General features: G+C 33.8%; 2 protein-coding genes across 3 annotated transcripts; both read left to right on the forward strand.

Annotated features, from left to right (window-relative positions):
- The first annotated feature begins 8,104 nt into the window (after nt 1–8,104).
- Nucleotides 8,105–10,961, forward strand: LOC133191372 (chromatin accessibility complex protein 1-like). Its single transcript, XM_061327128.1, has 3 exons — nt 8,105–8,254; nt 9,206–9,326; nt 10,761–10,961. The coding sequence occupies exons 1-3, from the start codon at nt 8,111–8,113 to the stop codon at nt 10,832–10,834; spliced, it is 339 nt and encodes a 112-aa protein (XP_061183112.1). The 5' UTR covers nt 8,105–8,110; the 3' UTR covers nt 10,835–10,961.
- A 26,072-nt stretch (nt 10,962–37,033) lies between these two features.
- On the forward strand, nt 37,034–120,809 carry LOC133191111 (diacylglycerol kinase beta-like). 2 transcript variants are annotated; one of them, XM_061326806.1, is made up of 26 exons: nt 37,034–37,057; nt 47,614–47,740; nt 56,002–56,078; nt 56,192–56,549; nt 67,918–68,076; nt 70,324–70,518; nt 72,404–72,453; nt 72,780–72,854; nt 73,078–73,197; nt 75,492–75,618; nt 76,729–76,817; nt 88,299–88,415; nt 88,526–88,624; nt 90,083–90,151; nt 91,140–91,163; nt 91,864–91,955; nt 92,349–92,423; nt 92,557–92,732; nt 96,891–97,060; nt 97,140–97,204; nt 97,443–97,533; nt 98,721–98,934; nt 115,975–116,095; nt 116,184–116,244; nt 116,531–116,630; nt 116,719–120,809. In XM_061326806.1, exons 2-25 carry the CDS (start codon nt 47,674–47,676, stop codon nt 116,618–116,620), a joined length of 2,781 nt encoding a protein of 926 aa, XP_061182790.1. In that variant the 5' UTR covers nt 37,034–37,057; nt 47,614–47,673; the 3' UTR covers nt 116,621–116,630; nt 116,719–120,809. The 2 variants fall into 2 exon arrangements, with proteins under 2 accessions (XP_061182790.1, XP_061182791.1); XM_061326807.1 differs by lacking the exons at nt 37,034–37,057; nt 47,614–47,740 and adding an exon at nt 53,543–53,650.
- Nucleotides 120,810–121,896: the final 1,087 nt, after the last annotated feature.

Here is a 121,896-nt window from a genome sequence, read left to right on the forward strand (position 1 = left end):
CGGTGGAGAACTTCATGACAAGTTGTTGGTACTCTCCTGTCCGAGTGTAGTTGGTCGAATTGATATCTATGAACAAAGGTGTCACAAAGGCTACACCAAGAGTTAATCCTATGGTAAAAAACATCACGTTGGAAGTGATAATTTTACACTTTATGCTCTTTGAGTTCGACTCCTTTTGAAGATGATAGCGAACCACTGTGAGTAGTGTGGCATTGAGACATGACCACGTGGTTGTACATATAATAAACACAAAATTAACAGCCAATACGATATCGAATACAACAATGACTTCTGTTATGTATCCAGTGACGAAGAAGGAAACCAAGGCGACAGAATCCGAAACAATTACACAAGCTAGAGCGACGAAGATATCCGAATGGAGCCTCTTGTCGGATACTATCTTTACAAATGCAATCAGATTTCCTATCATTCCAGCACATGCAATGATCACAGCTGCCAAAGCAAAGGCGTAAGTAGAGCCTCCGAAACAAGACCAGAGTTGTGTTTGATAAAATCCAAGACATCCATTGCGGAATTCCCGGACGAAATAGTCGTCAATTACACTCTTGCCACCAATAGGAAGTTCAATAGTTCCATTTGAAATACGGACAGTCGTGTTCGTATTGCTCGTTGATGTAGTGGATTCATATGTTGTTGTGAAGTTATCCATCATGCTCTTCTTTGTTGACAAAATGTAGCTATATATTAGGAAAGACCTTTACTTTTGCGAAATTCCAACAAAATGTTAAAAGTGTCTTAATCTCTCTTCTTCTCTTTCACAAGACGACATCTTTGAGTTACAAGCAAAATGTTGGGGATTTGATTTGACATCCGTTTTTAAACTAACATTGTAATGTTTACTGCATGAATCACTATATTCAAGGAAATCCGTTCGCTCGATTGTCATCTGCCCTCGCAGTAGTTCAGTGTTGTCTAGATGGGATTACGGCTTCGTGCGTGGTATCAACTGCATCATTTCCTCCCTTTATATCGACTGACTTCAATGCACTTCTTATATATAATTATTTCTCAAAGGTCACTAAGTGATAACAATTTTTTCTCGTGCAATAATTTCGTTTATTTTTGCTATACAATGGTGAGAAAGGAATGAGATTTTGCTTGCAGTTTAGTTCAGACTGTCAGCTAATGCATCGCAATTCTCACTGTTTGGACGAAGATTTATTTGGCCTGTAAAAAATTTTCCAGGATGTTTGGGGTGTTACGGATGAGGCAAATTCTAATAAGTTGACAGCTACTGACTTAGTTTCTTCCATCATTTTTCGAATCTAAGGGGAGTGGGGGTTCCAATTAAGGCAAAAAATTAAATGAAATGAAAAGTTAAGGAGAAAGACCCCCCCCCCCCCAATATATATATCTACTTTTCATAGTATGTATATATATATGTGGAAAAGTATATATACATACTATGAAAAGTAGATATAACGAATAGGTAAATGCAAAATATATACACATAGAAAACCCTGAAGTGTCTGACTGATATACATGAAGAAAACTCTTCGATGTCTGACACTTGATAAATCTGAAGAAGACCCTGGGATGTTCGACTCTGATATACATATAGTAAAACCTTGGGGTGTGGGACACTAATATACATATAGTAAAACCTTGGGGTGTGGGACACTAATATACATGTAGAAAACCATAGGGTGTAGGACACTTAGTCTAATATACATGTAGAAAACCCTGGAATGTGGGGCACTAATATACACATAGAAAACCCTGGGGTGTAGGACACTAATATATATGTAGAAAACCCTGGGGTGTGGGGCACTAATACATATGTAGAAAACCGTAGGGTTTGGGACACTTAGTCTAATATACATGTAGAAAAACCTGGAATGTGGGACACTAATATACAAGTAGAAAACCCTGATTGTGGGACACTAATATACACATAGAAAACCCTGGGGTGTAGGACACTAATATACATGTAAAAAAAATCCTGGGGTGTGGGACACTAATATACATGTAAACCCTGGGATGTGGGACACTAATATACACATAGAAAACCATAGGGTGTAGGACACAAATATACGTGTAAAAAATCCTGGGGTGTGGGACACTAATATACATGTAGAAAACCCTGGAGTGTGGGACACTACAATACACGATGAAAACCCTGGGGTGTGGGACATTAATATATATGTAGAAAATCCTGGGGTGGGGGTCACTAATATACACGTAGAAAACCCTGGGGTGTGGGACACTTATATAAAGGTAGTAAAATTTGAGTGCCCCACGCTGATAATTATAAATGTAGAAAACCATGGGGTGTGGGTCATTAATATACCTGTAGAAAACGCTTGGGTGTGGGTCACTAATATACGTTTAGAAAACCATAGGGTTTGCGACACTGATATACTTGTAAGAGATCCTGTGGGTGTCCGACACTGGTTACATGTATAAGACCCTGAAATGACCGACATTGATATACTTGTAGGAGAACCCGAGATGACCGACACTGATAAACATGTTACTGTAGAAGACCCTGGCCGGGGTGCCCGTTACTGATAAACATGTACATGTATATGTAGAAGAATGTCCTACAATTTGTGCCCATCGGTATTCCAACAGATTGTAGATATAGACATGGGCCCTGTTTTACTATAGAACTTGTAGTAGTTAAATAAACGACTAAGGCAATAATCTAATTTGCTAATAACTCTGTTTTTTAAATTAATTTGGAAATCTTTTTGATCTTTTTACGGAGAATTTTGGAAGATATATTTATGAATACAATTTTAAAACAGAATTTATTAATTTTGCAAGATTTTACAAGCAAGCTAAATTTAAATTTTGTGCTCTTTTATTAGCCTACCTGTTGTTATATTTTATATTCATATGAAGCAGAATTTATTTAAAGAAATCGAAATGAGAAGAAAAAAAAATTATTACTGTGGCCTTCAACTCCACATTCAAATATATCAGCGACATTTTATCAATGAATAATATTTGTTACTTCCATTCAAAATCTACTCATTATATACCAGTAAGCTCGAAATAATAGACACCACAAATCGAGTCTGACCATAGACCTGAAGCAAATAGGTCTATGGTCTGACACATCAGTTTTATATTTTGATGTTTTACTGACTATAGACGGTAATGGCCAACTAACTATACTGTGTAACAAGATGTGATGACTTCTGAATCAGCTTTTCCATAGTCAACTTTCATTATTAATGTACGCAGCACAGTTAAGGCTGCAGTAAGGAGGCGGGGCCTAATTTATACGGGAAATGCTTACTATGACATCACACAAAAATATAAGTTCTTCAAATTACCACAAAATGAAATGATTTGCTATTTTAAACTGTTGATTAGCTTTAAACTACATCAATACTAACTAGTGCATGCATTATTGTCGTTGATTAAATCCCACACAGCAATATATAAACAATTCACTGATCGCAATGCACTTGTCAATGTGACGTCATATTGTAAAATTTGACGCAGTTTGTATGCAGTGAGAGGCGGATCAAGTTATATTTATGAAAAATGTATTTTGTAATTAAATAGAATATAAATGGTAGATATATAAGAGGCCATTAACTTGGATGCGATGTCTATTTTATGATTTTATTCATATACTTCCCGTACATTCCCTAGACAAGCGATACTGTCGTATATTTGTATGCAGATTCATTGAAGGGTAATAGAAGGGTCGTAATAAATCGATATATTGCAAGGGCATACCCTCAATGAATTAGGACAAGCTTTTACACATAAACTCAAGAGGTATGAAGATATTTGAAAAGTGCTGCGAACCTGTTGAAATCTTGCAAATGAATTAATTATATCTATATTTAATGTACTTGACCAGCAAAATATTCAACATACGGTCTAACAAATGTAATTTTAGCAATTAGATAGTAGAATCTATATAGGTTCGCAGCACTTTTCACAAACTACAAAGAGTGTTGAAAATAATTATATGTTAAACTTAGATGTTTAACTTGGATATGCCCTTGCAATATTAGAATTTATAGATGACCTCAATACTTCAGGTATATTTGCTAAAATCACGTGACAAGTCTAAATAAGAAATCTAATTGTCCTCAGCAGGTAGTTTTCAACCACATTGCATTTGTCCGATAATAGTAAAGTCCTAAAAAGAAACGCCCATCCTTGTAAAGAATTTGTTTTCTATCTAAAAAATTCGCCGATATTTCCATTTGGCACCTTAACTGTACTGCGTAGTAATATACCACTATCAATTGCATATGGTATATATATTTATAATTATATGTGTGTCTCCAACTTATTCGATATCAAGAGCATGCTCTGAGTACGATCGATTTTTAAACTGAGGCAGGCTACTGACAGATAAGTTGATGTTACAGGGATTTCAATAACCTCGTTTAACGTCAGCTTTTCGTAAATTCTTAAGTCGTTATAATGATCTTGTAAGCAAATACAGCCTAACACTGGGTCGTATTTTTACTGACATATTTCATACCTATTAAGCCTTTGTTTTTATACTAATTAATTTGTCTACGGATTATTCCGTCTACCTTTCAATACACAGGACTCACGGCGGGTGTGACCGGTCAACAGGGGATGCTTACTCCTCCTGGGTACCTGATCAATACACAGGACTCACGGCGGGTGTGACCGGTCGGCAGGAGATGCTTACTCCTCCTGGGCACCTGATCAATACACAGGACTCACGGCGGGTGTGACCGGTCGGCAGGAGATGCTTACTCCTCCTGGGCACCTGATCAATACACAGGACTCACGGCGGGTGTGACCGGTCAACAGGGGATGCTTACTCCTCCTGGGCACCTCAGTGATTCCACCTCTGGAGTTTCCAGGAATCCGTATTTTATGCCCTGTTCACAGACTGGTATAGTTTGTAGGCTTTTTTTTTTTTTTTTTTTTTTTTTTTTTTTAGACCGATCACTGTTTGTTATTAAATCTTCATCCTTTTCACTATCCTTTCTTTAGTTTTTACATTGAGTTGCACGGTTATACATTAATGCACGCCCCGGCCTATACCTTCATTTTTTTTCAAAAGTATATGTATACATACATGTACAAATGCACAGTTAATATTCTTTTTTTTTTCGTTTTTAATTAAAGAAAAAAAAACAAACTCGTTGAGGTTTTACATGATATAAATATACTAATGCTTTTTAAAGCAGCTTTTAAAAACAGTGCATGGGGGATTTAGGGGGATTTGGGGGGTCGGGAACCCTAGTTCCGCTCCCCCCCCCCCCTCGTTGTAAGATAAAAATATAAAGCCAGCACGTAACAGGAAGTCCCATATAGGTTTAGAGGGTGATATGATCCGTCGTGCAGCTTGTGGTGACACAAGGTCATAAACAAACAACCAAACAAAACTGCACAGCTACAGCATTGTTTTGGTATTGCTTTAAAGTAATTAATATTCTCCCGAGCACTTTATCTGATAATTGTTTTAACGTTATTGAACTACATGGACAAACTTTTGTTGAATTGAAATATTGCTTACAGTGTAATACAATATTTTGACAATCCAATCAGACCGTCTGACTTTATTATTTGGAAAAGTAGTCCCTCCAGATCAGGGATGGGGTAATCGTAATCGAGTAATCGTAATCGATTGTAATGATTACTTTTTTTCAAGTAATCGACAGTAATCTGTAATCGAAGAGATTTTCGATTACTTGTAATCGTAATTTAATCGATTACAGCTAAAATTTTCAATGTAATTATAATTACTTTTTCGATTACTTTCGATTATTTTATACATAAATGGATGTTATTTTGGAGAATTATTTCCAGTCAGTCACACATAAATATCAAATATAAACCACCTAGTGTAATGTTGGGATTTCCTAACTTTTATTATCATAAGTTAAATAATGTTCTCAATAAATTTTGCATGATAGACCTACTGGCCTAGTATTAAATAATTCAGAAGTGTACTTCAACCATTTATTAATAAAATATACAGATTTTTCGTGTGCATTTTACATTTGACCCACTGTCCTCTTGCTGCATGTCCTTTTTCATATTTCAGATATTGAAAAACTTTGTCTTGTAATAGAAAATTATAAATAGCAAAAACAGATTTAAGTGCTGTATTAAATATAAATAATTTGGTAAATAAACTACATTGTACTCAAAATAAAAGAAGAAGATGGAAATACTTATTCATATCTGAAAATGTTTAAACAACTTCAAACTTGATATTAGTGATAGGTCATAAGTGTCTGTAAGAGAGGGAGTGTGTCACTGTGTTTGCTTATCTCAATTGGCTAATTAATTGACTGAGACATCCCTGATTTGCAGATAATGAGGTATAAACGGTGAACTACCTAGTGTTTAACTTTTATTCCATTGAAGACAAACAATATTATTAAAACAATGAATAGCTCTCAAAACACTTATTTCAATACAGAATAAAATTGTGCTATTTGTTTCATTACTTAAAGACACATTTATTAATTTACATGTTTATTACTAATTTGAGTTCTAATTTACTCATTTTTTTTAAAAAGACAGGGTGTTTAATGTGTACTGTCAACATACGGGCAGCCCAAATACTTCTAATGAAGTAATTCACAATAAAATATTAAATAATTTTTTGCAACAAGTCAATAAATACGGAGGTTCAGATCCAAGGTTGAAAGGAATAATTAATTCCTTGGCATATTTTATTGTAGGAATTATTTCTCCACTTTTCATAGTAGGGAATCCCTCATTTGGGCATTTAGTGAGAATGTTAGCCTGCCCAGAATAAAACCTTAAAAAGGAACACATTCAAACTTTAGTGGATACCATTTACCATTTAAATATTGCTTTGATATTTGAAGGGGGAAAACTTGGAAGTAATCGATTATTAATCGATTACATCTTCCAAAGTAATCGATTACAGGTTAAAAATGAGTGTAATCGATTAATAATCGATTACACAAAATTCCTCTAAGTAATCAATTATTAATCGATTACATTTTTCAGTAATCGTGCCCATCCCTGCTCCAGATATGACGGTTTGTCAAGGATTACTTATTTTTCTTGCCAGTCGAGGATATTTTTTTCAACATTTTTGAGGACAGATTATTTATTTTCAAAATCTGCCAGCCCCCCCCCCCCCCCATCGTCGCAAACCACAGCCAAAATGTATGATCCTCTCCCATTCTGTAGGAGGGAGCTATATGCGGACTCAACCGTGGCTTGAGACGACCCCCCCCCCCTTCGAATCAAATGGTCGTCCTCTAAAGAAAAAAAATACATTGAATAGTGTTCCTTGTGTAGAGGAAAGTTACATGTAAAGCAAAGGACGTACTTAAGCAGTGAATACTTATTTTTGGATGTCGTATAACACACCTGGCCGTGCCGCATAAGCGGGTAATGTGAATTTTTTCTGCAATAGCTGCGACGTTAATTCCCGTATTATAACAAACAAAGAAAGACATTTATTGTTTATATTTATATATCTTAAGTTAAAAAAAAAACATTCAAAGTAAATTAAATATGTTAAATATTGTATTATAAATGTGTATGTCATTGTATAGCATAATTGATGGAACAGGCGTTGCTTAAGAAATCTATGCAGGTGGCTTGCTAAGTGTTGTTTATGGACTGATTAACGACAATGGTTTTTATAAGAAATAAAGGGAATAATATTTAGTGGATGTAAATATAAAGTTAAATAACGCAAATGAACACTGCGAGGAAAAAATGACAAATTAACTTTCTGTTAAACGCACAGTTGTTGTATTTTTACGTTAATTTAACAGGGTAGTTGTTTTTTTTTTATTAAATTGAGTGAAAAGAATATACATTTTGGTGTTCCTAGAGTATTGAAAATGCATATAGTTCCTACTGTGTTGACAAGGTTTCGCGTGTGCTAAGAGATTTGAACGTCGAACTTCTGGATCCGCCACTCTGAAACACAAATTTTCGGGATCTTTGCTCCTTATACCCCACCCCATAAGTGCAAATAAGACGTATTCACTTGTAATAAAATAAAAAAACATACGTGTCTTTTTTTGGGATAAGGAGGGGCAAAAAGTGCATTTTACTGAAAATATTCCGGAATAAAATTTGTTGCATTGGAAAAGTTTTTTAAGTATGTGGCTTAGTGTACTTCTCGTATAAAATGGCGGAAAAACAAACTGGCAAAGACGGTCACGGACTCTCACTTTGTCTGCTTCCCATGTCAAGAATACGAACAATAATGAAAAGTTCACCGGATGTCGGTAGCATTAGTCATGAAGCTCTGTTTTTGACTGGAAAAGCAACGGTAATATTTTTTGTTTTTTGAAAAATCATCAACTCATTATGTCAAAGGATGAATTGGTGCAGGCCAGAGACTTAAAAATATTTAGTATCTGGTGTAGGTCCAGTACAATCACTACATTTAGCATGTTTAGCTAAGTAGGTTGAAATACCTAAATAACTTAATACTACTATAAAAAGCAGATTTAGCTATATTTTATTGCAAGTTTTCACATGCTTTCTCTTTATTTAAAATTGACAAAAATTTACATATGTAGTTCTCCAGTTCCTCTAGTCTAAGATATGCACTTATATGTACAACCCCTGTAATTGATATCAGAATTTCAATATCTTATTTCTAAATTTTTCAAATATCAAACTTAGTTGAATCATTTGCTCGGTGTAAATTTATAGAATATAGTGTGTCTCAAATTTAAATGTTATGTTTTTAACTAATTTTTTATACCCCCACTCTGAAGAAGAGGGGGGTGCACTGTTTTACCCTTGTGTGTTTGTCTGTCTGTCTGTATGTGTATGTCTGTCCATAACAAGTTTTCATCACATTTTTCTCAGCAACTACTCTTTGCAGATGCTTGAAATTTTAGCAGACTTTTTGTTTTGGCATGTTTTATGGTAGGATTCATTTTTGTATGAATTCGATGTCAACATCCTGTTTATCAGTGCATCTGTCTGTACCAATTCCGTCGCAGTTTTCTCAGCAACTACTCAAGGCAGATGCTTGAAATTTTAGCACACTCTTTGTTTTTGCATGCCAGATGGTGGGATTCATTTTTGAATAATTCTGATGTCAACTTCTTGTTTATCCATCATGTCCATGGGTCTGTCCATACTAAATTTCCGTCACAACTGAACTTGTGTATATTCACATGAGAGTGTATATTCACATCAGAGCGGGGATATTACTAGTGAGCATTATCTCACAGACTTCTTGTTTTTAACTGTTTTTTTTATGCAGGAGATGTTTGTTAAAAATTTGACAAATGTGTCGAGAGGGAAGAGCCAGGATAAGATGAACGTTAGTTACAAAGATTTAGCCGAAGTTGTCAATTCTGATGATGTACTGCAGTTTCTTCAAGGTAATTTATAAATAGAGGTCAAAATATTGTGAATTTCAGGGTTCTCCACACCTGAAAATTTATCCATGGAGGAAGCTGCCTAAAAGCAAAATGTGATCTAAAGCACAAAAGCGTGTTATTCTTTCTAAGGTTCATTTAGCAATGCTTGATTTCACACCAAAAAAAATTTTAACAATTGCAACACAAAAAATTGAAATTACAAAAAAAAAAAAAAAAAAAAAAAAAAAAAAAAAATTAAAGGATTATAAATCTTAGTTTATTCTTCAAATGTACCAAGTTTTATGAAATTGGGACCAAAACGGTAGGAGTGTTTTTAAAGAATTTCTTAGAATTTTGTTATAAATTAATAACTATGGCAACAATGTTCGTCAGATTTTCTTCTAAAACTGATATAAAACAGAACTGATTGTGCTTGTTGTATGACAAGTTTTATTTAAATTAGAACAAAACTGATGAAGGAGTAGTATTTTGAAAGAAAAAAAAGTTTACAGACACACAAAGGAACAGATGTCATGAACTTTAACTGCAAGGTGTTTAAAGACTTACTATGGTAGACATGGTATAGGTATCAAAACTTCATATAACCAAGGGAATAAAACTTACATAACAGTAATTTCTCTTTCTCTCAATTACACGTACATAAGGAGTGATTGTGTTGCACTTTTAAAATCAGCCATTTTTCAAGACCACTTCATAGTTTATAAAGAGTTAACTGCCCCAACCAAAGTTATACAGCATAAATTGGAGAGCTAATACATTCATTCCTTATATTAAAAAAAAATCATTGAAAGAATGAAATCAACTGGTAAAGAAAGACAACTCTTCAATGAGAGATCCTTTGTTATTGATTTGTATTTTAAAAAAACAAAACTATTTAAATCTTTATATAAATGTCATTCAAAATTTTTCTGTTTAAATGAAAGCTCCATTAATCATTGCTAATTCTACCAAGACTAGTTACTACAGGATTAACAGTGTAGATAAATTCCAAGAAAATGAACATTAGAGTCCTTTATTGTATTTAGTTCTTGCTTAATATATAGAAAAAATCTTACTGATGCTTTGTAACACATAAATTCAGAATAAGATAATCAATCTTTAAGATATCATTTTTTTAACCTCAGTGATTATCAACTTTAAAAAGTGCTTAAAAAGGATAATTGTAATTAAAAGAGCTGGATAGTTGTGGTAACATAATTCAGAGATTGTATATTCTAGTATGATATGATGATGCATGTATCTTTTGGGGTTTTTTTTAATATACAGATTTTAAAAGTTTTCCTTGGAAATGACAACTTATTTTCATGAAACTGTCAGAAAAGTAAAGTTTAAATTTGAATTTACTAGAGTTGAAAATTTTCTTATAATGGATATTTTGTTCTGCTAAATTTCATCATAAGCATCAAGATGAGATGACCTTATCTTTTGATACAGATATTATTCCGAGGAAAATCAAAGCCAGGGAATACTTAGAACAGCTAGAAGATGAAGATGAAGATTCCTCCTGACAGAGCTGTGGAGGGGAGACTCAAGATACATTGTGTAAAACTGTGTTCATTTCTCATTTGTAGCATATCAAACAATATTTTCATGCATGTCATTCACAAAATAAATAAACTTAAAGTAGTGAAAGAATGAGTTGTTATTCAAGTATGATCACATTACCTGTATGTATGTAGAAAGAAAAGAGCAACCTATAGTACTGTTTAATCTTTCCATGTCCAGAAAAAAAACTAACTGTAAACTCCCACCAGAAATGGCATTGACACACATACTCTGCTCTTTGATTCCAGGGTGGGGTAATCTGTCATTTTGTCCAATTGGGTAGTTTTTCTTAGATTATACATTTATTGGTTACAGAATTTTATTTTCCAAATCGGTAGAAATTTGTTAACCAAGTATTCTGTTTTGCCTTTTACAAAATTTGATAATCCACTTGTCTGAGTTTTCCTACAATGTAAAATAAATGTGTAATTTTTTATTAGGTTCTTATTCATTTAGATGACCTATTGCTGTTTTCATCTGTCATCATCAGTCATCTGTTTACATAAAAACATTTTCAGCTTCTTCTCTGAGACTGTTAGACTGATTGAATTATTATGCTCTGCCATGAATTTGTATGTTGTGTCCATTCTTCCAATCTTCCTTCTGTCTGTCTATCCATCGAAGTGTTTAGCTCAGTTAAAAAGAAACTGTGCAAGATATTTTAACAAAGTTCATACACTGATACATATTGTTGAGAGCTACTCAACTGTGGCATAATTTTCTGACCTTGACCTTCCAATGACCTTGACATCACCATTCTCTATTTTGTGTTTAGCTCAGTTACAATGTAACTACATGTATAATTGAGATATTTTATTACAAAACACATATGCTAATTTGTATTGATGGCAGATATTCAACTTTGTTTTGAACTTGACCTTCCCTATGACCTTAACCTCACTGTTACTTTACTTAACTATTCAATTGAGTCATGATTTTCTGACTTTGACCTTCTCTATAATGTTGACCCCATTACATTGTCATTTTGCATTTATCTCAGTTTCAAAGAAATGTTCAATATATTTTCATGAAACTTCTTACAAAGGTACAAATTGATAAGAGTGGAGCAACCATAATTTACAATAATACTTCTTTTCAACTGTGTCTTGTTTTTCTGATCTTGATCTTCCCTATGACCTTGACACTACTGTTCCTTATTTCGCTTTTATGTAAGTTTCAAAGAAACTGTTCAGGATATTTTCATGTAAGTTCAATGACACTTCAAACAAAGATACATATTGATTAGAGCTATTCAACTGCATTAAAATTTGTGACCTTGACCTTCCATGATCTTGATCTTACTATTAATGTTTTGTAATTAGCACAGTTTAGAAGAAACTGATCAAGATGTTTTCATCAAACTTCATCAACTAATACTAATTGGTGAGATCTGTTAAATTTTGTCATAATTTCTGATCTTGACTTTCCTTATGACTTTGACCTTCCCCTGACCTCTATAACTTCACTTCTGAAATTTTTTTTAGTCAAACTTCATATATACTTAGATAATTGTACATATTGGTGAGAGCAATTCAACTTTTTGTTATTTTCTTGACCTTTCTAATGGCCTTGTCCTTACTATAGCATCATTTTGCTTCACACTTTGATTGTCGAGAGCAGTTAACATGTTTTTTTTTTCATGTTGCAATACAAATATTTCATGTCTAATGGACTTATTTTCTTATTTCTAATAGCATCTATGAGCAAGAGGGAGAGGGCAAAATTTGTGAATTTCTTGGTCCCTGCCCCTTGGGGTCTAAGGGTTGGGACCAAAACATCAAAATTAATTACAATCTTGTAAAATCTTCTGTACTCCTGGACATCAAGTCAAACTGTTAGCATGATTATAATGAGTATTGAGCCCTATACCAAAATTGTGATATTCATGGCCCCTAGTTCAGGGGTTCTGGTGTAAGGTAGTTTAAAATTCATGACCCCAGGGTCAGAGGTTCTGGTGATAGGGCTATGTCCCATTTTACAAAAGAGCTTACGACTAAGACCATAAACCATAAAAATCTTCCTAAAATAATTGTTCAATTAAAAATCACTAGCATAAAAATATTGTTGTTACTTCTTTTTAAAAAGATTAAAACCATTTTAAAATTAATGTAAGATAGAAATTACACTTTATTCCTAGTCGTAAGTTCTTTTGTAAAACGGGGCCCTGGGCTCTATTGACCATATGATGAAAATGCATTAATTCTTTAAAAATCTTATTCTCTCCCCCTGTATACTTTGCAGACAAACTAAAGTGCATGCTTATGATGATCAAGTGTGCCTTTGCTAAAATTATGAATTTCACAAGCGGCCCAGGATGAAAGGTTCTGGTTTTAGGTCAGAGTTTTATTGATCAAATAGTATTTGTCAATTATCATGTACATGTAGTAAAAATGCACTAATTCCTTGAAAATCTTCTCTGCTCCTGGTAATTAAGCATACAAACAAAGAGCATGATTATGATGAACAAAGGCACTTATATACCGAAATTGTGAAATTCATGGCCCAGGGTCAGGGATCTAGTGCTAGGATGGGGCTATATTAATCATATAGTATTATAGTATGCATTATCTCTTTGAAAATCATGTGGGAATAAGCAAAGGTGTTTTTACCAGATTTGTGAAATTCATAACCACTTGGATAAGAGGTTCTGGTGCTAGGACAGAATTTCTGGTGCTAAGACAGGGCTCTATTGATCTTGCAGGAAGATTTTTACTCTACTTTGAGAGAAGTGATTTCCCTTTAATTATTCACCTATTACAGTCAGACTTCATTATCTCGAACCTGACTGGACTCAGAAAAAATCTGAGAGTACGTTGAAATATACATGTAGAGATCAAAATACATAGAGAACATTGATTGGGACTTTCATCTTACTTCGACATTTCCATGGTATGTAATTAATAGGATATTTGCATTATAAAAATTGTACAAGAAATTTAATGTACTAGTATTATACAAAAAATTATTAAATTGGACATATAAGTTATTTAAACTAAATACGCTCTCTCCTTATATGGAAATGATAAGTTTAAATTAAGTCACGGCTAATCATATAAATTGAAAATAAGTTAATATCATAGGAGTCTGAAGTTTTTATCAAAAAAAAAATACCGGAAAAAATATTCCACCTTTCTATTATAAAAATCAATCGCATCTTCTTGGGCCATCCCGGCAAGCTGTTTTTCCGAGCTTACCGGAAAGGCCCGAAAAGATGCGATTGCTAAAAATACGTTTTTTAGTAGAGGGTGGAATATTTTTTTCTGGTTTTTTTTTTTTTAATAATAAAACTTCAGACTCCAGTGAGCACAAGTGATGGTAGCCTCGAGATTCATTCAAACGGGAGAGGACTAACGCTTAAAATTAAAAAGAAACAATATTAAAGTAAAAAAAAAGTGCCTCAAAGATTTTTCATGCTTACTTAATTTGACTGTGTAAAATTGGACGAGACTTAATAGTGGAGATGTTGAGACACTAAATAGAATTCTAACATGTAATCAATCATCCTGATAATCAATTCTTGCTGACCCTCAGTACTAGGGTGGGGGAGGGGCTCCCTCTGTTCTTAAGAATAATCTTTTATTTTAGATTATATACATAGTAGCATTCAAATGCCGTGTACCTCTCCCCCCCCCCCCCCCCCAAAAAAACACATTTTGTTGCAGTTATGTGGAAGAAAGTATGCCAAGTTATTGAATTCAAAAACTGTCAATCAAAAATTTAGTGGAGCATTTTACCCCTCCAAAGTTTTTTGTTTTTTTTTTGTTTTTTCCTTGTCAGTTTTGCGTCTGCCCCCCCCCCCTTCCTTTGATAAACGTTGCCGCGGGACTGTCTTGTGTTTATGTCTGTCACAATAGATCAATTATTTTCAAAATATTGTGTACGTGGTATTAAGTTCCATTCAATACTGGAACAGATGTTCACTTATATATTGTAAGAAATAATGTACATTAATTTTAAAAATATCATAGTTTTCATAATCTCTTGTAGAATAACTAGATATTTGTATATTACAATGCATATGGATGAGTATGTCCGTTAAATAATCCGGCACTAGGTAATAATGTATTTTCTACATTGTTCTTAATCTTGTTGTTTATCTTCTACAACCAAGTCCTTCCCACCCTGTTTCAAAATAAATCTTTGGAAGCTACATTATTACAGCATTACATTATTACAGTATTACATTTTTACAGTATTATTATTACAATATTACAGTAAATCTTGGTTATAAGGAAGTCGCTGGTATAAACCTGTAAACTTTCAATATGTGCTGACCAACTAGCGTCGTGTGAAAACAATACTCTTAATTAGGTGTTTATACCTCAGAAAAAAATTCTAATTGACATTTTTGGGACTGAATATTAGGATATTATATGCTTTTCCTGGTACATATAGATGTATTAAAAACCATTGCTTTAGTTTTGGAGGGGTGGAATTTCAATAGCCATTTCACACCAAAGTTCCAGTGCACTAAGAGTATTCTTCAGTGTTATACTAAAGCATTCTATTGTTATAGGTAGATTTATGCTAATGACAATAGCACAGCCAATAAAGTTTACCCTCAGAGTTGTTGCATGTTACCAGACAAAGTAGTTTGTTAATCCTTCTTTGTCATATTACTCTTTTTTTGAGCACCGTATCTGCCTCTAACAGCTTATTTGTGCTTTATTATAACTATTAAATTGCTATTCTGTGGATCCTTAACAGAGTTGTATTATACTTGGGTGACGGTTAAGGCACTTGGGTGCCATGTTGCAAATTTTAAATTTACCGGGTGGCAGTAAATACAAAATTCACAACATGACATCTAGTTGTCATGTTGTAAATTTTGTATCTACTGCCACCGGTAAATTCAAAATTTACAACATGGGCCTCTTGCATGGTTTTCTATATGTTATGTTATCTATAATTTTGAGGTGTGTGTCCCCCTTCTAATTCAGCATTAGCCAAACAGACAAGAAATGGAATTTATGAATTGTAATTCCTAGAAAGTTTCTATGTATAAACAGAATGGATGAAAATAGATCAAGAATTAACGTAACGATCCATAGAACGAACGCACAGAGTGACGAGTTAGTTATTAATCGCATATTGTTTAGAATATCCCGAAATAATTCCTACGCCCTTCTTAGATAAAGTCTAACGCATTACATTGCTGTATTTATAGGACACGTCAGGGCTATGTAATATAAGATTGGTGGTGATTGTCTTACGATATCTAATACGTCAAAGGCACAAAGAAGAAGCTGAGACGGACATACATTGACGAATTAAAAGAATTGATCCCCGCCGCGTTTTGGTCCTCCCAATATACTGTTACATTTAGATATCCCTTACCAAAGCAGAGATCATGAATAGATATACCCTTCTGATGAATTCACTTTTCCTGACGATAGTTCTTTTTCGCCGTTATACAGTGTAGGACAATAATAAATGCCTCTGTCGACTTCAGTTATAAACTAATTTCAAAACGAACTAGAGGCACTGTGAGCACTGTATCACCGGGGAAAATAAGTGTAAAACTTTCCGGCAACAATGAAACATAAAAATGCTAACGATGGAATAGCACTTTATTATAACTTAGGTCGGTAGGGCGAATTCTGGAAATCCAAAAATTACACCCGAACAATCCGAAGCCTCGGACTTAACTGATTAACAATGATACATGTAACATATAAATAATAAAATATAACAATGACAATTAGCACAGTTCTGAGCATGAGTGACAGATGGCTAAGATAGAATAACTCATGACATGTTGAGTAAATTGATTAAATTGACGCGTTTTGAGTTACATAGTAATTAGCATAATTAAAGTCTTTCATGTTGTTTAAAGTAATTACAGATAATTAAAAGTATATTTCAAAGTCAGTTAAAGCATGTCACTAAAATTGCTTATATCAAAATTTACACTGTGATAACTGCATGAGCTCATGAAATGATACCCCCCGCCTCCCATATGTTTATAATGGCAAAGTCCATGTTTTGCTGTGGGAGACCCGAAATAAGTATCAGATCAAAAAGTAAGATAGGAGGTGCTCAATGGCACTACTACTATGTAATAAAGAATCTGTGAAAGTATCAATAAATTTTATTCATGGTATGGGAGGAGTTGCGGATAAGAGATGGGTACCCTTCAATATTATAGAAAGAATGGCAGTATCCATGTTTTACTATGGGAAACCTGAAATATGTGTCCGATCAAAAAGTAAACTAGAAAGTGCACAAGGGCACTATGTAACAAAGATTCTGTGAAAGTCTCATTAAATTTCATTCAGTTCAGTGGTATAAGAGGAATTGCGGATAGGAGATGGGTACCCCAAAGCGTAACTGACGGATGGACGGACGTACAAACAGACGGACGGACACCTCCATCACTATATACCCCCCTGCTTTTCAAGCGGGGGGTATATAAATATGTTAAATAAAGACATTATTGTGACATTAAACAAAAAGGCAAGTGTAGTACTTTTTTTCTCACAGTTTTTACCTTCTCCATAAAATGAAGACGAGCTTCGACGGAGGTTATATTTGTTTGTCTGTCTGTCAACACCTTTGTCTGTCGCCTGTTTTTCAAGTCCTTTGTCTACCCAAACCATTGTTGCCTGTCGTCTGTCTGTTCAGCATTTTTGTTGGTCTGGAATCTGTCAGTCGAAACATTTTTTAGTCTGTTTTCTGTCTGTCCACACCTCTATGTCTGTTTTCTGTCTGTCCACATCTCTATGTCTGTTTTCTGTCTGTCCATTCCTCTATGTCTGTTTTCTGTCTATCCACACCTTTATGTCTGTTTTCTGTCTATCCACACCTCTATGTCTGTTTTCTGTCTATCCACACCTCTATGTCTGTTTTCTGTTGGTCCACACCTCTATGTCTGTTTTCTGTCTGTCCACACCTCTATGTCTGTTTTCTGTCTGTCCACACCTCTATGCCTGTTTTCTGTCTGTCCACACCTCTCTAAGTCTGTCTATCTACTAACTGTGGTCTGTCTATCTACTTTGTGTTTGTCGTCTCTCTTCCCACACCTGTTTTCTGTCGTCTGTCTGTAAACACCTATGTTCGTCTATCGATCAAATATCATCTGTCTGTTCACCTTTTTTTGTTGGTCTGCGCTCTGTCTGTCTTAACATTTGTATGCCTGTTGTCTGCGTGTCCACAACTTTGTATGTCTGCAGTCTACCTTGGTTTGTATGTCTGTTGTCTGTCTGTCCAAACTTTGTATGTCTGTTGTCTGTCTGTCCACAACTTTGTATGTATATTGTCTTACTGTCCACAACTCCGTGTTCCTCTCCGCACAACTTTATTTTCTGTCGTCTGTCTCTTAACACTATTGTCTGCTCTAGTACCGTCTTTCTCTCAAGATGTATAAAAAAAAAAAACTTTAACGGATTTCAGTGAAATTTTAGGTAAAGATCTTCAGAATCAAGAGGCATCGATTATACATGTTGTAATCTATAAAATATTTATCATCCTTTAGGAGCTTCATTCGGAGATTGAAGATGGGCGAGTAAAATGCCAATAGTGCGACAAGTAAGGAAGACAGAAAATTAAATCTCAATTATGACATTATTGTCTTTGTTTATTTCATTTAAGATTAAAGTTTATGTAAAATCTTCTCAAATAGCAACAACCTTACAAAGATTCGTCTATGAAATAGCATTCATACACCAAAGAGGCCAAAAATGATCAATTGTTCATACATAGACACAATTTTTCTATGAGGGGGTCTTTGTTCCATTTTTTTTTTTTTTTTTTTTTTTTTTTTTTTTTTTTTGTGGAAAGATTCAACTCAAATATGCGTAAAAATATATATTCCTCGGCTAACAAAAACATGGAGCTAAGACCCACTATACCTTAAAGATATACTGTTATGACACAACATTCGTATCTTCCAGAGATATATTTGAAGTCCATTTAGTCAAGGGTCATATCACAAGTTTGTCATAATTCCATACCTTTCAATGATAAGAACTTTACTCTAAATACTAAATTCACAAATTGAATATGACTTTTATACATTTGAAGCTATGGGCATTTTTCACGTCTTGTTCTCCAATATCCTTTGGCTAGTATTACAGTCCCCACCTGCACAAAATGCTTGTAAAGTATAATAAGTAAATGTATGAAAAGCGTTTCAAAATTGTGGGGATATCGGGGTTTTAGACCAAGGGTGTGTAGTTATCGTTGATGGTCCCTCTATCATGAGAAGTGTTCGTTAGGATCACGAGATATTTGGTCTGTTGGTTCGTTTAATGCGAAGGCGCAAGCAGGATGAAGAGCAAATGCACGAAGAACAAGAACAATAGACAAGGTTGCTACATTGTTGTTTGTTTTAGAAGAAGGCATACTTTATATAATTACTAAACGAAAGCACAAAACAGAAAATAAACTCTTACGTTGAGGCGAGATAGAAATACACTCTATGTACCCTCTATACTGTTCACTGGAATATAATTATATACCAGGACAATATTTGATTACATACCATATATACACTCCCTGATATATCTGATATTTCCTCTTCGTTATGAGTTTATCATTACAGGTTGATTATATGCTCAACGTTTTCAAGGAAACGGAAGAATAATGATAGCTTCAAAATTGCTCTGTAAATGATATCTTCAAATATTGTTTTGTGAATTATATCGTCATATATTGTTCTGTTTTTATGCACTGAGATCTAAAGTGAACATTTTTTTCGTCGTTTTGTCGAATATGCATGTATTTTTGAACTTTTTTTTCAAATGCATGAACCAGTTTCAACCAAAATTTTTAGTGAAAATTTTCCTGAAAATAGTCCATACGCTTTTTATTCGCTCGTTTTTAGACGGGCTGTGTTTCAGAGTGACGTCTAGTCCCGATCAATTTGTACTTCTCTGGTAGCTATTTTCGTATCCGGAACCTATCTTTCCCATTTCAAATCTTAAGACCGTTAATGCATCGTTGGGAGGACTATCATGTTGTAAATTTTGAATTTACTAGTCTAGGGGGAGGTAAATGCAAAATTTACAACATGATAGGACTGCGTGTGCCAACCAAAACGTTGGTTGCGGTGTCGCATTTCAAAAATTGATGCCATACATAGCAGGCACTTAGTATAGGGTTTCGGGGGGGGGGGGGGTGCAGGGTCATGGTACCCCCTACCTTTTTCCAAACATAACTTTTTATTGTTGAAAATGTTCATTGAAAGCCCCCCCCCCCCCCACACACACACACTTTTTTGAGATAAAGCGGTATAGTTAAATCAAGGTAATGTGATAATACATTAGTAAATTTTCGTAGTGAAATAAAGTTGAAACCTATTCCACCCCCACCTACCCCCTACCCCCTCCAAAAAGGATTTGGGGGCTTTTTTTTTTTTTTTTGTTTTTTTTTTTTTTTTTTTTGCTTTATCATAGTTTTCTCAGTCATTTTTTTTTCTATCTGGCTGCTCCCCCTTTCAAAAACGACACTACGTGCCTGCATAGTCATTTGTCCAGATCATGTATTGCATAGTATGAGACCTAAAAATTGTCATGTGATTCATTATGAGGGAAAGACCTAATTTGCCATTTTATGGCTTAAAATAGTCGAGTCGTTCCATTGTGAGACCTTGAATCATCAAACCTTTTTGTATTTGCCATACTTACTGGATGAAATATCAAGATAACGAACAGTAATCAAGCTCAAAAAGTCCATTGGAACAACACAATTTGGGAGCAGAGCAAACACGGACCTCGTAAAAACGTCAGAGGTGGGATCAGGTGCCATGGAGGAATAAGCATCCCCTGTCGATCGGTCACATTCGCCGTGTGCTCCTTGTCATGATCGGGCAAACAGAAAAAAATCATAGAAAATACAGTGTGAAAATAATGGCTTAACAACTTGTATGAAAAGTCAGTCAACATTCGATGTAATAGAACTTTGGATGTAATAGAATTTTATCCAGTTAAAACGATTCATCATAGTGATATATGGAGTCAGCAGGTTACGGAACTATTTTGTAACATTGTTAATAGGGGCTGGTAAATTTGATTATAGCAGAAGTGTGTGTCCTTTTGAACAATAACATGTAATATAGCATCACCTAAAAATACATTTTTATTTCTAACGTATTTGAGAGGTTGAGAACCCCGTGTATTAATTTTTCAGATGTTGAAATATGGCGAAGATGTAGCTGCAGAACTGTAGTGTTATTGTTTTATATATTAGTCTTTGACCATAACGCTACAGATCACGTAATGCAAAAATTGTGCAATTTACGGTGCAGGATTTTCTGCGCACGGATGGGGGAGAATGCCTCCACTTTCCATCTTTGGTCAAACAACTACCTTTCACTCCCCAATATTCAAGACATATTTTTTAACCAACCTGTATATTCTATCCAAAAAATATCTTATATAATCTTATACAGGAATATGTATAGATGAAGAAATGTGGGTAATAAGTCTCATTGAACGGAGGTATAACTGCACTGTTTTATTCCAAATCGCGTAGATTTAAAGTGAAAATTTACGATGACTGAATATTAAGGTCAGTCCTGCCCATCACCCCTCATCTTCTATATTGTTTGTAGAACCACTGGATCAATTTCTGCTATACTTGGCATAAAGAATTTGATGAGAGAAATATTGCAAACTCATCTGAAGAATGGTTAGAATTGCAAGGGTAGACATTGATTGTAGAATTACCTTCGTTTACGTCACCTACTTTAAGAAATGAGCAAAAAAATATTTCGTTCTCTCCAAATAACCAGACTATTAAATTACTCCAAAAGTCGGAAACCCACGACTCACGCGCTATCGTCGTGTGCACACCAACTGCATGTTCTTTTTGGACAAAGACCCATGGAAAAAGAAGCATGATAAACCATGAAATTACAAAACAAAAGACCATACCCGTAGCGAACTCCTCTGAAATTAAAAGAAAAGCGAGCGTGTCATTTTTCAAACTGTGATCATGACGTTATGCGCGATGTTGGGGCAATATTTTACAATTTAATAGTACCAGACCTTTAATCCTATCAGTGATTTCAAAACAGTAATATGGATGATTTATCAATAAGTTTTGAATAGAACTCCATTCCAGTCAGATAATCACATTTAAATTAATTTTATGTAAAATATATAATTTTACAGCGCAAATTAAAGATACTTTAAATAAGCGTGTAACGCGTTACATTTTTAAGCAGGGATGGAGCATTTTTCTTTGGTGGAGTGTTCAAAAATGAATGTACACTTCTCATTTTTCTCACAAAACAAGAGCAACATTATCCATGTCGCTTACAATAACGTCGTTAACGATTTTACATTCAATGGTGGCAAGAAAAAGAAAGCGATACTTTTTACGGAAAAAAAAAACTTTACGCAAATAATTAAAAACGTGCATATGAATATAAACATAAAATTTACCCAAATGCAAGAAAGTTAAAATAGAAACAAGTTATCAGAATAATATGTGCTTTTCGTATGGATTTGAAATAATTCATTAAACTTGATATTAAACTGCATGCTTTTTAGCGAAGAAATTGATTACATATTCAACAAAAATGTCCAGAGTCGAAAATGACGTGCAAAAACAAGATCCAGTCGTATTTCGAGGGGTTAAATTCTTTTTTTTTTCATCTATTACAAAATTAATTCTATGTTCAGAGTGTGCAAATCCAAACGGTTAGAATGAATTTGACTGCTTAATACTTTACACAACATTTAAGAATTAAGTTCAACATCTTTGTACAGTGAACGTTCTTCTTGTGTGATTCGTTTTGCTTCAACGCCGTGGCACTATCATGTTGTAAATTTTGATTTGAATTTACTGGGGGGGGGGGGGGGGGGGGTAAATGCAAAATTTACAACATGATAACTAGTTATCATGTTGTAAATTTGGCAAATTTACAACATGATAACTAGTTATCATGTTGTAAATTTTGCATTTACCTTCCCCTAGTAATTAATTCAAAATTTACAACATGCTAGCACTAAACGGAAATGCGTTAAAGAGTGGTTTATAATAGTAGTAAACAAACTTTATCATACACAAATCGAAAGCGCTCTTTTTGTTCATTTGTTTAATAACAAATAGTCTTTGATTTTTACGCAGATTTCAAGTACAAAGAGAAAGTGATAGGGCACCAGTCGTGCTAGTAGCAATGTAAGAAGCAATACATATAACGTTAAAACGCAACGCTAAACGTCACCACCCATTACGCGTAGCGTCGATATGATATTCTAATTGTAGGATTCCTTTTATATATATATATATATATATATATATATATATATATATATATATATATATATATATATATATATATATATATATATATATATATATAGCTGCTGGAAGAGTCGTATTTGTTTAGCATGGCCACTATTGGGTAAAATGGGCGCAATTTTAATGTTCTAGAATTACATATAACCCCGCAGTTATGTGAATTATTTACACCAATGAAAGGTTTAAAGAATCTAAAATAGACAAAACTCCACAGGACTTTTTGGACCTAGTTATGGGTGTGTTTTTACGAACTTGTATGGTCCCAATGTATCCTTAGCTTAAATTGCATTCAAAATACGAGTAAACAACTGTGCACTAGTGAAAGTTTATACATTCACACCATAGGACATTTGCACTCTATAATATCTGGAACCAAAAGTTTTCGCGTAAATATATCTATATAATAGTATATATATAATGTACCTGTCATTAATATGATTGTTACGAAATTGTTTCCGGTCGATCCTTTCAGAATCCATGATTGGGGGGAACTCCGAAACGCTTTCATATGTCTTGCTCATGTCCAGAAGGTGTGGCATGGTCTTTAATCAAGCTGCAATCTCTAATCAAGATGTAATTCTTAATCGAGCTGCGTTTTTTAATCAAGCTGTGATCTTTAATCAAGCTGCAATCTTTTATTTAGTTACAGATCTATAGGTCACTGCCAGTCTAAAAACATTGGTTTTGACGACGATCAGAGAGCTTTAAAGTTCCATGCGTTCAAAACAAAACCAAAAAAAGAACAAACAAACAAACAAATAAAAAAAAATAAAAAAACCCCAAAAATTAATAAAAACAAAAACAACAACTACAGATTGTAATAACTTTTGGGGAGTTATATCTCTTTTTTAACGGCCATTTTGAAGTCATATATGGCGTATTTTTGATAAGTTCAGATATCCAAATTTTGAAAAATCTTTCTATTTGTTTCATTACTGATTCATGGCTCATAATTTCATCACTAGCCCCAACTTTTTATTTATTTTTTTTTAACTTGCATGATCTCAACCAATCAGCACTAAGTTCATAAAAAAGCTTGATATAAGAAATTATTTTAAATCATGTTTATTGTCTGTTTAGATTTTTTAATACTCCGACTATTATATTTTACCAATGCAAAAAGGTTACAAAATAATTTACGTGCATTAATTTGCATTTTTTAAAAAAAAATTAGTTTATATACAAATACAAATATTTATTGGCGCAAACACAATTACAACAATTGGCAAAGGCACAACACATTATAAGAATCATCAATTGTTCATACATAAATATACAATATTTTAGTATAGAATGTGAGGCTATACATAATTATAAATCATACCATCATTTGTATAATAATCATGTAATGCAATCATTTCTAGATACAAGACATATTTTAATAAGCGAGTGTGTTATTTTCAGTATTTCTGGACAGTGGCTATTAAAGCAAAGCTTAACTTTCTGAGTATAAGATATATTTGATATTTTTCCTTGAAAAAAATTCAAGTTCCTTTCAAAAGTTAACCTATGATTATTGTATTTATGGCAGCTGAATAGAAAATGAAATTCATCTTCAATCTCCCCTGTATATAATGAAAACTATTTTGCATAAAGTAAGATAATATATATCGACATGATAACATGGTAAAATAAGTTACATGTACAAAATAAGTTACAAGTATACAAAAGGTCAAATTAATTGTTCCGTTGCTCAGTAATGCACGTACACTAACCCCAATTTTCTTTGCGATACACTATATCATGCGCGGATCCAGGAAAATTTTTCCAGGGGGTGGGGTGGGGGTCCATACTCACTACAAAAATCATCCACCTCAGATCGAAATCTTTTGTTGACAAGAAAAAAAAAATGCAAACGATACCTGTCCCTCCTTACCTTTTAATCAGGGATCCATGTTTTCTGGGAGGGGGTCCGTGTTTCAAGGGGAGTCCAAGTTATATTTTTTCTTAGATATCTAAATATATACTTTAAAAAAATCCTTATATAACCAGTGTTAGTATCTTGATGAGTTACAGACAGATAGACGGAGAGACATCGGTGAGACTCCTTCCAGCTTTGTCATCTGAGGGATTATACTGCATAATAAAATGTATTGTATTATTGCCCCTCTTCCTTGCACATTTCAACCCTCCCCCCCCCCCTTTTTAATCTTAAATTCGCAAAATTAAAAGCAGTTGATTAGTATATAATATATAAGATAAATTATTGCTGATTTTCATTTCTTTAATATACTTGTTAAAATGTGGATAGCTTTCTGCATATATGTTCACCTTGCCATCCTCAGAAAAAAACACCTGTTAAAGAAAGCAACGCACGTACATCTAATTATCCGAAAGAGTGTGCGTGGCAACCAAGGTGTACAATATAAGGCTACAATACAGCTGTCGTAGTGTAGATAGGATTAGTTATATAGACAGTGATATTGGCCTATTATTTGCAAGACATGAGCTTATTTGAATATCCGTTAATGTTGTATGCAATGAAATAGTCGGGAATGAGTGAAAGAAAAACAATTCCCCTCGGTTGGCCTCTAAATTTAATCAAGATACAGTCGAGAAATGCGTGGGTGGAGGCGAGCTCGACAGTTGCGCGAGTTACTCTTCATTAAGGAGATTGAAAAGCTCTAAGTACCGATTGAGGAACAATTTTCGTGCTACCAGAAACCTTAAACCAGTACGAATTTGGCGTGAGAGAAGGAACTCTAGTACAGGTATGTGTTCATTTATTTTATTAAAAGCAAAAGGTGCAATAATACTAGCGATCGCGGTCTCATCATAGATGTATTAATAGAACATCGAGTACAGCGACCTCGGGGAAGTATTTAGACATTTTTTTTTCATGAGGTTTGTTTACATGTTCAATGCTAGCCGTCCAAAACTGCGAAAATGACATGCTTTTGTAATAAGAAGATGCGAGGGAGGGAGTATGGAATTAATTTCCCCCGTAATCCGGTAATTTAAAGGATTCATTGATTTTTTTTCTCTTTTGTTTATGTGGGGAAACAGAAGGTCTTGTATATCTCAGTGCCTAGCGTAAGCATGTCTAACCCGGTCACGTTTTACTGAAGATTTCCTCGAAAAACAATGATTTCAAGGGTCCATAACTCTGAGTAATGAGCAACGTATGTAACAGCTAGGGCTGTGTGCAAAATAGAAAATTCTGATTCTCTTACTAACAGATAAATATGCAATGTGTACAATAAAAGAAAATCTAAATACATTGCATATATAGCAGTTCATTGCATAATGTGGCAGGTATTTAAATTTTGATCATCAGATTTAAATGTAAAATCTGAAGCACTCTTCCTATTATACTAAATGTGGCTTAGGGACAAGACCTCACATTAAAGAAAACCTAGTAATCGCAGACCAGAATCGTGCAGCATCCACCCACGCACTATGTGGTACACTGGTCAAACAACTGACCATATCCAGAGGGTATTCTTTATAAACTAATTCCCCAACTTTTTATTTAATCTCTGTATAACATGATTAATACTAGAGCAAGAGAGAGAGATTGTATTTTTTTCTTTCCAATTATATATCAGTGTCAACAAATACCATAACAGGTATTTTCTGTGGATCATGGACATCCCTTAAAGGTAGAAAATTAATTTCTGTGTTTTTAATTTCTGCATTTTCATTGATCTGCAAAAAATTCATTTATAGGATGACCACCAGATATGAGAAATTAATATTGGTAGAACACTGCAACATTTTAGTTATTTTTAGTACGAGACCATTATGTTGACCATGTTCAGGGTCAATCGCTACTAAAAATTTTTAAAATTATTTTTCGAAAACATTTATTTCATACCCCACTATGCCTTTTTTTTTTTTAAATAATAATTATACAGGTACATGTATTAGCTATAAAATTACAGGTTAAAGCAGGTTTCAAACTACCGTGACATCAGCCTTTAGAACTTATCACATTTGGGAGAAAAAGATGTCCATTTACATCTGAATTATTATCTAAAGAAAATTTTGTAATTGCAATTTTTGTGGATGTGTCCCATCCACAAAATTCTGCAAAAATTGGCCAATTAACTGCATGTATATCAGTCATTCTACATGTTATACAAAAACATTCCCAATTAAGAATTTTTTATGTCACTTACAAATTTACCATTGTAATATCTTAACTATAAATTTATAATCGATTTCAACTCTAAGACTTAATTCACACACATTGTAATGTTGAAAAACATATTCCACTGCAAATCTTAATGTCGCTTCATTCATTTAGAAATTTCAAGATGAAATTTTCAGCCATATACTTTAACGTTCCAAATGGAATGCAATAAATGTTAAAAAAGTTTTATTCCTATATAAAAAGAAATCAAACCACCTCTTGCAAAGAAATGCATGGATCTCCCTTCATATGAAATCATAGCATGTCGCTGAAAATCAATTTACTTCCATAACGATTTTGTTTGAAATTTTATGCACAGAATGCAGATTTCAAAAAGAACTGAAACTTATCTAAAAGTGACCATGGAACCTAATATCAACAATTCTAGTTGCGAGTCAGCTATTTTAGACCATTACATTTTCGACATAACAAAATGAATTAGATAAAAATAGTTGTCTCTCTTAAAAATTTAACTTCCATAACGGTAATTCAGGAAAGTTTTTGCATTAAAGGTATAATTTTTTTTTTATTATTTTGGGAGCAAAATGCTTCATACTTTTGTTTACATCCTAAAACAAATGTTGATTTTAACTATTGCCGAGAATTTTGACTTTTATCGATGGAAATTAACTTCCATAATGATTAATTTCCATAACGACATTTTTCTCGAAATTTGAACTTAATAACGGATTCATGCAAGACTTCATGAATCATACTTTAGCGATCTATACTGAACATCAGAAAACGAAAAAGTGGTCAAATTCAGCTTTATTTAAAAATAATAAGACTTGATCAAGCATTAACTTCCGTAACATTAATTTACCTTAAAATCAATGGTATATTGAAATTATTGTAATAAGTTAATGATACCAGATTTGTGGACAGTTCTTTTTTTCAAGTTCACTGATATGTCCTTTAGAGAATTAATATGATGTTCATTTTGCTATTTGAAACAATTATTTTTTTCATGTTTTATACTCTGAATTGGTTGTTTTATCGTAGAATGACTGCAGATATATTCTATCAATCAGACACAGAAAATTTTCTGCCTGTTTGACCTTGCAGTTGGTGGATTGTTAAACATCTTTGATGAAAATAAAACAGTTTTTATTTGTTGATGTTGGCCACTTTGAGTATCACGTATTGTTTTTATGTTTATAAGTCTTCAGCTGCCTCGTCCAGCAGACCTGTTTATTCTATAACACTTACACATTTCTCCTTTCTCTCGGCTTATTTTATGCTGGATGTGATAATTTCAACCAGTATTGTAGAAATCTTTAGATAAGTAAGCAGTCTGTAGTTATATTATCTCTTATACATCATGTACATCTAATATATTAACATTCTGTTCTAAAATGCAGATGATTCAACATAAATTGTAAATTACCATTTTTTTCCCTTTGTTCAGGAATTTGAGGTTAATAAAGATGAAGGCATTCTATTCTTAAGTAAAGGAAAAGTGCCTCTAATGTCATGACTCGATGTACCTAGACTGCTGATTCAAGCAATTTGAAGGTGTTTTCACCAGAGGTTTATGAATAATCCCAGTTACATGGTATATTCAAATTTAAATGGCAGATCAAACAATTTCTTTTGTTGTTGTTCCTTACAGAGAAAACAGAGAGAAAGCGATGTACTTTAAAATTCACATTACAGAGTCTTTTTCAGTCCCCCTGTCTTTTGATATTATCACTGTTTATAGGTGTTTGTGCCTCACTATAAGTGCCTGTACCATTTGGCAACACCCGTCCTTAAAACACCTTTATAAGGAAATCCAATCTAATTAAAACTTACAAAGCATTCTTGGTTAGAGTTAATTGTACTGTATATTGTAAACAGCTATAGAGCTGAGAACTATTGAGGGGAAAACACCTTTCAAATATGATTTACTTCAGAAATTTTAACATAAACTGTTACAGGTTTGAGCAAATAAGCTTTAAAATACACATTGATTTGTCAGACAGAAGGTATCATGAATGGGCAGTAAGAGGTCAATACTTAAAAAAGAAATGGATATATTTTTTTATTTAAATGCAAGATAATGGTGAAGAGACAATAAATTTATCTAAACCTGCAAAGCATACTCCATTTATGTAGATAATGGCATAAAGAAGTGATGATATAACCTATAATGAACTGTGAAATGATAAAAACAAACATGTAATCTACTTTTTCTCCCTGTACAATGACACAAAAGCCACTCACACCAGGTAAGTTTAAATGTTCACCAGGTGAGTTTAATGTCTCCTGTTCACTCGAGGTAAGTTTTAATGTCATATATTCACACCAGGTGAGTTTTGATGTCATATGTTCACACTAGGTGAGTTTTAATGTCATTTATCCAGACCATGTGAGTTTTTATGTTATCTTTACACACTGGTTGAGTTCTATTGTCTTCTGTTCTCGCTCAGGTGAGTTTTAATGCCCCTGTGTAATTCTGGTTGATAATATAGAGAGTTACTTCCTGAATGTGTGAAGTTTTGGGTTGAGGATTGAGGTTAAAAAAGAATGAGTGTCAAAGATAAATTTTTACTTATATTTGTTTATGTAGGAGGCTTTTAATGACCCTCTACACACTGCACACTAAGCTAAAGAGTAATTTCATATTTTTGTGTAATTAGAATGAATAAATTGAAATCCTCTGAGTATTACTCAATTTGTGTAAGTTTAAGCATTCTTAACTCTATTGAGATAGATTAATTGAAAACATTTTATTTGCATGTATTATTTCCAGTGAATTACTTCATTGTCTTTATTTGTACAGAGTAAAAGACTGGTATCCTTTGTTGAAAATGAAATAAATTATGCACAGACTTTCACCAAAAATATATAATAAAACTGGTATGCTTGATAAGTTTAATACTTAGTACATTTATTTTTATATTTATTTTTGGCTTTAGCATCTAGGTACATGTTTGGGCTTTTTTTCATACTGTTGTGTAAATATGTATATACTTCAGTCTGTTAATAAAATGTTTGAGGTGGGTGACATGTAATTCTGTATATTTACATTTGCAAATCTTTCTTTTATATAACACTATTAAAAGCAACGTGTATCTATATCCGTATAAACACAGGTTCCTCGCGTCATAAACGTTCGACGTAATTTCTCAGTGACGTCATAAAGGGTCGATGCGCTATCAATAGATCAAACTCGTGCCGTTGAGTTTGAAAAAATAAAACATTTCACGCGTTTAAGTTATAATCAGGCAAATATATAATATGAATAAGTCACAAATGTAAATATAAGTAATAAGGTATCATTTTAAAACATCTATTGGGATATAAGTACGGGTTCGTACGAGATCAAATTAACCATAAAGCCCTTCCATTTTATACGGTATAAACTGGGTTGGGGCAGTTTACACTTCGGGCTTTATGGAATTTGATCTCGTGACCAACCCGTATTTATATCCCGATAGATGTTTAAAAATGATACATTTATGAATGTATACATATACATGTTGATTATCTGTTTTTCCCGTAACATTTTATATGGTCAATTGTCACCTCTTTCCAGCAATCTGTCCCCATGTGTCGTTTTCTGATTAAGTAAGAAACGTGGAAGAATGAGATTCTCTGCTAACCCAAAAACGTCATACACCCTTCCAACAAAAGAGCAATTTCGACAGAAAATAACGTTTCTTGTGACCTACGCTGTCCTTTTTCTCAGACAATTCAATAGATTAATTCACAAGGGTCTATTTTAAGGCAGTTTTGACAAGCAATCCCCATCTTATTCTATCTGAAGCACAAATCATCCCGTTCATCTGACAGAATTTCCATTTCACCAAATGTAAATTAATAAATCCATCATACTGCCACACTCTATAATGTATTGATCTTTCTCGGACATATCTTGATGATGGAGGGTTTTTTTGTGTAAATCTCATCTCTTGAAGATGGTGCACAATGAAGATGACAAAATTGACGATATGTAATGATATATCATGACGATATGTAACGATATATATCATGATGATATGTAATGATGTAAATTCATGTCGATTTGTACTGATATATCATGTCCATATGTAATATATATCAAATGTCGATATGTAATGATATATCATATGTTTATTAGTAATGATATATCATGTCGATATGTTCAGATTTGCTTACAAGAATATTTGAAAGTTGAGGAAATGTGAATAGGACTCTATGCATCAAATGGTTTAACAAGAACACAACCTTAACATTTGTAGTGTAAATATATCAGATGGCTCATTGTGAACTTGAACATGTTGAAGATGAACTTCAGTGGTCAATTTACATGCAGTATATTCAGTGAGAACTTGAATTTGTCCTTTTCATGTATGAATAAATTCAGTTAGAACTTTACTGTAAGTTATGTAAATGGTCTGCCTTTCCTGCCTGAATTTTTGACCTATATATATACACAGAATGTTTCAGACTGTATAGTGATAACTTGAACAGATGTTAGGGTCAGTTGTACACAGCTAGTGGTCACTACCAGGGTGATATATGATGAAGTAATGTACATTCATGCCATGTAATATATAGATGTAGGATATGTAGACTGCTGGCTTGTTTTACATTAGGGTCAGTATAATTCTATAGCAAAAAAAAAAAGGAAAACACTAGAGTGAGTTGTCACTGTATACACATTGCTTTGTTACATAATAATACTGTCTAACATGTCTAAGGCGACAGGTCTTTTGGTTTTTACTTGCACAAAATGGGATTTCAATTGATTTAATGTGAACAGAGGACATTGTTAAGTTTACAGGTAAATTAAGGCGTTAAATGATATTTGTACAATACTTAGATTTTATTTTAGACGGATTCTGATTATTGAGAATGTTTTTTAAATGTCATTTTAGATTTTAGAGGAAATCTATGAGTGGTTTATGGTATTAAATATTTAATAGGCCTTACTGTACAAGACAGATTCTCGTTAAGAGCGGATCTTGTTCATCTGTTATTTGTGTGATCTTTCAGATGTAAGACAGCTATCTATAGTTATCTTGTTGAGCGTGCCGTAAACTTGTATTTTTCACTGTTAAATTATTCTTATAATCACCTTTGCTCTCCCTTGATAAATTTATTGCAGAACATCTTGAACAAGCAGGGGTTACAGCATATCTTAAGCAAATATACTGTTACATAGATATCTGTCCTCTACTGCATTAGGAAAACACAATTAATATATCTGATATTTTACCTATAGTATATTGCAAGCTGATACATGGTTTTTCATGGAAAAAACACAGAAGTGAGAGCAGTTTATCCTTTAGCAATTATACTCTTGTACTAAGAATGATTACATCTTAGACACGTCCAGTATTTCAGTGGTAATGATAGATTGTTATTAATTTTGCTGACTCTTACTATATCACATTGATTCAATATACACATAGTTATTGTTTTGTGAATATTTTTCAGAAATCTTGTGAGACCATGCACTGCTTTTGATGAAACGCCTTTTAAATGGTTGGAAGTAACAAGATTGGGTATCAGCTTCAGATTTAAGTTGGAAGTTGGAGGCAATGGCAAATGCGTAGGTGGGTTGACTATGTAACGAGATATATACTTTTCTTTAAAGGTGTGAATGGATTTCTTTATATTTTGTAAAAATATTGTATATGTGCATGCATGTGTATTCAAGCATGCCTCTTTTATTTGAAAAGTTTATTTCTGTTTGCATCATGACTGCAATTCAAAACTGTTTTGTAAACAAACAATTTATAAAAGAAATTTACATAAGAAATGTGGGTGTTTTAAATAATTTTGTTTCATAGACACTAAAAAATGTTGCATGATTTTTGATTTTAAATTTTACAAATATGCATGGAACAACAATATTTATATACACATGCAGACCTGAAATATATGTACTTTAATCATGTGACTGTATGGCACATATATATATATATATATATATATATATATATATATGTATAACTGATTACCAATCATATGTCACAGTTAATTACCAATCTAAATGCATGTATACCAGATCCCTTTAAATGACTATGACAGGTCATAGTAATAAATATCTGTTGATCGCCAGCAGAAGGCCAATCAATAGCATAGATTTTACTTCTCATCAGACAGAACAGCGGATTCAGGCTTTAAATGGTTGGATTGTTTCATAGACTGTAACCCACCAGGGCACATTAGCAATCTAGGAGAGAGGGTCCCCCAGGTCTGTGTAGGAGGTCATGTTAGAGATCTGGGAGAGGGGGTCTCCCAGGTCTCTGTAGGAGGTCACATTGGAGATTTGGGAGAGGGGTCTCCCCGGTCTCTGTAGGAGGTCACATTGGAGATCTCTGAGAGGGGGTCCTCCAGGTCTGTGTAGGAGGTCACTTTGGAGGTCTTGGAGAGGGGGTCCCCCAGATCTGTGTAGAAGGTCACTTTGGAGATATTGGAGAGAGGTCCCCCAGATCTTTGTAGAAGGGCACATTGGAGATCTAGTAGAGGGGGTCCCCCAGGTCTGTGTAGGAGGTCACATTGGAGATCTAGTAGATGGGTCCCCCAGGTCTCTGTAGGAGGTCACTTTGGAGATCTGGGAGAGGGGGTCCCCCAGGTCTGTGTAGGAGGTCACTTTGGAGATCTGGGAGAGGGGGTCCCCCAGGTCTGTGTAGGAGGTCACTTTGGAGATCTAGTAGAGGGGGGCCTCCAGGTCTGTGTAGGAGGTCACTTTGGAGATTTGGGAGAAATGGTCTCCCAGGTCTCTGTAGGAGGTCACTTTGGAGATCTGGTAGAGGGGGTCCCCCAGGTCTGTGTAGGATGTCACTTTGGAGATCTGGGAGAGAGGGTCCCTTAGGTCTGTGTAAGAGGGCACATTGGAGATCTTGTAGAGGGGGTCCCCCAGGTCTTTTTCTGAAGGTTACAAAACGTTTTACTTTTTGGATCAAGGAGTGCACTCATATTTTTTCCTTCACTGAAAGTACTTACATAAACCTGTTTTCTATAAAATTCAAGAACATTGCGATTTCACAATGCTTGTTTTCCAGTACCTGGACTTTTAGAGGAAACTTTTTCAACAGGAAATGAAAGCAGTTAGTATCTACTATTGAGATGGAACATAGTGTAATTCAATAAATTGGTATATCTACAGGGCAATTTTAAGCATAAAGTGAGCCTAGCACTTTAATTAAAGGGACTTGAATTAAAAAATATTTACTAATTTCAAATGAATACTATAAATCATTAGCAAAAAGTCTTTACTGAATGACTTTGTTCATAAATATATCTACCAGTAGTCTAGTCTAAGAGTCAAATTTCCAAAAAATGAAACAAAATAAGAAGTTTTATTGAAAACTTATTCACTGTTTCTTGAATTCACAGATATATTGACACTGTGAATATAGCCAATATATACACCAGAAGTTATTTTCCCCCTTTACAGTACCATGGATATGTTTTCGAAGTCCCAACACCTTTATTCTTTAAGTATTTTACCCTGGATATCTCAAATCCTTGGATATTCTGAAATTTTTTCTCGTTCCCATTGAGTTCGAGATAACGAGGTTTGCTGTATATATTAATTATTTAAGTAGTTCATTTTAATCAAGGTTAAAAATAAGGTTAATTTTTTTATTAATGCTCTAGTGTCATATGAGAGCACCTTAATTTGTGTGGACCAATTCTGGATAGAACTGCATGTTCCTGGTCAGCGTGATGTCTCCTTTCATCCTGCTTCACACTGTGACGGAATCTTTCCTATTATCAGAAAATTCCAATATTCCAATTTTTCTTGAGATCATATTTAGACCAAGCAATGTCACCCTGACCTGTTGTAGGTGTCCTAGCCTTTAATTGAATTTTCTAAGCGCAGCCAATGCTGTGTGTGAATCATGAATAACTCTGATTAATGATGAATAAATAATTAACTACTTTTTTTAGGTCTAGCACTGTCTGGATTTTGCCTAGTTCAGTAATGCCTCAATTCAGCACCGATTCAGCTACTATAGTACAAAATCATCTATTTATAAATAAATCAAAACAATATTGCATGGGAATTTCCCTTAAAGCACCAATATTGTCTGCCCGTTATATCAGATTTTTGATAACCAGTTGAATGAGATTTGGGGAGAAAATGAAAGGTTGACTTAATTAGTGTGTATTTATATGATTGTATTCATTATATGGGGGCTTTTATTGATTGCGCAGCATGTGGACAGTATGTTTGTTTATACTGCGGCTGAGAGTAGAAATCGGTTGATATTTTGTAGGTATTAATTCACTATACTTACATTCATGGAAACTCGGACATCTCTGAATGTAGCAGGATAGAATCCTCTGAAGGACTCACCTTAGAAAAATATTTGGCTTGGATGACTTTCAGGTAGATACTGATGTAAAAAAATGATACTGTGCCTGGTTTTGTTTGTTTGTTTGTTTGTTTTTTGGTATGCATGGCTGAATTTGTGTAGCTTAGGATCATTGATGTGTTTCTAGTGTTGACCAGTAAGTGTGGTTAAGACAAGTATATGTATAATGATGCAATTTGCATCACAAAGTGCAAACAAAACTGAAAAAATTCTGATAAATCTTTAATTAATGTGAGGTGTCATAGTTTTGTAAAGCATATTTGAGAATTTATATTAGTAGTACAATTAAAACCTTAAAATTAATTCATGTCTGACAGAGATAAAGTAACTATATGTACATGTATAAAAACTGTTAAAGACTTCTTTATTATAAACTCATCGTGCTTACTGATAAAATTGATGAAATCACTCACTCTGTTCTTTTTGGATTGATCTTTTAATACATGTTTATGTGTTTGCTTAGTATATGTACATCAAACATATGTACCTACATAACTACTTATATCATAATGTATGTTAACTTATATATATCTCAGATAAAATGAAATTGTCTTAGTTGTAACATGAATTCACAAAGCTTATGATAAACCAGGATGTAGGTGCACCCTTGGTATGCATGATCAGTAAAATCTTTCTATTTAAAATTGTCTATTGATTATTTTTTCAAATCACAAGGAATAATTATTTATAATGGTAAGGTGCCCTCAAGATAAGTAACATGGACAGATAAGCTTATAGGCAGTATGATAAGGATCAGAAATTTATTTTATTTTTTGACAGGAAAACAGTTGATTTTTTATTCATAATGTGTCAAGCAAAAATTTTAAGAGTTATTATCAGACCAGAAAGATTTGGAATTGACTAATGGTGTGATAGTTGCTGGTTAATTAAATATGCATGTTTTAATTTCACAGTCCGCATAATTTCTTTGGAAATACTGATGATCGTATTAATGTGACATTTTTTTGTCCTCGTTCAGAATGTGCAGACCTCGCTAACCTAGTTTGTAATTCAATGGTATGTTTACAAGCTTGATGAGGTGTGTGGGAGGGCATATTTTTTTTATCTGGTCATAAATAGGCCCTAGTGATTTGTTATGGTTATTTCGGTATGTGATAGAATTACGGTCTCGTGATTATGTAATAGCCTTGTCCTAATCAAGTCGGTTTAGCATTCAGATCTTTTCCAACAAATATGGAATTGTAGACAAAGGTTATTTTTATGATAAGGGCATGAATAAGCTAGCCTTACTTATGAGTTGTTGATATATGCATTTATGAATGCATTATGGAGTGATGACACAAGGCCAGCACTTAACACTGCAGAAGAAGGATATTTATGTGTAGAGTAGTATACATGCATGTGTGTATATTTCGATGTCTTATTTGTAAATATCGTCATTCATTACAGATGGAATTACCGTGATGTGAAGAATTTTTATGGTTTTACATTTACCTCATTTTCTGGATAAAAATTAGTTGGGAATTGTGCAAAATATTCATGTCAAGACCAGAGTAAGTATCATTGCAAGCAAAGATTTTTTTTATAATTACCATATTTATTAATAACAATTTTGGCTGTCATGCTGCCATTTGTCAGAGAGCATCTCGAGTCTTCCATGTTCACTGTTCAAAAGGAAGGTGCACAAACTTGTCACCTAAAAAAATTGTAAAGTAGAGGGTTATAATGTTCTTTGACCAGGCCCATAGGAAGTAATTTTGTTTTTTTTTTCTTGATGTGTTGGGGGGGGGGGGGGGCAACCAAATGTTTTCAGTTTGGGTGGGCACTACACCAAGCACAAATTCCTTGACAAAAAAAAAATGTCATCAGACATTATTTTTCAGGAGGCACAAATATTAAGTATAAAGTTATGTTTTCTATAGTATACTATACATCTGCAAAATTATTTGAGGGGGGAATGTCCCCCCTCCTCCCCCAGCCATGATGACTGCTTCATGTTGCTTCAGTGGCCGTCTTGCTTTTCCACGATTTTATTTTGCAACCTGTCTACTTTTCCGTGACTACTTCACAATGCTTTTCCGTGATTGTTTTTTACTATATGTTATGTGTTATCTCTATTTTTTGATACCTCCTTTCTGCGATTTTTAAAGGGTCACGGTTAGTGCTTAACACCAAACGTTGGCGAAATTTCAGCAGTATTTTCTCAAGAGTTATACTTGATAGTGAGTATTTACTCACAGTCACGAGTGTGATAAAAGTTGAATAATTTTTGCATTTTACTGTGGTCGGTAATAGGTTCTAGACATTATGGAGATTGTTCATACAGAAATAAATTGTGGCAAAATATGTATTATATATATGGAACTCGCACCGAAATGTGAGAGCATGCATATTTGTTCTGTGATTGTTTAATTATCTAGACAGGTGCTTGTTTTTAATCTTTGATTTATCGAGTGCTAATTGTTTTAAATCTTTGTTTTTATCCAGTGATTTACAAGACCTATCCTGTCGCCTGCGTGGCGCAGTGGTAGAGCGTCTGCTCTAGAGTCGCGAAGTAAGGAGTTGATCCTTACGTCGCGGGTTCAAATCCCACTGTGGGAAGTGGAGACCGGTCCTTTGGATGAGACCGTATAAACTGAGGTCCTGTGTCGCAGTAGGTGCTGGCACGAAAAGGATCCCTCACTGCTCAATGGCCGTAAGTGCCGAGTATTTTACAAAATTTGCAGCTCTCCACCAGCAAGTGGTGGCATCTCCATATGAGTGAAAAATTCTCGAGAGGGACGTTAAACAACAAACAAACAAACAAACAAGACCTATCCTGATTAAATTGTTACTTCCACCTCCACATGGTAAGCAGTAGCATTGGGTTTCACCTGGCTAACAGAAGAGGTACATGTTAAAATAAGTAGAGGAAAAGTAAAAAATATAATCGCAGAAAAGCAGTATTACATGTTGCGGAAAAGCAGGATTTTTTCACAGAAAAGCAGTGTTGAAATGCGGAAAAGTTGAACTGCTGCTTCAGTAATATTTCACTCATTTTAAAAGCACTGAGCTGTCAGATACATTTCAGTTAACCTATTCAAAAGCAGGCCATGGGTAGGTAGATGTTTAGAAAATGAAATTATGTACTTACGATGTGCATTTTCCCACATGTCCACTGAATTATGAATGTAAGCTGTAACTGCACTGTAGCTGCACTTAGAATGCCTTTTTTTATGGGTTTATTCATTTTGCCATCCTCTGGTGTTAAATTGTCATAAAAAATGTGCATAAACATTTAAAATGGAGAAAACCTATATCATAATCCAATATTATTACCTGCCTATTACATGTAAATCTACAAAACATGTTCTTGTATCATAGTACTGTAATGAACTGCTCAAGCATGGGATAGGGCTTCAGTTATATCATAAATTGTTTACTTACCACAGTGAGTAAATCCAGTGCTTCCTTGCTTAATTTTATTTTTATTTTGTTATAACTTGGAATAAAAAAACATTGAAGCAGAGTTGTTGAAAAAAAAAAGACAACTGTTATGTCTGATTTTTTTTTAAGAGGAGCAGAAAACTTCTGGACAGAATGGAAGTTTCAAGGACAGAAAATAAGCATAATGGGGCACAAAAGCTCCTTATGCCCAATTTTAAATATTTTTCTAGCAAAGAACTATATGCGATAAAAGCATATTTTTGCCCCAATAAGAGACAGTTTTTGAAAATCTCTAGAAATGTATAGAATTGCATATATTTTATGAAAATTCTTAATCGATGAAAAATATTATAGTTTAGAAGTACCGTATATACTAGCCTATAAGTCGGTCCGCCTATAAGTCGGTTGTATTTTTTAAGCTTAAATTAGAGGGGTTGACCAACTAAAATACCAATCTTTTTATAACTCGCGTATAAGTTGGATAAAGAGTTTTGGACCAAAGTTTAACTTCCAAAAAACCCGACTTATAGGCGAGTATATACGGTAGTTTATCGTCAATGCTTGTTTCTGTGACATCACAAACTATTTGAATTTTCCATTATTTTCAAGATAAAGGACAAAATGGGCAAAATTTGTTCAATTTTTAGCTCACCTGAGCTGAAAGCTCAAGTGAGCTTTTCTGATCACCCGTTGTCCGTCGTCCGTCCGTCTGTCCGTCTAGCTGTCCATCCGTCTGTAAACTTTTCACATTTTCAACTTCTTCTCAAGAACCACTGGGCCAATTTTAACCAAACTTGGTACAAAGTATCCTTGGGTAGAGGGGAGTGTAAATTGTTAAAATAAAGGGCCAAGTCCCCTTACAAGGGGAGATAATCAAGAAAAGACAAAAATAGGGTGGGGTCATTAAAAAATCTTCTTCTCAAGACCCACTGGGCCAGAAAAGCTGAAACTTATGTGGAAGCATCCTGGGATAGTGTAGATTCTAAATTGTTAAAATCATGACCCCCGGGATAGGGCAGGGCCACAATAGGGAATCCAAGTTTTACATTGAAATACATAAGAAAAATCTTTAAAAATCTTCTTCTCAAGAACCACAGGGCCAGAAAAGCTGAAACTTATATGGAAGCATCCTGGGGTAGTGTAGATTATAAATTGTTCAAATCATGACCCCCGGGGGTAGGGCGGGGCCACAATAGGGAATCCAAGTTTTACATTGAAATATATAGGAAAAATCTTTAAAAATCTCCTTCTCAAGAACCACTTGGCCAGAAAAGCTGAAACTTATATGGAAGCATCCTGGGGTAGTGTAGATTCGAAACTGTTTAAATCTTGACCCCCGGGGGTAGGGCGGGCCACAATAGGGAATCCAAGTTTTACATTGAAATATATAGGAAAAATCTTTAAAAATCTTCTTTTCAAGAACCAAAGGACCAATAAAGCTGAGACATATTTGGAAGCATCCTGAGGTAGTGTAGATTCTAAATTGTTCAAATCATGACCCCCGGGGGTAGGGCGGGGCCACAATAGGTATATTAAAAGGGGGGAAATCTGATAAAGAACAGCATGGCCAAAGTTACTCAGGTGAGCGATGTGGCCCATGGGCCTCTTGTTGAGTATAGAATTCACTGAGTGCAAGCTTGCTCCAGAACAAAATTCACATATTTAACTGAAATTATACTATTGCAAAAACTTATCCTTTTGAAGCCTTTATGGGGGCCTTTAACATTTAAATTCAAAAAGGATTGATTCCTGTATTTTACTCTCCCATATAACTGGTTTTATTTTAAGAAATGTCAAAGTAAAAGCTTTTAAGTCACAGTGGACCCATTCAAAGTTAGTTTGAAGCTTTAAGTTGTGGGCTCAGAGTAGTGAAAATGATAATATGTGTTACAATTTAGTATATTAAATCATATATGAGTGGTAAATGTAATCGGTATTGATCACCAAACTCTAAATTCATTGGAATTTTTTCGTAAACAAGAAGACAAAATAAAAAACAAAGTGACCCAACACAGCCATATTATATCCCTGTGTCCTGACAGTATATTATATCCCTGTGTACTGATTGTATATTATATCCATGTGTCCTGATTGTATATTATATCCCTGTATACAGATAGTATATTATATCCCTGCAAACTGATAGTATATTATATCCCTGTGTCCTGATTGTATATTATATCCCTGTGTTCTGATGGTATATAATATCCCTGTGTCCTGATTGTATATTATATCCCTGTGTTCTGAAAGTATATTATATCCCTGTGTCCTGATTGTATATTATATCCCTGTGTTCTGAAAGTATATTATATCCCTGTGTCCTGATTGTATATTATATCCCTGTATCCTGATTGTATAGTATATCCCTGTGTCCTGATTGTTAGCTCTTCTGAGCCAAAGGCTCAAAGAGCTAATGCTATGGCCATTTGTGCGGTGTGCGGTATGCGCAAACTTTTTAGAATATGGGCCATAACTCAAGAACCCCTTGGCCAATTATTGTCAAATTTGTCACAGGGTATCCTTGGCCCAAGGGCTCCCTTTTATACTAAAACTGGGGTTGTGACCCTTTAACAAGGGGAGATAATTAGGAAAATAGAAACAAAAGTACTGGTTGCTAAAAAAATCTTCTTCTCAAGAACCACTGGGCAGATTATCACCAAACTTACACAAAAGGATGAGGATATGTTGTAGATTAAAATTTGCACGGGGATTTACCCTGGGGCAAAGGGCGTGGTCTCAAGGTAACTTCAAAGTTGACCAAAAATTACATTTTATTAGAATGTTGATATTTTGCTTACTATAAGGACTAGGATCATCAAATCTTGTCAGTTGGTGCATCTAAGGACCTCATATCATGTTGACTCAAAAGTAGGTCACGGTGACCTACTTTTTAAATTTTGCGGCCATTCTTTTTCAAAATGATTTAGAGGTATATTTTGAACAATTTAAGGCCTATGATCATCAAACTTTGTCAGTTGATGCATCTTGGGTCCTCAAAGTACGTCAACTAAAAAGTAGGTCACCTTGACCTACTTTTTGAATTTTATGGCTAATCATTTTTAAAACAATTAAGGTCATTAATTAGAATACGGGGAGGCTTAGAATCATTAAATCTTGTAAGATGATGCATCTTGGGGCCATAAAACATATTTATTAAAAAGTAGGTCACAGTGACCTACTTTTTGAACTTTGCAGGCATTCAATTTCAAAGCGTTTTAGAGGCATAATTTGGACATTTTAAGTCCTATGATCATAAAACTTTGTGAGTTGATGCATCTTGGGTCTTCAAAAAAGGTCAACTGAAAAGTAGGTCACCGTGACCTACTTTTCAATTTATATGACTATAATTAAATATTTCAGGTACTAATTGGCTTAGAATCATCAAACTTTGTCAGTTGATGCATCTTGGGTCTTCGGAGTAGGTCGACTATAAAGTAGGTCACAGTGACCTACTTTTGAAAATTTATGGCGTTAATTTAATATTTCGGGTACTAATTGGCTTAGAATCATCAAACTTTGTCAGTTGATGCATCTTGGGTCTTCAGAGTAGATCGACTAAAAAGTAGGTCACCGTGACCTACTTTTAAAAATTTATGGCTTTAATTAAATATTTCGGGTACTAATTGGCTTAGAATCATCAAACTTTGTCAGTTGATGCGTCATGGGTCTTTGGAGTAGGTCGACTAAAAAGTAGGTCACCGTGACCTACTTTCGGAAAATTTATGGCTTTAATAAAATATTTCGGGTACTAATTGGCTTAGAATCATAAAACTTTGTCAGTTTATGCGTCATGGGTCCTCGGAGTACAACAACTGAAAGTAGGTCACCGTGACCTACTTTTGAAAATTTATGGCTTTAATCAAATATTTCGGGTACTAATTGGCTTAGAATCATTAAACTTTGTCAGTTGATGCGTCTTGGGTCCTTGGAGTACAACAACTGAAAAGTAGGTCACGGTGACCTACTTTTGAAGTTTTATGGCTGTATTTAATATTTTCAGGAATTATTTGGCTTAGAATCGTCAAAATTTGTCAGTTGATGCATCTTTGGTCCCCGGAGTAGGTTGACTGAAAAGTAGGTCATTGTGACCTCCTTTTGAAAATTTATGGCTGTAATTAAATATTTTGGGTACTTATTGGCTAGAATCATCAAACTTTGTCAGTCGATGTATCTTTGGTCCTCGGAGTACAGCAACTGAAAAGTAGGTCACGGTGACCTACTTTTGAAAATTTATGGCTTTAATTAAATATTACAGGTACTAATTGGCTTAGAATCATCAAACTTTGTCAGTTGATGCATCTTGGGTCCTTGGAGTAAAACAATTGAAAAGTAGGTCACTTTGACTTACTTATAAAATTTTATGATTATAATTTTATAAAATACTTCAGGTATTAAATTGGCTTAGAATCATCAAACTTAGTTGATGGGTCCTCAGAGAATGACAAGTGATAAGTAGGTCACCATGACCAACTCTCAGGTACTAACTGGCTTAGAATCATCTTGGGTTCTCAGAGTGTGAATTGGAATTTCAAGGGTTCATGTAAATATACAGGATACTTCGAGGCTTCAAATAGAAGTGATAGGTTGTACAGTTTATCAGAAGAGCGATTCAAGGCCCATGGGCCTCTTGTATATTATATCCCTGTGTTCTGATAGTATATTATATCCCTGTGTCCTGATTGTATATTATATCCCTGTATCCTGATAGTATATTATATCCCTGTGTCCTGATTGTATATTATATCCCTGTGTACTGATTGTATATTATATCCCTGTGTCCTGATTGTATATTATATCCCTGTGTCCTGATTGTATATTATATCCCTGTATCCTGATTGTATATTATATCCTTGTGTCCTGATTGTATATTATATCCCTGTGAACTGATTGTATATTATATCCTTGTGTCCTGATTGTATATTATATCCCTGTGTTCTGATATTATATTATATCCCTGTGTCCTGATTGTATATTATATCCCTGTGTCCTGATAGTATACAGTTATGGAATGGGTATGAGGGAAATAGCAAATTTATGGTTCCCCAAGGGAGGAAACTATTTCCCGAGGCAGCGAATTTGACATTTCCCGAGTACCCATTCCATAACTGTTTTATTATACCGAAACAATCATGGGAGATTTATTAAACTAGAGACTCGGACTTTTTTTAAAACAATATAGAGGCATTTAAATATTCACAAATGCATGTGATTAAAAATGTTGTAAGAAAACTAATGCATCAATACCGAGGAAAATGAAATTATTAAAAAATATAAAATAATTTCACTGACACTTCGAAGGATTATCGTTGTCTTCATTTTGTGAGAATTCCAGTATGATTTTGACATTGCATGTCGAAATGTTTTGACGTCATAGTTACATTGCTAATAACATTACGTCACAGACTCGAGATTCCTTGAACGCTCCGCCCACTGATATTTTTAATTGGTTAAAATTATTAATAAATATTCATGAGGGAGTAGTCCCAGGGAGTAGCTCCGACTTTTCAGGGAGTAGTCCTCAGATGAGGGAAATAGTATCTTCTTAAGGAAATAGACAGTTTTATGGTACTAATTTTATATAGAGTAATAACAGTAGAGGTATAATAATATATTATATCCCTGTGTCCTGATTGTATATTATATCCTTGTGTACTGATTGTTTATTATATCCCTGTGTCCTGATTGAATATTATATCCCTATGTCCTGATTGTATATTATATCCCTGTGAACTGATACTAGTAGTATATTATATCCTGTGTCCTGATTGTATATTTTATCCCTGAGTCCTGTTTGTGTATTATATCCCTGTGTCCTGATGTATATTATATCCCTGTGTCCTGATAGTATATTACATTCCTGTGCAGTGATTTTTCTACACCCAATTTAGGTCCGAATATCGGCCCTTTCCCCTCTCAAAAATTACCAATTTTTTTCCCAATTTCAGTCGCATTTTTCCCAAAATAAATCTGCTGTTGTTTTTGTTATATTGAAATTTTTACGTACGACTTATCTAAAACGGAACGCTATTGTTCTCGGTCATTCAGTCTCTTAAATTAATGGTGAAGAATAGCACATTATTTTGTGCATTTACCATGTTTACAAGACGTAGAAACCCATGTTTTGTGTAAATACATTGTAAGAAAGATGCATGTGAACTGAAGAAACATACCTTTATTTGTAAATCAAACTAGTAGCAGTTCTACAACATGCATCCCTGATTCAACAAAAATCAACTGTTTCTACACCTGGCAGATGCAAGTAGTAATGCAGAGAAATTATTTGTGATTAATCATGTCAGATTATCCCATCTTCAATGGCTATTACGAGAAGGATTTTCTCTTATGTCCACTATTATGGCCCAAAAAAAAAAAAATGAAATAAATATATAGGACGGTCACAATTATTGACAACTTTCAAAGATAAAAAAAGTAAATTGAATAAATGAAGTATAAATAATTTAATTACATATTTTATTTTACCATTTAATTAAGGTCAATTAAAATTTCATTGAGTTTTCCCAATTTGACACAAATGTCGATGATTTTTCCCAATTGTAAAGGCCCAGTGCCCTTTTTAAAAATTGCACAAAAATCACTGCTGTGTCCTGATAGTATATTATATCCCTGTGTCCTGATAGTATATTATATCCCTGTGTCCTGATTTTATATTATATCCCTGTGTCCTGATTATACATTATATCCCTGTATCCTGATTGTATATTATATCCTTGTGTCCTGATTGTATATTATATCCCTGTGAACTGATTATATATTATATCCCTGTGTCCTGATAGTATATTATATCCCTGTGATCTGATATTATATTATATCCCTGTGTCCTGATTGTATATTATATCCCTGTGAACTGATTATATATTATATTCCTGTGTCCTGACTGTATATTATATCCCTGTGTCCTGATTGTACATTATATCCCTGTGTCCTGATTGTATATCCCTGTGTCCTGATTGTATATTATATCCCTGTATCCTGATAGTATATTATATCCCTGTGTCCTGATTGTATATTATATCCCTGTGTACTGACTGTATATTATATCCCTGTGTCCTGATTGTATATTATATCCCTGTGAACTGATAGTATATTACATTCCTGTGTCCTGTTTGTATATTATATCCCTGTGTCCTGTTTGTATATTATAAATCCCTGTGTCCTGATTATATATTATATCCCTGTGTACTGACTGTATATTATATCCCTGTGTACTTATTGTATATTATATCCCTGTGAACTGATAGTATATTACATTCCTGTGTCCTGTACGTTTGTGTAATATATCCCTGTGAACTGATTGTATAATAATTTATGTATCCCTGTGTCCTGACTGTATATTATATCCCTGTGTCCTGATTGTACATTATATCCCTGTGTCCTGATTGTATATCCCTGTGTCCTGATTGTATATTATATCCCTGTATCCTGATAGTATATTATATCCCTGTGTCCTGATTGTATATTATATCCCTGTGTACTGACTGTATATTATATCCCTGTGTCCTGATTGTATATTATATCCCTGTGAACTGATAGTATATTACATTCCTGTGTCCTGTTTGTATATTATATCCCTGTGTCCTGTTTGTATATTATAAATCCCTGTGTCCTGATTATATATTATATCCCTGTGTACTGACTGTATATTATATCCCTGTGTACTTATTGTATATTATATCCCTGTGAACTGATAGTATATTACATTCCTGTGTCCTGTTTGTGCAATATATCCCTGTGAACTGATTGTATAATAATTTATGTATCCCTGTGTCCTGATTGTATATTATATCCCTGTTTACTTATTGTATATTATATCCCCACATAGATAATTTTTGATAGACACGATTTTAGCAAGAGTTATTTCCCATTGGTTGCCATTTTGGAGGTCAACAAGCCCAGATTCCTTCATTATTCAACCAATTTAGACTTGTCATACTGAGCAATGAGGCGCATATAACACGATTTTTCTTATGAGTATATGTTAACAAAAGCTTCCTTTAATTCATAATTTTAGTATTTCAAAAATTTTTGCCCTTATATTTCAGTCATACATGTTTAAATTTGGTTGCTCAAAGAGGAAAATTCACTAGTCTGACCTTCAAGATGGCAGGCAAGGGAAATAATTCAAAGGAAAAATATGTCATACAAAAACTATCTATACAGACCAAAGATTTGTCGACAGGACTACTTTCAATGGAAAGAGAATGACAGTATTGTATATCAGATTGCCATTATACTGTATTAATTGTGGGGGAGGTTTTTTTCTTATGAGTTTACATTCTTTTCATCTCCCTTGTTATTTTATTTTTTACATTTGTATGCACATGGTAACAAAGATCCATATTTAATCTGGACATCATGTAAGCATTGAACATATAAGTGATGCAGTCATGTGCATGATGTACAAATTATTTGGTAAATTGTCTGATTTAAGGAATTTGCCTGCACATATTTACTTACCATAATGTGAACAAAGTAGAATCAAATTATCAGCTGTCTGGTCCACAGAGAATTTTGGGCTCTTTCAGTTCAATCTTTTCTGTATTTTTTATGCAGAAAATTAATTAGGGTTTCCTATGAACCGTTGTCAGGTTAGTGGTATAGAGTAGAATACATTATCCTAAATCCAAGCAAATATTAAAGATTTCTATTTCAGAACTTGATTTGTGGATGTAAAGCTCACAATGATACCAAACTTACTGCAGTCAGCATAAAAATGGCAGATATGGACTGGAAAAAGATCAGTGCAGAAGAGTTCCACCAACTGCAGGAGTATACCTCATGTAAGTGTGTGTGTCTGTGTGAACCAGCTATAGGTGTATAGACTACAGGTGTATACCTCATGTAAGTGTGTGTGTCTGTGTGAACCAGCTATAGGTGTATAGAATCCAGGTGTATTCCTCATGTAAGTGTGTCTGTCTGTATGAACCAGCTATAGGTGTATAGACTACAGGTGTATACCTCATGTAAGTATGTCTGTCTGTATAAACCAGCTATAGGTGTATAGAATTCAGGTGTATACCTCATGTAAGTGTGTCTGTCTATATGAAAAAGATCAGTGCAGAAGAGTTCCACCAATTGCAGGAGTATACCTCATGTAAGTGTGTGTGTCTGTGTGAACCAGCTATAGGTGTATAGAATCCAGGTGTATTCCTCATGTAAGTGTGTCTGTCTGTATGAACCAGCTATAGGTGTATAGACTACAGATGTATTCCTCATGTAAGTGTGTCTGTCTGTTTGAACCAGCTATAGATGTATAGACTGCAGGTGTGCACCTCATGTTAGTGTGTCTGTCTTTGTGATCCAGCTATAGGTGTATAGACTACAGGTGTATACCTCATGTAAGTGTGTGTCTGTCTGTATGAACCAGCTATAGGTGTATAGACTGCAGGTGTACACCTCATGTTAGTGTGTCTGTGTGAACCAGCTATAGGTGTATAGACTACAGGTGTATACCTCATGTAAGTGTGTGTCTGTCTGTATGAACCAGCTATAGGTGTATAGATTGCAGGTGTACACCTCATGTAAGTGTGTCTGTGTGAACCAGCTATAGGTGTATAGACTACAGGTGTACACCTCATGTAAGTGTGTCTGTGTGAACCAGCTATAGGTGTATAAACTACAGGTGTACACCTCATGTAAGTGTGTCTGTGTGAACCAGCTATAGGTGTATAAACTACAGGTGTACACCTCATGTAAGTGTGTCTGTGTGAACCAGTTATAGGTGTATAAACTACAAGTGTATACCTCATGTAAGTGTGTCTGTGTGAATCAGCTATAGGTGTATAGACTACAAGTGTATACCTCATGTAAGTGTGTCTGTCTGTATGAACCAGTTATAGGTGTATAAACTACAGGTGTACACCTCATGTAAGTGTGTCTGTCTGTATGAACCAGCTATAGCTGTCCATCTGTCTGTCTTGGTAATTGCCATACACCAACTATGGAAGTATACCTCTTTCTCTGTCTGGATAAGCACTGTGAAACACAGGAGTTTTTAAACATTTAGAATTGAAGGAATATAGTTTTCTGTCTACAAGACATCTGTGTCAAGTACAGTCAAGTGTTTTTAATTTTTCATAAGTTTTTTTTAAAGAGATATCTAGAAAAGAGCTCTTTTAGGTTGCTTCATTCCACTGGTTATCTAATTCAGATTCACTGGGAATGTTGAGTTAGTCACATTAATCAAGTTTATAAGATCATTATTCTACTAAAACCAGGGTTTACATTTCTCTTGTCTTTTCACCTTTATTTTATTTTAATTTGGTATGACTGTAGTGTAGCCTTGGTAACACTAAAGGAACCTGGCATTGGATTCATTTATGTATAAATGTAGATTGTAGTCCATCATAGAATCTGAAGGTCAGGGAGAAGTGACCTTGATTTCAGTGTAGTTTGACCGTCAAATATGGTCCAGTGGTTGAGGAAAGTCCTTGTTATTTATAGCAATCAGTGGCTAAGATGAAGGGGTATTTATTCTCATATATCTTCATGTTACCTTTTTTTCCCATTGTGTGTACATAGCAATTACCATCATTGGGCATATGGTTATAGCCTGGTTAACCAGTTTGATGCTATACATGTCTATTAATCCCATGGATGTAAAAGGTTTAAGCAGGTTTTTGTTGTTTACTAAATCTACAACTTCTTCGTAAATGGGGAAAAAGTTTCTAAATTTATTCAGCCCTGATCATTTGTGTAATTGATTTTTTTGTTTTACCACTGAGCAATTTGCTAGAAAGGTTTTCTTATGGATCCTTGTTTTTAATGGAAGGGATTAAAATTGTGATCCATCTGTGTATAAAACTGTACAAATAAATTTGCTGAGTTAGTGGTGTTTAAGCTGCCATGATAAGGATTACTGTGAGTCATTAATTTTCTCATCTCGTCCCTAATGGTTAGCCGAAGTCGGCAGGGTTATGCCCTGTTTGAGACTATTTTGAATCAAGATGCACATGTATAATCATGCATACATGGTAGCTGATGTCCTCCAGGAATTTGTTAAACAGTTTGTTGTTTTTGTTTGAGTATACGGCTAGGGTAGAAGAAGCAAGCAGGGACCACATTACTTAAATGATTTAGTTACTGTTTTCTCTAAACTACTACAAGAAGAATCTTATAACAAGCCATCATTTGAACTAGAACACAGATTTTAAATTTTATTTGTAGTTGTTGAAACTTGTAGAGTATTTTAGTTTAAGGGTCCCTCTATACACTGAAGAGTTCCATTTCTTGACACTTTTGTGCTCTGTAAGTGCATGTACTAAGTGATTAATGTTCATCATTACTTTGTTAAAGTCTGAGAACATTTTTCCTGGGACAGAATGGCTGAGGTACACATTGTTGAAAATGAAAAGATCAGCTCAATATTTTCACCTTTAAAATTTTCTCAAAGTCCAAAACAACTTATACTTTTCTAGTGTATAGGGGGCCCTCAAGAGGCCAGTGACATTTTGAGCACTCACCACTAAACTCAAACACTACCTTCTGGACAATAACCCTAAACTCCAAACCTTTGCTAGCAATTACTTATCTTCAAAATGAAATTGCATTTATTTGAAATGATTTCTTTAATTTTGGTTAGTTTTGGCCTTTTAAATCTGTAAGCCTTTGCATTCTTTTCACCAGAGAATCTCTGTTTTGATATCGGCTTCTGAGGTTGAGCTCACCTCTGAACTCTGGAGAGACACCCATTGGTTTTCCTCTGTTTTTTTTAATCACCTGAGCTGAAAGCTCAAGTGAGCTTTTCTGATCACATTTTGTCCGTAGTCTGTCCGTCCGTCCATCTGTCTGTCCGTCTGTAAACTTTTCACATTTTCGACTTCTTCTCCAGAACCACTGGGCCAATTTCAACCAAACTTTCCACAAAGCATCCTTGGGTGAAGGGGGATCAAGTTTGTTCAAATGAAGGGCCACACCCTCTTCCAAGGGGAGATAATTAAGAATTGGTGAAAATTTGGTGTCTTCTCTTGAAAATCCTCTTCTCCAGAACCATTGGGCCAGAAGAGTTGAAACTTATGGAAACCTTCATTACATAGTGTAGATTCAAGTTTGTTCAAATCATGACCCCGGGGGTAGGGTGGGGCCACAATGAGGGATCAAAGTTTTACATAGGAATATATAGCAAAATTCTTTAAAAATCTTCTTCTCAAGAACAATAAAGCCACAATTAGTCGTATTGATATGGAATCATGCTCAGGTAGTGTAGAATCAAGTTTGTTCAAATCATGACCCCGGGGGTAGGGTGGGGCCACAATTGGGGATCAAAGTTTTACATAGGAATATATAGAAAAATTCTTTAAAAATCTTCTTCTCAAGAACAACAAAGCCACAATTAGTCATATTGATATGGAATCATCCTCAGGAAATGAAGATTCAAGTTTGTTCAAATCATGACCCCTGGGGGTAGGGTGGGGCCACAATGGGGGATCAAAGTTTTACATAGGAAGATATAGGAGAATTCTTTAAAAATCTTTTCAAGAACAGGAAAGCCATGATTAGTCATTTTGATATTGAAGCATCCCCATTAGTATTGTAGATTCAAGTTTGTTCAGAGCATCCTCTAGTAGTAGGTTGGGGCCACAATGGGGGATCAAAGTTTAACAAAAGAATATATATATATATATATATATATATATATATATATATATATATATATATAAAAGAAATATCTTAAAAAATCTTCTTCTCACGATCAACAAAGCCATAATTAGTCATATTGATATGGAAGCATCCTCAGGTAGTGTAGATTCAAGTTTGTTCAAATCATGACCCCCCCCCCCCCCCCCTACCCCCCAGAGTAGGATGGCAGACATCTTTAAAATTCTGTTTCAAGAACAGCAAAACCATGATTATTTATATGAATATAGAAGCATCCTCAGAAGGTTTAGATTCAATTTCATTCAAAATATGGCAACTAGGGATAGGTTATGCCTAGAACAGTCAATCAAAGCTTTACATATGAATATATAGAAGAAGAAATCTGCTGACAAAGAACAGCAGGGCCAAATTGACTCAGGTGAGCGTTGTGGCCCATGGGCCTCTTGTTTTAATGAAGGAATGAATTTAATAGCTACCCAAGTTATACTGGTATAACCTGGGTTGGGGCAGTTTAAACTATATAGATCGCGAAGCGGTTTATAAAAAAGCATAAACTATTCCAACCCAGGTTATACAGTATACCTTGGGTAACTATTAAATTCATTCCTTTTGATTTAAATTACACAGGTTTCTTAGGTTGCCACAAAATGTTAATAAAATGTGCTTTAAGCACACTGGGACTTTCCACGGAAAGTTTGTAATCACATACATATAGGGTAAATTTATACCAGGCAGAAAAAATTAATTTTCCATAAGTAAGTGTAAAAAGTTAGACAATTTCTCCTTCAAAATGCCTGCAGATTGTACGTATTTTAAATGTAACGTCAATCGGATTGATATGTTTTTGACGTAAGTCATTGTGACATAGGCAACCCAGGTTATACGCTATGTTCTAATTTTTTTATCCAATCAAATGACGTGTTACAACCAAAATTAAATTATTCAATTTAATCTTTGTTTCTATTTTACATATTGACATTTTCTCTTCATATTTCATTCAATTTTGAAAACATACCATATTAAATAAACTAAGCAAAGAATGAATGGTACTAAGGATTATCAAAGTGAAAATATGACTCACCATTTATAACAATTAAATTTGCACCAGAAAGCCAGTGTTGTCCTATACTACTTTGTGACATGTAAGCTCTGAAGGACTACATATCCTAGATGTTTAGGTTATAGATGTAGCACTATATCAAGGTTTAGGAATAGTAAAGGGTTTTTTTCAACAGTTTGAAATTTTCACTCTCACAGCATTGGTGCTAATGAAAAGTAATGAGGAAAATAATTTTTTGACATTGAGTCAGATGTTTCCTTATATACATAGGCACAATTGCCATCATGCTGAATAAAGAAAATGTTTCCAATTTTTGACCTAAGGTAGGATAATTATGTTATTTTGGATTTAAGAAAATATGTTTTAAGTAGCTAACATTTTTAGATGGGGGACAGTTTACAGCTCAAAACTACTGTAAAGGAAAGTATTTGTAGTTGACATCTTTTTTTCATGCGACTTTAATGTTACAATGATCCATCATATCTTATAGAATTTTTAAGCTCCTTAACATATAAGAGTTAAGTCAGTGGAATGCTGAATGGGTTTGGAAAGACAGAAGTAGTCGAGAGCACCCATTGATTAGGAAACATGGAGTCTTGACGAGTGACAGGAAATTTGTCACTGAATTTCCGGAAACACAAACAAGGAAAAGACTCAGAAAAAAATTCTTGTTTTTTAAGCACTTCATATAGTATATATATAAAGTTTTATTTATCTTTATGTATAATTTTTTTGCGTGCACATCTTCTGACATCACATCTTCTTAAGGACATATTAAGGAAGATAACTTGACACTTGAGAAATGCAGGGATGTTACTTGTGTATGGTTTCAAGTGCTCCTTAGATGTAATTCTAAAGTACGATGTTAAGCTCTAGTAAACAGTTCACATGAAATACTGTGTCAATGCCTCATGTTTTACGTGCACCAAAAAGCATTCATTATGTAGTAATATACTACATTGGATAGGAATGGATTTTCGATTACTTGGTACAGATATATGGAAGTATATGTTTAATAAGTGGATTGATTTAGGTGAGTTAGGATGGTAATACAGGGTATGTAGTCATCCTAAACATTTCTGTCTTGTATGTCTACAGTGTTATTGTGTATGATTGTGTATGTTGTAGTATAGGATCATTTCTCTCTTGTATGACTTCAGTGTTATTGTGTATGATTGTGTATGTTGTAGTATAGGATCATTTCTCTCTTGTATGACTTCAGTGTTATTGTGTATGTTGTAGTATAGGATCATTTCTCTCTTGTATGACTTCAGTGTTATTGTGTATGTTGTAGTATAGGATCATTTCTCTCTTGTATGTCTACAACGTTATTTGTGTATCATTGTGTATGGAGAAGTTTTCATAGTGCAGGGAATAAGGGGAGATCACCCTCAGTGGCTAGCTATTAATGTTTGAATCTTGTCAGATTTGGCTGACCTAACCAAATGTTTTATGTGTCCTCCCTAAAATTTTACAGGTAAACACAATATAGAAGCATTTTGGTAATTTGTATTTATAGTCATTTGAGACTTTACAGTTGTGTATTCCAAAAGTTTATGACTTTGAGTCATATTGATTTGGATTTATTAAATTGAACTTGTCTGCTCTTAGACTGTATTTGATTGGTCCTTATTCTGCCCAGTACAAATATATAATTTTCAACCTTCATTGTTTTCCTGAAATCACTATTTGTATATACTATCAAGGAAAATTATACATCAGATTCTACTTTGAATGAAAATTGGAAAAATTCCTTCAGTTAACAGATCAAGGATTCTGATTTTTATCTACTTTCTCATGGCAAGTGTTTTAGCAAAAATGACTTGCTATCTCATATAAAATTTAAAAAAGTGAAGATAACAAACAGTGATCAATCTCATAAAGGTCTAGAAACACTACAAATCTGTGAAGAGGGCATAAAACATGGACTCCTGGAAATTACAGAGGTGGGATCAGGTGCCTAGGAGGAGTAAACATCCCCTGTTGACTGGTAACACCCACTGTGAGCCCTATAAATTGATTGCTTTGAGTATCAAGCAGTTGGTGTTTTAAGCTCCTGGGCCCCGTTTTACAAAAGAACTTACGACTAAGACCAAAAACTTTAGTTCATTGTAAAATTTTGCAAAATTAATGATTCTGTTCAAATTTGCTAATGTTAAAATATCTTTCAACATTCCTTTTAAAAAGATTAAAACTATTTTAAATTTAGTGTAAATTAGAAAGTCATGAGCAGAATTAAATTTTGGTCTTAGTCGTAAGTTCTTTCGTAAAACGGGCCCCTGACCTGGGACTGAAAAAGATATACAGGTAACTCGAGATACCTCGAAGTCCCCGGGACCAAGGAAAAACTTCAAGAGATCAAGAGTTCGAATTTTCAAGAGTCTGGAATTTTCCGGGTTTGTTGACAGGTTTTAAAATTAGTCTTACCGGATGTAATGATTTTCATGCAGTGCTAACCTTTTACACGTGGTTTTTATAGAACAACGATATTTTTTCGTAATCCAGATAAATATTTCATCAAACTGAGTAAAGCAAAAAATGTATATCGTCATTTCATGTATATTTATTTATTCTTCATAATACGGACATCATACTATGCATTCGTTACATGAAAATATTTTACAGTGTCGTACATACTATTCCAAAATCGATCATTGAACGCAGTTTTGTAAGTATTTGTCCTAAAATAGTCGTCATATTGACATTGAGGCTGTTTCTGCTTTTTTCATATTTCGTTAAAACTTTGACACTGCACTCGAAATAAAAATTAAATTAGTGTTTTGTCTTTTAATCAATTACAGTTACTACTTTTCAATGACACTGTGTCTCTAAATTAATTATCGTAAGACAGTCGATGATAATTATTTTAATAGCATATAGGCAAAATATGATTAATTATCACCTTGCAGCATAAGTGTCACCTGAATAAACATCCCGTTCCCCGAGACCCGCGTCTTCTGCCTGGGACTATTTAAAAGTCCAGGTAAAGGTGCTAATTATATAACCTTGTATACAGGTAGCCACTTCGAGGTATCAAGGGTAAATTCTAATAGAATATGCATAGCGGGATTGCATTTTGACTTCGAGGGATCAAGGGTTTCGAGAGATCAAGAGTTCGAGAAATCAAGAGTAAATTTGCTTAGTTATAAAGTGGAAAAATTCGGGACCGAAGATTCACTTCGAGCGATCAAGAACTTCGAGAGATCGAAGTTCGAGCCATCAAGAGTTACCTGTAATTTGGGTGTATGAAAGGCTTCAGAATCTGTACGATAAACCGTTATGACACTGCAACATAAAGCCTTTTGTTACAGTACATCTGATATAGTAGGCAATAGAAGATACTGATAACAAAACAATGTAAAATAATTTTTTTTCTCCATCCAGATTCCTCAAAGAAACTTAAAGATGTCTTAGGAGAGTTTAACGGCGATGGCTGCTTGTCAAAGTATAACCCAGAGGAGGTATGTCTTTCAATTCTGTCTCGAAGTACATTATCACACATTAACTGTGACATTATATAAATCTTTGACACAGACTTACATGACTTGGTTTAAGTTTATCTTTGTGTTTACAGCCCATTGGCTATGACTGTTTTGTGTTATTTATGGAGACTTATTTGGATGCTCAACTACCAGAGGATCTATGCAAACACCTCTTCTACTCCTTCATGAAGAAGCCTTCTCAAGCGGTGCTGGCGCCGCAAACTGTTGGTAAGGATCTACATCTCAAGGATGTGGCGGCCGTGACCGCCTCCCAGACTGTGTGTGCTCCCATTACACATTTGGGGACTGAAATTCTGGTTGAAAAAGATAGGCATCATTCAGGATTAGCTGAAAAACTCCATGGCTTAACCGAAAAACTAAACCTCCACAGCCTGGGCCATAGTCGGCATGATAGCGGAGGTGGTGAAATAGGGAGGCGGAGTCGAGCAGGTACCCAGAAACCTGTCAGTCAACCTGGGGCTTGCATGGCGCCCCCTGTTGTTGTGGTTAGCTCTGTGCTATTTAATATGCTGCCTGATAATTGTTGTGTTGGGTAGAGTGGAGGTTTTTCTTCTTTAATATTGCAGTATATGATGAGGATTGGTCTGTTGTATATCATGCATTTCTAAGCATCCATACTAAATACTTTCAAATTCATTATGTTATAACGAACATATTATACCACTGGAGGAGTTTAGCGGTAACTTATTTCATAGTTGGTTTAGTGCCCAGTTCAGATTAAGACATAACTATATGGTTCACAAACATTGTGTTTATTCCTTCTGTACAAGATAAATACAGTCCCTGAAACTGGTGAATGATGTGTGAACGGTGAGCGAACACAGAATGTGAACGGAGCGCAAACGCGAACGCAAAGTGAACGGTGAACAAACGGTGAACGCAAGATGAACGATTTATTCAGAATGCTTCTGATCTTTTCCTTGCATTGAAACCATTCTGTTGTATTCTAATAAACAAATCAATGATTAAATAAATAAATGCTACAAAATTTTCTTAAGAAAGACGATACATGCACTTTATCTTTCTTGTATGATGTTTAAATTCAATTTTTTAATCACACGATTTTTATCGCTGTGAAATATTGTAATTGTTACCAAACGTTATAGTATAAAAGATAAAATGATTTTAGTCGGAAAATAAACATGTCTTTTCTTATTTGATATAAATAACCATTACAAATAAGAGAAAACTTCTGACTTATAGAATGAATTACAACAGTTAAAACATCCATTCATATATTTCCTTGCCAAGGCGATTCTGTGTAAAATAATGAAAAAAAAATTACAAAAAATCTAAATTTTCTTCTAAATTATCGGGCAATGAAAGTAACTTTTTTTAAATCAACAAATCCATTTGTTTGATAGTCATACTTGTTTTTCTTTTAATTTCCCTGCTTCAAGTTCACACGGTGTCCACTTGCTTGTCCTGTCATTCAAAATCATTCGATACTGTGCAGTTGTGAAAGTTTCGTCAGACCGAAGACGATGTGCTAGTATATCCAACAAGTTTTAACATTTTTTTTATCATTCCTAGATTTTATTCCAACATTTCTAAAAAAAAAATAAATAAATAAAATACATTGGGCATTAACACTTGAATTTGTAACATACTCTCATCCAATTTAAAATACCATCACCGACACATGTATACATGTATTTTGAACTACTATTGTTTAATGACTTTTTTCGATGCATGTTGATTTTAGACTGCAGTTTTTGTGCTACAAACAAATTAACTTCTTTTTAAATGTTAATTAGAAAACACACTATCAATTCAATTCGCTCCAAAGATATTTAATTAACAGGATATCCGCAGTACTATGTATAATGTTCAGAACTAGTTCTATCATGTATTTCTGTAGTAATTGAAAAGAAAAACTTGTTCGATATAAATATTTTCGTAATTTTGATGCAGTTTGTAAATTAATTGACTTTGATAATTACATGTATCTGTCCATTAACGATTTGTCGTCTTTAACATAACAACAAAATGTTGCAGTGCTATAAGTATCTAAATATTGCCCGTATTTAAATTTAATTTTTCAGCATCGTTCTACATTTACATAGGTACATACTAATAACAACATTTATTTTCCAGCGTAAATTACCCTACAGCTAAGTTAGAAAAATAAAAAAAATAATAAGAATATTGTGGATATTTTTTTTCCCATGAGAGAATGATTCTTTAAACACAATATGTTAATTATTAAATTAAAAATGCTGTAAATCCTTACTAACAAAAAGATAAGTCCTTTCACTTTAGAGTTCCGAATGACACTGAAGACTGAACGATAAGTGAACGCTGAATGCAAGGTGAATGCAAAGTGAACGAACGGAGAGCAAACGCTGAACGCTTTGTGAACGGTGAACGCGAGCGCATGGTGAACGCTGAATGCAAAACTGTGAACGGAGAGCAAACGGTAAACGCACGGTGAAAACGGTGAGCGAACGGAAAAATGGGAAAGTGGAACGTTTCAGGGACTGTACAAGTAGGTTTAAATAAGTACTTCTATACAGTGAACATACTTTTTTCCACAAGGTCATAATTCTGCGGCATCACAATTTTTGTTCAATCCGTGGTTAGGAAATTACATGGATGTCTTGGATTGCAACTGTATATCTTAAATGCGCTTAAAGTAAACTGTAACAAAATTCCACATAAATTTGTGACCACAGACAAAGTGTAAATTAATCCCATGAGAAAAAAAAGTTCATCTACAGTATGTATGTACCAGGTACATGCATGTGAATGTACTTTAGGATTACCTTTGGGGAAGAGGTAGAAAAGTTGGATTAAATTTGTATCCAATCATTTTTACCTAATTCTGATAGTTTTCATTCCCTATTTTGGCTTTCCAGATGATTATCTTTTGTTTCATAACAACAGTAAAAAGTTATATGACATCATGAGTGATGCACAATGACAAAGAGGAAAAAAAATTTTTAAAGTATGGTATTTTATTTCAATGAATTTAAGAAATTAATTATTTTGAATTCTACTACGATCATCCATGTTTACAAATGCACACTGACACACATGTATTTGTTTATATGACATCACAATACATCAGAATACATATTGTAGGATAATTAAGAAAAATATGTTCTGTGCCTGAAATCCACAGGATAAGGGAATAAACATAACTGTATATACTACCGGGTAAACATTGTACATGGGCCAACTACATGTATTTTAAAAAAAAATGATTAGTTTGATATGCTCCAACTGACCCGTCAAAATTGCTCTTTCCTGATGATTCTTTTCAGTACTTCAGTTTTATTTTTTTTATAGTACTTTGGTTGCAGAAGAAATTACAGATTGTCAGTATCATTTTTAAAGTTGCAAGGTTTCTCATTTATGACGCATTTAGTTTGCAAGTTTTTATAGTAAAAAATATTTAATCCGTCTAGCAGTCCTTTGTATAATGAAAAGATCAATTTCAAAGTCTGTGATTTTTATGATGATTATCAATGTGTAAGATAATTTTTAAAAAAATGCCTACCTACCTACCTTCCCACCTTGAAAAATGTGGGTCGGCGCACGTCAAACAAAAGTATTTTTAATGAAGGCCCTGTTACGTGTACTTTAATTCCAATAGAATGATCTTTCATGGCTTCCAGCATAGCATGTCTAATTATGAATACCTCTTAAATATATACAGCCATGCAGTTTTGAATTGCCATTTTAAAAGTATATAATTATATTTATTCATTATTTTAAGGAATGCATGTTTTAGAAGAGATTTCTTAAAATCGATATGTATTGCATTTCTGAAATTATTTAAAGGTGGGTGTCCAGTAGAAATCGTAATCTGAACAGGCATAAAGAGTGCTATATTGTTAGCATTGAACAGGAAATATAAGTATTGGTAGTACATTATGAAAATCTGTAAGCATGCTGTACTCATGTTTATCATGTAGAACATGGTGAAATGCAAAAAGGTATTATTCAGTGTTTTTCCTTAACAGTTTGTCATGTTAAAGGAACATTAAAATTTACAAATTGCATTACATTTCTAAATAAAATGCAAGTACATTGTTATAAGGGGTTTGTAAGCAACATATATCTTTGTAATGCTATTATTCTTTTTTCGAAGGGAGCATCAAAGTCCATTGATTTAATTTGATATACATGTAGGTTATTGATTACATCTTCTTAAAAGTTTCAACAAAGTGAAAAATGATCGGATCACAACTATACAATGGAGCAGTAAATTTACTAGAATAGACTTGAAACCATGCATTTTAATTTTTAACAAATGTTAACTTATTGAACTTGGGGCAACAAATCATATATTTGACTCTCTTACCCAACCTTATTTTTGCAGATATTTGAATTAATTTCCAGGAAATGTATTTTAAAAAAAATGTAAGTAATCCCATTTTTAAAAATTTCAGAAATGCAATACACGTGCTGCATGATAAGATTTAGTTTGATAGTTACTTGATGGTGGTTGAATGATAAAAGTAAAATGTATTATACAGAATGAAATATACTCATACTTGAATTTTTCAAAAGTTCTATTTTTGTAGAGAATTGTTCAGGAATAATATTTGAATGAATATTGTTCAGCATGGAAGAGGGTGAATTTATATAGCCTCAAGCAAAGAGGCAAGGAGTTAATATACTGTCTTGGCTTCATGATTTAGACATGCAGAACTGCACATCATTTCTCTTTATCATTGTTTATGGATTCATTCATACATGATTGATTGTGTTTTAATGAGTCTGAAACAACTCTATGCTCAATCTGCTTTGAATAAATGAGAAAATGTATTGAGTGAAAATCAACAACTTTGGTCAAATGTTCACAATATTATAATGCAAGTATGAGGTCCAAGAATTAAGTTACAGCTACGAAAAACCAAGAAAGTGCAAAAATGAATGAAATCATTAAAATGTGAAAACAAAATATTTTGAATCTGGACATAAGGACCAAACCAAAGATTGTGATAGCTAGATTAGTATGGTATTTTGATTGAAAAAGTGAAGAACTTACCAATATATGGAACAAAATCAGAGCATGCCACACTAAAATACTATAGACATATAGATGTGTTTATTTGGCATTCCTGGTTTGATTCATTGGTTTGATGTTTGCATTTAATTAGGTATTTGTTGTGTTTTCAGAACCTTTGTCAGTCGATGTTCCTGAGAATGGTAATTGTAATCTTAATATTATGTACTATTTTGATATTATATATTTCCTTCATACAATTAATCTGGCCTACCTTTTGCTTTAGGTAACCACCTCCTAATAATTAATTAGTTGTACTGGAAACTTGCTTTTAATTTCTTATACCAAAGAAAGATCACCAGTGTACGATATGAATTGGTGCAAATGTACCCTGAACATTACTCAGGGTCAGAATGGTGCTGTATTGGATATATATATTTTCATTCTGGGCTAATTTCAATCAGTTATTTTAAAAAAAAAAACAACAAAACTTTAAATGATTATTAAAAGCCAGCTCAGTAATCTTTCCATTTAATATAAAAAAGGATTATCTTTAAAATTTCTGTCAAAATTTCTTCATTTTATTGAAATATATAGAGGATATTCAATGTTTTGTAGATGAATATGGAATTTATTTCACGAGTTGGACAGGATTTTTTGATATTTTCACGAGTGCGAAGCATGAGTGAAAATATCAAAAAATCCTGTCTCACGAGTGAAATAAATTCTATATTCATCTACAAAACATTGAATTTTCTGTTTAGTACATTTTCTTTGATTTTCCCTTTGCCTCTGTCTTTTCTTAACAGTGTCATATAGGCTTGACGTCATAGTTGGGTGAATTCAAAAAAAATGACCAAACGCATATTTGTCAACCCACACTAAAAATACAGGCAATGAAAATAGATTTCTATGTCTCAGCATATGTCTTTAGATAGTGTCTAAATACCTGCCAAATATCTCATTGATATCTCAATTAACAAAAAAGTTATGCCCAAAAATGATGCTAAAATTGTCAGGAGTGCAACACCTTTTTGTGACATTTTGAAATTTCAATATATTTTGGAGATCTGTGAAATAAAAAACAATGCTTCATGTTGAAAATAAAGGCTTTCCTGATAATATTCAAAGTATTGAGCTTTAAATGTGGACTGTCATAACTTTTGTTTAATCAAGTTGTGGTCATGGCTGATGTTTAAAAAAATGTTATACCATGTCAGGAGTGCAACAGAAAAAATGTAGTGTTGCCAAAAAAACATCAATTGTAAAATTCTGATAGAAAATTAAGACAAAAAAGAATTTTGGAAGTGTAAAATAATAACTGATATACATTTTAAAACTTAAAAATATTTTATAAATCACAAGCAGCATTAATGAGAGTCAAGTATAGGTGCATACCCAAAAATGTCAGGAGTGCAACATTTGATGTTTTGCTCCCAAGCATGAAAAAACTTTTATCATTATATGATTTTCTGATTTTTATTTTGGAAAATAAAGACACAAAGAACATTTTTACCAAATAGATTTATCAATTACAGGATCTGTCTGTGCTTCAGATCCATATTTCTATGGTCAGGAGTGCAACACATTTTTTTAAAGATTCAAGTTGTGTGTCAAAAAGACTTCTATTCATGCTTAGAGGTATTCATTAATTAATAATGATCTTTTTGTATAATTTAATGCTAAATTATTGATAGTTTTATTATTAAAATTCTTTCTTTTTCAATTTTATCAATTCAGATGTGTTTTTATCTTTTTTGTGATTTTTTTAATGAACGTTAAAAATAAACACACTAAAACATTGTCATTAAATTCAAGTAATTCCTCCTCAACTTCACTGAAACAACAGAACAAGTTCTTATGTAATTTTCACTTCACAATTCTACTTTAAAGGCCCCAATGCTTTTGGTCAGGAGTGCAACAAATATGTTAGAATTATAAATCATCCAATAAGAATAAAAATAAAGAAAAAATGATGAGTAGAATTTTTCTGGTGGGTTAATGTGTTTGTCCTCTAAAGGAAAATATGCTTTAAAATATATTTTATCTTCTAAATATACATTTAAGCTAGTTTTTTTTGGCATAAAATAGGGTATAATTCCAGATAAAATGCGAATTTTAAATACTTTCATCTGTTTTAATTATGAAGTATTGGACTATAAGTATTGCACAATTTCATTACCACTTGATGTTGCCAACACTTTATGAATTTTTGTGTTCTATGGTTTTAATTTTAAACTTTACTGCAGTCAGGAGTGCAACAAAACTGCTTCATAATTACTGATGTTTTTTAACTACCTTTACTAAAAAATAAGTTGAAAAAAAATGCTTGATACTATTTGAAGTTCAAAACACTACGTCTATCAACAAATTACAGAAATTTAACAGTCAATTCAGGGAATAGTTTTCATCATTTCACAAATATTTTAAATAAAATTTATATATATTACCCTTTGCAAATAATCATGTTTTAAGGTCTTCAAAATATGAAAAACCTGCTGTAAACGATGAAAAATATCAACACGACAAATTGATTTACAAAGTAAGAATGGGTTATTGTGTGTTATAATTTTTAAAACAATGTTAAATAAAATACATATCAGATGTCAGGAGTGCAACACAATAATGTAACATAGGGTCACTTCAAAATCTAGTATTTTTTGTGAGAGAACTCGTATATAACGATTCTTTTTTGGCTTAGATTTAAAGAATTGACTTGAATGGACAAAAAAGTGAATTTTGGGGAATTTTATTGCTTCATATTTTTTTCATATTAAAACTTTTCAAACCAGAATTGAAAAAATAATGTAAAATAACAATCAAAAAGCCAATTTTTTGTCACATGTACAAGAGAAGATACTCATTCAAGGTCTAGGTTTAATCATTTATACCCCTTTTACCATTTTGAAGCACAAAAAACTATAATTTCTTGTGATTATGTATTTTAGAAAGTCTTTTAAGGTGTAATGATATTTTCTTTTTTCAAAAGAAATTTTACTAATAAAAATTCTGAAACTTTTTAATCCAATTGTCTATTCTATTGCCACTTCAGAATTTTAAACTAGAATGCATTTGCAATATGATGATATAAGTGAAAAATATGTTATAAGTACTTGAATTTTGCCAAAAAAATTCAGTTTGGTGGTCATTTTTTTTGAATTCACCCAGTTGAGCGGTTGAGACGTCGTAGCTTAGAAGTTGTGTGATTGAAAACATTACATAGCATGGATTTTAGCAACATATTTGGGAAGAAATTTGCAGTTTTAGCTCTATCAAGATGCTTAGTAACTATCTCTATCTTATGACAGGCCAGAAATTATTTTTTACTTACTTTGATCTTTCACACTGTGAGAGAATATCATTTTTGGTATTCTTTCACACTGTGAGAGAATATCACTTTTATTCAATATATAAATCACAGTATTTCACTGTTGAAAATGTAATAAATAAGTATACAAATTTTTAGATATCAGTTTAAAATATTTATACATTTGATATCATATAAAATTTATGATCAAGGCAATGCTACAAGATTTATCTGCAGGTGTAACCATTAATGCCTATAAGCTTTTGACTCTGAAATTAATCAGCTTCAGTTTTTCTCTTTGCTTCTGCCTGTCCATAAATGAACACTTTACTAGGTACTAGGATCTCCCATGCTTTGTGGTTGGATATGATTTTTTTATCTAACGAGTTGTGTGTTTTTATCCAGGAGCCTTGGTGAGGGTATAGAAACGCACACCAAGTAGGATAAAAATCATATCCAACCACATACCATGGGAGATTCTTTTTATCACATGTTTTTACACATAGCTATTTCATGTTTTACACTGTTTTATATACACTGTATATGTAAAACCACAATATTTGTCTTGATCAAATTCATGGAAAACTATTGTAACATATTATCACAACTGTTGATGTTAAAATGCTATCCTATGAGCTATATGCACTGTATAAAGGAGTAAACATGTGATAAATATTGATATTACATGAATAGATAAAATGATGTAATATCACTACACACTTACTGTCCTATATATACCTTAATTAAAACCTTTTTTGGAAGAGCTTTATAGAAGTCAGTTAAACCATATGATAGTGAAATTTTAGTTACATTTTAGTAAGATTTCATTACTTATTAGGAAATTAATATAAATTAATGCTGTGTAATTAATCATGGTAATAGTGATGTATTATCCAAAAATTATTTGCTGTGTGCACATTACTAGTATTAATTTATCTGAGGTACTTAAGATGAGGTCTCTGAAATTGAACATTTAAGCTCCCAAACCCCTTTAAAAATATATGTACAGTGTAACCAATTCCATATGCAATATTTTGTTCTAGAAAATAAAATTAAAAATAATGGTTTAAAAATGAGTTGGTCTTGACTTGACATTAAAAAAAAATTGGGATTAAAATTGTATTTGCTAAAAATATAATGTATAACTCTTCACAATATTTTCAGTTCAATTTTACCTATTTACATTAATTGCCGTAGTGTTTAAATCAGTAATACTGTATACAGGGAAAATTTCGCCCCCGTTTTATTTTCGCCCCTTTTGCCCTACTCACAGGTGGGGAAATTTAAAATAGAGCGATATTCAAAAAACACAGTATAATTTCTTAAACAGAATTGTGACTTGGTGAATTTAAAACAGGTTAAAATTGTTTGCAAGTGTGAAAGGGCAAAAATAAAATGGGGCGAAAATAACCTTGTATACAGTAACCATGCAATGAAATTCCAGGTTTTCATTGCATGGGGTTTGTCCTCTGCACTATTTCTTTGTGCCCTTATTTGGTTGACACAAAGTCAGAGGACCTGGCTAATTATATAGGTATCAGAGAAGAAAAAAATTAGGGGAGGTAATAAAGACAAGTTGTTTGATTATAGTTTCTGTAAAGTATGAATAACTAAATATATTTATCAAGATTGATTCAGAGGTAGGGTGGTAGAAACTAGGAGTAAAAATTAAATATAAGTGATTAGTATTTTAGTGTGTGTGTATGAGGATATGAAATAATGGACATTAGGGAGCATGGCATAATAGCTCACACACTCCCATCTCACCTATCAGCTTTATATACACAAAAATATATTTAATATGAGTATTTGTTTAAATACAGTAAAACCTTGTTAATATCTTGAACTCCATAGGATCAAGAAAAATTTCAAGAATAGATATGCGAAGATACAAGATATCAAGGGTAAAATACTTTAAGAATAAGTGGTTGGAATTTCCACATCACTTTGATAAATTATATACATGGTATTTGAGATATCGATGTTTGAGATACCGAAGTTCAACTATATTTAGTTCTGCATAGCATGTTTAGCATTGTATATGAATTTTGATTTATTTGGACCAAACAGTAACAACACAAATTTAGGGTGATACATTTAAGTCTTATTTAAGACTATATAGTAATGAAGTTCGAGCAGCTCTTATATTTTTTATGTTTTTTTTTATTTTTCTCCATTATGTTATGGCACTGTAAATGTTAGAATAATCAGTAAAAATAACTCATCTGATTTATTTTTTCATTCCATTTAAACAAAAGAACAATAGATGTGTGTCAAGGTTGTGTGATAGTTGTACTCTGGTGCCTATTTTGTCTCTGTATGGACACAAATCACCATCCACCACAGACTGTAAGATGAATTTGACGACAGTCAGGGACAATGTGTCTGGATAAAGTCAATCACCTCCAGGAATCGGACCGCTGTCTCTGACCCTCCATCTAGGTTGTTAAAAGGCTTGCCAAAGCTGTTTGATGTATAACTTCAGATGATAAAGTAACTGACGGCTTGTGTCATTCCTATCAATATTCTCGGCTCCGTTGGTTTCTTTTTTAAGGACAATTGCAATAGTTCTAGTGACATTTACGTTGGCTTCATGTTAAAGCCCTTTTGGGATTTGGTGCACTGTTCAATCAGTGAGTTTTAACTTTGACATTTTCATAAACTTAATTCTGGAGGCATTGGTGCAGGAAAATAGAAACACTAATATTATTTGTATTGTACTTGATTGCAGCTAGATTATTCGATTCAGTAAATGTATTAAACATTTGCATGAAGCAGTAACTCAGTGGTGGGATATTCTCAACACAGTCAAGTGTTCCCTTATGTCAGTGGTCGCGATACTGGTAAACGGTTATTGAATTAGCCTTCATCTGAGAGAGTGTTTATTAGTTTATTGACATATTTAAACTCAAGACATGCTGGTCATTAAACCAAGGATATTTCTGGCAAAAGATGGCTTTCTCTAAAGTAAAACTAAATGTTTATGAGATTAGTATGCTGTACGTAGCACCCAGTCCTCTTTCTTTCTTCCCCTTTCTTACAACAGTACAAGTAATAAGTATTCTAAAATATAATCACTTGCTTTTACTTATGGTCAACTATTAACTTAAGTAAGAATTAGGAATTGTATATTTATCCTTTTCCTATAGTATACCATATGTGTACTCAGCAACTGCTTTAATTAACACTTGATTTTATAATTAGCAGTTATCTTAATTAAGGATAATGCAGTGTATCCTGTAAGAGAGATGGGTAATATCATCTCTGCAGCTGTGTTTTCAACCTATAATGTGACATATTAAAAGAAAGTAAAACCTTTATTTTTCATTATTTTGACTACCAGTAAAAATTGTTCATATTTAGATTAAATGGATTTTCATGCAAATTTGTTTTTAGATTATGTTCATTTTGATAAAATTTTTGAAAATCTCACATGCATGAGTGTTTTAAGTTCCTGGAGTAATTTATCATTTTTATACAGAGGTTTATACAGAGATAAAATGTGGATTAAATCCGGAGTTTTCCACTTTCAGGCTCTACATCTGTATCTACTCATACTTCTGTTGCCATGACAACCAATCCCAGTGTGGAGAAGTCGTTGATGGCTAGAGATGACAGTCAACTAGAGGCCACCACCCACTCCCGTTCATCTTCAAAGAAATCCAATCACAGCATACACTCCACTCATAATGGTAATCTCACTTTACCATCCAGTTACAGTGGTAACCATGTAATACACTAATTACACTGCCCACTCCTGCTCATATTAAAAAAAGTCCAATCACAGCATACACTCCACTCGTAATGGTAATCTCGCTCTACCATCCAGTTACAGTGGTAACCATGTAATACACTAATTACATCACCCACTCCCGTTCATCTTTAAAGAAATCCAACCACAGCATACACTCTCATAACAGTTATCCTGCTAAATCCAACCACAGCATACACTCTCTTAACAGTAATCCTGATAAATCCAACCACAGCATACTCTCTCATACAGTTATCCTGCTAAATCCAACCACAGCATACTCTCTCATACAGTAATCCTGCTAAATCCAACCACAGCATACACTCTCTTAACAGTAATCCTGATAAATCCAACCACAGCATACTCTCTCATACAGTAATCCTGATAAATCCAACCACAGCATACACTCTCATACAGTAATCCTGCTAAATCCAACCACAGCATACACTCTCTTAACAGTAATCCTGATAAATCCAACCACAGCATACTCTCTCATACAGTAATCCTGCTGTACTGTCCACTGACAGTGGTAACAGTGTAATACACTACTTGTAATCATGTAATCATACATGTAATTGCTACTGCATTGTTTGCTCAAGCATAGTGGTAACACTGCTTAGAATAAGGGTAAAGACAAGCTGAAAACAATTACAACCTCACTACAGAATAGTGGTAGCCACTGTGTGGTAACCATGTTATTGAATAGTGGAAATCAGAATGTGGAATGAAGATAACCACACATTAGAACATTTAATAACCATGTTGAAGAGTAGAGGTAGCCACATAGTAGAGTGACAGTTGAATCAAATGAGGTCTTTTTAGCTCACCTTGAAGAAGTCAGGGGAGCTTATGCTGTAGGCGCTGGTGTTGGCGTCCCAGGTTAAAGCTTTTAGAGCAGTTTTACTCTCAAAATGCTTCAGTATCCTGTGTTAATCAAAGTTGTATGGATGATGCATCTAGTATGTTTCACTGTACCAGTCAGGTTTCAGATGCTGCATTTTCAGCCAATGTTTTCCATAAGGATGACCAGGTTTTTTGGAGCAGGTTAAAGTTATTGGAGCAAGTTCAAGTTTTAGGAGCCAATCTCATTTCTCTGTAGCAATATGCCCTACAAGTAACTGGACCAAACTTGCATGGATGATGAGTGAACAGACTAAAGTAGTTGGAGCAGGTATCATTCCATAGTAGCTATTTAATCCTATGGTGTCTAGACTTGCAGGGATGAGGCATCTAGGGATGTACACTACCAGATTTGCCTTAGATGCTGGATCTGACCTACATTTTCCAGATGAGTGAACAGATTACAGTATTTGGAGCAAGTATCATTCCAAAGTAGCTATTAGCCATATGGTGACTAAACTTGCATGGATGATGCATCTAGGGATGTACACTACCAGATTGCTTTAGATGCTGGATCTGACCTATATTTTTTGGATGAGTGAACAGGTTAAAGTTTTTGAAGCATGTACTTTCCAAGTAACTATATGTCCTACCTAGACCAATCTTAAATGGATGATGCATATAGGAGGCATGTTGCCTGACTTGCTTCGGATGCTGGATCTGACCTACAGTTTCCAGTTGATTGGACAGGTTAAAGTTCTTAGAGCAGGTTTATTCCTAAGTAACTTTCAAGCCATATAGTGACCTAACTTGCATGGAGGATGTGTATCGGTGTATTACTAGACTTGCTTAGGATGCTTGATCTGACCTTCATTTTCCAGATGAATAAACAGGTTAAAGTTTTCAGAGAAGATCTATTTCAAAGTAGCCTTTAAGCCGTATTGTGACTTGCATGGATGATGCATCTGAGGATGCACATTACCAAACATGCTTTGGATGCTGGATCTAACCTACATTTTTCCTTATGAGTGACCAGGTTTAAGTTTTTGAAAGATCTTTGCCAAAATAAATAAAGCCCTACCTTAAAAAGCTTGCATAGAATGATTAATTCACACTACCAGACCTGCTTTGGATGCTGGATTTATCCTTGATTAATGATTGAATAGTTTTTGTAAAAGGTACATACCCAAGTTACTATAACTCCTACCTAGACCAAATTTGTATGAATGTTGTATAGAGGGATACAAATTACCCAAAACATTTATTTGGTTTGGGACTTTGCCTTTGTTATTAAAGATTTCATTTGTCGAGTTGAGCTTTGTAATCTTTAATGTTTTATGATTTGTAGGTCACTCATTAGATTCTGTAGATCCATGGATACCTCAGTCCAATTCCTCCTTACCTCGGAGCAACAATGTGGAACTGAAATCCATTCAGAAGCGATTGGGCAGCAGCGATATCAAGGCGGGCCATATCTATCTGAAGGATTTAGTGTGTTTTCTGTCTCTGCTGGAGGCAGGGAGACCAGAAGACAAATTAGAATGTAAGTTCTTTACAGGGAAGTGTAGAATATAGGGGAAGCTTGAGAAGGCAATAAATGTGTGAGTATGAAGTGGAGAAAGTGTAACATGTAAGCAGCTCTTTTAACATAAAAGTTCTTAAGAAAAATGGAGATGTGATAGTATGCTGACAGAATAGTAAAGCTTATGGCCTTAATGTGCCTGAAGAAGGATCAAGGAGCTCAAGAATATAAGTACATCAGAAGTAGGCATAAAAATGGTTAAGACAAGTGGTGTAAGTAGGCGTAAAAACTGGTAAGAGTATGTTGTAGAGAAGAGGTAGGAAGTGGAAATCAGCAGATAAAGGAGCAGCTTTAAGACTGTTAAAGAATCCCTTTAGACCTGTTAATCCTACCCTGAAAGGACCTGGTTTCTGTAAATATAAAAATATAAACGGTATACTGTATAAATGGAATTTTTAGTGAGATGCAAATTTAGCGATTTGTCCTTGATAATAAGTATTTTATTTTAGCGAGAAGTAATTTTACTGATTTAGTGACGTCTATAGAAAGACAACAGTGACCTACAAAGAAGTATGAATTGTTAACAATATTTAATTTTAGCGATCTCAACACCCTCACTAAAAATGCCAAAATTGAATCCTCGCTATAATTTTTACTTATAATTTTAAACACTTAGAAATAGTAGGGTGGGGGATTAGCAGGCCTAAATGAAATATAAATGAAATGAAATATCTAGGTCTTATATGACACATTATATTTGTTAGCTCATTTTGAGGTAAAGTAAGTAAAATTACAAACATGAATTACATCAACATTACTAAAAATATATAAATTATATGGCTATGTAAAATCCAGATATCTAATCAGTTTATAAGCAGATATTGATTTAAAAGAGGAAACACAATAAATCAGTTTATCTGCATTGCCAATAATTTGTGAAAATCATTCTAAAAGTAGATTGATGGGTGGGGTAGGATTCTGTGTCTGATTTTAACTCAGGGCATAGAACTGGTGTGACGTCTGTAAAACAATTAGACAGACTGTTGGCTATAGTTAGCATTTATAACGTGTATGATATGTATTTTTGTATTTATTAGATCAGTGAACTTGTAATATGTACAATACACATTTGCCTCAGTCTAGAAATATTGAGTTTCTGATACAGGGAAGTGCCTTCTATTTTCAGTTTTAGATATAAAGTTATATCAAGGGAGATAACTAGTGTAAGCTGATGTAGGAGGTGCTAGCAGATTATCATCAATACAAATTAAATATGTTGCTGTCTAAATAAGCGAGGCCCAGTCAGATATACTGCCTTATGTAAAGCCCTTCCTACTGATGTCAGCTGTGAAGCGTAATGAGAATTGTGGATTTGGAATGGCGTTGACAGAATTAGGCTGCCCCTTGAGTCAGGCATACTGTGACATCATGGCACATTTATTGATCTGTTCCAACCCAATTATTAGTCAAGCTTATTTCTAGAACTGAAAGGTTATTCTAAGACAGTTTGATTTAAATTTGACTAATGAAAGATGAGGATGTTGCCTGAGAAGCAGGGTGTGCTGTCATTGACAGAATTGGGTTAAAAAGTACTAATTAAACTTGAACAATGTAAAAAGATAGATGTATTAAGTGAGGACTTTTGAAGAATAGTTGATCTTAAGAAATTATTTCAAATTCCAACAATTTGTTTTTGTTATTTTTGTTATTCATTTGTATAGCAATAGTGCAGAACATTCTGAAATGTTATCTGGCTATTTATATGTTCTTGTAAGTATGAAATATTTTCTGATTGATTGTTAATTCAGTTCATTGTAATTGAGTATTGTAAAATGACAAGTAACAAATATTCCATGTATAAACAAGGTGAATGTTTAGATATTTCTGACATGTTGTCTATTTTCAGTCATGTTTAGGTTGTATGACACAGATGGCAATGGATTACTAGATGCCAGTGTGAGTATCAAGTCACTGAATTATATTAATATCTCTATATTCTGAAACAGTTTTAAGATACATGTACATGTATATGTAAATTTTAGCTTTGTGGAGTATATTTTGTTAAAGATATGGGAATAAATTAAATGAGCTTTTTGACTTAAGTTCATTAAACTGTACAGGAAGAATAAGGAGATAGGTGGCTAAAAATATCTCAAGTGTACGAACCTGTATGTAACAATAACTGCATTATAAATGATTATTTTAGTAGGTGATATGAGTTGTCGCATTAAGAAGGGTTATAATTATATTTGTACAATGTGAGTTGATTTTTTAATTGACAGGAATTAGACTGTATAGTGAATCAGATGATGTCGGTAGCAGAAAGTCTAGGCTGGGATGTTAGTGAATTAAAACCTGTAAGTACCTCCTATTAGTAATGTAGTTCAGAAACCGTATAATTTCCTCCAGATCAGAAGACAAGTTTCTGGGCTTACATTGTATTATTCTATTATTCAGTCTATATGTATATGAGTATAATTGTTTAAAATTTGAAGTAATTGTGCTTGAAAATAAAAAAGAAAAAAATGTTTACGACTGAATTGTGATTATCTGCTAATAGTAGTTGGTATTTATCCTCAGATTCTACAAGATTTGTTGAAGGAGATAGACTATGATTCTGATGGGACGGTGTCTTTGGAGGAGTGGAAGAGGGGAGGGTTAACGACTATCCCTCTCCTTGTTCTACTAGGGCTGGACACTGTGAGTTTGTACTTAATCATTATCTTAATAAAATTGTACATATTTAATTCTGGAAAAAAAAATTGCATTGTACATAAAAAATCTTCTTTTTACAGGGTTATTTTCAACCTGTTACACTTGCAAACAATTTTGCCCCATTTTGAAGTAATCAAAACACAACTGTTTTAAAACAGATATTATTCATATATAATGTCCCCAGCTTTCACTGAAAGGGGGGATATTAATTTGGGTCGGTCTGTCTGTAACTTCTGTCTGCCTGTAACATTTTTGTTTCCGGGCACTATCTCGAGAAGCCTTTGAGCTTTTGCAATGAAATTGTACATCACAACTCCCTATGGCCTAAAGAAGATCCCTATTGATCAGTCAGGGGCATAATGCAAACAAGTTATTGTCAAAAATAACTCAAATTAGTTATTTTTTTTGTCACAGTGAGTTACCTCTCTTTGCTATGACCTACTTTTTCCCAGCATTAGTAACTCAAACACGTTATCTTTCCAAAATAGTTTCAATAAATTAATAACTTGTTTAAGTTATTTTGTGTCATTCCTCCCTAACTTCACATCCTGTGCACCAAAGGTTTTTGCTCGTGCACCAAAACAAAAACAAATGTTTGATTAAATTTAAATCTTGCTCAGTCCAGAAAAAATCTTCAAAGTCTTGGGAAAATTGGGGGAAGTTTTTTATTTAATGATAAAAATTGGACATATAAACCATGTAAATAAAACCACAAAATAAGGATTAAAATGCTGTTTATCTCCACCTCCTCACCAATTCTCTATTGGAGTCGGTGCACTCCATCTAGTTTTACATAATGGAATCCCAAAATGCAATGCATATTGGCAGGAAATACAAAACTCCCAAGAAATCAATGTCCAAGTAGGATATAAAAATAACTTATTTTAGTTATTATTAAAAAAAACTTTTGTGTGTGTAAAATAACTTATTTAAGTTATTTTTCTGATAACTTGTTTGAGTTATACCCCTGACTGATTGATTTTGAGGTGAAAGTTCAAGGTCATAAATTCATACATTCTCTCTGTGTGTAACACATTAGTTTCCAGGCGATATCTCGAGAAGCCATGGGCTTTTGCAATGAAATTTTATACCATAACTCCCTATGGCCCCGCCTGCCCCTTATAAAGTGTCCCATCCCATTGTTTCTTTTATTTTGGTCAATTTTTTTTTATCAAAAGTTAATTGGAAAATTTGTTGGCATCAATCACTCTTATAGTTTTAGAGTTACTCCCCATTTGTATTAAAAGTCATGTGGTACTATTTTTAGCACAGGAGCATGTGGAGAGTTATTATATATAATACAGGTTGTCGATGGACTTAATATAATTACATGGTAAATCTATTATAACTGTGTAGTAAAGGTTAAATTTAGACACCATGTGTTGTGTAAAATTTTGACAATATCGAATGTATCAAGAACGAAATATTGGACATTGTAAGGACAGTGCAAATCTGTGATATTTTTAGACAAAGTACAGGTATTTGTTGGTCAGACAAAAAATATATATTTAAAAAAAGGTCAATGAGAAGTGGTGAATAACATGTACCAGTAAAGCACCAATACATGTGCAAAGTACAGAATGTGGATCTGTGCCCAATTTCATACAAGCAGTTATGATGTGTGGCGTGTACAAACATTAATTCTCATAAAATCATTATTACAGTGTGATAAATATTTTATATAAAAAGAATATTCTGTATTTTAAAGAATAAGCAATCAAATCTATATATCCATATTGGTATTTAGAATGTGAAAATTTTGTATAAGAAAATTGTTATATAGGTGTTTACAGAAATAAAAAATAAAATCCGCCCACCCCCACAATTTTTAAGCAAATTAAGACAAAAATCTAAATTTATGTGGCATTAAAGCCAAAAGCTGAAAGGTCAAGGTTGACCTTTTTTCTTTCTCCATCTGCAAAATTATTCCAATTCTTCCATCTTCTTCCAGGCATGAATCCAGGAATTTTTTCGGGGGGGGGGGGGGGGGGGGGGGAGTCAAAAAAATTCAAACAAATTTCTTGACAAGCCAAAAAAAAAAAAAACTCAAGTTTAATGCAAACACTGATGTCAAACTCCAGTTTTATGCAAACTGATGTCAAAGGCAAAAGAGGAGAAAATAAAATGGGGGTGAAAATTTTTATGAAATAAAAACAGTAATACTGGGATGGTAATATGTGTCCATTAAACACAATGAAATGCAGTTTAAATTCTAGGGTAGAAAGCAATATATCTCTGTTATATGTCACACAGGAATAATTATATTACATTTTTAACAGAATGTGAAGGATGATGGAACACACACATGGAGACTGAAACATTTTAACTACAAACTAAAACCAGCATACTGTAATCTCTGTCTTAACCTCCTGGTGGGGCTGGGCAAACAGGGTCTTTGTTGTACATGTAAGTATATCCTAACCGCCTGGTAGGACTGTGGGTAATAGAATCTTTGTTGTACATGTAAGTATATCCTAAACTCCTGGTAGGACTGTTAGCAAACAGGGTCTTTGTTGTACATGTAAGTATATCCTAAACTCCTGGTAGGACTGTGGGGTAACAGGGTCTTTGTTGTACATGTAAGTATATCCTTAACTCCTGATAGGACTGTGAGCAAACAGGGTCTTTGTTGTACATGTAAGTATATCCTAAACTCCTGGTAGGACTGTGAGCAAACAGGGTCTTTGTTGTACATGTAAGTATATCCTAAACTCCTGGTAGGACTGTGGGGTAACAGGGTCTTTGTTGTACATGTAAGTATATCCTTAACTCCTGATAGGACTGTGAGCAAACAGGGTCTTTGTTGTACATGTAAGTATATCCTAAACTCCTGATAGGACTGTGAGCAAACAGGGTCTTTGTTGTACATGTAAGTATATCCTAAACTCCTGGTAGGACTGTTACCAAACAGGGTCTTTGTTGTACATGTAAGTATATCCTAAACTCCTGATAGGACTGTGAGCAAACAGGGTCTTTGTTGTACATGTAAGTATATCCTAAACTCCTGATAGGACTGTTAGCAAACAGTGTCTTTGTTGTGCATGTAAGTATATCCTAAACTCTTGGTAAGACTGTGGGTAAACAGGGATTTTTTTTGCACATATAAGTCCTGGTAGCCTGGCTTGGTAAACAAGGACTTTGTTGTACTTGTAAGTATATCCTAAACTCCTGGTGGGGCTGGGCAAACAGGGTCTTTGTTGTACATTCTTGTAAATGTACAGATAAATGATGGTACTTGATTAAGTACATTTTTTTAGCACAATTTGCTGCTAATTACTGTAGATAAATATTCATAATAAAGAATGTTAAAAATCAATGTAAATCAAGTACAGTTACTTCAACTATAGTGAAATTTATGCTCCATCTTACAAACTCACAAATTTTTCAGATTGTTGACATCCTGATAAAATAATATAATTTTAGAATTAGTGTTGGATTATGCTTTGGAAGTATAAATGTAATTTTGTAGAATAAAGAAAGTTAGCAAATGTTGACAAAATTTAATGTTTCTTTTAGTTTGTAAATACACAGTCCATGAAAGGTGTGTCCAGCGAGCACCAGCGTGTTGTATCACAACTTACGTCAAATCCAAGAGAACCCCACAGGTACGTATCCACACAATAGCATGGAACCAAAAGGCTGCTTCTAATTATTTAGACTTAATTCATACAGATAGATTTTCTTTTGTGTGACATATTTCAAATTTACCTTGTTTGATTGGCTGTCATATCAGCCAATCAAAGTTCATCTTTGCAGACATGCTGAACCTTGTTTCTATAATATAAAAATTATTGAGATTAAACACTGACATTTCCTAAGTCCCTTGATAGACAATGAAATACAACTTAATTAATGTAGAACATCAGATCCCTGTTCTGTAAAATCATTTGTCTAATTTTTGTATCAACCAGTTCAGCCTATGCTGTCTTTATATTTTTAAATACAATATTTTAAGTGTAGGAACATTTGTTTACATTTTATGTGTTTCAAATGGAGGGGGATATATTTGATTGTAGCTTAATTTTATCAAATTCCTCTCATGTAAAATGTAGATGTTCAAAGTCTCTCAGACAGATAGGTAAACGAAAAGGTAACCTACCTGTACTAATAAGCTTATTATCAATATTTACACACTTACATGTAAGTCCAAATTGAAATTTAAATTCTAGGGGTTATTTTTAGCTCACCTCGACGAAGTCGAGATGAGCTTATGCTATACCCCCGGCGTTGGCGTCGGCGTTAGCATCGGCGTCCCGGTTAAAGTTTTAGGAGCAAGTCCCATTCCCAAGTTACTATAGGCCCTACCTGGACCAAACTTGCATGGATGATGCATCTAGAATGGACACTGCCACACTTGCTTCGGATGCTGGATCTGACCTAGATTTTCCAGATGAGTGACCAGGTTAAAGTTTTTGGAGCAGGTCCATTCCCAAGGAACTATACGCCCCACCTGAACCAAACTTGTATGGATGATGCATCTAGGGATGGACACTACCACACTTGCTTCGGATGCTGGATCTGACCTAGATTTTCCAGATGAGTGAACCAGGTTAAAGTTTTTGGAGCAGGTCCATTCCCAAGTAACTATAAGCCCTACCTGGACCAAACTTGCATGGATGATGCATCTAGGGATGGACACTACCACACTTGCTTCGGATGCTGGATCTGACCTAGATTTTCCAGATGAGTGACCAGGTTAAAGTTTTGGAGCAGGTCCATTCCCAAGTAACTATAAGCCCTACCTGGACCAAACTTGCATGGATGATGCATCTAGGGATGAACACTACACACTTGCTTCGGATGCTGAATCTGACCTAGATTTTCCAGATGAGTGACCAGGTTAAAGTTTTTGGAGCAGATCCATTCCCAAGTAACTATAAGCCCTACCTGGACCAAACTTGCATGGATGATGCATCTAGGGATGGACACTACCACACTTGCTTCGGATGCTGAATCTAATCTAGATTTTCCAGATGAGTGACCAGGTTAAAGTTTTTGGAGCAGGTCCATTCCCAAGTAACTATAGGCCCTACCTGAACCAAATTTGCATGGATGATGCATCTAGGGATGGACACTACCACACTTGCTTTGGATGCTGAATCTGACCTAGATTTTCCAGATGAGTGACCAGGTTAAAGTTTTTGGAGCAGATCCATTCCCAAGTAACTATACGCCCTACCTGAACCAAACTTGTATGGATGATGCATATAGGGATGGACACTACCACACTTGCTTCGGATGCTGGATCTGACCTAGATTTTTCCAGATGAGTGACCAGGTTAAAGTTTTTGGAGCAGGTCCATTCCCAAGTAACTATAAGCCCTACCTGGACCAAACTTGCATGGATGATGCATATAGGGATGGACACTACCACACTTGCCTCAGATGCTGAATCTAACCTAGATTTTCCAGATGAGTGACCAGGTTAAAGTTTTTGGAGCAGGTCCATTCCCAAGTAACTATAGGCCCTACCTGAACCAAACTTGCATGGATGATGCATCTAGGGATGAACACTACCACACTTGCTTCGGATGCTGAATCTGACCTAGATTTTCCAGATGAGTGACCAGGTTAAAGTTTTTGGAGCAGATCCTTTCCCAAGTAACTATAAGCCCTACCTGAACCAAACTTGCATGGATGATGCATATAGGGATGGACACTACCACACTTGCTTCGGATGCTGGATCTGACCTAGATTTTCCAGATGAGTGACCAGGTTAAAGTTTTTGGAGCAGGTCCATTCCCAAGTAACTATACGCCCTACCTGGACCAAACTTTCATGGATGATGCATCTAGGGATGAACACTACACACTTGCTTCGGATGCTGAATCTGACCTAGATTTTCCAGATGAGTGACCAGGTTAAAGTTTTTTGAGCAGGTCTATTTCCAAGTAATTATAAGCCCTACCTAAACCAAACTTGTATAGATATTGATCTTGGGATGTACACTAACTAGAAAAAATATGATGTGAGATTTGCCTTACTTATAGATAACCTTCGTCGAGGTGAGCTTCGTAATCTTTGATTACCTATGTTTTCATTTCCCAATTCATACAGTTTTCATATATTTGAAAATTTTCCCTGTACTATAAAATAAATGCAGATTTGACTGGCTTTAGTTAGAAAAATTTTACCTTTGAATTTATACATGCTCTTTCAATTAAAAATTTCTAACTTGCTTTCGAAATGGGCTAAATTTTCTAACAACATGTACGTTTATTGATTCTGTGCAAGCTAGGCTTCTTGAATGTAGGATTATTTTTATGTTCAGCATACATGTATAGGCTAATGTAAATACTACATGTACCAGGTTATATGAGTTCAACCTAATGTTTTTGTATAACTTAAATGAATTATTATTCACTCTGTGAAAAAGTTACCAGTTCTGTAGTAAGCTGTCAACAAAATGAAAAATAAAGCTGATTTTCTGAGCACATATGACCTGGTCTTTACTTACTGCTACACAATCATTTTGCCATTAACTTCCACCTCATTACTTATAACAGGACCGGCCACAGGTAAAGTCCTACTGTCCACTGATTTTAGATTTATATATATATATATCCTTGGTTGAGATTTGTTTTTTTTTTTTGAATGCCTTGATTGTTCCACGTCTTATATATCTATAAATGTTGTGGTTTGGGATGAGGTTGAACCCATGCTTGAACATTTCGTCAAGTAATAAATCAAAGACATTTTATGATTACCTGCTTATTTCATGGACTTCAGTGTGACACGTGTAGCGAATGATTTAAAATGTAGATCAGGTCATCATTTAAATCCTAGAAACTTTATTGTTCATTGCTGTAACATGTAATATGTTGGGGTCAAAGTACATTGTCTTTGTTAGGAAGCATTATCTTCATACATAAAACTAATTTATAAACCAGTTCATCATTAATGAATTGTGCGAGAAAACAAGACTTGGGTTGGCTGACATCAGACCTGCATGTCAGACATTAAGTACACAAGACCTGAAAATTGTGGGCTACCTAATGTCAGAACTACTAGAAGTGTTAAACTATGGGCTGATATCAGATTTGTATAACAGACCTGAAGTACAGAAGACCTGAAAATTGTGGGCTACCTAATGTCAGAACTACTAGAAGTGTTAAACTATGGGCTGATATCAGATTTGCATAACAGACCTGAAGTACAGAAGACCTGAAAATTGTGGGCTACCTAATGTCAGAACTACTAGAAGTGTTAAACTATGGGCTGATATCAGATTTGCATAACAGACTTGAAGTACAGGAGACCTAGCATTGTGTGGGCTAGTTAATGTCAGACTAACATAATAGAGCTAAAGCATACTATTACATGTACTAGAACTGACAAATTGTGGGCTAGCTGATATCAGATCCACTAGAACTGACAAACTATGGGCTAGCTGATGTTAGACTTTCATAACAGAAATGAAGTGTACTAGAACCTAACAAATTGTGGGCTAGCCATTGTCAGATCCACTAGAACTGACAAATTCTGGGCTATCTAATGTCAGGCTTGCATACCAGAAATGAAGTGTACTAGAACTGACAAATCGTGGGCTAGCTATTGTCAGATCCACTATAACTGACAAATAGAGGGGTGGTGGTGGTGGTGGGGGGGGGGGGGGGGGTTAGCTATTGTCAGATCAGCTATGGGCTTGCAGATGTTAGATTCACTAGAACTGACAAATTGTGGGTGTCTGGTTGTGATAGAGCTAACAACTTAAAACTGACAGTGAGTTTTTAGAACTAATAGTGAATTTTTCAGACCTGACAACTAATTTTTGATTTAACAGTGAGATTTAGAGCTGACAGCATAATTTTATTTTGACAATGTGTTTTAGAACTGACAGTGAATTTTTAGAATTGTCAGTGGGTTTTCAAACTGACAGTGAATATTTAGAATTGACAGTAGGTTTGAGAATTGACAGTAAATTTTTAGTAAGAATTGATGTTGAGTTTTAGAACTGACAGCAAGTTTTAGAATTGGCAGTGAATTTTTAGAATTGACAGCAAGTTTTAGAACTGACAGTGAATATATAAAACTGACAGTGATTTTTAGAACTGACAGTGAATTTTTAGAACTGACAGTGAATTTTAAGATAAGAACTGACAGTGAATTTTAAGAACAGACAGTGAATCTTAAGAAACTGACTGTGAATTTTAGAACCACTAGTTTTGGACTAGAAACTATGAGAGCTGATGAGAATTATGTATAAAGAAGCATGCAGTATAATTTCAAACTGATTCTTCAATTCTTATGACATTATATTAAGATGATCATAAAATGGCTTTTATAGAACTTTTAAATATTGTAAATGGATAGGAAAGTAAAAGCATGGTGATCGGTAGTTGGAGGTAGAGGGTCTGGAAATTAGGAATCGTCAACATTCACTACGTTTAAGTGTATTTAGCAGGTAAAGTTGTTCCTCTTTGTTTGGGGATGCATCCTTGGAAAAGGTTATAATAAGCTGATGTATAGATCATTATCAAAATAAAACCTCTTACAATCGAGAGGTGATTGTAATATTACATCCTTGGTGCAGATTTTTTTTTTGAGCTGAAAGTTCTTGATTGAAATAAATCTTAATAGATTTATAAGGAGTGATTTTGACATGATTATAATTCATTTTTAGCCGGGCTTTGCTGAAAGCAAAGTCCTGGCTGTAGGCATCGTGATCGACTGCCTTACTATAAATAGCACATGTTCAGAAAAGTAAACAAAAAGCCTAACAGCGTCAAAGCAGACGCTTCCGATAAACAAAATAGTCACATTGAAAGACGATACTTAAACAAATATTTTTTACATCTCAATCTACGGAATTGTTAATTGATCAATATTTTTGTTTGAGAATTAAATTGAAAGAGGAATTAGATATTTACTTTATTAGGGTAATCGTGATATAACAATTTGTGCACATACACTACTGAATGCATATTGTAAGCGAACTATTTTCAATAAGCGCGGGCTTTTCGACAGGTTGCCTATATTTCATATCGTTTTCGTCGATGTTATGTGAGTGGTTATATTCTCTGTTTTGTCTTTCAGCAAATAAATAGATAAGTAAATTGGAGTTTAAAGAATTAATTAATGTGCGTTATGCCTGAATTTACGATGGCCGATAGCGGCCGCCACTTTCTGATTAAGAATATTGTCATTTTGTACAGCTTTTTTGTCAATTTTCGTTGACATATTACAACTAAACTGGTAATGCTATATGTACATGTACACTTTTTACACTGACAATTTACACCAGCGAAAAACATTAAAATTCTTTCGAGTGATATGAAATTAAGATACATAAAACAGGTGGCTTGAAAGAGACAAGGAGCATTTCAATGATTTTCACCCTCAATTAGTCTGAGATATCGTAACCCAGTTAATCCTAGATTAGACGTAAATCGTCATTCTGTCACCTTGTTGTATCATTAAAAAGATATTCTTGGGATTGTAATTAAAAAGGCGAATAAAAATAGTGCGTTTGTTGTAATGGATATACATGAATATAATGGATATATCTCGATCCTCAAAGTGTATGAGACAACTCGATTCTACCTATTATGCAGAGGTAGAAAAACAGGATTTAGTAGCTCTACATGTGAGCATCCAATCAAAAGTTTATGGAATGTATCAAAAACAAAACTTTAGATACGGAAATATACCCGTTTTTAAGCAAGAATAAAATGACAACCTTAAATGTGGGAGTCTGTATTTGCTCTCTAAACACATAAATTAATAACTAAATGCTTGAAACACTTTTAAAGGCCAACGCAACCTCTCAAGACTTCCACCTGGTCGGCCAATTATTTTTCAATGTGGCACGGGAATGAAAATATAGGTACATGTAACTAAAGTGATCATTTCCTCGTGCGCATTGTTTAAAAAAAAATTCATACATCAAAGACACGTCCGATTATGAACAAAATCAAATTTCTCATAGACCTGGAAAATTTCATCCTGGTTACCTATGATGTGACCAGCAGGTACACCAACATGGAATTTTATGAATTAATTACTACAATCTGTCGAGAAAGCATATCTAGAAGACAATACTAATCTGTAATCACCCCGACCTTGCTGTTCTGCTAGAACCTTAAGCTTATCACCTTCAAGTAACCTGTTTTATGTATCTTCATTTCATATCACAAGAAAGAATTTTAATGATTTTCTCCAGTGTAAATTGTCAGTGTAAAAACTGTATATGAACATATAGCATTACCAGTTTAGTTGTAATTTGTCAACGAAAATTGACAAAAAAGCTGTACAAAATGACAATATTCAGAATCAAAAGTGGCGGCCGCTGTCGGCCATCGTATGAATTAGGTCGCCTGACAATTGTACATGGTGTATCTGGTGTATCTAGTCGGCGATAAAAGTACTGTTTGTTTGAAACTTTAAGAATATCTCTAAAAATATGTGCATTTCTTTAACTATGAATTACATAAATTATTAAACCAATATGAATATAATTTTTTTAAATAAATTTCTAATTCAAATATATCTAAAGAAAAATCAGCAAACCATATGGTTCAACATTCTTTTAAAAAAAAGTTTGGCAATTGACAGACAAACATTTTTTGTAAAAAATTAATTGTTTTCTTAAAAGTTAAAATTAGTGACCTTAAATGTTTAAATTAGTGACATTAAATAAAACAAATGATTATATATTCTCCTCACTAGCCATATGTTATTGGTAGAATTAAAAAAAATTGTATGACATTTTTTGTTCGTTTACTGATATTATAGTATAATTAGTCTGAATTTACGTCCGTGATGCATGTATAAACAGTAAGCTCACTGACAATGTCGTGATATCTGTAATTGTTTTTTTAAGATCAGTATAGCATTAAGGTGTCTTGAATGGCAAGAAATTTAATGTAATAATGAATTTTAAAAACATCGGTGGTCATTTATCAGAATGATGTAATTTGGTACGATACCGTGTTAATTTCTGCTGATATTTTCAGGGTTGATCTTGTGAAAACGGCTTAACAGGAGACAATTTATTAAATTTTTCCTTTCAAAATAATTGCAAAAAGATGATGATTTTATGATTATATTAACGGCATAAAATAACAGCGAACACCGACTACTTGCAGCAAACAAGTGCGCCGCCATTACGAATTCGTAAAACAAAGAGACAGTTACGGATACTCGTAATTTTCTGAAAAAAAAATGTGTAGGAGGTCAGTCGGGTATAACCGGAAACAAACAATTTTTTTTTAGCCTAATGATGTATGTATGTAAATATTCATGAAGATTAATCTTACAGTTGTAATACTGGTAATGCTGTAATGTTTTCAATATATTACTACTCAAATAAATAAGTTAAAATTTGAATGCGTTTAAAGAAAAGGGTTTGAAAATACGGTATTACTTCGATAACCCTGAATGCAATTAAAATAACTTTCTCCTTTCTAATACATAATTTCGAAAAAAAAATCCTTATGATGGTTAAGATCTTGTGTTTGTTTGTTTGTATGTTGTTTAAAGTCCCTCTCGAGAATTTTTTCACTCATATGGAGACACTACCACTTGCCGGTGGAGAGCTCCAAATTTTGTCCTCTACTCGGCACTTACGGCCATTGAGCAGTGAGGGATCTTTTTCGTGCAAGCACCTATTGCGACACGGGACCTCGGTTTACAGGGTCTCCACGTCCCACAGTGGGATTCGAACCCGCGACGTAAGGATTAACTCCTTACTTCGCGACTCTAGAGCAGACGCTCTTACCACTGCGCCACGCGAGCGGCTAAGATCTTGTGTAAAGGTGATGTAAATGAAGTTCAAAACTATTTGTTTTCTTTCATAATATGAAATAAACAATGCGATTCCATTTGGTTAATATTTTAATTTAATAGTATTAATTTAAATGACTGGGATAAAGATTTATATTCTGTGAAGCATGGAATATAAATAAATAAAAATGTAAACTTTAAGATAGAAATTTCATGTGAATATGTTTATGTATAATATATAAATTATTTATACCCATTTAACAATCAATTTAGCGTCGAAAATTTTTATGCTTACAAATTCAGATCAAATTTTTAGTGAAAAGTCAATGGTATGTTTTGAATGTGAAAATTTTGTTCGAGACTTCTCACCTTGGATTCATCTCGCATGTGCTCCCAAAGCGCTTTACAGTATATTGAGCGTGCGCGCGCATTCCAAAAAAAAGGTCTTAAAACACATGCAAAGCTCTCAAGGGTGCTCGGAAATAAAATTCGTTTATGTTAATATATAATTAAAAGAAAACAACATATAAAAATGTTCATTAGTCTTTATCTAAGTACAACACATTATAATTTTTCAGAAAAAGTTGGTTAGTCTTTGCTTCAAAACTTCCTGTTCAGAATGAAGAGCCATCTATGTACGAGCCATAAAGACCTGAATACATCATGATTTTCTCAGGCAATGACCATTATGGCCGAACCTGGAACTAGAACTAGACTCATATTCATGTCATAAAGATTAGATAATTATAATTTTCGTGCAGCTGGTTTCCTAGAGGACCAAAAATAAAGAATATTTCTTTTCTGATTAATACAGGCATGTAGTATCATTATCAGAAAAAAGGAGAATTGTCCAAACCCGAAAATCCTATTCCGTTGGAGAAGGAGTAGGGGTGGGCTACAACTTACTTTCACATTTCGAATTTCATTAATTCATTACCAAATTACCGTACTTTTAATATGCTACAATAAAATGATGGTACAATCTAATTAAAATTAGACTATATCCATTTTGCTTTTAGTAAATCTGTTCGTCGCTCGTGATAAATACCTGGTTTATATTACGAAGAGTGAGATGAAAGTTCCAATTTAAATTTGATTGCGAAGAGTCAATCAACCTTTCAATGTACAATGTCCATTGTAAAAGTTTATGTTTGAAAAATGGTGACACCCCTAGCTCCTCCGATACTATATATGTGCCTGTATGAATCAGCAAAACCACTCAAAGTGCACTGTTACCATGCATAACCACTGTGAGCTTAATGTTTAGAAAGGTATAAATGTATTTTCATGAAAAATATCACCAAGTCCTATCCTGGGGTCTTAACGTTGGGTTCTGGACCGTAAATTATTGGTAGATGGGTTATTGTTAATCATAATCATACATACTCTACCTGTTAAATATCAATGGTCAGAAAGAAAGATTTTCAAATATGTACTAATTTAGGATTAGACAATACACTCGAACATATTAAAGCCCGGCTTTCAGTACTTTCAGTACTTTGATATAGCATTTATTTTTAATGTCTGTACCTCATGCCAACACCAACATTCTTCATTTTTGGAATTATTTATTAAAAAAGCATGTGCAGTATGATTTTATTAATATTATAGATTATGATTTCTTTCTACAGGTGAAAAGGAATGCTTATTTTTTTTTCTTTAAAAAATAATTGCCATTTTAAAGCCTAGATTATCACTTGACCAAAGTTTATCTGCAAGAAATTTTTTGACGTCTAGCACAAAGTCCAGTCTAGTATGAAAAACTATAATATTACAGTTTTCTGAATTAATATAAATTATAGGTGTTTTTTTTTGTTTGTTTTCTTTTTTTTAAATCGCCTGAGCTTTTCTGATCACCTGTTGTCCGTCATCCGTCTGTCCAGCTGTCTGTCTAGCTGTCCATCTGTAAACGTTTCACATTTTCAACTTCTTCTCAAGAACCACTGAGCCAATTTTAACCAATGTTGGTACAGGGCATCCTTGGGTGAAGGGGCATTAAAATATTTAAGTGATTTACAAGGGGAGCTAATCAAGAAAAGACAAAAATAGGGTAGGGTCATTAAAAAATTTTAATCCCAAGAACTATTGGGCCAGAAAAGTGAAACTTATGTTGAAGCATCCTGGGATAGTGTAGATTCTAAATTGTTGAAATCATGGCCCCCGGGGATAGGGTGGGGCCACAATAGGGAATCAAAGTTTTACATTGAAATATATAGGCAAAATCTTTGAAAATCTTCTTCTCAAAAACCAGTGGGCCAGGAAAGCTGAAACTTATGTGGAAGCATCCTGGAGTAGTGTAGATTCTAAATTGTCGAAATCATATAGCCCCCGGAGGTAGGTTGGGGCCACAATAACTATTACAGAGGGGGTGGGGGGGGGATCTGGTGAAGAACAGCATGGCCAAAGTAACACAAATGAGCATTGTGGCCCATGGGCCTCGTTTTTCTTATGCTTCTTTTTCATGATTATAATGTACACAACAATTTATCACCCAAACAAAAGTTGTTTTTTTTTGTGGGATTGGCAATAATTCCAAGATGACCCAGTTACCTGATTCTGATACTGAGTCTCCCTCCTCCCTGAGTTTTGCTTCCAAATTACATAAATATTACATTAATAGATTATCCAGCTGAGAATCTTTATTAAGCCTACATAAAGCCTTAGGTAAGACACATGATACCTGTTTTGGTGTCAATAAAGTAATTTATATAATTATTTATACAGTAAGAGAAAGGTTTTGACCTGCTGTCCTCTAGATGCTGGTATGATATATTTTTAAAGTAAGGGAGACAACTCTTATTTACACTATAAAATTGTAATATTACAGGTTTTTGTATTGGATTTGACTGTAAAGTGCACTCTGTTTTAAATTTCGTATTCTTATTTGTATTTTTTTTTTAAATGATGGAAAAATTTCTTCTTTATCTCCCTGTGATTTAGAGCAAGAAATTTAACCAATAGATGAAAAAAAATTTAATTAAAAATATCAGGTATATGTATTTTTTTTTCTTGATACATGTAATTGTTAATAGCTACGCTGAACATGGAGTGTTTATGAAGTTTGATCCCCTTTATTATACTAGTGTTCTAAATAAAACTAAATGCATTTTTTAAAAAAAACTTTCTGAATGAAACTGGGATTTTTTACTGAGCTTATTATGAAAACATGTATGTATCTGACATAACATGATACCTATCTTTTACTATATAATAACTATAGCACTGGTTAAGGCTATACACTCAGTACAAGAAAATGAGGTTTATCTACAGTGCATTCAAACTACAATGTTAAATCACGAGCTTTCTTGTTCTCTTCATGTCATTATAACCTGCACTTATAAACAGCTGATTTTTTTGACAGACTCTGAATCATCATTGGGTAGAAGGCAATTGTCCAGGAAAGTGTGACAAATGTAGAAAATCGATCAAAACCTACAATGGCCTGACGGGCGTACACTGTCGCTGGTGTCACATATCTGTAAGTAAGGGTCTCAGAGAACCAGACAAAGAGAACCAGTTTACTTAATGGCTTAATTGTAATTGTGGTATCTCCAACATGTTTTAATTACTGTAATTATAATCTTGTAGTTACACAATAAGTGCACGTCCCAAGTGAAGCCTGAATGTGACCTGGGGGAGTTCAGAGAGCACACCCTCCCCCCAACCTCCATCTGTCCAGCAGTGCTAGTAAGTATTAGGGGTGCAACGATACACCTACCTCAGGATACGATATGTATCACGGTATTCACTTCACAATACGATACGTATCACGATACATGACAACTAGGTTAAGAAGTCTTACAAGTTTGTCATCATATTTTTTTAAAACTTGACAGGGTTTTATCACATGGTCATGTTTCTTTATAATAATTAAAATATCATTTTGTTAACTTGAATTGGATTGATAGGTAGATTTTTGAGTTGTGACAATATTCTAAACCAATGACGAACATTTACAGGGAACTACAGGGACCTTTCCCAATAATCTTCCTTTGAAATTGGGATGAAAAAGGAATAGATTTATTCTTTTATTCCTTTTATTTACGACGAAAACCAGTTGTCATATCTCGTGTTAACATGTTTTAGTCAACAAGACAGCGAATTTTCATAGAATTACACGCATGATGGGATGTCGTGTATTATGATAGAATACGTTTATATCTAAAGGGTTTATCACTTGTCTTAACATCTATTACTTTCAATCACATTAGAAATGACAGAAAGTCCTTCACCGTGTTAAATCTGAGGTCTGTACGATGCTGGAGATCAGTTTAACTGCCGTTAAGGCCTTACCATAGACCTCATGTTTTGCGCGGAAGCCATTTTGAAATTGTCAACAAGGAAACAAAACGGACGATTCGGATAATTCTGGACCAATTGAACCGAACCGCGATATCACTTTAGCGTATCGTGAATTGAACCGTGGAGAAATATACCGCGCGATATACCGTCAAATGGTTTATCGTTGCACTCTTAGTAAGTATAGCAACATGAAGTACATACTGATTGGTTGAGGGTTTGACAAGGAATTGAGTCTACTTAAGAAGTCTAGTATAAGAGCTGTAAATTACTTAATAAATTAGTGGATGGTTTGAAAAGGTGATGAATCTGCTTAGCCCTTAGTTTTCCAGTAAAGGTCACTTTAGGTTTTAGACTATCAATTTGAGCTAATAATGGGTGTTGCTTGGGAGGTATTAAAATTTAGCACTGTGGATTTCACATTTTTCATGAAGAAAAACAAAGATTAATTTGAAACTACCTTTGTTTAACAGATGATGCATTTTATCAATATCCAACTAAGCTTTAGAATACTTTAATTGCTGTATAAGACAGGTCTGGCCATTTTACGTGTTACAGAAATAATAATTAGACATTAAGGAAAAACGTTTAATTTTTTAAATATATATATATACTTTTCTTTTGGAAAAAAGATTAGAAACTTTACTTCTCAATACCTTTTCACTGGTTCCAACAAATTAGTTCCAAGAGATTTCTTTGATGATAAGCGCAGGTGGAAAATTTCCTCTTGTTTTCACTGAAAGGTGGCATCCACAGTGGAACCTTGTCCTCTCCATTAAAATCAGTAGATTACGATTATAGTGTTTGCAAGTTATAAAACTATTATGTGGTTTAAATGTATTGCAGGGACCAAGGTCAGGAAAAAATGAGAAGAAAGAATTACAGCGGTCAGATTCGGCCTCTTTTGATTGCTCGGTGAGAATTTCTGGGGGATTTCTTATCTGAATTTTAACCTCGACTCGTACATATACAGTGTATTTTATAGAGTAAAAACAACCATGTCTTGGACTTGATTATAATTTTGAAATATGATGTTATGAAATGACACATTTTAATTCTCTTGGACCAGATCAGAAGTTAGCTAATGATGTATACATCCAGCTCATGAATCATTCACATTAAAGTTCTTCTGTAACAGAAGTTTGAATTTATAAAGTCAAGATTATTTTTATTGTCAACAAAAAGTCTGAGAATTTATGGGTCTGTAATTGAGAACTGCTTGAAAAAGCTTAATATATATGGGACTTTTTAAAAAAAATAAATGGGGAGTCCAAGGTCCATTGTTTTTACTTACGTTGTATGTATGGTTTAAGATTATTGTAGAACTGTTTTTATTTTGAGTAACCTTTATTTTAAACTGGTATGCATGTTGTTATTTTACTGAATGAGCATGAATTTTTTTGTAATACATTTAGGTATGGAATGATTGTGCATTGTTTTAGTGGTAAAATTGGAGGTTGGTTATATGATCGTGAATAAACTGAATTCTTTGAAAGCACTGAATTAGTTAAAAATTAAATGATAATCATGAAAAGAAAGATAAATGAGAAGTAATTTATCGGTCAATATATATGTGTGGAAGATTGACATCAGCTTTAAAATTCTAAATGCCAGTGAAATACCCATCTGACAAGTTTGTAAATTAATTAACATTACTCTAGGAAAACTTCATAAATTTCTGACTTTCAGTGGGCAAATGCAGGTTCCTGGTTTAAAATTTGCATAAAATGTTCTGCCATCACTTCTGTGTAATAATTCAATATTTAAAGTATTACTTATGATTTATGTCATACAATTATTAAAATAATAGCTCTAACCTATAAATGAAAATAAAAGTTAAGCTAGTAATATTCTGAAAAAAGAACAGGAACTTCAATTTGAGGATTTATTTTTGTATTTTTAGAAATTATCCCAAAGTATATATTTTGTAAGTGAATGCCTTTATGACCTTACCACACTGACTAAGCTGTCTTAGAAAACCTGAATTCTGTCTAACTCTCCCTAAACTGACTGTTGCCTCTAACATCTAGAGCTTTCCTCTCAGTGTACAACTCCTTTAATTTGCTTGCTGTATTGTCTTTAGTGAATTGAAATAAAAAGTATTTATTGTGAAACAGTGTTGCTTGTATTCTAGGGAAGTAAACCTTGTTAACCTTATGTATACAGGACCTAAAAGCTCTGTGTAAATCTATGCTTTATTAATTTCCAGGATAATCTCGTGTATCATGCCTATTACTCATAATCAAAACTTTTAAAAATAGATTATGCCAAGAATCATGTGAACATTTAATACCATTTAGTCTTAAAGTTTCTTTTCGTTTAAAATATATTTTATTAAATGTAAATTATATTTAATATAGCTGTATTGATACATTTTGAAGTTGAAATATTTGTATGTTAAAGTGTTATGCATATAACTGTCTATTAAGTAACATATATGCACATCAAATATTTAAATTTGCTTGAAAACAAGCTGTCATGTGATACACCTGGAATTTCTGACTTTCTTTATACTCTCATGTTATCTTGTTATGTTTTTATTATATCATGTTGACTTCAATTGAAATGATTCAGACAAAATTTATAAAGGAATTATCTATTAATATGTGACATCTTTAATTTTTTAGGGTCAGAGTTCATTTCAAATCACACCAATTCCAGGATCTCATCCATTGCTTGTGTTTGTCAATCCAAAGAGTGGCGGAAAGCAGGGAGCTAAGTAGGTCCAGTCTTCTGAATGTTAAGACTTAAGCTTATGTATAAATGTATATTAAGTATAGTCAAGTGTTAACACTTTATATATCACATTACATATAAAATATTAATGTTTCTGATTTCAAGCATTTCTTTTGCAAATTTTTGTGTCAAGAAAGTCTCTAGAATTAATGTGAGTCAGCTATTTCATCTGCATGTGCTTCAGGAAAGTAGGAAACATTTGCTTTCATTTTATTACAGGTTGAAGGAAAATTATTTACCCAGATTATTTATTTTTGTCAAACAATGCATTTGAGTGTCATGTGGTGAAAGCAGATAAAATATTAGCAGGACAAACACTATTTTGACAGGTTTATGATCATACAACAGTTATGAAATTTTCCATGTATTTAAACAGATTAATCAGAAAATTCCAATATCTACTGAATCCACGGCAAGTTTATGACATGATCAAGCATGGTCCAACTCAGGGGTATGTAATTGTAAATTACAAACTTAGGTTCTAATAGACTTTTCATGAAGAAAGTGCAGAAAAATTACAAAGCTGCAGAATGGTAATATGATGTATGTTAAATACATAATGTCTTTATGTTTCTTGTGGTTAGGTTACAGTTCTTTAAGGATGTTCCGGGCGCTCGCATCCTGGTGTGTGGTGGAGATGGGACGGTGGGCTGGCTTATTGATGCCATGGATAAGATGGGCCTCACTGAGCGCCCACCCGTGGCCGTTCTTCCACTGGGGACGGGGAATGACTTAGCCAGATGTCTGCGATGGGGAGGAGGTGAGACATTAGACCCTTTTAGCTGATGTTTGATTTACTTTACATTTCATGCTAGAATTAAAAGAAAACAGGTCAAGAGAACCAAAGTTACCTTAGAAATGCAGATTATTTGTTTTTTATGAAGATCTTCTTTGTATAATGATTTAAATTGCCATATTATGTTTCTTATAATATTTAAGTACTTATATCTATAAGACTGTGTCAACATTTTAAAAGAAATATGAAATTGCCTTTATTTTTTTTCATTGCAATACAGTGGCGCCGCGTTTATCCGGACGCCACTTGTCTGGACGCTTCACCATCCGGACGATATTTTTTGGGAACCTATTTTTTCCACGTTATTTGGTCTCATTAATCCGGAAATTCGTGTTCCGTATCCGGACGGTCAATATCTACTACAAAACATAATAGTTCATTGAAAAATGACTCGTTTATCCGGACGATAATTTTTCAAGAAATGACATTTTCACCCTTATCTTGAATTCGTGTTAATTGTTGTAAAAACATTGGCCATGCAGTCAGTTTGAAGGCGGTGTTACCTGTGACCTACAAACAATAGCGTCTATAATTAGCGTGTGTTTACCCCAATTCAATCACACGTTTATCTTTATTATGAAGCTCAAAGAATTTGCTGACACTGTGCATTAATTAAATAATAATCCGTTCAAAATCTTATTGCTAACAGTATATACATCGGTAAATTCAGGAGAATTTTGGAGAGTTGTAAATAAAATGAACAATAAATAACTAGCGATTTAGTAATGCTCTTTACCATGTCGATTGCGTTAGTTTAAAATACGATGTTTCATTTCTATAAAACGTAAATGTATTTGAAACGCTTTTTTTCCCACAAGACAGTATAGAAAGGTACATAATTGAAGAAATATCTCTATTTAATGTACTACCGTTTACAAACGTCCATTATATATAATATAAAACTAATAAAAAATAATATACGTACAGAAGTTGAATACGTTTTTCAAGGTATTTTTTAATGATCGAGATTCAAACTTAGCGTCTGTAGAAAAAAAATAATATTGATAATCATGAAGATGGTTTATATGTGTTTACGAATGTTTTTAATACTTTGTTTGAGTTAGTTTGCAGTGTTCAGTTAATTTTATAGAAACCCTGTGTAATGAATGTACGGGGAAGATACAGGGTTAGTTTATATTTGAACATTTTCAATGATGATGCTGAACAGTTCTGTCATATCATATGAGCTTCAATAATTATAATATATGGCAAAATAAAACAACAGTAGATCAAAATTTGCTCAACCCATGAGGTCACATGCCAAAGAGAAGGCGAATTTTCAAAAAGGAGATCTCGGCATAAAATTGCCCATTCATTTTTAGCTCACCTGAGCCGAAGGCTCAAGTGAGCTTTTCTGATCACATTTTGTCTGTAGTCCGTCTGTCCGTCTGTAAACTTTTCACATTTTCGACTTCTTCTCCAGAACCACTGGGCCAATTTCAACCAAACTTCCCACAAAGTATCCTTGGGTGAAGGGGATTCAAGTTTGTTCAAATGAAGGGCCATGCCTTCTTCCAAGGGGAGATAATTAAGAATTCGTGAAAAATTAATGGCATCATTAAAAAATCTTCTTCTCAAGAACCACTGTGCTTGAAAATATGAAACTTATGTGGAAGCATCCTCAGGTAGTGTAGATTCAAGTTTGTTCAAATCATGACCCCTGGGGGTCAGGTGGGGCCACAATGGGCGATCAAAGTTTTACATAGGAATATATAGGAAAAATCTTTAAAAATCTTCTTCTCAAGAACAGCAAAGCCATGATTGGTCATATTTATATGGTAGCATCCTCAGATAGTGTAGATTCAAGTTTGTTCAAATCATGACCCCCGGGGGTCGGGTGGGGCCACAACAGGCGATCAAAGTTTTACATAGGAATATATAGGAAAAATCTTCTTCTCAAGAACAGCAAAGCCATGATTGATCATATTTACATGGTAGCATCCTCAGATAGTGTAGATTCAAGTTTGTTCAAATCATGACCCCCGGGGGTCAGGTGGGGCCACAATGGGCGATCAAAGTTTAACATAGGAATATATAGGAAAAATCTTTAAAAATCTTCTTCTCAAGAACAGCAAAGCCATGATTGGTCATATTTACATGGTAGCATCCTCAGGTAGTGTAGATTCAAATTTGTTCAACTCATGACCCCCGGGGATCAGGTGGGGCCACAATGGGCGATCAAAGTTTAACATAGGAATATATAGGAAAAATCTTTAAAAATCTTCTTCTCAAGAACAGAAAAGCCATGATTGGTCATATTTACATGGAAGCATCCTCAGATAGTGTACATTCAAATTTGTTCAACTCATGACCCCCGGGGGTCGGGTGGGGCCACAATGGGCGATCAAAGTTTTACATAGGAATATATAGGAAAAAATCTTTAAAAATCTTCTTCTCAAGAACAGAAAAGCCATGATTGGTCATATTTATATGGAAGCATCCTCAGATAGTGTAGACTCAAGTTTGTTCAAATCATGACCCCCGGGGGTCTGGTGGGGCCACAATGGGCGATCAAAGTTTAACATAGGAATATATAGAAAAATCTTTAAAAATCTTCTTCTCAAGAACAGCAAAGCCATGATTGGTCATATTTATATGGTAGCATCCTCAGGTAGTGTAGACTCAAGTTTGTTCAAATCATGACCCCCGGGAGTCAGGTGGGGCCACAATGGGCGATCAAAGTTTGACATAGGAATATATAGGAAAAATCTTTAAAAATCTTCTTCTCAAGAACAGCAAAGCCATGATTGGTCATATTTAAATGGAAGCATCCTCAGATAGTGTAGATTCAAATTTGTTCAATTCATAACCCAACCCCAACCCCCCCCCCCCCCCCCCCCCCCGAACCAGTTTTTATGCCCCGCCATGAATATGGCCGGGGCATATAGTGTTTGTCATGTCCGTCTTCCGTCCTTCCGTCCTTCCGTCCTTCTGTCCTTCCGTCTGTCCTTCCGTCACACTTTGCGTTTAGCTCTGTTCAAAGCTCAGTTTCAAAGATACCATTCAAGATATTTTTATCAAACTCCATATGCTGATAGATATTGATGAGAGCTATGCAACTGCATCAACATTTTTTGACCTTGACCTTTCCTTTGACCTTGACCTCACTTTTCTTAAATTAGTGTTTAGCTCAGTTTTAAATATACCATTCAAGATAATATAATCAAACTTCATTTGTTGATACATACTGATGTAAGCTATTCAACTGCATCAACGTTTTTTGACCTTGACCTTTCCTTTGACCTTGACCTCACTTTTCTTAAATTAGTGTCAAACTTCATATGCTGATACATACTGATGTAAGCTATTCAACTGCATCAATATTTTTTCACCTAGACCTTTCCTTTGACCTTGACCTCACTTTTCTCAATTTGTGTTAAAATGTTGCATTACTAATACACCCTCGGCGGGGCATTCATGTCCTATGGACATATTTCTAGTATATTTAAACTTTTCAACCTTTCAAGACTGAACTGATTTCTGCTTTTTCCTAGCCATAGTGCTCAGGTGGGCGATGTGGCCCCTGGGCCTCTTGTTTTTATTGTGTAAATTACATTTTAACATATTTTTTCATTAATCAATTACTGCTTTTAAAACAATTAACCAAAATATAATTTAAAAGTTTTTTTTTCTTTGCTGTCACATTTCAAAAAGCAGATCTCGGCATAAAATTGCGCATTCATTTTTTTTATTGTGTAAATTACATTTTAACATATTTTTTCATTAATCAATTACTGCTTTTAAAACAATTAACCAAAATATAATTTAAAAGTTTTTTTTTCTTTGCTGTCACATTTGAAACAAAAATGTGCATATATACATGCTTAGAGAATGCTTTTTGAGATGTGATTCAATTATCCGGACGATTCATTTATCCGGACGATTTCGGTGGGGACAGATTCGTCCGGATAAACGAGGCGCCACTGTATATCAATAAAAATAAATGGTATTTATTATCAAAATCAATGAAATAATGAAATAGTTGTTCCCAGAATAGTGGTGTGTAGGCACATTTTTAATGCTTCTGTCCAGAATGGGAGAAATATTGTACAGTAAATCTAGTCATACACGTACTAACATAAAATCTAGCAGCTACATGTTTGATTGTGTGTTCTGTAACAGGTTATGACGGGGAGAATCCACGGAAGACCCTCCAGAAAGTGTCTCACAGTGTGAAGGTCATGATGGACAGGTGGAAGATTGAATTCAGTAAACCAGAGGAGGGGGAAGAGGAGGAGGAGGGCGACCCGGTTCCATGCAATATTATCAATAACTACTTTTCCATTGGTGTTGTAAGTATTTGTATCAGTAGAGTTGTCTTTCCTTGAAGGTGTTTGGTGCCAAAATAAGAGTTGTCTTTCTTTCTTTTAGGATGCTTCCATAGCTCACAGATTCCATTTAATGCGAGAAAAGCACCCTGAAAAATTTAATAGCAGGTGGGGTTTTATTTGTAATAATTTTTGTCTGTGCAATGAAATCAAATGTTAGAGGATATAGGAGTGATTTTCTTATGATGTAAATAGTCACATGGATTTAACTTGTCTTAGAATGTGATCTCCAGTAATCACTTTATGTGTGCAATTTACTCTAAAAAATGAAGAAATGCATATTTAAAAAAAAGTGTTTTACTTTATCTTTTGCTTTATATGTATATTGCTGTTTGTTCATTTACAGGATGAAAAATAAGATGTGGTATTTTGAATTTTATACCTCAGAGACTCTATCTGCCACATGTAAAAACCTCCACGAAGAAATAGACATAATGGTATGTATGTATGTCACCAGCAGTGCCATATGATAAAAAATTTAATTCTTAAATGCCTTTGTCCAAGATAAAACTACAAATAAGGAAATATCTTTATATCTTCATAAAACTATTTGCTCATCACATGACGAAACTGCCTTCTCACTGTGTGTGGCTGAGTAATACACTGGATGGGGTTTGCAGACTTAGATTTCTAATTATTGAATAAAAATAAGTAAATATCTCATCATTTTATTGAATCAAGGATCAGGTTAAAATGTAAATATAAGGAATAACTGTCTGATTGTTTGGTTTTATGAAAATGATCAGTTTGCTCACATGAAAATTTTATGCATGCAAATTATCATGGTAGCAAACTGTTTGATCAAATCATAAAACAAAAATAGACAGTTATACATTAAAAAAATACACAGAATAGAGAATTATAGTTAAATGAGTTCACAAAGAAGAAATATTAGAGCTGGTTAATAATATCAGTAATTATCTATTGTCTAAATGGATAACAGTTATAGTTAGTTATAGTTTTGATGATTTCAGGACAATGCATAATTATGCAGATGCTTGATAATTTAGAAGTTATCCAGCTTATAATTATGCAGATGTTTGATGATTTAGAAGTTATCCAGCATATAAAATCATTGGTGCAAAATTGGAGATTATTTAAGTTAAAGAAATTTTGTTTAAAGTAAAGCTGACCTCAGTGGATGCAAAAAGATGAAAACTAATGTTTGTACAATTTTAGCAACCACTTAAAAATCTTTCATGCTTGTCTTTAAAATTTTTGTTGCTATATTAAAAATTTTGATAGTTAAAATTTAGATCCCTTACAAATTTAAGATATATTAATTTTATTTTGATGAACGTGTAGTCTTTTAAACCAGTCATCTAATTCGTTGTATGATTTAGAACAAATCAAGTATATTGAGTTATTTTTAATATTAAAAACAAAACCTTTTCATTATTATGTATGTGTTTATGTAAATTTCATTTTTTGTTCCATTTTTCTCCTGAATAAATATTGCAGCATTATTTTTCAATATAATTTAAAGTACAGGTATGCATATACATGTATTTGAAAAAGGAAAATTCTTACCAATACCCAATCTTAAAAAAATACATGTATTCCTAAAAATATTTTTCCAGTTCTTTAATTTTGATAATGTTTATTGAACCCTTGTTTATTTTAGTGTGATGGTTATGCCCTTGATTTGGCCAATGGTCCACGATTAGAGGGTATTGCACTTCTAAATATTCCAAGTATCTATGGTGGCACCAATCTATGGGGAGACAACCCCAGCCAGAAGAAGCGCCGAAAAGCCCAGAAAGCAGCCAAAAAGGACAAAGACAGGGAATTCTCTACTAGTAGCATGTCATCAGCTGAACTCTCCATTGCTGTACAGGGTAAGTACAGGGTCTACCAATAGCATGTCATTAGTGGAACTCTCCATTGCTGTACAGGGTAAATACAGGGTCTACCAATAGCATGTCATCAGTAGAACTCTCCATTGTTGTACAGGATCAGTACCATGTCATCAGTGGAACTCTCCATCACTGTACAGGGTAAGCACAGGATCAGTACCATGTCAGCATCCGAACTCTCCATCACTGTGCATGGTAAACTTAGAATATTCTCTACTGTTAGTATGTATCGAGAGTTTCCTTTCAACACTACTATATTTAGAGAGTTTTCCACCATTAGTGTGTCTACAGCAAATCTCTCTTTTGCTGTTTGAGGTTAGTATATATAGACAATGCTATACCAGTACATGTTGTGACTATTTAAAGAGTTCTTATCTAGTTGCTATTATGAATTGAACTCTTTTTCAAGTGTAAGTAGAGAGAGTTTTATGCCAGGGTTCCCTACCAGCAGCATGACATCAGCTGAACTCTCCATCACTGCACAGTATTAGTGCTGAGAGTTTTTGTACCAATAATTTATTTTCAGTGATATTCTCTATTACCAAGCAATGTGTCTGCATAGAAAAGGTTTATGATAAACACATTTATATTTTCTAAGGAAGACTTTAAAATAATACCTGGATACCATGATTATGCGTTACTGTGTTCTTAGTCACATAATCTACATTGAAGATCAAATCTCTGCTACATGATGATTTTGTGTGAAAGTATCCCTGTAGAATATATAGAGGATATTCAATGGTTTGTTGTTGGATATGGAATTTATTTCATGAGTGGGGTTTTTTGATATTTTCACAAGTGAAGCACGAGTGAAAATATTAAAAAAATCCTGTTCAGGAGTTAAATAAATTCCATATCCAACTACAAAACATTGAATTTTCTGTTTATTACATTTTCTTTGATTTTTCCCTTTGCCTATGTCTTTTCTTAATGCAGTGTCGCAGGCTGTGACGTCATAGTTGAGTGGTTGGGACGTCATAGCTTAGCAATTGTGAGATTGAAAACATTGTAACATGGATTTTAGCAACATATTTGGGAGGAAATTGTCCATTTTAGTCTTAAGATGGTTTAGTTACCATTTCTAGCTTATGAAGGCCAGAAATTATTTTTTTACTTGCTTTGATATCATTTCACACTGTGAGAGAATATCACTTTGGTATCCTTTCACACTGTGAGAGAATATCACTTTGGTATCCTTTCACACTGTGAGAGAATATTACTCTTATTCAATAAATAAATCACAGTATTTCACTGTTGAAAATGTAATGAGTTCTTAAAATCCCTGTAGATTATGTTCTTAAAAATAGAATTCCTCATGGATGGAATCCTTGTAGAATATGTCCTTATGTCCTTATAAGTATAACACACTTATAACAAACACGCTTATAATGAACTGATGATTACAGCGAAGTGATTTTCATTCCTCATGGGTTTAAAATAGATTGTGAACTTAACGGATATAGCGAATTACGTTTATAACAAAGTAAAATCATCCATCCTTGGCACTTCACTATAAGCATGTTATACTGTAATCGAATTCCTCATGGAAGTATGTTCTTAATAATAGAATTCCTTGTGGAGGAAAGGTGTCCTACAGAAGGAATAGATCTAACTGTATATACAGTAGAGTTCAGATTGAATATAAGAGCATGGGAAAATTTTCAAATGAAGAAAAAAAGAAAATTTTAAGATTTCTGGGCATGAAATGTAAGTGTTTGCAGTAACAGAAAAAAATGACTGTAAATATACGATCAAAATATATTGTCCTCTTTGTTTTAATGTAAACCAATGTATACAGTTCTTAAATTGAAATAGGGCAATCATTAGTAATTCCCAGGTCCTTCCCTCAATCAGTTGTTATAATGAATTGTCATCTGACTCTTCTTTAAATTTGTACGAGAATCAATTAATGGTCAGAGAAGAAGCTTTGGGGACCTCATTTAGTGTATCTATTAGCTGGGCTGTTCCTATTCGGAGTTTTTTGTTGAGAAGTTAATTGGGGCTGTGTCTATTACTGTGATTTACAAATCTCAAAAAATCGCACACTGAAGGAAGCATTTTGTCACATGCATCGCACAAACTATCAGCATTTAAGCTGTTCATCAAAAATAATTTTGCCACCGTTCCATAATAATCATCACATTGCCATGGTAACAATTTTTCTTAATTGAGAAAGCTCTGTTTGGTCCTGACAACCTTCTAAATAGAACTATAAACAATTTGTCATTTTGACATGAAAGTCGTTATAAAATGTAATAAAAATCGGCAGGATTCTGGTTTGCTGTATTGTACCTGGTCGGTCTTTTTTATTGATTTTGCCCAGTTCTAATGATATGGCATGGTGAATCAGGCCAGGCAGAGAGTAACTTAAGGTTTTAGGGGAAGATAAGCACTTTTGCTTATTACTTTGTAGATTTATGGGTATAAGAGAGGTTCCTTTTAGTTAATTATATTCTAAATATGAAATCTATTAAGTTTTTAGCTCACCTGAGCTGAAAGCTCAAGTGAGCTTTTCTGATCACATTTTGTCCGGCGTCCGTCTGTCTGTCCGTCTGTCTGTCTGTCCATCTGTCTGTCTGTCTGTCTGTCTGTAAACTTTTCACATTTTCGACTTCTTCTCCAGAACCACTGGGCCAATTTCAACCAAACTTGCCACAAAGTATCCTTGGGTAAAGGGGATTCAAGTTTGTTCAAATGAAGGGCCACGCCCTCTTTCAAGGGGAGATAATTAGGAATTAGTGAAAAAATAATGGCAACATTTAAAAATCTTCTTCTCAAGAACCATACGGCCAGGAAAGATGAAACTCATGTGGAAGCATCCTCAAGTAGTGTACATTCAAGTTTGTTCAAATCATGACCCCCGGGGGTAGGGCGGGGCCACAATGGAGGATCAAAGTTTTACATAGAAATATATAGGAAAAATCTTTAAAAATCTTCTTCTCAAGAACAGCAAAGCCATGATGAGTCATATTTATATGGAAGCATCCTCAGGTAGTGTAGATTCAAGTTTGTTCAAATCATGACCCCCGGGGGTAGGGCGGGGCCACAATGGAGGATCAAAGTTTTACATAGAAATATATAGGAAAAATCTTTAAAAATCTTCTTCTCAAGAACAGCAAAGCCTTGATGAGTAATATTTATATGGGAGCATCCTCAGGTAGTGTAGATTCAAGTTTGTTCAAACCATGACCCCCGGGGGTAGGGCGGGGCCACAATGGAGGATCAAAGTTTTACATAGAAATATATAGGAAAAATCTTTAAAAATCTTCTTATCAAGAACAGCAAAGTCATGATGAGTCATATTTATATGGAAGCATCTTCGGGTAGTGTAGATTCAAGTTTGTTAAAATCATGACCCTAGGGGGTAGGGCGGGGCCACAATGGAGGATCAAAGTTTTACATAGAAATATATGGGAAAAATCTTTAAAAATCTTCTTCTCAAGAACAGCAAAGCCATGATGGGTCATATTTATATGGGAGCATCATCAGGTAGTGTAGAATCAAGTTTGTTCAAACAATGACCCCCGGGGGTAGGGCGGGGCCACAATGGAGGATCAAAGTTTTACATAGAAATATATAGGAAAAATCTTTAAAAATCTTCTTATCAAGAACAGCAAAGTCATGATGAGTAATATTTATATGGAAACATCCACAGGTAGTGTAGATTCAAATTTATTCAAATCATGACCCCCAGGGGTAGGGCGTGGCCACAATGGAGGATCAAAGTTTTACATAGAAATATATAGGAAAAATCTTTAAAAATCTTCTTATCAAGAACCACAAAGTCATGATGAGTAATATTTATATGGAAGCATCTTCGGGTAGTGTAGATTCAAGTTTGTTAAAATCATGACCCCAGGGGTAGGGCGGGGCCACAATGGAGGATCAAAGTTTTACATAGAAATATATAGGAAAAATCTTTAAAAATCTTCTTCTCAAGAACAGCAAAGCCATGATGGGTCATATTTATATGGGAGCATGATCAGGAAGTGTAGAATCAAGTTTGTTCAAACAATGACCCCCGGGGGTAGGGCAGGGCCACAATGGAGGATCAAAGTTTTACATAGAAATTTATAGGAAAAATCTTTAAAAATCTTCTTCTCAAGAACAGCAAAGTCATGATGAGTAATATTTATATGGAAACATCCACAGGTAGTGTAGATTCAAATTTATTCAAATCATGACCCCCAGGGGTAGGGCGGGGCCACAACGGAGGATCAAAGTTTTACATAGAAATATATAGGAAAAATCTTTAAAAATCTTCTTATCAAGAACCACAAAGTCATGATGAGTCATATTTATATGGAAGCGTCCTCAGGTAGTGTAGATTCAAGTTTGTTCAAATCATGACCCCCAGGGGTAGGGCGGGGCCACAATGGAGGATCAAAGTTTTATATAGAAATAATATATAGGAAAAATCTTTAAAAAACTTCTTCTCAAGAAAAGCAAAGCCATGATGAGTCATATTTATATGGAAGCGTTCTCAGGTAGTGTAGATTCAAGTTTGTTCAAATCATGACCACCGGGGGTAGGGCAGGGCTGCAATGGACTATCAAAGTTGTACATAGAAATATATAGGAAAAATCTTCTTCCCAGGAACAGCAAAGCCCAGATTGTTCATATTTATATGGAAACATCCACAGGTAGTGTAGATTCAAATTTATTCAAATCATGACCCCCGGGGGTAGGGCGGGGCCACAATGGAGGATCAAGGTTTTACATAAAAATGTATAGGAAAAATTTTAAAAATCTTCTTCTCAGAAACAGCAAAGCCCTGATTGATCATATTTATATGGAAGCATCCTCAGGTAGTGTAGATTCTATTTTGTTCAAATCATGACCCCCGTGGGTAGGATGGGGCCACAATGGAGGATCAAAGTCTTAAGTAGAAATATATAGGGAACTAGAGCGAGCTCGTTGCAAAGCAACGAATAGGTCTTCCGTTGGAGCTGCGGAAGGAAGAAGTGACCTTGAGTCAAGGTCATACCACATTCTAAAGTTATACATGTAAGCAATCTTGTAAGGGGAGGCAACTTACAATATTTCGCTAGGAAAAACTGTAAAGGAATGTACGTGACCTTGAACATTCCAAATGCCTTGCGACGAACCATGACACACTCTCGTCATAAAACCCAATCTGTGTGTTACCGACTTGAAAAGTTCACAGTGACACGTCATGTTCTTTTAGTCCATACATACAGTCAAAACATCTTATCCTTAGTGACCTTGAACTTGAGTCAAGGCCATGTCACACTCTGCATGATACCAGCAACGTTTCACTAGTACAAATATGGTAGCGAAATTACAGTTTCTCTGTCAGTGACCTTGACTCGACCAAATGACCTTGCATCAAGGCCATAACACACACTGGTTAAAAGCAATCCCAGTCTGTGAGTTTCTGAATGGATAAGTTCAGCCATGTTTTTTCAGATCATACAGCGATTCGGAATAATTTGTTAGGTTCAACATAATGATTAAAAAATTCATTGAGAATGTTTTATGCCCAGTTTGGATAAGTAGTAAAACGTGGAGATCGGTCCTTTGGATGAGACCGTATAAGGTCTCGCGTCGGGGTAAGTGCTAGCATGAAAAGGATCTCTCATGCTATAAATTTTGAATTTATCGGGTGGCAGTAAATACTGACAACCGGTAAGTTCAAAATTTACAACATGACAGATCCATGGCACTTGATTCTACCTCTGATTTCAAAAGATTTGCACTTTTCCTGATTTGTATTGTTTGAATGGTCTTTTAAGCTTGAATGCTGCACAGGTGCTTGTGGACAGGACCCCCCCCCCCCCCCCCAATATACACCCCGGGGTCCAAGAATATTTTTATTCGTCTTTTTCCATAAATCAATCTTCTAGTACACATTTACAATGTATTCCATATGAAAAATCCATAAAAATAACGTAGAATTAACCTTTTATTAAAAAATCATACCCGCGGTATTATGAAATAGAGAAGGTAAGTCACTTCCATTTGTTAACACTGGACCCCTCTTGGATATCGGGCCTAAAATTTCATATACATGTACCTACCACATGTCACCAAAATATGTTATTATATCTTGTTTCATCGTCGCAAGCCACGGGTTTTGTGTCCATTCTATTTCCACAAACCCGTGGCTGCAAATTTCTCTCCTTCTCATGAATATTAATAACATACATTCAACCAATGGAATAACATCTGACGCTTCAAGTCAGAACCAATGAAAATGATCAGTCTATCTTGTATTTGGATGTAACCATAACCACAAGCTGTACATCAACTTCGGTTCGAATTTCCTTTCTTAACGAGTAACGCTATTCAGCGTTCTCACACAACGTCTACATTCGAAACCCTGTATTTTAATGTAAAACCTTTTAAGTATTTTAGAATATACGTTACTCACATCTGTTCTTCAGGGTCTATCGTATTTTTTTTCAATAAATCTGCCACGCATAGCAAACATGATTTCATTATGGGCGCCGCCACTTAAGCGTACCAAAAATTGCTACCGAGTGATTTCATTGGTCAGGGTAAATCTGGCGTCACTTAATAAATATTCAATGATTCAGTCGCGAGAAGGAGAGAATTTGGTAGGAGGCAGCCACGGGTTTGTGGAAATAGAATGGACACAAAACCCGTGGCTTGCGACGATGATCTTGTTTCGGTAGATATTTTTGTCTTTAATCGTGCTATTTAAACGGAAGACCTTAAATAGTGCCTGTGGCTGTCACTATTTCGGTGTTTTTCAGAAACTTGATCGTAGAATTAGTCAAAGTCCACAACTGGACAATAAACTGATAAATTGGCTACAGTATATTATCTGTTCACAGAAACGACATATTGAAACTGGAAAAAAAATAATCCAGAAGCAATTCATTTCATTGAAATTCTATCATGAATATTTTGTTTTAATCGATGGACTCGATAAATCAATAAACTGACCGAAGGAAAAACGTTGCACGTGGCTTAACATTCTATACGTTTTTTTTTTTAATTTTACATTCTACTTGCATAATACATGCACATGTACATGTACATATATATTAAACAGAAACATAAATACCAAGCCCGTCGGCATTTTAAAAAAAGTAATGAAACATAATTTGATTTGATCTATTTTATTTCATTTAAACTCTATTAATTTGTTTTAAAAGTATGATTGATCTTTTTCCTTTTAATATACACTCAGGGTAAAAAAAAAAGTATATATTGACTCGCGTAACTTTCATGGTTGTAGTTACATTTGAAAATGAAGAAATAATGAAACGTTGAAGGGACTGGTGTGTTGTATGGCTAGACAACGCCTTGCACATGCAGAGAAATTTACCACAGGTACTCTAGGAGAGGTGTGAAACCCCTAGGGCATGCCGTTTCCTGCTCTTGCTCTGCTAATCCCTATACACAGAAAATGATCGCGACTAATACTTAATACACAAAGAAACAGAATATATTCAAGTAAACTTGGCATTGATTTTTTTCTTGAGTATTATTGTGAATGATAAGTTTTAGTGATATACCCCCCCCCCCCCCCCCCCCGTTTTAATTGTTTTCTGAAGTTCATCACCATGCACATTCCATCTTCTGTAATTGGAGAAATGTTTAAATTAAAAACAAACCACTGTTTACAAAAGAAGTAAATATCGAGGGAAAAAAAATTGTTATATTTTATTGATATCTTTTATAACGTTCACGCGCCCACTTACTGCAAACGCTCACCATCGAATATTACAGCTTTCCGGTCATTCGACAATTTCAGGGAAATGCTTGCACATTAATACAGTAAAGTGAAATTATTACAATGAATTATATTGTTCTAAATTTGGTAAAAAAAAAAAAAAAAAAAAAAAACATGAACAGTATATAGATATATTTTTTTCCTCATATATAGGAATGCTGAAAACTGTTAATCGGAACTCGCACTGACTATTGTTTGGCACGTGTATGTAACATTGCAGTTCGCATATAATTTGAAAAGAGAAGTTATTAGAACTTATATTTCCGACATTAAAATTTGTCACGTTAAACTCTCAAATGACTCAGCTTATAAATAGTTTTCTTGATACTATTTAAAAAAAGATGTCGCTTTAGTATTGATATTTAACTTAACAAAATTAATAATAATAAATAATAAAAAAAAAAAAAATAACGATTAAATATATTCTGCTTTACAATTTTTTTTTTGTTCATTCATTATTTTCACCTTTTGCGAAATAAAAGAAAATACTTTCATAAATATACATACACTGCGGGATTTTAATTTGTTTTTTTTTTAAAGAGGGAATTTCGCAAAATTCCTGTTCGGGGAGATAACTCCCGTGTGTTTACGATAATAGTTGATCGATGATTTAACCGCGCCGGGGACAGGTAGGTGATGAATTTCCCGCGGAGGAAACGCGGTTTACCTGTCTCACCTGGCCAAATCCCGCGTTTTGTTTATACCGCGACGGGGCGCGGGAAATACGGGACTGTACTGTACATGTATAGTCAATCAGATTAGAAATACAGCGACTATCAGAATTTCGGGCCGTAAAAAAGATCTGATTTTGATTAGATTTCAGGTGTAGGCGAATGTGTGTGAACTGAGGGGTTAGTTAATTCATTCAAGATTTATTATATTGTTCGTTTAGACGAAGGCTTCATAAAAATATACACACTGCTTGTACAGGTACACATCAATGAATGTTCAGATTAATTCAAAAATCGGCGGACATTAATTTATTTTAGTTATCTAAAGGCAATGTTATTTCCAGAGACATTTATATTTTCTGTTTTTTGTCTCGGATTTTTCTTTTTTTGTGATTTACTGGTTTACAAAGGCCTGTGTTTTAACAGCTGTTCATAAACGCTGTCAATTAATATATGATCAGAGAAAACGAGACATCTCCCGGAAATTCATTTCTTATGGAAAATATATGGATTGACATCTTAGTATTTACCTGTGTAATTACAATGTTACAAACCGTGACGATGACTGGCCAGGAGGACTACCCGTTATGAAAACAACTCATGATCAACTCAGCAGACCTATAATTGACTTTAATACTAGTATATGCTGTAAATCAATAAAATCATTTCAGTTTAACCGATATTTTATTGCAAAGATAATGGGAAAAAAAAGACTTGGGATTTAGAATTTTTCTGAATTTCAAACGCTCGATATGCATATATTTGGGGCGCTCTTGCATATGCACTTATAAAACGTGCATGTTCTGTACTTGCATGCGTGTACATTGTATGTATCCGTAAAACCTTAAGAGAGCTGATAAATGTGTTCTGATTTTCAGAAAAAATAATGGGAACCTATAAATAATTACATGTTTATCATTTTGTTCGCATACAATAACAAGTTTAGTAGAAAAAAATAATTTGTTCAAGGTTAGGTGTCTAATAAATTTGTAATATTCAGATACAGTTACGCATGTATGTCTCATTCTACATATTTTGGAGGCGCGTGTGAATGTGGGATTTTGTATTTCCATACGCTCGATATGCATATATTTGGGGCGCTTTGTATATATACAGTTGTACATTTTAAGGGCGTCGAGAAAAGAACGTATATTAGATTACATACATGTACATTTAAGTTTCAAAAGTTCCATTACTAGTAGGAATTAATTAAGGTTACATATTTTGAATTTTATTATGAATAAAACAGACAATTAACTCGATATCGAGAAATAAATTGTTTATAAAAATAACTATGCAACTTTCCTGTAATTCAGCGAATAAAATATTTAATAAGATACACTAGCGATTTAATCAAAGATATTATGAAATAATCTGAAAAATTCAACATATTTATCCACTCATGACTTAGTTTACAAAATGAATTTGGAATGGCCATTCTATGATTTGTTTTGTGTATGACTAGGTCGCTGGATCACACACGCCGATTGATCCCCGGTGACCTCCTTTGCCACGCGCTATCGAAGGAGGTGTTACATAATTGTAAACACACAAGGTGAATGTAAAAGGCGCACACTTAATGGCTGTAAATAGTCTATGCTTCAAAGTTATGTTTTATTTTCTCAGTATATTGTTTGTTTTTATATGATAAGAAGAAAAGGTTATCTTTTTTCCCCTTTTTTTAGTAGACTGGTTTATTTGACTTTGAAAAAAATGAAATAAAAACGAAAAGTTGTCAAAAAATAACTTGAAAATAAAGCACAAAACACTTCAAGAACCTTATTCTAAAGAATATTAGCATCTAATGTAGCCAGATTTATTATTTATAGTAAGTTTATTTTAGTTACACGCATGAAGAGCTCTCGTTTACTTGCTGAATGAAAACAATTACCTGTATATGGGTCAAGCTTATAGCGCATTTAAAACACAAGACTCGAACAAAATAACATTTTCATGAAATCAATAAGATGTTAAAGAACAACTTTTTTAACGACAGCCATTTCGAAATATTTACCGTTTTTGAGTTATAAAGCAAAAACTTTAAAGGGCTCCAGATCCCTAATTTGAGGGGCCAGCCCCTTTTTAGTGGTGTCAAATGAAAGGCCTTGAAATTGTGCACAACTTTTATTCTACATGTCTTATCAAAATATTTTTAGTTTTAAAGATACAAAGGAAAATATGTCTAAATTTTCGCTCTTTTAGGCGTTCTAATTTTTGACCCCTCTCTAGCGCCATTTTGAATACAGAAATCGAAAAACAAAAACCGATGTGCACAACTTCAATCCTTCTATTATCTAAATTCGGTAGAAATTCTGCTCCAGCTTTTGTAGTCTCGGAGCCTTTGTCTGGAAATGAAGCCTAATAAATTTTCATTTAAAGGGCAATAACTCAAAAGCGGAAGTGACTTTTTGAACTGTTTGACAGCATTCTGATAGAGTTTTGTAACGTCTATAAACTCTGCAAATTTGAGCAAAATCCGTTGAGAAATGAGCGAGATATGAGGCCTCAAAGCTGGCGTCTAGGAAAAAGAAGAAAAAAAAAAAGAATAATAATCTTAACCATCAGAATCAGTAGAAGGTCTTCCGTTGGAACGGAAGACCTTAAATATCTTCTTCTGAAGAACTGCAAACCATGATTAGTCATTTTGATATGGAAGCATCCTCAGGTAGTGTAGATTCAATTTTGTTCAAATGATGACCCCCAGGGGTTGGATGGGGCCCATTGGGGGATCGAAAGTTTTACATAAGAACATATAGAGAAAATATTTCTTCTCAAGTACAGGAAAGCTATGTTTAGTCACATTGATATGGAAGCATCCTCAGGTAGTGTAGATTCAAGTTCAAATGATGACCCCTGAGAGAGGGAGGAGCCACAATGGAGGATCAAATTTTTACAAAGGAATATATGGGAAAATTTTTTTAAAATCTTTACAAGTACAATAAAGCCATTTGTTATATTGACATGGAAGCATCATCAGGTAGTTTAAAATTCAAGCCCCCCCTCCCCCCCAAACCCCAGGTAATCTTTTCAATACTGAACTGATTTGTGCTTTTGCCTAGCCAATGTGCTCAGGTGAGTGATGTGGCCCATGGGCCTCTTGTTTATTATTATCTGTTTGTAATGATATTTTTACATTTATGTTTTATTTTCTCTAATTTTATTTTGCTGTAATGGCAGAATTTTTCTAAATAACACATAAGTGACAGAAAGAACTATATGTGGTGTTTGCATATTTTTGCCCCCACGAAAGTCATATTTTGAAAATTTCTTGAAATGTTCTGAATTGTATATATTGTATGAGAAATCTAAATTAACAAAAAAATATTTTAGTTTCAAAGTAGGTTTTTGGCAATTTTGTTTCTATTATGTCACAAACTATTCGGATTTTGTGTTATTTTCAGAAAGAGGGGAAAAAATGGACAAAATTTGTTCAATTTTTACTATAAAATTTATAGAGTGTGCAGGCCTGCTCCAGAATAATATTTACATATTTCATTGATATTATCATTCTACACATTATATCAAAATATTGAGTTGGGGCAGACCTGCACTTGGTAACTTTTACTCAAAATATGGATGTAATATACACCTTTTTCTGTATAAATCATGGAAATTTCGAAATAACATCATTTTCTTGACATCATATCTAACATATGGCATCATGGCTTATGAAAATATTCAGTGCTTTGAAGTCTGCAGGTGTCCCCCTGTTTTAATTACAACATAATTATATATTTCTCAGTCAAAGTTTGAATTTGGAGGCATATATTGGTCATTACTGTATATAGTCCTTTAGCAATATTTACTGGTATTTTTCCCCTAATTTGGCATCTAGCTTAGTTTCTAGGAAAGTGTACAAGATTTCAAGGCAGAATAAAAAACTTAAAAAATACACAAGTAGATAAGAGCTCTAGCCTTTATTTTTTCCAAATGATTTTTTTTTCTATGCAGATTTTTATGAAGTGAAACAAGTCATTTTATATAGTATCAAATATCTGATTCAGAGATAGGAGACTAAAACTCTTTTTTGCACAAATTAAGTCTAATTCTCTCACAATTATTGGTAATTTGAAGATCAATTTTCTATGGAAATCAGAGCGGCATTTACATTTTCTTCTCGGTTTATGAATTACCAATAATGTGAAATTTTATCAATCCCATATATTTCTTACAGATGAAAATTGCTTAATAGTCTGTGCATGTAGAGAGTGAATTCAGACACCAAATTATTAAAGGGATCTCTCGTGTGATGAAACTAAATGGTTCGCTATTAAAATCAAACTTTCAAATAAATCAGCTTAGCTATTTCATAGTTAATGTTAAATTTCAGAAATGATCTTGGATCAGAATGTCAGAATATATGAAATTGAGGGATGGGTTTTTAATGAAATCATAGGTGTTAAAATCTCACTCTTTTTAGTGTGATGGTGCAATGGTTGAACCATTTGAAGATCCATATTCTAAGAAATATTTCATACAGCTGTGACACGTTTCCATGGATCAAGTGACAATGGCCCTTACATGTACATATAAATGAAAAGTGCATAAAAGGTTAAAAAGTAGTAGTAAAGTAGATTTATAAATAGGCCTAAATTAATGATTGTTTGTTCATAGAAGCTCACTGTTTGTTTTTAAGCCAAAAGTATGTTCATTGTATGGTACATAAGGGAATTTCATCATACTGCTCAGAGTATTACAGGTCAAATGACAATACACACGTTTATCAAGTAGCTTTTTATTTGAAAAAAGGAAAAGAAAATGTTTTGGAGAAACAGCAAGGTTGGAACAATTTTCAAGGATCAATCAAAGGGGAAAGAAACATTTTAATTTAGACTTTATTAAAATACTTCAGACCATTCTCTTTAAGATGAGTCAGTGAAGTAAAAACAAATATCATGTCTTACATCATTCACCAGATAAGTAGTTTTAATGATTTGATATATATGTATGTGATTAAATTTGAATCCATAGAAGATAGGATTGAATCATTAGAGTTATATACTAGTACTGGTGTTAGTCTTATAAGGGTCTTTATTGTTTGTGGATCTTAGACCAATGTGTAAAGCCTTTTACAAGTGCCCTAAAAAATAAATATGGTAAATAAAAATTTAAACAAGCATTCTGGAGTGAAAATATTTATATTTAAAGTCAATCAGACCTGTATAGAAATAAAATGGCAAGACACCATGGTATAATTCTAGTAATTTACTTCTAATTAAATAGTAGGAGTAAATGGCTTTCCTGTCATTTAAATTGCATAAAAGTATTGGCTGTTTTCAAGCGTGTTGGTATTAAATTCACCCGAAAATGATCTTGTTAATCACTCTCGTTTTCGTGACACATGATCAGATGCTTATCGCGTCTAATTTTTATTTTCAACTAAATGTTTCCTGTAAAATAAAAAGCTTCACCACTTACAAGTAGCAATTACAAGGGTAATACCTTAGCTAATTTGAATATACTCCGATCATAGCAATTATAAAAAAGGCCCCTCTCCCATTAAGTCTGGCACCACTCTATATAAATGTACACCGTTAAGATTCTAATGGTGCATTTTTTCCCTCTGTTATAAATCTGTATTGACAAAATTAATATTCTTGGTTTATTTTTCAGAGGAAAAATGTCTTTTACTGGTAAAGATTATCTTCACAATTATGGCCACATAAAAAAGACTTCATCCTCGTTCTAAATGTGATTTGCCACGGTCGCAAACAATAGATCTCTTTATTTACACTGTATTAATCTCCTCATTTACATACAGAGATTCCAGTATGAGGGTAATTTTCAATGGTAAAAAAAGGTGGAAATGTGAAATCCAATGAATAGAAAAAAGAATAAAAAACATCAAACAGGACCATTGTTTTCAGCAGTTAATACTATTATAGGCTTTTGACAATGGATTGGAGAAATCAAATGCCTTGATAGTGATAGGAAACAATAAATACACGTATGTATCAGAAAGTCGTGTTTTTGTTCAGCTGATAAAGGTATATTACCTGTTTGTTATTTCAAATGTAAGGTACACCTCTGTCTGTTGTTTATACATACTCAACATGGCAAAAGAAATATATTGTTAAGGTGCAACAAATACTAATTAATTTTTTTTTATTTGTGCTTTCACTATTTGCACACTTTTTCTCTCTCTGGAAATTTTGCAGATTTAGATTGTGCATATAAAAGATTTAACTTTCAAAGAATCCTCCAAATAAAGTTAGTTATTTAATATTGAATTTTTTTTAATAGAATAAGCATAAAAATAAACAATAAATAAAAAATAAATGAACTTAAGTCTGCCTCTTAATTCTGCGGTACAGTTCACATAGAGAAATGTTTTTTAATTTGAAATCATCGATGAGAGAATAAATGTTGTAATCCTATTTGATGATCCATGTGTTCCCAGCATCTCCACACATGACGACAGATTCCTAACGTGATTAAGATCTTAACGGGGTTTTTTGGCCGTTGACAAGAGTTGTATGTTTAATATTGTTTTCTGTCATAAATGTTCATCGTCGGAAGTTAATATATCAAGTCTCCTGGTGTGATAGGAACTCAATAAATAAGACCACCGTTTCAGAAATGATTTTTGGAAAGAAATACATCATTAGCTTGTAAGATGTCATTTTCCCCTTGGTGAAACTGTTAGAAAAAATTCAATATGATCAGCTGTATTGCTAAATTTAATTCCCATCAAATGATGTATGCAATTAATTAAAAAGATATTTTGGTGCAACAACAGAGGGATTTCTTGAATAGGAATTTTAAATTAATGAGGAAGCGAAACTCTTTGAAATATTAAGACATATACCTGACGTGTATAAAACATTTTCTTAAGGAAAATATATTTCAAGAAAAAGTGTAATGAATTGCTTATATATCAATGTTGCTGGATATTTTCACTTTTGTGTTTGAATATATGGTTGTTTTCCTGTTCAAATTTTTTACTCTTCTTAGAAGAATAAGGTCTGGTAAAAACCATTCTCTTTTCAATTCTAGAAGAAAAATACCTTTTTAGGTCACCTGAGGCACTCATCTATTTGTTTTTGTCTGTCGCCATGCGATGTGCATGGGTCATAAACTTTTGAACATTTTCAGCTTCTTCTATGGGACCAGTGCACCAATTTCAACCAATTTTGTCATATAGCAGGTGAAGGGGAACAAAAATTGCGAATTTCATGGCCCCTGCCCGGACTTGCAGAGTGGGGCTAAAACCATCAAAATAAATGCAATCTTTGAAAATCTTCTTCTTTCCTCCTGGACATCAAGTAGTCAAACTGTTGGAATGATTGTAATAAGCATTGAGCCCTCTATCAAACTTGTGAAATTCATGGAATTCTGGTGATAGGGCAGGGTTCATTTGCATATATAGTGAAAATGCATTATTCCTTAAAAAATCTCCTCTGATCCTGGGTATTCAGCAAACCAACTAAATGAATAGTTAAGATGACTAAGGGTGTCTCTTCCAAAGTTGTGAATTTCACAACTCCTGAGTCAAGGTTTCTGGTGTTAAGGTGGGGCTCTATTGATTATATGGTAAAAATGCATTAATTCTTTGAAAATCTTCTTCTCTCCTCCTTGGTATTAAGCAAACAAACTTAATGCATAGTTAAGATGAGCAAGGGTGCCTCTTCCAAAATTGTGAATTTCATGGCCCATGGGTCAGGGATTCAGTATGAGGTTGATATATATTGAAAATGAATTAATGCTTTGAAAATCTTCTCCTCTGTTTCTGGTTATTCAGCAATTAAACTTAATGCATAGTTGTGATGAGCAAGGTTGCCTCTTTCAAAATAGTGAATTTCATGCCCCCTGGGTCATAGGTTCTATTGTAAAGGCTGGGCTCTATTAATTACATAGTGAAAATGCATTAATTCTTTGAATACCTTCCTCTGTTTTTGGGTATTAGCAAACAAACTAAATGCCTTTTCCAAAGTTGTGAATTCCCTGGCCCCTAGGTCAGAGGTTTTGATGTTAAGGTGGGGCTTTATTGATTATATAGTAAAAATGCATTAATTCTTTGCAAGTCTTCTTCTCTGCTTCTGGATATCCAGCAGATAAACCAAGTGCATAGTTATGATGAGCAAGGATGCTTCTTTTAAATTGTGAAATGTATGGCACAGGGTCAGGGGTACCTGAGGGGTGGGGGATCTATTGAGTATATAGAGAAGGTGCATTTTCTTTTATAATCTGCTCTTGGGTATTAAGTAATTAAACTAAGCATATAGGTATGATGAGCAAGGGTGCCTCTTCCAAAATTATGAATTTCATGGGCCCTGGTTCAGGGAGTGTTAGGATGGGGCTCTGTTGATTATATAGTAAAAAAAAAAAATTATTTCTTTGAAAATAGTGCATAGTTCTTTTTTTATTTTATACTTTTGTGGATCCTTTACAGTGGTGTATTATAATCAGGTGACTATTAAGGCCCTTGGGCCTCTTGTTATGTACATATTTCAATATCTCCTTATGTTGTCATACATTATAACTATTAAAACTATACAGAGATCTTTTGAGCAACCATTTAAATGTTTCATAGCACTCTTGGTCTTACCAAGGCAATGAAGGGATATTATAATCTTACATTATTTAATGAAGATTTTTGAGATATTTTGATGTTTATGGTTTCAGACGTTGGTGACAGCATGATTGAAGTGGTGGGGCTCGAGAATAGCATGCATATGGGTCAGGTCTACGCGGGTCTGAGGGCCTCAGGGCGGCGCCTCGCACAGTGCACTCAGGTTGTGATCAGGTGAGAGATTTCAGCTTAATATTCTTGCACATTTATTTTATCGTCATTGTAATGTTATATATTAATGAGTGCGTAAATTTTGTTGCAGGACTAGAAAAAGGTTCCCTATGCAGATAGATGGTGAGCCGTGGTTACAGCCCCCTTGTACTGTGAGTTTGTAATTATTTTGTCGATTTTCTAAACTTTTGCTTGAATGTGAGGTATATTTGGGAAATAAGTAGTCTAATCATCAATATTTGACATGGCAGATTTATGCTTCAAATTATTGTTTGACCTTGTGGAATGTTCACTAAAATCAAAAAGTTAAACACAATTTCACAACAACAATAAATTATTCCATCTCATATACATGTAAATATCCTTCAGCATATGTAGAAGTGTCAGATATCATATAACATTGTTTTAGTTTTGGTAATAATTTTTTTGTTATTTCAGATAAACATTACACACAAAAACCAAGTACCTATGCTCATGGGACCCCCTTCCACAAAAAAGACATCCATTTTTAAAATGTTCAAAAAGTAAGGCATTGTAAGTATGCACAAACATAATTTTATTTAGAAATGGATTATCAAACAATTTAAACCAGTGAAAGTAAATGAAGTATTATTCTGTTTGTGTAGATGAAACAAAAAACAACAAACTACCAATGGCAGCAGAATACACACAAAACCAGCGTATACCCGCAAACAAGATGACATTTACTGGACTTAGTGCAGCTTAATATCTGTGTAACCTCGTGTACATATGCCAGTAGAGTTACAGCTGTAGTGATATCTGTGTATATGTCTGATCACTCAGTCTACGTACGCCAGTTATAGCTGTAGTGATATCTGTGTATATGTCTGATCACTCAGTCTACATACGCCAGTTACAGCTGTAGTGATATCTGTGTATATGTCTGATCACTCAGTCTACATACGCCAGTTACAGCTGTAGTGATATCTGTGTATATGTCTGATCACTCAGTCTACATACACCAGTTACAGCTGTAGTAACATCTGTGTATAGGCCTGATCACTCAGTCTACATACGCCAGTTACAGCTAAAGTAACATCTTTGTATAAGCCTGATCACACAGTCTCTTCATACTCTCTATTTAAACAGTCAGCAGTTTCTTTTTCCAGAACTCTATTTGAATGAAATTATCTTAGTGGTTATAGAATTAGGCAGGTAAACTTATTTTGATCCATTCCTTAAAAAATAACTGGCATAGAGAATAATCTCTTTATCAGATATGTGAGTGTATGTATTAGTTATAAGTATACCATAGTTATACCATCACTAATCCACAACACCTTTGCAAATGTATTGGTTAACTTCAGTGTATGGAGAAAGGGACAGTATTTTGTGTGGTAGACATTCTTTAATTGAGTTATAGATCTAGTTACTCAATATCAGAGTTGGTGCTTAATTAAGACCAACTTTAAGAAGACTTTATTTCTTTTCTGGTTTGGTATGCTAGAATAATCAGGGGCATATACAATCTACTGAAGTGTGCATAAACTTACAAACTCAAAATAGATATTTGTTTTCCTCAAAACTGAAAGTAAAGCATTTGAAAGGCAAGTTTCATAATAAAATTCGTTAATGTGATCTTAAATGATATTGGGTCCTGCTGGGAGGGTCCTGAGCATTTCTTCCCTACTGGTCCTGGGTTTCAGGTCACAGAACACACCTGTTTAAACTGCAGTGGATGGAAACTGTTAGACTGATACTTGTATGATAAAATCTTGGCAGTAAAATGCTTATTTAGTGTGTAGGGTATCTCAACCCTTATTCTAAGACAGGGACTTAACAGAAACTAAGAAGGTGAGAGCATAGAATTTACTGTCATAGTAAATACATGGAGATGCTGCAAAGGATACATGTATAATATTTGTGTTAAATTTAAGATGAAATCCAATTCATGATGGAATATGAAAAATATATAAAGTTAACAAAATTACTAATTATTTTATTTGCATAATAAATATTGTAAACAATAGAATTTTTCCAGATAACATGTCACTTCTTTGATTTGGAAGTTTAAGTGCTAAAACTGAATGGTGATTAAGAAAACACAAAATAATGAGCAAGATTTCAAATACTAATAAAGGAAAACAAGTTAAAACCAATTTATTTTGAAGCTTGAAATATTTTTTTTAATATTTGAGAACAAGATTAGATTTTAATATGTTACAAAATGTACATACAATTTTTGTAATTGCTGGCAATTGCAGTGTTTGTACAAAGAGCTTCTGACTCGTGTGTGTAGTATCTAAGATACATTACAAAACAGATCAACTGAGATGAACAAGCACAAACTATAGAACACATTCAATCTAGGTTGTTTTTTCTGTAAAGGAAAAATCTTACCATTAAAATTTTGACTGTCATAGGTTATATATATATATATAGGAGTTTGTCTTCCGTTCATTCCAACAGCATTCATACTATCAGGGTGTTTTTCCTTAACTGAATAAAATTGCTCGCCTAGATTTGAATGTACTTGTGGCATTGGATTTCAATTTTTTTTAAAAATCTTGCCAATATATAGTTATGATTTTATTTAAGAAATTTATGTGTAGTGCATTTTTAACTTGTTACTGAATTATTGTAGAACAACAGTCAATGTACATTGGACTAAGGATATAACAAATTGATAAGCATGCATACATTCGTATCATTGTAATTTATTGTAAGTCTCTCTTGCTAATTTCTTAATGAAAATAACGTTATCATGCAGCAGATTTGATCATAGAAGATATTTACAGATTCCATTGTGAACTTTTATATTCAATTTGTGAAATTTTCATACATGTTCTGGTATTTATGTTGTCTGAAAAATTATTTGTTACCACATAACATTTGTTGTAGTTCCTGCACACCACCCCCTAAAAAACCAATAGATGTGGTTATAGATACCAACTGGTGGTCTTTTGTGCTTGTTTCTTTAATCAATCTTATCGGTTATGCATTGCTCAGAAAACATTGTACAGAAATCAGCATATACGTTTCTTTTTCTTGTAAACAGATTTTTTTTCTGTGACAAAGAATCTGGGGGAATATACTAAGCTTCAAGTCATATGCCTTAGTAACTACAGATAAAAAAAATCAATAGATATAAATATATTTCTCACAAATTTCACTTTTTGTCTGAATATTTAGATTGCGTGGTGTAGTGGTCAGGGAGGATTTGTTGAAACAGAAGTCTTTTTAGGAGAGTGTTCGTATGTTATGTTTTTTTTTAAAACTTTGTTATTAAGTAAAGGTATAAACTATTTTTCACTGAAAATAAATACATGTTTGTAATAATTAATAAAACCATTTACCGTGTTTTTTTAATTGGTAGATAAAAGATTGACATAAGTGTATTCCAATTTGTATTTTCTTTTACTACAAGCGCTTTGCTACCAAAAACTCACCATTCTCATTATGTAGACATAAAAATATCTGCGCAATACGTGTTAACACTCAATGTATCAATGTGAAAGGCACTACCCGTGTTAAAAAAAAATATGTAGCAGAAAGAGCAAGGTCGATTGTGTTTGTTTATAATCTATCTAGACATCTTTATTTGGTCAGTACTGACAACACATCTCTATGTCTTAGTAAATACATGTCGAACGATTGTGAAATGCCAAGTCGCTATGTGGGCATATGGCTCGGCTAATCACCCAGATTCTTTGTGCATTTTCATTTTTAAAATTAATTTTGTTGAAAATTTTAATGAAATTTACATTTTATGACGTTTTTAAGTTTTAATATATATATATATATATATAATATCTGCCGAAATTCCATGTTGAGTATTGTTTTTAAGACAGAAAAAAATGTTTGCAGTCAACCTGTTGGTAGGATGGGCAAGCTCAGATTGTTTTCCCGGAGATTCTCTCTCGGACTGTTCTGTATATGCTTTATTGCCCTCCAAATTTGAAATGACAGTAAAAAATAATGACCCATACAATTTTTAAAAACTTTTTCAGGCTGTGAAATGAATCGGTTAAAGCATATTTGAAACACACAAGATTGAAGACGGAGTAATACACGTAATCTAGCTGTCTCTCAGCTTAAATGTACTGTTTGTGTAGTTGTGTTTGTAATAAAATTCATTTTCCGTGGACTGTATATGTGAAGGTGTTGCTGGAAACTCTTACATTGAAACCAAATATTTGTGGTGCTTGCATAAAATGGAGCATTATATACATTCATGTATAGTTAATGGTGAGATATTCTGTAGAATCGTGCTCTGAAAAGTCTGCGTTATTTTACAATTTTCTTAAGATTTTGTGAGTGTATATTACAAAGCATACAGAGGTAGTCTGACATGATGCTAGATAGATTTTTTTGTTTGTTTGTATTGTTGATTTTTTTTATATATATATCGGAAGTACCAAACTGTCTTAATTTTTATATAATCATACAAACGTGCTCACCCACTCTTAAATATCGTTTTGTTCTTAAGATTGAAAAAATAGGCAAATGTATTTATATATTAAGTGTAAAACTAATTCATTGCTTAATTACATAACTTTAAGTTTGAGTTAATATATAGATGTTGACATATTTGGTCTCTGCATAATTGCGCCACGAGGGATTTCTCGTGAAAATCATTGTGTATGTGTTCGTTGTTTTATTATTATAACATAATAGAATATATATATATTTTACTCGGTAATGTTAACATATTGAATTTCTCCGTTACCAAATAAATATTTCACGAGTTCTGTTATATCAATTTTTGTTTTCCTTTTATGATTGTATATCGGTGAATGACGTCACTAGATCATGTGTGTAAATGATTAGTGACTATAAACTGTGTGTAACAAAAAGTTTGAAACAAATAGTTCATTTGAAGGGGATGCGACTATAAGAACAATTTCATTTTTAAAAAAAATGAACAAAATGAATCAACAAAACACACACACATAAGAAAAAAAAATTCCAGTAAAAAGTGCATATTATCTAGAGGAATTGTGTTAAATCTTTATAAAAAAAAAAAAAAAAAGAAGATGACCGTATACATGTGTGTCCATGAGTCTGTTCTTGATGTTAATTGTTGCAAATCTGAGAAAACGTACACTTACTTTGCAACAAATTAAATTTGCAATTATTTCATAAATGGCTTCAAGAAAAGGTCATATCATAGAGTAATGTGTGCTACTGATGGTTCGTGTTGTAGTACAGACAGAATGGAGCTACCACCGATCTAGGATAAGATAGACCACTACTAGCGAATTCTTGTCATAGCGGAGCCCTGAATCCGACAAGAATGTTCCTCAGTTTCTCAGGGCTGCTGTGGCACGCGTACGATATTTACCCAAGATAGCCTCACTCTGGATAGATTTGAAGAAGGATTAACGGAGATTTGAATGCGTCCAACACATTATAAAGGTATCAGCGCCGAGTCGACCGCGGGGAAGCCAGAAGACAGACGACTTATAGACGTTTGATTTTTGATTCGGTGGATACGAATGGAATTTGTCAGTTGTTCAGAGAGTCGCTTCTTGGTGAATTTGGATGACACAGAAGCGCGTTCTTTTTCCACTAGGAGGTTCACTATCTAGACGCTAATTCTCTTCTGTTATTTAGGTATAAATTAATCCCAAGTAATCCCCTACATGGTCTTATAAAGGCATTTGAATTGAACTTCCAATACCAAAATTAAGAACACAGAGAAGATAATTTAAGATTCAGATATAACCGTTTGTTGATTGAAATTAATTTCATGTGAGTTGACAATGTCCAAATTGGAAATCAGAATAAAAAGCAGACACAGATTTCAATATTAAGAGTAGAAACTTTCCTATCGAAATTCC

This window comes from Saccostrea echinata, unplaced genomic scaffold (assembly GCF_033153115.1).
Source record: "Saccostrea echinata isolate AGI-Se365-2 ecotype Australia unplaced genomic scaffold, CSIRO_AGI_Sech_v1 ptg000023l, whole genome shotgun sequence".
Lineage (NCBI taxonomy): Eukaryota > Metazoa > Mollusca > Bivalvia > Ostreida > Ostreidae > Saccostrea > Saccostrea echinata.

Bases quoted from the DNA above. Each gene is read 5' to 3' on its own strand.
- LOC133191111 (XM_061326806.1), top strand. From the start codon at position 47,674: ATGGCAGATATGGACTGGAAAAAGATCAGTGCAGAAGAGTTCCACCAA. The intron at 88,625-90,082 runs GTAAGTATTAGG...AATGTATTGCAG, and splicing joins CCATCTGTCCAGCAGTGCTA to GGACCAAGGTCAGGAAAAAA. The intron at 98,935-115,974 runs GTAAGTACAGGG...TTATGGTTTCAG, and splicing joins ACTCTCCATTGCTGTACAGG to ACGTTGGTGACAGCATGATT.
- LOC133191372 (XM_061327128.1), top strand. From the start codon at position 8,111: ATGGCGGAAAAACAAACTGGCAAAGACGGTCACGGACTCTCACTTTGT. The intron at 8,255-9,205 runs GTAATATTTTTT...TTTTTTATGCAG, and splicing joins TTTTGACTGGAAAAGCAACG to GAGATGTTTGTTAAAAATTT. The intron at 9,327-10,760 runs GTAATTTATAAA...CTTTTGATACAG, and splicing joins TGTACTGCAGTTTCTTCAAG to ATATTATTCCGAGGAAAATC.